Below are 140,234 nucleotides of genomic sequence, written 5' to 3'. Positions count from 1 at the left end.
GCTTTGAAGTACATTTTTAGAAACTCTTGAGATCTTGAGCATTTGCATTGCTGCATTGCCTCAGAGCCGACCCCTTAAAATATGCAGCAATCAAAAAATATCTGCACAACTATTTGCAAGAACTGCAAAACTATTTCTATACAAGTGTCACAATTTCTTTCTTTCGTTTTCTATGAATGTCATTCAAATTGATGCACAGCGATTGGCAAGCCATGCCTGACTGATGCTCGGGGCTGGCTCGCGGATGTTGCAGGGGCAGAGGTATGTCACCCAATAACTATTTTGCAATACCAGGAACCGCTGGCTGCCTGTCAATGTCAGCTAGCGAGCAGCAAAGGCAATATCTAGCAGAGCACAAAACGTATAAAGCAACCACTCTCACTTGGCTCAACAAGTACTTATCTTAAGAAAATACGAATACATTTACGAACGTGAGTGCGTGTACTAACTGTGTATGCACATATATTTTGCATTCATTTGCCACTATCGGCAATCACTTTACGCACACGCTTGCTCCAATCCATTCATTCATTCATTCAACGCCGTCTCGTCTTCCTTTTTTTGTGTTGTGAACTCAGTTCTGCTACCATGACATGTTGACAAGTTCAACATGATGCGAGACTCGCATTCTCCACCAGCCTTCTAACTGACTAACCTCCTATCCGACTCCCCGACTGACTGACTTTTGTCACATGTGTGCGTATTTGTTGCTGCTTCCCGTGTTCTTTTCACAGTTCAGCGAACAGCATCGCTTAATATTTTTCTTTCTGGCTTCAATTTAAATTCATATTATTTGTGCTGCAAATATGCACATTTGATCTCTTATAAAAAATACAATTTTTGAGTATAACGTGCATTAGTGCAGAAACAAGGCATTCCTTGGCTGTACTGCCGTCGTAAATGTGATAGTATTGTACCTGGTGTTACAATATCCAGAAACTAAGTAATACGTAAAATTCCAATACATAAGAAAACGATTAGTTTTTGCGAAACCACATTCAATTTATGACTACTTTTTTGATTCATTTTATGTTTGAGAAACTTGCTTACGATACATATTACCAATTGATATCACAACTTCCAAATTAGCTCTTTAGCAATTTCATGATGTATTTGTACTGTACACAATCCGCCTTGACTAGAATACTTACATCAGTTTTAGAGTCTATTCCATAAATACAATTTTGTGTGCAGTTTGAAAAACAAAAGTCTGTGCTTAATTGCATATCAAATATCATATATTATGATTGAGTCTCCTAATGATACTATAGAGAAAAACATAAGTGCGACAACACTGGCGTTTATTGTATCTTTTTGTATAGATTTTACGTATTTCACAGCTTATATTCCTATAAGACGCTTACCACGAAGAAATATTTATGGATTTTTTACAACTTTTCCGCCCAAGAAAGACTTTTACTGACTGACAAACTGCCAATAAAAATTGTGATTCACATTTTGTGTAGAGCATACATATACATATGCTACAATGTGCACTGCGTCGTAAATGTTCTTCCAAGTTCATTTTATGCACGTTTTTTTATATATATTTATATTTGTATATTGTATTAATTTCGTTTTAGTGCGATTTGAGGTTAACATTTTTAGTTTTTTTGCTGGCTGTAATTCATTGCATACATTCTAGAATACAATTTTATTTCGCTCTGACGGCAAAAGTTTACAATTCGTTCTATTCGCCATTTATTTAAGTCGCACTCCAAATTCAATTTGACTTCGAAATGCAAATTATTGTATAGACCGTAACTTACCCCCTCAATAAGAGTGGCAAAAATGATTGCAGAATTGTGTACGACGCATTCAACAGTTTTAATGCAATTTGTGCAACGGTCACTGGTCCAGTTGACAGTTGGCAGTTCCAAGCAGCTACTGTTTAGTAGAAGACTTGGGAAAACCGTAATGTCATTAGCATTGCCTTGCAACTGAAAGCTGACTGGGAGACTTTTAGGTTGACGTTACTGCAGGAGTAGACACGCCCATTCGCAGCCCACACGATTAGGGCGCGCGTGTCACTTGTCTAATTTTATCACAAAAACAATTTGTCGTGCTGTTGGCTAGGCGAGAAGTTTTTCCTGACAGCATTTTCCGTCTTTTGGCAAATTTTCAACGATTAATAACAGCCAAAGAAGATTGCAGAAACTGATGGCATTTACTGCATCCGCCGCGTTGGCCAAGTTAAAACTTTAACTGAATTCTGTGACATGTCAAAACTTTGAGGCTGTCATTTATTTATGAATTGTTCGCTCGTAAAGTTGTTGACACACTGACGCGCACGCACACGAACACACACGCACACATACAGATCACATCCAATTAGCATATTAAATTAAATAAATATTAAACTAACTGCTGTTGCCCTCCAGCCAACACACACACACACACACACACACACACAGATATACACATTACGTATACGACTTGCAGTCCGGCGCTGTCAATACGTAAAGTGATCAACCACACACAAAGCCACACACTCGAACAGAGACTGTCATGCAGTTAGTCATTCACTCATCAAATATCAAACCCTGTCCCTCCTTCACTCCCTTAGTCTGTCTCTGTGGATTACCTGACAGCGGCTTTTACGAGTCCTGGCTCAGCCCATCGCCCTGCACTGCTCATAATTTATGCCACTCATCTTAATAATTTTGGGCGCAAAAACTTTTCCAACATGCATCGACATCGGCAGAAGCAGCTCAAATATTTTAAACGTTTACTTAGCCAGCAGCAAAGCTACGCATAAGACGAGCTTGGCATTTCAGATGTCCTTCGTTGTGATACCATAGAAAATGATGGTTTATTTCACTGTATGTGAATAATAATAATAAATAAAATTCGTATTGAAAAGTGTAAAAAAAATTTCTTAAATATGTTATTTGAATTTAAATGAATTGTGGATTAAGGAAAGGTCAAGCATATATTTAAATTTAAATAATATATACATAAATAAAGTACAATCAGGCCATAAATATTAATTGTATATTTAAGAGTGAGAGAAAATACAACAAAAAATGAATACAAGATTCTACAACTAATTAAAAAGATTCATTTTGTCTTCTCTTGTGAAACCTCTTCTCGAGCCAATTGAGTGCATCCCTGGCAATGTTACCTTCGCCTTGGCATATTTCAACAACATCGTCGTCGTTACCAATCTTGTCATAAAGAGTCACACACACTCACACACACAACAAACTCACATATTTGCAAACACACACATAGCTGAAGTGCCCCATGCGGCGGTTTTGCTGTTTGCTTTAGTGCCAATGTAGCATAGTTTTATGCATATCCTAGTAGTCCTGTGCGCAACGTTTTTGGTATGGCATAACTTTCTACTACAGCGCACGAAAATGTTGCGGCCGCTGGCTGCTCCAAGCAAAATTTGCTTTGCTCTACTTGACTTGCTTCTCTGTTTTTTTGCTCCTCTTTTTTTTAGTTTTTAGCCCAGCTGTCGTTGGTGGTGCTGCCTTGGCTCAGCTGAACGCCCTAAAATGGTAAGCATATTTGCGTACGTACGTATATATATGTGTGTGCTGTGCTACACTACCTACACTACACATTATTCATTCATGTTGGACATTCACTTGAAAATTGACTTATGTGGTCTACACACACACACACACACGCACACAAACACACACACACCTACATATAAACATCTCCCGCATAAGCTTTCACGAAGGAAGACAGAGACATCCTGGCACAGACATCCTGACTGACAGAATTTTGCGGTAATGTGCATTAAAAATTACGTATACGATTGGTTTTTTTAGAATGTTCAAACAATGTAGGGCGCTAGCTTTATCACGTGTGGCACAGGTGTTAACGTGGCTAAAAGACGAAGATGACGCAGCAGCAGAGTGTTATCAGTACTTATTATGCATTCAATGAAGTAGTATAAACAGGTACTTATCTTTCCGAACTTGTATAAATATATGGATTAACACAAATTTGAGCCAGCTGAATCAAATAATTGGCATTAAACTAAATAATTTTACTTTCACTAATATTTAAATTGACTTGCACAATTAAGTATTAACTTTACTTTCCTCAAGATTTTATTATATTTTTTAATTGTTTCGATCTGCTAAAAACTCAATTATAGTAATGCTCAATTTAACGATTTGGGTAACTTTATTATTATTATATATTTTAAAATATATAATTCCCAGTCAAAATACAGCAAGTATATTCAACTTCTACTGCCCAGACAGACTCTCCTGGTTTCTACAAATTTGTATAATTTGCGAAACATTTAAGCCCTTAATGATCTTTGACATTCTATTTTGTCTGTAGATCAGTTTAATATTTGAGCAAGTGCCTGTAGACCTTCAAGACAAGTTTATGATAAGACCTTAGGTGGATCTTACGAGGCAAATTAAACTGAATGCAATTCCTTGTACATACACCTCTCTGAAAGACATCCGCCTTAAATAGTTAAGAGGCACATTTCAAAGGGCGCCAGTGTCTGCAATGTTGGCAGCACTTTGACCAAATCCAATTAACTTGAACTGCAGCTAACACACAATCCCACCAGCACACCATATAGCAAGTAGCAACATGCATTGTTGCAAGCCAAAGAACTACAAAAACAACAAGAACATCATCACCTTGGACGGAAATACTTTTGAAGCTGCGATTCGCTCATCTGATGCCTTACAAATTTTTGGTTTTTACATATTCAAGAGCGCTGCCATTACTCAAGGCAACGAGTGTGGCGAAGGCGACAAAGCAATGGAAAAGCTGCTGCAGCTGGCACAATGGAGCATAACAAATATCCCTATAGCCCAGCTCCCACATAATATAGCGAACAGCATCCTTCACTACAAAAAAACGCTCGGAGACAAAGCGACAATGCAGCGTCTATGCAACTGCAACGACTATAAGCCAAACAACGAACCGACTCAACGACTCAACAACTGAGCGTCAAATAAACTGGGTCATGTTTACAATTAAATTTTTGGGCACCATGCCGCAGCAGCAACAGAAAGTCATGACTGGGTGCCCGTTCCTGAGATAGCCACAAACCTCAGCAGTTGCAGCAGTATAAACCTCAGTATCATCAGTTTCATCCCGCATGCACAAAGAACTCACTGTCCGCACTGGCTTAGCGTTTTTTCACTGCCCAACTTGGACGCACTAATGGCTTACACCCCGGTCACACTCAGAAAAAATTCGAAATGAGAACCAGTAAGATTTTTAGTTGTTCTTTCTACAAAGTATTTCTAAGCCCACGAAAGACCTTTTGTAGAAAGGTTTGAAGTAACTTTTACCTTGGAATTAAGTAGTGAAAACATCGGCAAACTTCCGTTTTAGTAATGCATTCTTTGTAAGACAATAGGCAATGTTTTTTTGAGTGCAGGATGCACAAAAAGGCTTTCCTTGAACGATTCCCACATTCAGTGCCAGAGCACCAGATCGCCGCAGTATTTTCGGGTCTGTCGGTTGGGGGTGTGCAACAGGTCATGCTGCAAAACTGCTCCATGCATTTAACAATATTAAGTGGTAATTTCCATTTGTAATGAGTTGCGGCTCGACGATCCTCTCAGCCAGCGCATGCATAATGCACAATAGTCAAGCAATTGCCCTAATTAAAACGTCCTTGATGGGTATCAAACAATATGGAATGTGCTTAAAGCACCCACCGAACCACAACCACAAAGCTGTCAGCGTCGATTTTAATAAGCCTAATTAATAGTGCACTACACAAAGGAGCCCAACCGAGTGCACTAAACAAATTCATTAGTCGAAATTATGTGAACCGTGCTAATAATTTAGGTATATCCCTTTTTGATATTGAACCGCATCATAGCTAGAAGAGTTAGAATTTCAGTTACCAAATTATTTATTTTATGAGTTTAAGAATAAACCAATTTTAAAAGTGCGATCGCCATACTACTACTGTTGCAAACCCCTCTAAAATAATGCACAATTCTATCAGCTTACACCTTTTGTTGTTTTCTAATTTTATTTCATTTATTTTTTCTCATTTTTTGCTGCTTTTTTTGTTTAGTTGTTTGTTTGTTGGGTTTTTGGAAAGCAAAGCACGCAGCCAGGCTTGAAATTATGCTTCCTGTAATTTGACATGCAGACAAAACCATTTAACACCCCGCTGGCTGCATTGTTTGGTCTGTGGGCGATGTGGGTCTCCAGCTTGCTCTGTGTTCAGCCCTTGGGGTATTTACTCAGTCAATGTGTACTTGATGCATATTGTTTTCGTATGAACTCAAATAAACAACTCTCTCATACAAACACACACAAGTAGAAGGCAACTTCCTTTATTCACCCGACGATAAGCGGCGAATGTAACGATTTGTTATTGGTGATTAAAAACCCATTAGGCTACGCCATTAAACTTCTTTCCCTTTGCTAGTATGAACTAAACAGTAAACAGCATTATATACAACGCGAATGCTTTGCTAATTCCCTATAAGATGCAGCAAGAAAGCGATACAAGGATGTTATATAATTTTGAATTGTTAATAAATTGATAAATGCTAAATCACTTGTGCTTGAGTCAGCTTAGAAACTATTTAAGTTATAAAAAAGAAATCAATAAATACAAAACAATAATGGTCCTCATAGCTAATATAAATATTTATTTATTTAAATGATAATCCTATATAATATATGATATAATGATCAAATATAAAAGCACTTTTTGGCTTTTTATCTAACCGCTGCAGTAATTAAATAAGAATTTCTGAAAAATATTTTTGTAATAATTGCTATATTTTTTACGCATACAAATAATATAGTAATTAGTAAAAAAATTATTTTTAAGTGTGCACAAATAAAAAACATAATAATTAAACGATATATACGACAAACGTTATTTGATAATCATATATCCTATTTATTTATTTTATAAATTAATACCTTTCACAATCTTATTCAAAATACAAGGCAAACGAATCAGTACATACCTTTGGAAACCGGAGTTAATCTGTGACATTCAATTTACAAGCTAATGCTCCAATGGTAAACATATGAAAAAAGTTGAGGTATATAATTACAGGGTATGTCGCAATCACGCACATTCGTCAGCAACCTTTTCCCGGTTAGTGTTTCATTTCTTCCCTCTTGCTCTTCAAAACGTTCTAATTAACTTTTATTACAGTTTATTGTTGCGTTGCGGAAAAACCGTTTTCATATTTTAATTATGTTGAAGTGTCATGGTTTTTAATTGTAAATTATGGACCAACACAAAAATAACATATAACGCCAGTAAACAAGAACAACAACAACAATTACAAGAAACAGGGCAATGAGAAGCAGTAAGGAGGTGCGCTAATGTGCTAGGAGTGGACATTCTTCACCCTGAAGGCAAGCAAAGGCGTCGACCAGATCAATGTATGTGAGATAGTGCAAGAATGGACTAATGAAATCAAATATATTCATTTAAGTTCATAGACGATTCTTGCGCAATGGATACATTTTTATATTTATTTATATGTGCTAACCATAACACATTTACATACAAATATCATACAAAAAATAATACAAATAAGAACAGTAGCCACAAGACCTTCAGCTCTGCTAATAATAATAGTGATTTCTCTTTTATATGTGCTTAATAAATGTATATATTCTGTCGAAATAGGTGGACGAGGGGCATGAACTTTAATAAAATAATAATAATCATATTTTAAATCAATTTAACGAAAAATTAAGCAACATATTGCTAAGCATCCCGTTTAGGAAATCCAGCAAAGTGCAGCAATATTTCCAAGTTATTTCGTAGATCTTTTGTGACAGAAATAATTATACAAATCCAGCATAGTTTAGCAACAACGTCATTCAACTACGCCACTGGCAACGCGGTGGCAGCAGCAACCACAGTACATAAGCCAAGCCCAGCCCGAGCATCCAACCAACTCGCCACCACATCCATCCGCTGTCCGCAGTCCAACTCTGCTTCTTGTTTGTCTTCTTCTTCTCCTGGTCCTCCTCCTCCAGTGGGGCTGGTCGTAGACCACTGTGTGCCCATGCCATAATTATACGGTGGATAGCGCTTGGCTGGCAGCGATGATTACGTAGCCGCTTTTGTTGTTGTTTATTCATTAATGAGTGCAACAAAAAGCGCCGGGCGTCGTACTGTCTCAATGTGTGAGTACTTACCACAACACACACACACACACACACACGCACATAGTCAACTGCACATATCACACACATACAAGCACACACAGCAAATCACACTCCATAAGCATTTTGCAGTTTCCATGCCCTTTTATGCGGGCCTTGTCACTTACACGCAAAATTTAGCAAAATACGCTGCGATAGCGAGGTGTGGTCCCCGTCAGCTCCCCGCAAGCCCGCATCTCTATATTTGTGGTACAGTGTGATTGTGAGTGTGGGTGTGAGTATGGGTGTGGGTGTGGGTGTTTGTGTGTGCGAGGTCTCTGTGTCTGTGCAGAAATTGCATATTTTGCAGCTTGATAGCTCATTATGCTGACACTTGATTGTTGCACGTACCCAGCACAACAGCAGCAGCAAAACAGCGAGCAGCAATCCTTGCCACCTAGTTTTACTTGTCAGCACGGACAAATACACTTAGTGATTAGGGATGTGAACCCATGATATTTATGATATTTCTCAAATGCTTGAGTACACCAACATGTGCTTAATAAGTATCAACAGATAATATAAGACCTTTGGTGCTAACACAAGATGAAGTATTCACGAAAAGTTACCAATCACAGTTTATAAAAGTCACCAAAGAGAGAAAAAGAGAAAAAGAGAATAAGCACCTAGTTAATCGTTTACAAATGGGTTGCCAAGGATGAACAACACTAGCAATAAGAAAATGTAAGCTTTTTTCGATTGACTTTTACACTTAATATTAATTTTAGTAAAAAAAAATGCTTGGCTTTGAACATTCATTTAATATAAAATATAATATAAAATTATAAAAATAAAATGCAAAAACACTTCTAATTTTCAGAATGGTTCAAGTTCCTATACAAAACTTTAATATTTTTATTTAACATCACTTGTAAAGAACATGGTATGAGCAATTTATGTTTAAATAAAATATATATTAATATAATTTTTTCGAGGCTCTCAAACAGCTTATAAATAATACAATTATATAAAGTATATAAAACACACTGAATAATTTTGGTTCAGCTGCCCATAGAAAATAATGGGCCGCATAACTTTTCCAAAGAAATAGAATCACACAAGCAATTTATATTTTAAATATTTTATAATCCGAAAGTTATCAAAATTTGCAAAAACAGGCTAAGGGAAGAACAATAGTAAGCTAGTACAATATCGTGATTGAACTTGTTCGTGGTAAATGCACGAGCTCTTCCCCAACTGTTGTCTTTGCTTGCAATGCTTAAGTGTTATTATTGCGCACACACAAGCATCTACACACTCACATATATACACACCCAGATAAACACAGTGCCCTACCTATATAGTGGTAGCCATGACGAGAATCTTTGGCAATGCGCTTCGTGAATTTTCCTGCGTTAGCGACGACATTAAAAATCCATTTAGTGTGACGCTCAATGCAGTTACAGCTGGGATGGGTGAGTGGTGGGGTGGACTGGGTTGGGGTGGAGAATGATGATGGCAGCAGGCAAAGAGAGCATCATCCCGTCATCATGACACTCTGACTAGGGCGAGCAGAGAACGTGGAGCGTGCATGCGAACCACGCCCATAGCAGATGATAGCGGCCCCGCACACTAATAACCCGTTGAGTGTCTGCGATTTTGCCAGTCATTGCCATTCAAGCGGGTTGCACGTTGCTGGTTGGGCGCTTATTGAGTTATTTTTAAATTTTGCCACAGGAATTTGTTGGCCAAAAAGGGCTTAGCGCAAAAAAAGCTGTGCTTCTAAAAGTTTATGCACTTAGCGATCTACAATCTGTGAATTCATTAGCCATCTAATTGCAATTGAAATCTGGTCAGGCATAGACAAAGACACATACAGACCAGACACCAAAGAGCATCGCCATCTCTCTATCAGAAAGTTGACAGCAAATTGTAGATTTTCACTTTTGGACTCGTCAGCTCTTTTGTGCGACTCTTATATGTAATTAAGCCAAAAGTGCCACGCCCACTTGGTGCACGCTCCAATGATAATACTATCCCTGATTAGATGCAATTAACATGCTCCACGCACAACGCTGACGTGGACATCAAAGCTGACCATGCAACGCCCACAAATCCCAATGCCACTCAGCACACAAGAGATGGCTTTGTATGATAGGGTGCACTGTACTGAAGCTAATCAAGTGGTTTAATTGGAAAGCAAACTTGGATTTAATGGTCACATTATCGATAAATGTCTGTGAACATGTGTGTGTGTCTGTGTGTGTGTGTGTATGTGTGCCTGTGCCTGTGCGTCCTTATGTGTGACTGTGTCGATTCCAAAAGGATTATAGACACTTGCCAGTAAATAGCCATTTCAGCAAATGACTATCCTGGGATGCGTTCCACATTGCGAAATATTTTGTTTAAGTATTTAATTAAATTTGATATTAAAGATCACTTGACCGTCTACTTATCGGAGCACATTAAACTATAATTATTAAATCAATTCAATTTACAACAAAAATCAATAAGAAAGAATGGTTATCATAAAAGCACCGAAGATTAAATACCCTTGCAGGCCGAGCTCGAAACTTACAAATAAGTTAAAAATAAAAACGAAACACAATATACCTATATCATATATATATATAGCTATATGGATATCATGATAAAGAAAAAGTTGTTTGTACCTAATCTGATATTTCGACCAGCTGTTCCCATGGGAGCTATATGCTTTGGTGATCCAGAATATTTATACTATTTCTGTTAAAATAAATCAAATGTGTGAATAACGTTAGGCTTAAGATTGAGTCCCTATTATTGATCTATTGGGCTCAAAGTGTAAGAAATTGTTCTCTACTTTTATATGTATATGTTTAGACAAACTAAAATTAGTTATTGTAATAATGAAAACCTCAACAAACACAACATACTGTCGCACACTACTTTGAGGACCACAATGCATAACAGCACCGCAAGAGCAACAACAGCTTCAAGTGCATCAATTGCCGCAAGTAGAACAGTTGCAAAGAAACCACAACTGTCAACAGCACAGGTGCATCACCGAAAACCCATCTAAGTTTTGAGGCGAGCATGAACATGCTTCGTGAATGATTACTTAATGTCTATAGTCGGCCCGTATTACCGGTATTTAATATAACGAAATGGGTTGACGAAAAGTTTAATGTGATTTTATTTGAGTCTAAGAGTAAAATTTATGGAAGACACGTAATGCGAACGTTCATGTGCCATATTGTGGAAAAGTATTCGAACCTTGATTTTTTAAAAAATTATGCTTTTCTATAGGGTCATTAATTTATAAGTCAGGTGAAGAGTCTATTGGGTTTTATCTGACCCCTGAGCCCACTTTGCAACATTTTCTAACAACACAATTATTCCGATTTCTTTAATCACATTAAAGTTTTAAGCTTTATCTCATTCTGTAACGACCACAAATAAAATCAAGAAATCAATATTCTTGAACTACACTCAGATATTCATTTTCCGTTTACATATGTGTGTATATTTAACTACAACAAATTCACACGTAAGGGCTTTTTTGTGAATGTATGTAGGGAGTGTCCCTACTTGGTTTTGTTTATTGAACGACCTTTTCTACCTACGAATGAATGTAATGTGCAAGCTTAAGTTGCTTTTGAAAGTCACTGAACGTAATGAAAAGGTGCCCAGCTGAAATCAAGTTGAAAAGCTTCACATGAGCCAATGCTTCTATTGGACCCTAGAAACTTATCTCAGATGCTTGGCGCAATCAAATAACGCAACAACAACAAACAAGAACGAACCGAATAGAAGTGAAACGAGAAACTAGCTACTATATTTATTTTGACTTCTGATACAAAAAAAGATGAGAGAAACGTTAACTTTTAAAACTTAATTTATATGCACGCACACACTGGCAGCACAACAGAGCACTGGACGGACAGACTAGAGAGGATTCAACTTGCAGCACAGAGAAATTTCGAGCGTATTCGAAATTCACACACACACACACACACACACACACACAGATGTGTTACAAGCACACTAGCACACACACATTAAAATACCCCCAAAGGCGATTGTTTGAAGCCGAACACAGCAGCCGGAGTTCTATGCCAAAGGACCAGCATGTTACATTTTCTACATTTTCTACATTTTTATTTATTTCAACTTTTATTTCTATTTTTCTCACTTTTTTTCAATTTATTTCAATTTTTGACGCACGTATAATTTTTGTTGGTTTTTTGTTTTAAAATGCGTGGCTTGTGACTTTAGTTAAAAATTTACAGAGCGCAAACAAAACAAATTTATGGCCTGACAACATAAAGGGTTCCGTTATCTCTGTTAGGTGTCAAATCTAAGCTTGAAGACTGATTGTGTTCCAAAGTTTGCTTTCTCCCCGATTCGCTCAACATTAAATTTAGTAACTGAAGTGAGAGTGAGAAAACCAAAACCAAAAAAAAATTTTACTTGCAAATCCTGAAATATTGTACACAAGTGCTGTGAAATTAATTATATTGTGGGATAAACTTTACTTTAAAATGACAGCTTATATTAATATTTCCTGAGTTGTCTCGCACTTATCATCTTTTTGCGTTTATAAAAATATGTTACGTTTTCCTGAAATGTTTCTAGTTTAAGATTCTTAAAAGGAGACCTAAAAAATATTTAATTTTAAGAAATAATCGAACATAGAGCTTTTCAAAGGGTGCAATCCTTAATAACTATTCAATTAGATGCTGTATTTGTTGTTGCTATTATATAATCTCTTATTATATTCAACAAATCTTATCACACGAGATTTATGATGAAAATCTATTCTGGGAAGTGACATTAAGGTCCCAAAGTGCTAATAAATTTACTGTTGCAAAACATGAATCACAAATTGTATTAGCTGGACTACAAAGCGACTGTTGACTGAAGCGACTACGCTGCTTGGCATAATTTGATAAGGACCCGCTGTGTAAATAATCAGAACTCGCTGACAGATTCGCTGACAGAGACTCGTTAGAGTCCCTCTTTGCACACACAGTCTCAAACACACACACACACACACACACTCACTCACAATTAGTCCGCTGGATAAATGAAATAAATTATCATAATAATACCAAATATTTGGCCAGCACAATTGCATTAGTCCGGTTGGAGGGAGAGAAACAAGTGTGCAGCGCCTTAAGGCATTCAACAATAAATTGCAATAAAGTGCCGACAGCCGAGCCCAAGAACCGGCAGCCTTGCAAAATCGCAAACTCATTACAAATGACTGCATTAATTTCAAACCGAGCGAACAAATGAAGCTTCACAGCACCAAATGATTTCAGGACAGGGCAGGGTCGGGCGCAGTAGGGCAGAACATCGGCAAGGCTATGGAAAGGAGTACTTGTAGGGTTAAGGGGAAGCGAAAGGGTGTTGTAAAGGCCAACAAAGGTAAAAGCCAGACGGCAGCCACTTGAGTTGCATTTGAGCGAGTCAGGAAAATGCAATTAAAAGGCGCATCAAGTGCGCAACGGCAACTGGGCGTGTGCAAACGCCTTGAGCACTGAGCAAGTAATTTAATAAGCAACAGCAAGGCAAGGAAACACAATACAAAGAGCATGACAAGTGACTTGCTCGAGATTGAAATTAAGTGCCGAAAATGCAAGTATAGAATGTAATAAAAAGACGATTGCTGATGAAAACACTCTAAATTGTTCTGCAGAGCAGCAACTACAGAGGTATGTTACTAATATCTTTCATTAAGAATATATATTTCAATAATAAACTTACGATGAAAGATATTCACATATATTAGAGATATTTCTTCGTGAATTTAAATTAGTTACAATAATACAATAAAAAGAAGTTGATTAACAGGACTTTTCTTTTTAGTAACCACAGTTATTATATATATTACATTTTAATCGATTCGAATGTTTTCATATAAGTATTGGATAGTTATAGCTTTACTTTATGCAGGAAAATTATTAGATTAAAAGATCAGTATAAATCTTTCTTTAACATTTTGCTGGCTCTAGCTTTTAAATTTAGATTTGGAATTCGAGGTGTGTGCAGACAGGCTGAGAGCATGAAGGCCATTGCACAAAACTGTGGTATAAGAAAACCAAATACATATTTCACATGCTTAATACTCGAATCCATCTTATTACTACCATAATTAACTTTTTGATTGATTTACAAAGTCACTTGGATTACATCAGGACTTAAAATCCAACCAGAACTCCTTGATCTGCTAATATATGTGCCCAAATACCAATTATTCCCATTAGGCAACACCAACACAAGCATCATGAACGATTTACATTGTCTGCATTAAGGGTAAGCAAGTAAAAGCCTCCCCGAACTGGATGGCTGCAAAAGGTTTAAAGCGACGGACAGCTGTTTCTGCTGATTAATTGCCCAAACGCAAGACACGCAAATTAAATTAGCCAATAAACGGCGGGCGGTCCGACCGTACGTCCATCCATCCGTCCAGCCTTCCCAAAGCTGAATTCTGTAGTCTGTAGTCTGGACTCCATAGTCTGTAGCCTGTAGTCACCCCAGCGAGCGAACCGTGAAAGTGCCAACTTAGAAATTTGGTTTTTATTTTCGCCAAAGGGTTACAACATTAAAAACAAATGAAGCCCTAATGGACTACGAATGCAGAGTGGCCCAGAGCCCAGAAGGCTGACCAAGGCCAGTGCCTATGCCAAGTTTAGCATGGATCCCGGCGTGGCACAAATAATTGGCTTAATTTTTAATTGACGCGAAATTAATAGCCTCTGCCAAGAGGACGCTAGAGGGTCGCCATTGAAAATGAAAGGCAAAATAAGGACCATCGATGCCGGCAACTGTGCCCGATGACAAATCGTAAATGAAACTCTAAAAATATGCTCCGCATTCTAGCACATTTTAGGTACGCTGCTGTGTTAATTTAGATAAAAAGATAGCACGGTATATACACAAATAATTTCAGTATATTATTAAATATCACATGTACAAAAAATGTCATATATTTCTTGTCAAATTGAATTTCAGTTCAATTGAAATGTCCGCCAAGCTTAATGGTAAAGTTAGATGACTCACGACAGTTTCAATATTGTATCAAATGACCTAACTAAATAAAAATTGAAAAACTTGCCTGCGGCAAAGTTGGGCAGCCAAGTTGATGCTAAAGTTCATTCGAGTTTGGCTCATTAGCGTGCTGGTCAAAATTATTAATAGCAGCAGCAGAGTTTACGGAGCTGTAACATCGAACCACGCCCACTGTGAGCACGGCAGGGCTGCAATTAAGCAGCTGTTAAATTTAATTAAGCCTCAGCTTGTCTAAGCCTTTGCCACATAGCCCCAACCAACCTTAATCACAGCCCACGCTAATCAGCATGTGAATGTGTGTGTGTGTGTGTGTGTGTGTGTGTGTATAGGTAAAAGGTGCCTGGTAATCTCTGTATGTTCAGGTGTATGCGTATGTGTGAGTTTTGGGAAAAACTTTACAACTTTGCGTGGCGCAAATGTTTAGCGTGAAACTTTTTTTTGCCTGTAACTTGGAAGTTGGTTCAAAGCACGTCAAACTTTTCGCATAACGGAAACGGAAATACACGTTAAGTGTGCGGATAGGTGTCTGGAACTCAGTGTGTACTGGGCCATTCTTCCCACAACACAACTAGCAAACAACAACAACAACCGACAACAACTACAAAATAAGCGCTAGCAACTCGAAACAACTATTTATTTAACTGCCAACATTTTGGGCGCTCGTCATCAAGAATCATCAGCAACGAAACTTTAATCAGTGGCAGCTGCGGATATGCCTCGTTTTTACATAATTTAAATACCAAAAGTATTAAAGTATTCCCAAAATTTTAATTTTTTAAATTAATTATTCCCAAAATTTTAATTAATTAAATTATAGAGGAAAAAACATTGATATATTTATTTGATAAAATATATTTAACTCTACTTAATAATATGCGAAATGCATTGATAATACTTAAATATTAGAGACGTTATCATGAATTACAAAAGGAAAAATAGAAAATTATGATTTCTGATAGTACATTAATTAATTAATTACCGTTGGAAGTGTTAGGAAACTGAACTGACAGGTACTTATAATTCCGTAAAATTGTGAAAATTCATATTAAATAATACTGAGTTAATACTAAATTCTATAATAAAAATAAAATTACTAAATGATTGACTATATAAAAAAATGGACAATTAAATAATACCGGGCTAAATTTATTAATAATAATAAATAATAAGACATAAACGATTTTTTCTAATATTATTCTAATTCAATATCTCATGTCGCAGAACTGGACACCTTTTAAAATAATTGTTTATCTTTGAGTACTAAAAAAAGATAATACTAAAAATTAAATAAATACATAATACACATTGAGTTGATATATTAGAGCTGACCTGTCCGTATTTGAGATATGACACACAAATAAAATAAGCAAACAAATTACAAATCAGTTACAGTCTGTCAAGCATTATTAAAGTACATATTATATTTCCTTATGTCAAGATAAGCATCAGCCATTTAAAGCATAGTAGTAGTTTTGCCAACCGTTGTTCAGTTCATTAGCAACCCTTGTCCCGTGGGGTTTTCATCTATCAACGCTAAGTATGCTATTTATATGATTATTTACATTTAGTTCAAGCACTTTGCCTTTGGGGGTTCTGGCTAATAAAATGTGGCTTATACGCGAAACCAAATATGTACGATTAGATTACACTCAACGATGCTGTCTTGTTTACCTTTACCCCAATTGCTGTCACGCCCCTTGGCACAGCCCCGGAATCGCCCCCACTTCCACCCCCATCCCCCGCCAAAACGACTTAATGGGCGAAACTGCAGTGCCGCTAAAGGCATTTATTCTTGACAAGCGACGACAAGTAGGAGAATACAAAGCAGAATCACAACAGCCACTTAAATATATAGTTGATATATTTTACATACACGAAATTGGTTTTTAACTGAATTTCCGAGGACAAGGGAGCAACCGCAGTGGCATCGCTTCGGAATGGGTAAGGGAATGGTGCAAGGACCCAGAACCAAACCTCAGACCGGTTCCTTTGCTGCGCTGCTTACCGAGCATCTCGAGAGTTGAGCAATTTCATTTTACAACTGTCGTTGTTTTTGTGCTCGCATTGCGCCATTTAATGTAAATCGTAAATTTAAAATGTCATGTAAATGCTGCCTGGGAGGTGATGCTTTGTGGGCGTGGCCACTGCCATAGCCGAGCACTTGACAGCGCGCGCCACTTAAGCAAAAACAAAACCAAAAAGTAGAAATGGAACAAAAATACAAACGAAAACAAAAGGAGAACCAGTGAAAATTGTTATTAACAGACGTTGCCGTGATTTCGCCAAAGGACGATGATAAAGGACAAGCTGCAACGTAACGCAAGCCGGCGCTCTTTAATCATACACTTTAAATCCTGCTTCCTTTAATATCAGCCGTAGCCATTTTATGAAACTGAGTTAAAAACTACTCAAACTAGTATATTAAAAAGTGTTTTACTAAGATAACCCCTGGAGGATAACTATCTTCCGCTGCTCGAATATAGATTAATCTATTATTACTTTAATTTTAATAATATGCAAGTTAATTTAAAAATGAATAGAATAATATAAACTTAACTTTTTTTCCTTATGTATCATAATATCATAAAACAAAGCCCTATAAAACTACAATGGTTTTCAAATGTTTTATATTTTTTGTAAAAAATTAAATAAAAATGAAAATTGCTTTTTAAGAGATATTTTATTAATTATGACATTAGATACTTTTTTCATATAAAAGACTTTATATAATATCATAATATAACAATCTGCTAATTTAATTATTTAATTTTAAAATTACACATTTACAATAGCACTTAAAGATCATTAATATATGTTTATGAAGATGTATTTAGTTAAATAAAAGTTGTTCAAATTGTGTTCAATGTGAATTGCAGATCATAACAATTTGGTGGGTTTGCAGCATGCAAGGAGGGTTGTGACTTAAGCCAAGAGTTTGCTTTTAATAGAATTTTATGAACTTAAGTAAAGTCGTGTCCAAATCCCATGCAGCTTACACGCAGACACACATTCACACACTGAGATACATACATACACAAATGGTGAAGACTTTTTGACTTACGCAACAGCAAAAAGCTTTCAAAAAGGCTAAGACCACCCATCACACCGATGTATAGGACTGCAGAACGAGTGCGAGTATGAGTACGTAAAATGGCAGTTAATCGTGACCACGTAGCAGGACTATTAATAAAAGCGTCTTTAGCCTCAACATTCTGTAGACATCTTGGCCTACGCCGTTGTTGCAGCTCGATGCCCAAAAAACCAAAAAAAAAAAACAAAAATAACGAAAACAAAAACAAACACAAAACCAAGAAAGCGGCGCATCATTAATTTCACGCAGTACAACTGTCGAGCCTCAAAGACACACACACATACACTAACACATATGTGTGTTGCAGAAAAATGGCAAAAGGCAAACTTAATAACAACAAAATGGCTTTTGTGGCCGCCTGGGCCAACTCACTTTGCCAAAGGCAGCAATTTTGTAATTTATCATTGCACAAATACACACAGCTCGCCTAAACAAATACTCATATGCAATGGTGTGTGTGTGTGTGTGTGTCTTTATATGTGTGTGTGTGTGTGTATGCAGCTGTTGTTGATTTGTTTGTTCTTTAGAAATGAACTGTAGAACTGAAAGAAACCCGAATTGACTCAACTATTTAACCAGACCCTGGGACTTTAAATTAATAGTGTGTGCAATTTTAAAATAGTTAAATTTAAATAGATTAGCAGTCAGTCCATAAAACGTTCCTTAGTCTATCAGAAATTTAAATTGAATTTAGAAGCAACTAATTCGATTATGAAGAATTTATATTGCTATAAAAATACAACAAAAAAAGTCAAGAAAGTTCAATCGAAATTATTCCATTTTGGCTAAATAAATCATTTTGAATTTCTAAATATATTTTTAAAAAATAAATAAAATACTCAATCAAATGCGAGTTCAAATAATCAGACTAACATGTATATTTGTTATTTAATATGCTCTTTTACAATATAGTTGAATAATTCGCTTTTAAAGTAATTGTTTTAAGTTATTTACAAACGAATCAAATAGATGGGTTGGAAAAATTTGACATTTTTGGCAGCTGCATGTTATTAATGTGCAACTAATAACTGACAGAGGTCCAATATTATTTTATTTTTATTTATTTATTTGCTTTGTTTTCATCAATCCTAGTGTTTCTAACCAGTAAAAGTTAGTTGTTAAAAGAATTCCATATAGATATGCTGTTTATATATATTTTGAATCAATTATTATTACTCTTGTCGTGTAAAAATGCTTGTTAATTATATTTCCCTAATTTTAAAATGTATATTTTGCAAAACTAAGTTTAAATTTTTGGTAATGCATTTGAAAGCCTACTAGCTAAAACTGAAAATTTCCTATGAAAACCTCTCAGCACACATGTGGGTTAAGTGACTGCCTAAATATACACTCGGAAACCCCAGAAAGCCATACAAAATGTGTAACAAAACCGCTTGCAGCGTCGCACAAACAGATACAAAGAGCCGCAGCAAAACACAAACAAAACATTGCTTTGAAATTAAATAAATAACTGGCTCAAATTGCCTGAGAAGAGGCAACAAGCGAGAAAAAAGGAAAATGCTGAATGGAAGCTATCCAGCAGCGACACGTCAAAGTCAAGTCATTCACACTCATCACCACGCCCAACTCATACCTAACTCTACCCTAACTGTTCCTCTCGCCCGCTCTCACTCCTACTTTCTCTTTAAAGGGCATTGAAATAGAATTCCGTTCTAATTGACGTGTCTTTTGTCAAATGTAACAATTTTCGGCTTAGTATATGTATATATATATATATATACATATATAATATATAATATGGACAACAGGATATGGACAGCACCGCACGAGTGCACCTCGATTATGTGTGTGTGTGTGGGATTAAGATGCGTACGTGTGAATGTGCAAGCTCACTGGAAAAACTTACTTTCGCACGTGCTTTGTGGTTCTCGGACGCGCACTTGGCCAACTTGCTTGAGTTTGGCCCTAACCAATCTTAGCCTTTTAAAGTGATTGCCACATTTCCTGGCTGGTAGCTTGGCCATTTCCCACTCACTATTTTTTTTTTATATATATTTTTATTTTTGTCTGCTGCATTTTATTTTATGGATTTGATTTCCGCAGCACTGGCACTTTTTGTGCGACTCGTTTTCTAATTAGTTTTTCAAGACAATCGCTGCGCTTGAAAAGTTGGCCATGCGAGATGCGTTAAGTCCACTTAACAGACGCTTAACACAGTTGGTAACACAAGAGCAGCTGTCCTCGCTCGGGCTTATAAAAAAACGCTTAGGCTGACCCGCAAATCGTCTTCATCCTGTATATTTGCATATTGTTTTGTGCTCGTGCTGAACTTTAACTTGTGTCCGCAACAAAATATGTTGCATACTTTGCAGCCTTATGCAAATGCCATTATCGGGCAGCAGGACGACACAAGCACGACCCAGAGCTTAACCGTAAATAGAAATAAACATGACATATCCTGCACAGTTTCTCAACTCGCAGCTCAGAAGATGGCGTTAGAGTTTAAGACGCTGGTGTTGGTGATGGTGGTAGTTGGGGAGGGGCAGTGTCCGGGGCATGGCATCTTTTTTGGGGCACGCATATGACGTGCTGACACCAATAACAGCAAGGACAACAAACATGCAGGGCACATCCCATAGAAAATATGAAAAATGTAAAACAAAAATCTGGCAAAAACTTTTCTAATTTAAAACTGCCAACAAAAAAAAACAGTGTAGAAATAAAAGAACGACAGGAAACGCAGCAAAAGGGCGAAGACAAATGGTAAGAGGAAAGGCTGCCAGTGTGCAAGTTCATAAGCAAATCTTTATAACATTTATATACACTGCATGAAAGGTATATGGGTATATTAATAAAATGCCATTAACTTTATAGGCAATTTAATCTAACTATTTAAATTACTTTATTTATACAGTTTTTCTTCTTACGATATCCAAATTTCGTTTTTAAGTTTGTATGATAGTATTTCTTAAGTACACTGTGTCAATATGATGAAAAACGATTCAAATTGGATAATGAAAAGCCGTTAAAAAAATTGTAAGTGTAATAGATATTAATTTAATCTAATTATTCAGCTGGGATTAGGCATAGGGATTAATTTATATTTTGGAAGATAAATGAAAAAATTAAAGAAATAATTCGAATGTTTTCAGTACTAACAAACAGATTTTATAATTATTACTCATTGGGGTTAATAATAAACAGAAAATTTGGATTAATTTCCAATTAATTCGCAATGTCAGCAAAGCGTATTTAAAATTCATTTAACATGCTGCGATTCCTTACCAGTTTTATTCTATGACTTCTTGGAGAGAATTCAGTCAAGAAACTCGCAAATTATTTCGGTTGACTGCGGAGAAGTGAAAGTCCTTTGTTTTTGCTGGATGGATCCAGGCGGATTTATGGATGGGGTGGCTGACTGCACATGTTGATGAATGCGAGGCCAAAGAGATTTCAACTTTCTAATTTAATGCGGCAGGCAGACGGATATCATCAATGACAAAGACAAAGGGGAATGGTGAACGGTAAACGAGAGCCGAACGAACGAGCACACAACATAATAAATGATATTGCAAATTATTTGGGCAGGCCACGTGGCGTATGCGCATTGTCTGTTTGGCATCAAATGCTTTCAACTTTTACCATATTGTTGCCATAATGTTTAATTGTAAAAGGCATTAAGAGATGTCAGTTCTTAATTGAAAATTAAGACAGACAATAGTGAAGTACATTTGTTTGCATGTCTGTGTTTATATTTATGCGACGTACATATGTGTGATAATAAGTTGCTACGGCAAGAACCACAAGTTTGATATTATCAATGGTTAATAATTTACAGAAGTGGAAACAACCAGCTTGCGAGATATGCCATACTATTATTACGGTTTAGGTGAAAATAATATTAAAGCAAATTGGCAGCATAAATAATGTCCAGATTATATCTCGTTTCACACATTTTATAACTGTCCAATAAATTTTAGCTGTAAATTACCAAATGCAGTTTCCTCTTTTCAACAATCGTTGTGTATTCACTGTCTTCTTAATCGAAAACAGTAAATTCATTTAAATGACTTACCGATATGTGATTACTTTTTACGACCACCAAATAAGGATCTAGGTTTACTTTTATCGTAAGACCAAACACATTAAATATAGATACACATCATCATTCAAGCACTCTGCTTTGAGTGTATCGCGATGAAAGTTGGTTTATATCCCTCCTGGCTTATATGCTTCAGACAATTAATTTAATTCCTAAAATGAACAACTTTTTTGTTGCCTGTTATATTCTTTTATTTTCAACCTTATTTTAAATAAAAACCAAACGTTTCTTTATTTCAAAATCAATTTATTTATATTTATTATGCATATATGTATATTATGTGTATGCAATCATTTTCAATTGTCATTTAATTAATATAATCCTTTATTTATAATAGGTTTATAATATTGCTGATAGTATGACGTATTTGCAAGTGGCGAAGGGCACGTTTTACAATTTCAAATAAATTTGCTGCAATCCCCTTCGTAATTGTTAACTTTTTTGGCCGAATGTGACCCTTGACTCAAATTTTCCTCCATTTTTTTTTTACTTTAGAACGTTTCTTAGACCTTTTGGCACTTAATTAACCACCTGCCTGACAATGTCCGGCGGCAGCATGAAATTGCTTTTACGCAAAGGAATCTCACTGTACTGCCGGTCGACGGGGGAACGGGTGTCATAAAGTGAAGGTGATTGGCAGATGATGGCGCAGGTGCCGAACACACACGAGAGTGTAAACAACCAGAGGAAGAAGCGATCCAGGACCATGGACACAAATTTCCAATCCTCGACAATCTGTGAAGAGAAATAATAAAATCATTTGTGTAATGGAAAGCACTCACTTAAAACTAGGTCAGGACTACAGCTGCCATTTTTCATCAAACATAAAAGAATTTTTTAATAATGTTTTATTGTTTCAGAGCTCGTAAAACAGAGACGAGCAGGAGCGGCACAGACGAATGGAAAATTGTCGTATAGTGCGGCCAAATAAATTGCTTTCAATTGAAGCCATAAAATTTCGTTTCGACTCTCTTTCAATAAACTTGATATGTGTAATAAAAATATAAAGCTATGATTTTATATTTTACAATTCACATTGCACATTTGAGTTCATGTCTTTGTGTATTAACGCCGCCTCTCTCTCTCTCTGCTGCTGCTCTTTGTGGCACTTAAGCCGAAATTTTTTCAGGCCATAAACAATTCTTAGAAGCGAGGGGAAATCGCTGGTGAAGCACGCTGAGCTCCGAAAGACGCCAAAAATATGACAAGCTGAACAATAACAGTCGCAAATAATTCCAATACGAATACGAATGCGGATGCGTATACGATTACACAACGTTCAGCTTCAATCTGTGGAGCTCGCTGGTGCTCAATAAAAGTGGGCAACTAGAATTTGGGACTCGAGAGTGAACCCATACCTACCTCGTTATCCTTGTCGGCATCCTTGATATGCTGCGCAATAAATCTGACCGCGCGCAATGCCTGCAGCACTTCGGGTGTTAAGTTGCGCGGTATCACATTGTCGGAATCTGTCAAGTCTCGTGGCGAGCGCATGAAATTGCGAGAAATTGAAATAAAATATTGGAATCATAAATAAATGGAGATGCCAGCGCGCTAGCCCCCAAAGGCTACTGGCAACTCTAAATCTACAATTGAATGTGTGTGTGTGTGTGTGTGTGTGTGTGTGGAGTGTGTGTCACACATGCATAGAAAAATATTATGGCCAATGCGGAAAAATGCCCAACATAGCCACAGGCTGGAACAACATTCGTCGCTTTAAGTTACAAGCCATAGTAGCAATAACAACAACACCAGCACTGAATTATAGCTGCCAGATTTTATTTATGGCCAACTTTTTCATGGCAGGGCATTGGAGCACCTAAATGCAGCTTGTAACATTTATTGGCCAAAGCAATCAATTGAATGTCCAAATTTACATAGCAATCGAATACCATTTTCTTCGTTAATATGACGGCGACAGCTAGAAAAGAGTTTCTCTTTAGCTAAAATATTTTTAGTAAAAATAAAGAACCTAAAGAAAATTAATTAATTTTTAGATATGCTAGTAGATTTGGACACTTGGAATCGGATTAACTTTCACATCTAGTTTATTATTGAGAATTTTAACTGTATTCAATTATCACTTTGGAATTTTTCACAATAAGCCAATTTATTGATATATTTAAAAAGAAAATCAATATGTACATGTAGCTGATAAGAAAAAATAAGAAAAATAAAAATCAACTTGGGGAAATGTTTAAAAGTCAATAAAGACAAGATAATCAAGTAAAAAGCCACAACAAAAAAATTCAAAAAATTAGATCTTCTGAAGAGCGAAGAATCACTACAACGTTAGTCAAATGAATCTTGCGCTTTATACCATGTGTAATTATTCAACATTGTTATCATTGAAAAAAGATGTTCCGAAACTACACAGAATCATTTTTATTTATGTATAAAGGGTCCAAAGTGACCTTAGTTAAGTTACTACTACACGCTAGGTCATACAGAGTTCGTTCTCTCAGTTTTTGCAGTTTTCACACATGGCTTGTTTTATTATCCCGCACACACACACATAGGCACACACTCACACACATAGGCGTTGTTTGTCATCAAAGCGTCACATCATCGTCAAAGCTATCAACATTGTCCGACGACTGGGCGAAGCCTTGAGAATGCCCAATGGCAAATTTGTTTTTTTCTTTTTTTATTTGTCCTTTATTTTTAGCCATTTTATTGCATTATTTGCCAATTTTTATTTGATTTCAATTTCGGCTTTTGGATCGCGGTCGGCCGCGAGTGTGGCAAAATATTTTTGTTTTTATGGACAGACAAATACCCCCAGCATCAGCTATGTTTTTAAAAGGCCTCGTAGCCATACACAAATTTAAACTCACCCACTGAGTGCTGCATGCCATTATCATAAGTGCCATCCTGACTGTCCTTAAACTCGCTGGGAAAATCGCTTATGCTGTCACTGCAAGACACAAATAAAAAAAAAAAGCAAAAACATATTCAGTACAGTGAAAAACTAAAGCTAATGCTTAGATTGGTGAAATATATTCAAAACCTTACTATTCATGGTTGATGGTTGTCCCTTTCTAAGCACTATGAGTTTTCTTATCTTATTTATATAGGAAACTTGGTGCATACAATTGCTACGTTAACTTTTTTATTACTTTTAGATTTCAGATACCCGAAATACACCATTTTTGAAATATCTACTTTTTAGAAATATTTTTTATTATTAAAAATATTGTTTGTGAAAAATAGGAAAACAGCCTTTCCAATTGTTCGGAATCTTTTTCGTTTATTTAGAAATTATTTCTAAAATCAAAATAACTTTCATTCACCTCTTCAAATATGTTTATTTATTATACATATTAAAAATAATTAATTTGAAACTTGATAGTTTTTTTAATAAGACATTAAGTTGACATAAAATAAATATGTGGGAAATGTCAAAATTGATTTGCAACTAATATAGTCGGGATTTATTGAATTACAGGCCTGTATTTTTCTGAAGGTAGGGAAGACATATAGACTTACCGCACATCAATTTCGTTGGTATACCCATTGCTGGGTGTGGTATCATCGTAGTCCGGCAGTGTGTACTGAGTGCGTCGCATCATCATCAGTTTGGGCATGAAGTGCAAAAACAATTTGCGAACTAGCGGCGACATGTTATGCGTCGAGGGCGACCTGTTGGTTGAGCGCCGCTTGGTCAGATGATTGATTGATTGAATGGGTATGGGATGGGTATAGGTAGAGGGCAGAGTGGAATAGCTGCAGATCGTGCGGCACTTAAGGCACTCACCTGAAGTGTATGTTGAGCACACAGACCGTTGTCCAAACGGACAGCGATACGAGTATCATGGTAAAGAGTAGATATTTGCCCAGCAGGGGCACCGCCAACGACGTGGGCGGTATAATTTCGGCCAATAGCAAGAAGAACACGGTCAACGACACGAGTATTGAAATACATAACGTAACCTGTCAACGAAATGTTTACACAATTTCTCTTTCTCCTCTCGCCTCTCGTCTCACTCTGTCTATTGCAATGCCCTTTGTTTTGTAACAATAACAATGACAACAATGACAATAACACAACATAAACAATAACAAAAACAATAACGTTAACATGGACAACAACGGTTTATCAATCATTATCAATTATAGCCAATTACATATCAATTACGTATACTTCATGTAAAACAATAAGCCGACTCCAATAATTGATTTTCTGCATTTTTATTCAATTCAAATATAACATTTACTCAATAAAATAAATATAAAGCAAATACATCAAATTGGGTAAATGACATCGCAAATCGTGGAATCAGGCAAAGCACTCATACAAACTCTACACTCACACCAACATACTTGTAAACACACTCAATTTATTCACTCCCCGTCGAGGTAATCATATGTAGTAACAAGAACAATCAATACAACAAAAAACAAAGCGTTCTACATTAAAGTTTGAAAGTGAACCCTGATAGTGAGTTTAACGACCAATATCTTTCAAACGAAATATCTCCTATCTGTCCATTAGGAAAGTAGGTATTTAAATATGGTCGTAATGTAGCTGCTAAATATGTCTGCTTCTAGTTTTCACAGTTTTAATACAAGCATAAAATCGTCATGAAAGTGTAATTCATTATAAAAATTATTCTCAACTTTAAAAATAAAGACAATTTGAACATAATGCTTTATTCTTCTAAAAACCCTGCCAACTTAAAAACTTTTATCTTATAAAAATATAATTAAATATTTCAAATTAATTGGACTGCCAGGCAGACGGTATATTAATAATAATCAAATACAATTTTAATATTATGCTTTACTCTTTTATGTTACCAGCTTGCAAAATTAGTTTATGAAACTATAACTTGATATCAAATATACATGATAGACTTAAAAGTAATTGGACTGCAAGTTAGACGTCACCATGTACCCCAAGTCAATTTAAATTTCGAGCAGGACTATATTTGTTAAATAAGCTTCCTTATTAAACAAAAAAAAATAAATATGTATATATTTTATATTTTGTTTTTTCTTAACTTACGTTTGCAAACTTTGTTTGGTTCATAAGAATATGAATACATATTGCTAATTTATTACTCCAAGCAAATGAGCGATTCAAACGATCCAAAGAACGAAAAATCAACAACAACAACAAATAGCACACTTCGTTGTATTTTAGTGTGTAAGTGTGTGTTTGTGTGTGAGTAAATAATTGTGTAATGTATGCATTTTAGGTGCGTATAAGTGTGAGTAAAGTGTAAGAATTTGAATGCTCTGCTTAATTGCAGGATACACGATATGAGGAAACTTTTGAGTGGATTTGACTTGAATTCGATTCAATTGGACTTTGATTCGGTTTCGGCTTCGATTCGGATTCGATTCGATTCAATTTCGATGAAATTTACGTTATGAGATTTCACTACTCAGCACAGCACAAATGATATTCGTCGCAAATGGATGTGTATCCATTTTAATATATATATATATATATACTAAGCGTGAATATATGTGTGCTGTATTTGGACTGCTTGCAGGAATCAAAAAGCACCTGAAACTCAGCGACTTAAAGATTGATAAAGTACTTTTAAATTTAAATTGTCATTACTTTAATGTAGGATGTTTGATAAGAAATTAGGTTGAAAATGAGAGAGCGGTAGGATGAAAGTTAGACAGATCTTGTAAGTAGTAATAGTAAGTATTCTAAGTTGAGCTCTTCTTGTGAGTTTTGTGAATTTTGACTGTATTCGAACAACATTCGTTGCAAAGCCAATGTATATTAGCAAAAAATAGCTAAAGAGCTCAGCTTTTAAAAGTTAGAAGTAGCTGGAGTAGAAGTTGAGTAAATGATAGGATCTTTAAAGTGCATATGGGAATATATAAAAATACTTTGCAATATTTCGAGTGGTTTTCAGTGTTCTCAGTTAGTTGTATGTAGATAAAAATAATGAGAGTATCATTATAGAAAATACACCAAAAAATGCTTGAATAAAATGATACCAACAAACTACAAATAAATTAATGAATTATTTAAGTATTGAAAATAGTAAGTCTAAAATAATAAATTAATTTCAAACATCTTCATGTAAATACTTCGATATAACGCATGCCACATGCATAATTTTTGATCGGAATTTTCGATTTCAATTGCTGTTAAAAGAAATGTTATTTTAAGTATGCCTGAGCGCATCCATAGTCCAATTGGTCTTACCTTTTCGCCCGAATCGCTAGGCAAGTAAAATACCAAAACCGTTAGAAAAGTCAGGGCCACACAGGGCACAATCAAATTCACCGTATAAAACAATGTTTTGCGCCGCATGGTCAGCTTGAATGTAATATCTGCAGCAGACATCCAAAAATTTGCATATTACAAAAGCCAACAAAAACAGCACACGGCAAACCGTAGCTCACCTGAAAACGGCTCCAATGTGTCCGGGTAGTATTCCTCGTTTTTAGTGGCCGGCACCTCGAGTATATCCCATTCCACAGACAAATAGAATTCACTTAAATCGATGCCCACCTGCACGAGATTGCTGCCAGGCACCTATGCAAAAAATGTACGTATTAGCCGAACGACCAGGCAAAAGCAATTTGTTAGAGATGTAACACCCCTCCTCCCCTCCCTTTGCATCCCATGTAACCCTTAAAACACCACCTGGCGCCTGTGTCTGTGCATAAATTGCATTTAGTGCAGTGGAGCGCAAAGTAAATTTGCATCCGAGAGCTTACCTGATCCAAATGTTTAAGATCCACTTGGGCGCCATTGTAGGTCCATGAACCGAATTTCATAAAGCAAATTTGCTCATCGTATGGAAAATATTCAACGTTCATTTCACAGGATGACTTGTAAATCGCTGGCGGTTCCCAAAACACCTCCCCGGTGTATTTCAGAGTGGCCTTCGTCATGAGTGTGACCTAAAAATTGAATCATTTTGTCATCCTATAAATATCACTGAGGCAGGACCGCAAATGTTAAAGCACCTCGTAGTTGCCATCCCAGTTATTGTAGAGCACAATGTCCGGCACCCAGATATGCTCGGATGGCACATATAGCTGCTCCACCCCGCCGTATTCCTCTGGATCCCAACGCAGCTTATAATCAAACCAGCGCTAAAAGGCCATATTCGATTTTATTATAGTTATTTATTAGGCAAATTAATTACACACCTGTTTGACCCACAAATTGGTGGTCATCACCTGGTTTTTCAAATTGACCTCAATAAGCTGTGACAATTTCAGGCCCAGCCAAACGGTCAATGTCTCCGTATTATTGACAACCGGGCGTATCAACCGATTATAATTACTCAACAAATCATCATAGAGGCGCTTCGTATCCGGATTCGCCTCAAAGCTCACTGGCGCTGCATGGCATGGGAATAAAGACCAAAACAAAGCGACAGGCATTTAGCAAATATCCCAAACACAGATAATAATTTCCCAAAACAAAGATCTGCGCAGTCGCCGCGCTCACGAGCTCAGTCGCTCTTGCACTCTCTCGCAGGGCGCAGCCTTTTGACAGCTGGGAAACTTCTTAGATACAGCATCCGAGACATCAGAGTATCGGAATTTTCACAGATTTTTCATGCTGAACTTTTAATTACTTACGTGTTGTATTTGCCAGCGGTAGCAGCAAGAAAAAACCCAACCAAAACCAGCGCCACATATTTACTAAGATTTATATACAATTTTTATTTAGTTTGTGCAGTAACTTTAAATTCGCGTTAAACAATTGATTGCATTCTGTGTTCCGTATTGAATTGAACCTCCCAAGTTCGCAGTCCAGTCGTAACTGAGCGAAAACCTCACGAATTCAATAACCCAATTGTAGCAGCTGACAACAAGGACGTGAGCTCAGGATGAGCGAAAAGAATTAGACCGTTAATTCAAAAACATAAACAAAGAAAGACGCCCGAAAGAAAGATGAATTAAAACTGATGTAGAATTTTATCTTTCTTGTAATATTGTTTTTTTTTATATGAATGCAAAGTTTGTTTTTTTAATGAGTAGCCTAACCTTTTCATAGAACATTTTATGTATTGCCTGAAAACGTTACTAATTTATGAGCCCATTTAAAATTGGTGAAAAACATGAAGGATACGAACATTTTTTAAAGGCTTGTAAAGAGCATTCCTATAATTGTCGATAATTTGTACAATTGGGTGTTTTTACGAAAAAGTGTTTTTATTAAATTCATATAATATTTTGTAATTTTGATAATATCATAATAATTTATCAGTCTCCTTTCGTTTCACCTATTTGAATTAAACTTGCCATATTTTTAAAAATTATCGAAGAATTATCGCAATGGCGTTGCCACATTCGCATACATCATTAAGATTTTTAATACATACAATTAATTTTATATAATTATGTTCACAATTTTACTATAGTTCTCGGATTATTTGCTTAGGTAATACGGAAATCCGCCTGCCGATAAGCATAGATTGTATGCCAATAGAATTTATGTTAATTTGAAGCACTATTTTTGAATGGATTATTCACCAACCGGCAACTCACCCCGAGAATCAGTCAAGCATTCAGTTGAGCCAAGTTCGCAACCAGCTGTCAGCGGTTGCCTCGCAACAAAAACGAACTGACAACAAACAGTTGCCAAAAGTAAGGAAGGAATTGGAGCAAACAATTGAAGTTACTGGTGCAGAGAAGCGAAATACACAACTTTCGCTTTCAGCTGTAGATGAAAGCAAAGCAGCAAATGGGCCACAAGGGCAACTTTCCCCAGATGATGCGAGAGGCGGGCTTCAAGCTGCGCCAGTATAGAGATGGTCCCTTGGATTGGCGACAAATGGGTGAGTTGTAAAAAAAAAAATGTAATTAGCTTCTAGAAATGATATAAAATAAACCCTCTTTCAGGTTCCTATGAAACGGATCGTATATTACGTGAGCAAAACTTTGAAGCGATCGATGATGTACTCGAGCATTTGTCGGAGGCGCCACTGGGCACAGTGCTGGAGACGCACATTCTGGACAGCGGCATAGCCAAGTATTTTATAATGTCCCAGTATGCGATCCAGTATCTGCTCTGCTGTCGCACCTTTCTGGATGAGAGCGTTGGGGAGTTGAGGGAGGCGCATGAATCCTCACAGCAGGAGATTGTCCGACTGCGTAAATCCCTTGGCGAATCCAACAATGAGGTGGTGCAGCTCCACAAGAAGATCACACAAATTGAGGCCATACGCGAGGTGGTTTATCCCTGCCATCTGTGCACAAAGAATTTCATTAGCAACGAGGCACTCAACATACACATTGGACGCAAGCATCGCATTGGAACACCCACCCAGACGCCAGCTGCTGGTGGTGGGCCTGTCAAGGAGAAGGATAACGACATGCAGCTGATCAACACAATCAAAATGGAGCTGGAGATCAAGCAGCTGAAGGAGCGTCTCAATGCCGCCGAACGCAATATCAAGGAACGCTCTGGGAGCTCCAGACGGCATGTGAGTCCACGCCAGGATCAGGCCACAACAACGCTGACCATGCGCAATGTGGGCATCCAAAGCAACCTGGCAGAGTACAAGGATAAAGATGAGCTCAGCAGCGAGGCGGTGGAGAGTGAGGCCACTGAGCGCAAGGAGCAGCTTCATGGATTATCCGAACGTCTGAGTCACTTTGAGGCATGGCAAGTGCAACTCAAGCGGAGCAACGAAGACTTCATCCAGGGGATCAACCAAAAACTGGCGGATCTCAGTCATGCTCTGGAGCAGAGCAAGGATACCAAGATCACAGCCGTGACGCCCACAAATGCTGAGGAGCGTGTGGCGACGCCCTGTCTGGAGGATTTGGAGCGCATACTGAGCGAAAAGGTGGCTGAAATTGGCAAAGTCAGCGCCAATAAGCTGGAAGAAGTGGTCCATCAACTGGAAATGGGCTACAAGGATAAACTTGAGGCGCTGGAACGTGACCTAAAGCGGATCAGTCTGCGCAAGGAGCCTAGCGCTGTAGTGCAACATCCGCAGCAAAAGCAGCAACCACAGCCGTCGGCAACCACATCCAAAATACCCAAACCGCAGGCCAAAAAGGAGCTGACAATGGAGCGCATCAAGAAGCAAGTGGAAACGGAATTTCTTCAAGCGAAACGCGATGATGACACCTATTCCATAGAGGAGCTGCCACCAGCTCAACAGGAACAGCCGAAGCAGCAACCAAAACATGCAGTTACCCACGTCGAGGAGTTGGTCAGTGGCAACAGCTCCCGCAGTCATCCCACTTACACAAAGCCTCCAGCTCCAGAGCCCATCGTCAACGAAGCCAAGTCCGGCGCCAATCAGATGGAGGCGCAGGAATCGACGGACGTTAGTGAAAGCCTCAGCGACGAGGAGGAGGAAGAGAGCATCAGCGATGGCGGCAGTGAGCTCCTCACTTCGGAGCCTGAGCGACAAGTATTCAAGTCGCCCAAAATAAAAGTAACTCCAAAAATAAAGTAAGTAAAATAATTATGTTTTTAATTAAAAGCTATTTCAGTAAGTCCGAAAATCTGTTTTAGAAGTCCACAGAAGCCGCCACAGCCACTGACCCGCAAAGATGCCCGTAAGCTGGTTAATCTCAAACTGAATCCACTTGGCTTCAACATGAAATCGAAGAGTATATCCAATACTTACCTCAAGCGTGCGAGCTCTGAACTGGCACAAAATCGCAACAAGCTGAAATTGGTAAGTTTAACTTAACAAAATTGGTATTGTTGAGAATAGATAAATTATTAAATTTAAAATATGCTTAGTCTGTTTTGTTTAATAGTAAGATAACCCTCAACCGAAAGGGAGGATAGATAGAGTACATAATAAATTAAGACCTCAATTATAACCTGAAATTTATTACAGGAGCATCCACATTTCTATGCGACTCGCAATCGTATACGCAAATTTGTGGACAAACTTTGCTCCGCTAAGATGCCGGAACGGGCTGAGGAGCTGCTCATGAACAAGACGCCGCTGCAGCCAATGGAGATGCCCAAACGTAGAAGCGCAGTGCTGGGGGCCACAGATGACGATGACGATGACAATGAAGCTAGTGAACACACCTCACTGGAAGAGGCGGGGGAGGATGAAGGCACGGAGGAGAAGGAGAAGAAGCAGTCATCAACTAGCAGTTCAAAGGCGCTGAGACAACAGCAACATCAGAATTTCAAGGCACAATTGGAGCAAATGCTAGCGAGGCCAGTGGCCCAAGTGGTCTCCAAACCTAATATGGGAATTATGCAAGCAAGGCCAGTGCCGTTGCCACGCAAGCGCGTTATGTTCAATACGCTGGGCAGCGGATAAAGCGTTGGCGATGACGTTTAATCAATATAGTAAGAAAAATAAATATTCGAAGAAAAAAAAATGATCAATTTCAAATTTAAATGTGCTGGCAGTGCTGCCACCTTGCATTTACTGTCGAAGTGGCAGTGCTATTTAAATGGCCAGAGTCACATCGATGTATCGATATTTGTAGCTTGCAACTAATCGATACGCATATACGCGGCGAATTCAGATGGCGATGCGGCGAAGTGTGGTTGCGCGAAAAAATTTCTTGACGTCGCAAAAATCTACAATAACTTGCAATAAATGCTCTAAAACGCAGTCGAACAACACGCAAAGCAGTGACAAACGCTGAACTTACATGGCGTAACGGTTAATCTGTTGAAATTCCGCAGCAGCTTCGTGCAGCGCTGTTAAATATATTACCTGACGACACACACATACATACACACTTCGACTAAACACATATACACACACGCCCACCCGCTCCCCCCGCAAGCACATCGATGAAATAACATACATAACGTATACCGAAAATACATAAGCTATAAGCTAACGCCAAACTAACGGAGCCAAAAGCAGTCGCAAACGGAGCGCTCCCAGCTAAACAGATAAGAAAACAGACGAGCAGACGGAGACAGATAGAAAGAGTAGCAACAACAAAAACAGTAACTGTAACAGTAACAACATTGGCAGTGTTGTGAGCCGCAGCAAAAGATGTCCGACATCATGAACATTGACAGCATTATCTCGCGTCTGCTTGAAGGTAAGTTTCTCCGGCACCCACTCAACACCGTCCTCCTCCTGCTGCCCCCACATTATTTGTACATTTTTTTTTTTAATTTTAGTGCGTGGTGCACGTCCGGGCAAAAATGTGCAACTGTCGGAGAGCGAAATTCGCAGTTTATGTTTGAAATCGCGTGAAATATTCTTGTCACAGCCGATTCTGTTGGAACTGGAAGCGCCGCTGAAGATATGCGGTGACATACACGGACAATACTACGATCTGTTGCGTCTGTTCGAATACGGCGGCTTTCCGCCGGAGTCGAACTATCTATTCCTCGGCGATTATGTGGATCGCGGCAAGCAGTCCCTGGAGACGATATGCCTGCTCCTCGCATACAAAATCAAATATTCAGAGAATTTCTTTTTGCTGCGCGGCAATCACGAATGCGCCAGCATTAATCGCATCTACGGGTAAGTAAATAGCTCAATTATGCGATATCCATCGGTCAATAGCAAGTGGCATAATTACCACTTGCATTGCGTGTTTGAGAACGATCCGATTAGCATCCAACAACATTTCCAACATTACAATTATAATTCCCATTGGAACAATTTGAGACTATGCCTGTGTAATATGATATGTATTCTGTTCTTTGTATATATAGTATATCGATGTACAACGTTGTGATTATCTATGTTTTTAATGTGACAATTGTTATTGCTATTATTGTTGGAAGTCAAACTTTTGCTAGCCGCATCATTTTTATGTCAGTTACAAATTACAATAGTGTAAAATCGATAGAAACAATAGTTTTCGTGTCTGTCAGCAATGATTTTTATTGCTTTTTCAATACCCCATTAGCAATGGCCATATTAGAAAGCTTTTGATTCCAGAGCTATGAAAACAATTTAACAATTTAAACTTTCTGTAAAATGTTAAGCTCCTAAAAGATAAAACATCTGTCTGAAGATAAATATCTGAACAGATTGTTCATTTCTCATTTATATAACAAAAAATATTTTGGAATTTGAAAAGAATATACATATATAACTTCCATCTGGCTATCCTTAAACAGTTTTTCTTATATCGTGATAAGTGCCAATCACAGATTGACTTTCGTGAGAAACGCAATTTTTGTTTATATGTCATGTCATGTGTTGCTCATGTAATTGATTCACCAACAGGTTTTACGACGAATGCAAGCGACGTTACACCATCAAGCTGTGGAAAACATTCACGGATTGCTTCAACTGTCTGCCCGTGGCCGCAATTGTGGATGAGAAGATATTTTGCTGTCACGGCGGCCTAAGTCCCGATTTGTCCTCAATGGAGCAGATACGACGCATTATGCGGCCTACGGATGTGCCAGATCAGGGCCTGCTATGCGATCTCTTGTGGTCCGATCCCGACAAGGATACAATGGGCTGGGGCGAGAATGATCGAGGTGTCAGCTTCACATTTGGAGCAGAGGTAAACACAAGAAGAGTTTCAAATATGCCAAGCAAATACTAATTCACTCTTTTACGGTTTTAGGTTGTGGGTAAATTTCTACAGAAGCACGAATTCGACCTTATATGTCGTGCACATCAGGTTGTTGAGGATGGTTATGAGTTCTTTGCCAAGCGTCAGCTGGTCACGCTCTTCTCGGCGCCCAACTATTGCGGTGAATTCGACAATGCGGGTAAGTGGAGTGAAGAGTGGAGTAATCAGTGGTAGCTACACAAAAGCGACCCTGGACTTTAAACCGACTACAGACAACAACGTGGGTGTTATCTCTCAGGGTAGCTACTCTGTACACTGTATAGATAACTTTGAGATTAACACAGATTTTGGAGATAACCTTGCCGATAGAGCAGAACAATTCAACACATGGCGAGTAAATACTGCACAGTGCAGTGAAACTACAGTTTTGGGAGGGAAATAGTGAAATAGCGAAAAGAAAATGTAGAACTAATGTTTAAAAAGCTTGCTGATTAACTTGTACGTACTCTATATGTATATTTATATATTCTTAATCAGCACCTGTCTCGCTTTCAAAATCAACTTCATGAAAGTCGACTAGATGGGACCAGTACATCGTATTTGTAGGACAGAGTGATTATTTGTACATTTGAACATTATTTCAACCTATGAGCTTTTGACTAACGTATTCTACACATTGCATAGGGACAATCTGACGAAAATGTATTGTATTTTTATATGCTAAACCAAAACTGACCAATTTATGGTTCTGAAATGTTGACAAGAAATTATCGGCTATCAAATACCACAATTGGTTATATTCTAGTTTGATACTAATAAATATATAAAAACATCTATCATGAAATTCAGTCGGAATTGAGTTATGTGAAAACTGTTCAGTGGAAAAATCCGATGAATAACTATCATTTTATTTTCGATAAAGAACAGAGCTTGGTGCATTCGTGTTCGTTGTATAATGATGGCATTTTGTTTATAGAAAGCAAAACATTATAAAGAGAGGGTGACTTGAGGTACACTCAGTTAATGATTTGGTAATATGATATCTGATTTATTGGTTGTCTTATTTATAGGTGCCATGATGTCCGTTGACGACACATTAATGTGCTCCTTTCAGATATTGAAACCCGCCGATAAGCGACGATTTGTTTATCCAAACTTTGGAAGCTCAGGGCGTCCACTAACACCGCCCCGCGGCGCTAACAGTAAGAATAAGAAGAAATAAGCGACACACCAACAGCAACAACAACAACTAAAGCGAAAACAGCAACAAAAACGGCCACACAAAGGAAAACTAATTAAAAGCGCAAAAATGTTTGTTTTTATCGAATATTTATAATCGAATCGTGAGCAACGTTATAAGGGTATTTAAATTCATACAAATTAGCCTATTATTCATTTGAAAAACGAAAAGCAAAATGCGAGAAAAAAAGGAAACAAAAAACACACACAAATGCATACACATACATACATACATACACAAAAATTGAGACACTTTAGTTCAAACTAATTGTAGTGTTAAACACTGCATAAGCAAGAATATCTCTTAATGTATTAATTTTATTTTGTTATAGTTTTTCCTTGCGCAATGCGAACACATAAACACACACATAAGCGTACAGTAGGTACGAAAAGTGCACAGACACACACACACACACACCAGTTGTATTTATTGCATATTTATCTTGCACGGCATTTTTCGGTTCTTTGCATAGCACAACAACCTTTATAAATATCTGTTTTTTTTTTTAATATAGTAAAATGGTAAAATGTTCATTTTTATTATTATTTTAAAGTTATAAACATCGCTTTTTAAAATGTGTGTGAGTTGAATACAAATGTATGACGAAAGTATGTACGTATTTTAAGCGCAATTTATTTTTTTATCTATTTTCCATCATTAAAATTCTACTAAATGTTTACTTAGTTTTAAAGCAAAGCAAATTTAGCTCGAAGGTACATAAGTTTGAATTGTTTACACCAAAAATATTGAAATAAACAAAAAATTGTGTATATTTTAAAATTAAATGCGTTGACGATTAAATATGTAAAACACAAAACATGCATATGGAAAAAAAATGACAAAAGAAAAAACGACAAAAAAAAAACAATAATTATAATTAACTTAACAGTAATGATTAATTGCAAACAGCAAATTTGTTAAACAAGAACACAACAAAAAACAAAAAAAAAATTAAATGCTTGCAAAATCAACAACAATTTAAAAGCAAAAGCTAAAAGCGGTATACTTTTGAGTGGCACTGTGTGCCCTTTGCTGACGTCAGCGACGCGGCAGATAAGGTTACAAACAAGAACAACAAATTTAACAAAGCAAAATTTACATACATAAATATATATATATTTATATTTATATATATATATATATATATATATATATATATATATGTATATATAATATTTAAATTGTAAACTGAGACAAAAACACACACACACAGATGTGTGCATAGGTACATTCGTGTATTTGTATTTTGTGACAACAACAGTCGGTACATTCTAGTGCTAAAGGCCACCACATTCAAGTATTACACCTATTATGCATGTACGTATGCCCCGGCAAGCGATCAGCTCCAGCCCAAAAACAAAAAGGATAAGTAGTTCTAGCTCACACTTGCCATGGCGTAAATGACCCCCACAAATGGTTTCGTTTGTAAAATCCCCCCGCCCGTAACAATCGCGTTAACAAACTGAGTTTCCAACTTGAATGTCCAGCTAAAGCCTAAATCCCCTTGTCAAAACCACTCTAGTACTCTGTTTAATGTTGTATTGAATTCTAATTACGTACATAAATATATGCAAAAGATAAATATAAAGAAAAAATTAAAAAAAAAAAAAATACAAGCAAAGAACGAAGATAACAACAACAACAATTATTTAATATTATAGTGAATATTGGCTGTTTCCAAAAAAAAAAACACTTATAAGAAATTACAGCTGAAGAGCAACTCGCAAACAATGAAAAGAAAAATAATTCACTTGTAATTAATTTTTTGGAAACTCAAAAAGACAAATTAAGGAAATTCAAATCGCATTCATAGCTAAAATGGAGCAAAAACAAAATCTCTAAAACAAAAATATTTATAAAAAATAAAATCAACATGAAGCACTTGTAACAAAATAGCACTGTTTTATTAAAATGAAAAATGAAATACATACTAGCAATACAAATTATTGCGTTTTGTCTGGATGGGGTTGTGCCTTAATTGATGCGGGGCTTGTAATAAAATATATCTTTTGTTTAGTCAATACACATAAAAGTTTTAATTTGATTTATTTACTGTTTATTGTTAATGCATCCAGGTTATTTTTTCTTTAATCATTATTTAAAAATTTCTTACACATTTCCAAGTCGACCATTTAATTATTTTATTTTTTAATATTAAACGCAAATATTGTAAGAACACCCTTTTTTATTTAATTGTTTTTAAATTTATGTTTTATTTTATCTTACACACTTGTGTTAAATATTATAAGATACTGTTTTTATTTAACTATTTATTTGTTCCTTATATTATAAGTTTATGTTCTAACGCACAAATTGGTAATTATAAAAATATAGAACTATGAATTCAATTTAAAAAGATATTAAGATAATTTGCAAATTGTTCCCAGAGAAGTTCTTCTGTATAAGGTGAAGCTCATATATTGCCGCTAAAGTGCTACATTATTTTGATCTATCTTACAAGTCGACAGATTATGCGTATTCATAAAATTTGAGCAGTGAATTTAAGCAGATTAAATCGAGCGCTTAATCAAGTAAATTTCTTAAACCGGTTTTTTGAGATTGTCTGCTTCACTTAGTCAGCGTATGTGCACCCAAGTTTTTCTCTTTCAGATTGCACACTTATGCATCATTTGTTGTTTATATTAATATTTCACTTCTGTGGCTACTCTCAATTGAATCGCAGGGCGCAGCTTCGCCCCATGGGCGCACACAATGCACCCGAGCCCGTGCCACTCGCCTGCTCCTCTCGCAATTGTAGCTGCAGAAGCCTCTGACGTAGTGCATAGGGTGTCGTTCCCGACGTTGTCATTGCTGCCGGCTTAGTCTGCTGCCTGCACTCGTTCGCTTTGTTCTTCTGCCACTTGGCATTCTCGGCCACTCCTAGTTTGTCGTAGGCGCGCTGCAGACGCAGCTCATCCTGGCGCTGAGCACTGAAGCAGTCACTAGCATTCAGCAGCCTGAATTGCTGTAGCGACAGCAAACGCTGCATTTCCTCATTACCATTCTGGGTGGGGCTGGTAGGCATTGTTGGTGACGGCGTTGCTGTGCCCCTACCTTGAACCTGACCTTGAGCAGCGAGCCGGCTGGCGACGCAGGCGCGTTGCTCATAGAGACGTCGATTGTCCGTGTGCTCGCAATGGCTGCAATTGTTATTATTGCTGCCGCCCCCACTCCGCTCTCCGGTGCCCCAACTTAGCACCTTGACGCGACTTTCTCGCTGCTTTTGGGGGGAACAGGAGCTGCAGCAGCTAGAGCAGTGACTCAATGTGGTTGTTGCCGAATTGCGACGGCTGAAATCACGACTCAATCCACTCTTGGAGTGGCCCAGTCCCAGCTCAGCATTTAAATGTGGATTTGGCTGCTTTACGAACTTAGTGGGACGCACGCTCTGCCTAGATGATGACGTCAAAGAGTAGATATCACTGCGATGCGGCATCTGCTGCTGCTGCTGCTGCTGCTGTGGCACTCTGCTGACGTGGTGGCTCTTTGTCTTTAAGATGCTGCCCGTGAAGCTTCCACCGCTGTGGCCACAATAGCATCTCTGCATTTTTTCCTCTTATTTTGTAATAGGTATGTGGTAATGATTTCGACTTTGGCTGAGCCCCAAAAAATAGTGTCTGCGTGCTCATAGAATGTTAAGCGACGACTATTGAGTGGACGGGGGCAACCGGTTTACACGCATACCTAACGCCTCGACACCCATGCCCAACACCGTTACCTGGTCGGACTGCCGGCTCGCGTCGTTTGTTTATATTTGAACAACAATTGCAACAGTTTCCATAGACACATGCTCAACTGACTGGTCGAGGTCCTCGCGTTGCTATTTTCTTTTTTTTTTGGCTTGGATGAATTGGCTGGCTTAACGAATGACTTAGGCAACAAACTTAAATTATGGGCTTTTATTTGATGGTGACTTGAGCTAGTGATTAGAACTAATTGCTTGGGAGTTGTTGCCATGGGAACTGGCTGGCATTTAAAGTTTTGAAATGTGACGGGATTCTTTTCTCATGACACGGACGTGGCATTTTTAAAGTTTTTTTGATTTCCATTATATATGGTCAGCATACACGACACGGCATTCATTAAAAAAATGTTATTACGGCAAAATCGAAATATTGTATTAAAAATGAAATTTCTTACAGAACACAATAAATTATATAGATTATTATGATCTAAAATTAAATGGAAAACATCTTTGAACAGACAGTTTAACCTTAATAAAAACTTTTTTGACAGAAGAAATAATTCAAGTGTTTCCATTTATTTGTCTAGCATTCTATGCAGCTCTTACAACTTTACTAAGCAAGTTTGAAATTTTTTTGAAAACAAAAATCATCTATTCTTTGGAATGTCAAGAAACTGTTTTGACAACTGTTATTTATGTTTATGGTTATGCTAATCTCTTACATAACTAGATATTTTCTCAAATGCTTAATTTAATTTACATGTTTTTGTATAGCTATTAAAATTGCCTTTATTTGTTTTATCTTTCGCTTGTAGTTTCTAATTATTACATTTTTATTAATATTTTGGTGTCTGATTACATTTTTTAAATTCCGATTTAAAGCTGTGTGTGATGTAAGATATTATATTATTTGATTTAATAATTACTTGTGTTATATAAATTCCGAATTAAAGCTCCACCCTTTGAAGCTTTTCTTGTGCATTTAAGCCAACTGGCATTAAAGATGTGTAAACGACTTATGTATGTTTACTACCGACTTTTTCAATTGCACCCCAATTAAAATTTACATCAGAAATGTACGAAAGGTTCAATGAACCAAAACGACAACAAAAAGGGCATTACGTAGGGTTGGTCGGAAGAGCCGGTCATCGTACGTCACCGGTTCCCACAACAGGAGACTGAATCGAGACAACTGCAACTTTATGTTCATGAATGGATATCGGTTGCATTGCCCAAAGCGGTCAGGCGGAAAGCAAAAGTTGAATGTTTATGGGCCAAAGCTTGTTGTGGTATTCATTGAAACTGAAGCGTGTATTTTGGCTAAAACGTAGGAAGCTTTTTAAAGCCAGCGAAGCTCACTATATAACTGACACGCTCGAAGCATCCCGCGACCATTGCGTTGTGATAAGTCGTCGTGCAGAGAAAACCCGATCAATTAAGCAGCAGCAGCAGCAGACGATTCTTCGCCTTTCCTTTGCCTGTGCGTGTGTGTGTGTGTGTGTGTGCGTGCGTTACGTGTGTTTGTGTGTGTGCATTTCTGTGCGGGTTTCAAGTGGAGTCTATAATTGGGAAAACACCAACATTGGCAACACATTTCACATATCGCATCCGACTTTGAGCTTCAATATGTCAAAACATCCGACAGTTATATTGCTACTACTAATCGCTGCGGTTGCAAAATTTGTAACGGCCGTTCAAGATTTGCGTAAGTAACATTAACAACAACAACGAGTGCAAATTACTCGCAGCTTGTGATTTCGTTGTTAGTTGTTTCTTTTTTTCTATATTTTTTTTTTTTTTTTGCTTCATTTTGACCATTTTGCTTTGGCTGGTTTTGGGCTGAGGCCCAACAGCGCTGTTTATGGCCAAAACGTGATCAATATTGCATATGGGTGGTTAGTTTATATGTGGCTGCCTTTTGGCTTACGGCCCGAAGGCCAACGCTTGAAGTGTTCTCTAATGGTCTAACCGCCAGGGTGACAACTTGGGCATGCCAATAACCTTAAACCAATAACCTTGCCTTCAAACATAGCACAACAAATGACTTGTAATGGAAATGCTGGCGACAGCCTAAACTAAAAGCTAACAGCCTAAGAACATCCGCAATAAAGGCCAGATCCGGCGGGAATACGGCAAAATTGCAATGCAACTGCATCGATAAGCTAAAATGGAGTTGTTATGCAATCGAAACAAGTACGCAACATAATGGCATATCGATATCGCCAAACTGGTTTGCGGTTGGCGTGCTGGTCGGTGGTCGGTGGTCGGTGGTCAGTGGTCAGTGGTCCACTTCCTCTTGCTGCTATGACACATATTTTACAGCATGATTATGCACGAATAGTGATGTATAGCTAGTAGTAGTAAATGTTGTATATGATTATCGCGATGTTGCCGTAGGTCATGAGTGGCGTTTTTTTCTCGCAGCATCTTGAAACAATAAATAACCATGTGCTTCGACTTGACATTGAGAGTCGGATGAATAATATACGGTCAGATATTTTTTTATTGAGAGAGTATTGTTGCTGTATTTTTAGACATTGTCTGAAACAAGTTTTGTGGCCAACGAACTCTATCTAAAGTACCCGTAATGCTGATGCAATTACAAACTCCTAGTAGCGGGATTTCCGCAAAATGTTTCAATGTCATGATCAACAATATTATATGCTTATTTTGTTTTATTTCTTTTTAAAGCGGACAACTTCCTCAAGTGCAAACGCGATGCGAACTTTGACAAGTGTCTGGTGGATGCTGTTAATCATGCAATACAAGTGTTAAGAGCTGGTAAGTATAAACCTTAGCCTATTAATTCGACTGAACTAATCCGATGGCTGACAGGAAATAAAGAATTCGGCATTCCGCCGCTTGAGCCGCTGTCCGTGAAGAAACTCGTTATAGACGCCGGTAATGCGCCCATAAATCTTCGTCAAGCCTTGAAAAATGTGAAGGTGCACGATATGATCTCGACCAGCAAGATACAGCGGTACAGGTAATTAACAGATAGCTGCCAATATTCAATAAGCAAATCAAGTTGTAAGTCACCTTAATTTTCTTGCTTTCAGAACCGATTTGGACAAACATTTAATAATCTGTGATAGCAAGACCGATCGCATTGAAATGATAGGTGATTACGAAATGTCTGGTCGCATTCTACTGCTGCCCATTACGGGTCATGGCAAGGCTAATATTACGCTTATCAATACCAAAATCGAGCACCGACTGATTGGAGAACCCTTCGAAAAGGATGGTGTTAAGTATATGCGTCTCAAGGAGTATCGCGTTGCTTTGGATCCTAAACGCGTTTACATGCACTTCGAGAACCTTTTCAATGACAAAACCCTATCTGAGGGTATGAATCGTTTTCTGAACGAGAACTGGGAGACAGTGTTTAGCGAACTGAAGGTGGGCTACGCCAAGAGCTTTGGTCTGGTGTTCCGTGAACTCTCAAACAAATTATTTGAGAAAGTACCTTTTGATAATATATTTTTAAGTTAGTTTGCCTAAGTGCTATGTAATTTATGTAAACTAGTTAATAAACCGTAGAAACGGTTTTATGATTTTAAACAATCTAATTTGAAATCGAACGGCAACTATCGATAGCCTAGTTTGGTAGGGCTGTCAAAAGCTATCAAAAATAATTCATATACTCTAAATATTTGGATTAGTTTTAAAAACAAATCCTAATAAACAAAAAATTACAAAAACTAGAAATTGTATTCTTTTTATATATTAACCATAATTTATACAACAATTTTTAAATTACAAATTTTCGCGCCCGAACCTTATATCGATACTTCAGTTTTATCGTGGCTTGTCGATGAATCGAGCACTTTCTCATTGCTAATATTGCAATTTTGGCACTTTCTAAGCACAAAGATTTATATTTGTCTAACCAATTGATTTAACACGATTTAATAAAGAACTCAGGCGACGTTTAACAACCTGCCTGCATGGCAGAGAAAATGAGCAGCATGGATGGCACAGTGCCGGAGGCCAAATACCAGAAATTGGCTAGTGAATACTCAAAGGTAAGGCTAACAGCAACAGTTTACGCCCCATTCGCAAGCGCTTTAATCTAATTTAATCCACATCCGCTCACACACACAGCTGCGCGCTCAAGCGCAAGTGCTGAAGAAGGCGGTTATCGACGAGCAGGCAAAGGAGGCGAGTCTGCGCGAGCAATTGCAACAGAATGCCACATCGCTGAGGCGAACCGAACAGGAGGTGGACTCGCTGGGCTTTCGCAATAAGCAGCTGGAGTCGCGGGTCTCGCAGCTGCAGCAGGAACTAACGGTGCATGAGCAGGTGCGCAAGAAGAAGGAGCCGGGCAAGCGAGGACTCCTGGGTGGCAGGCAACCAGAGCCACCAAGTGAAGCACCGAGCATAAGCGCGGCACAGGAGGCGCTCATTTTCGAGGAGCTGCAAAAGAAAATAATGGAAAACGCACAGCTGACATCATTGGTAAATGGGTGGCAGTAAAAACACACACGCACACATACCCATTTACTCACGCACACTTAAAAACTATTTCCACCCCACAGATCGATGACAAGCAACGCGACTTGTTGCTGCACACAGAACGTATTGCGGAGCTGGAACAGAAGCTGGAGAAACGCCTTGCTGACCAAAACGAATTGGAGAATCGCTTGCGCAAAGAGGTGGAAACGCTGCAACACAGAAACTGTGAACTCGAAACGAAGCTGGTCGATGCGGCGAGCATTGTAAGTCCTTAATAAGTTATCCGCCAAAGGCAAAGCTCATCGGAGATAATCAAATGCTATATATAAAATTATATATTATGCTTGCAGCTAGGCAGTGAGGATGCTTTGAGCGCCACGGGCAGCGACAGTACGCCGTTACACAATCTACAGCAACAGCACCAGCTTAACACCAATGCAGCCTTAACGCTTACTGCCGAGGAACGCATTGCGCTACTCGAAAAGGAGTCGGCGCACTGGCGGGCCCAATACGAAGTGGCCAAACTTAGCCAGAACTTCAACTCGAACTCGAACACAAACATGGATCTCGGCAAAACGTTGAGCGATGCCAGCAGTATTTGTAGCTGCAGCACAGCTGCCGCTGGCATCACAGTTAAGCCATGCAGCCTGGAGAGCAAGTGTAGCCACCGGGCGAGGGATTTGCTACAGGATCCACCCGATCCACCTACCAAGGAGCAGCTTATATATAGCGTGTTTAGCAAAAAGTATGAAGATCTGCTGCGGCTGAAGGCACTGGCAGAGTCACGTCTGCGCTCCTTTGAACAGGAGGCATTACATTTGCAGATCTGCCTGGAAAATGCGACGCAAGAACTGAAAGCCAAAGACGAACAACAGTCGAGTCTGGGCGGAGCACTGCAAATGCTCGAAGAGGAACTGGTAAGACAGCTACATGCATACATATGAGTGGCATGTGATTAAATCAAAATCCGTATTCTTACAGACCACGACGCGTATTAACTACGAGGAGCAGATCAGCGTTCTCACGGAGCAAGTGATTAGCTTAAGCGACCAGTTGGCTGCCTGCAAATGAATATCTGCCCATAAGTTGTATATTATTTAAAATGAGTAACATCAGGCCACTGTACAACATAGCCAATGGCTAAGCAGTTGCAGCTGAAAAGGGTTATTTAGTTATCGGATTATGCAACTATTCGAATTGATAAACAGAACTTGGCAACTGAATGAGATAGGCCAAGGTCTGAATGCACATAAACCTGATAACTAACTGGCTCTTGATAGCGCAGCAAAATCTTTCTTTATATGTAGGTCCAAGATCAATGCAGTGTGTATATAGCTGAACATATAAGTTAATATATATGTATGTTTTGAATATTTCACTAAAGTTTAACAAGCAACGTATTATTTAAACATAACTAATTACAATTTTATTGAGAACGATGAGCCACAGGAGCAGCCCTGCTCAGCCAGCGGATTGGCAATCATGCGAAAACCCGCCCGTATTAGCTCGCTGTGATAATCCACTGTGGCGCCATTGCAGTAGTCCAGCGAGACACTATCTATCACCACTTTGGCCTTGTCCTCGCCAAAGTGTAGGTCATCTTCATGGAGTTTTGTGTCCAAATCGAATTTGTATTGAAATCCCGAGCAGCCGCCGCCCTCAACAGTTATACGCAGAAAGGAACCATCCGTGCATATTTCGCGCAAACGTTTCAAGCAACTCTCGCTCACGCGCAACTGTTGTTGCTGCGTATTTGTCAAATTGGATGCGACTGCAGCTGCAACGGGAGCATTTGCGGCGGCATCTTTGGCGGCTTGGCGCAGTGAGGTCGCCGAGAGCAAATTTCTTTAAAATATACATAGTTGGGTAAGTTCAGTTTTATGTTCATTCTATTTATATTTACCTTTGCAGCGTAGGTTTTGCTAGCTGACGCAACATGAACGCCATCACAGTAATTTTAGGACCAAAACAAAAAATCAATTTTGAGTCAATCTCGTAATCAAAACAAAGTGACAACAGCTGTTTTCTAGGCATGCGATGTGCTTGATCCAGCTGCGTGCAATATGCGATATATTAGTCGCCACACACCAATTAATATATCGATAGACGCGAAAATGCATAGCTGTGTATGCGCTTGCGCTTCTCATGGTGGCTTGCTGCGGAATTTTCAAACGTTGGATTTTGACTTTGTAGTCAAAAAGTGTTTGTATTAAGTGATTTGTTAATGTTTTTAGTGTGTAGCACAAGTTGTACCTGGTAATGGCGCTGAAGATGACGGTGAATAGCAAGCTGGAGGCAAATAGCAAACAACACCGACGATATATCTCCGATCCCGAACGCCTTAAAAAAGATCTCGAAAATGAGCGTCGCATAACCCGTTTGCAGCAGGTAAGACGCAATTGCGTTTTTGGGGTTTACATTGTAAACAATGACGAAACCAATTAACTGCGTTTAGGTGCGTGAGAAATCGAAAGAATTGGCTCGCACCATACGGCAAGAGGTGGCGGCTGAACAGACGCGTCAGCTAGAAAACCTTGAGAACATCAAGCAGCAGGAGTTTAATGCGTGGCGTGAGCATGTTGTGGCCAAAAAATTCCAGGACTACCGTACCTCAATGTTTCAAGTGGGTGCCGCCCATCGCGCCGCCCAAGCTGAAACCGAAAAAATCGAACTAGGAAAGCAACTGCGACTACAAAAAATAAAAAACTGTCGTCTGACCGCCAAGCGTGCCACAAAACCCACAGCTACGAATGTACTGCGTGCCACCGGAGGCATGGGTCTCAATGTAGAAGGACGAGTCAGTGCGGGCACACAAACGCCAGTGCAAGCAGACAAAGTAAACGATTGCAAGGAGAACCGGTCGTGCAATAGACCACGTTGCAAATCAACAAGAAATCATAATTCAGGCAAACGCAAGAGACAACCATGTTGCCAGAATAATGATAATCATCAAGATGAGAGCGACAATGAAGAAATAATTGAATCGCTATCGGACAGCAGCAACAGCTGCGATGAGCCAACTGCAGCGCAACCAACAACAAGCGAAGCCAGCGTCAGAAGGCTGCAAAAGACGCCGCCAATTATTTTGGATGTGGATGATGAAAGCGAGGATTCACTAGAGATTTGCTCAATCGACGGCATTGAGATTAACGATATGCACATGCAAACTAACCGCAAATTTAGTCGTGTAGTGCGACCCTCTAACACAAACGGCTCAGAGCTGCAGGAGGACCCAGGAGTCGAAGGAACTTCTTCGCGTCCACGTTTCACACAAATCAGTGATCTGGTGCGACGTACTACACGGATATCGGAATTGACCGCCGAATGCGCACAGGGGCAACAACAGGAACAAGAAATTCACATGCGGCGCAGTCCCACCATATCTTTACCTCGTTCGCCCAACAAAACAACGACAACCGAGGCTCAAGTGGGCTCCTCCCAACGCTCGCCCATCAGAGCAGCGATGGAGCAACCAACTACCTCTAATCACCCAAGAGACAACCGTCGCCCTGCACAGAGGCAAAAGCAGTCCACGCTGAAACCCAGTAGCAAACGGATTCTTCCTGCTAAGGTCATAGATGCAGGCCTAAAACGCAGTTTAACCACGGTGCAACCAAAAGCAGCCACAGCGCAGCAAACAACGACAAAACTTTCACAGGAGCCAACTGCACAAAAGCCACGCCCACAACAGCCAGTCGTAGAAGCACCTCGTACGCAACAAATGCCCCAACAAGAGCCACCCATTGAACAGCTGCCCATACAGCCGCCAACTGTGCAACAACTGCCCATGCAGCCGCCACCCATTCGACAGTTGCCCATGCCAACTGTGCAGCAGCTGCCCATGCAACCATTTCCTCCTTACATGCCAATGCAGCCACACCTTATTTATGGACCGCAGATGATGCAACCGTATCCCATTTTACCCTTTCCCATGCAACCATATACTATGCAACCCATGCGGCAGTTTGCACCACAGCCTGCGCTCCCAACACAACCAACGATGCCGGCGTCTAGCACTGCCACAGCTGCCACAACAGGGGCTCCAACACGCACCACAGCCAGCCACACAACTGTCTCCACGACAACATATATGCTGCGTCAAGGGCAGCCTGGAAACGCAGCAAGTGGACACGTGCAGTTCTACGATCACAACAACAAATATCAGCGCCAGTATAAAGCGCCCACAGAAGCCGTGCAAGCTAATCTGCCGGATAACACGGACATGAATGCCATGGAGCAGGCAAACGCTGAGACGCTTCGGCGCCAACTACGCGAACAGGAGCTACAAAATCTACGGTAAGATTGTACAATTCACACACCACCTATTTCTTATGTAATTTAAATTGAATTTAATTTAAATAAAGAAACAAATACTTTTGATTCCATTGTTAAAGAAGCCATCAGTCAATAAGCAAGCCAATATTTGGTAATATTCTGGCAGGACAAATATGGCCATAGCAGCAGGAATCCAAAAAGAGGTGTTGAAAAATCATTTCTGGTTTCGAATGTTAAAGATTTAATAACTCAATTATCCAAATTACTTACGGACAGATCGAAAATGTAGAGCTAGTAGGGCACTGTATAAAACTAATATGCCAGTCAACTCTTTGGGCACAGAGATTAATCCATACACGCACTATCCACGCCATTTAAATAATATTAAAAATTGCTTGTCAAATCCCTTTTACAGCCAGGTCACCGAACAGCGTGGACAGAAGGCGCTGCAACGCGAGCAAGTCCGTCGCGATTGCGCCCAGCTGACAGAGAAACTGGATGCCTTGACACAGCAGCAGCCGCAGCTGCTGCCAAGCGACGTAAGTTCAAATCTTATTGTTTTGCACAACTTTTTGCTGCAAATTTTTAGATTTTTTTTTTTGCGAATAGGCTAATTTTGTGCCCAGTCATCGGTTTGCTGATTTGGCTTCACGGCGCGAACAAAAAATGAACGCTGCCATAGAGCAGATCCTGTTGCGTCCGGCCATTGTTACCTGTCCTGAGGTGGGCGTGTCCCGACACCTCTCACCTAGAAAGACGGGCACACGGTGCAAATCCATAACGCCAGAGGCTATCAATTTGGGCAATCCGCCGATGGAAAAGGCAGACGATGCCGCCAGCTGTTGCTCCATGCTGATCGACTATGTGGACGATCAGAGCAAGCAGCTGCGCACCGAGCTCAAGGGAATGCAATCCAATTCGGTGAAGTCTGTGAAATTAAGGAGTCTTTTGCAGCGCATCGAGAAAATAAAAGAGCAACTGCTAGCGGAGCTGCAGGCGGGCGACATGAACGGAGACAATGCACAAAAAGTGATCGATTCCATTCGCAAGGAACGCGCCAATATACACACGGGCTCAGCTCTCAATATCGACCAGAGAGAGATGGAATTGCAGCAGAAGGAGGAGTTGCTGGAGCAAAGGTTGCGTCAGTTGTACAAGCACCAGCAAAAAGTTGATGGGCGAAAGCACAATGATAACCCAGTGGAGATCATAATCAAGGTGAAGAGCGACGGCACCGTCAAACAGTACGTGCCCAAGACGAAAATGCAGGATAATCAAAAGTCAAAGACAACGATGGAGCAAGGCAACTCAAAACCAAGCACATCCTCATCAGCAGAAGCTGTAGGGTCAACCACATCAGCGCTAAATCAACGCCAGAACTCCATAGACTCCACTTCCACAGTGTATCGCGAGCTGCCTCCTGTTAACTATAAGAACATCAGACCACCAAGTGAAACTCCTGCCTCAACTTCTACATCGACTCCCGCACAGCCGGAGCCACTGCATCCAATAATTGCGCAATATGTGCAGCGCTTGCTGGGCATGTCGCGCAACTCCATAGATAAGCTGAGCGTGAGCAGCTCAGAGGTGACCACGCCTGCCGACTCCATCATTAACCAGCCTCGGAATATTTCAACTGGTCCCGCGGTGGATGAGACACTGCTTGACAATCAGCGGATGGAGCGTGTGCAGGCCTTCATTCAGGACAATCGCAGTTTTGTTGACGAGCTCGAGGACACGATGCGCAGCCAGCAGCTGGAGCAGCAGCAGCAACAGGAGCAACAACAGCAGCTGGACAAAGAGGCCAGCCTGCGAGCCTTTGATCAGATCTGGAACAAGCGTCTAGCCACCAAACAGCAGCAGCAGCAAAAAGAACAACAGCAAGCAGAAGCTGTAAGACCAAAGACTAGTGACAGGGCAACTGCTACTAGACGTGCGACTTCAACTACTTTCGCACAGAGCACATCCAGATCTGTGGCTTACAGGTTACCGCAACAGGGAAAGATGCCACCGACACGAGTCATCGATACGCAAAGACAACAACGCCACGTGGAGCCAAGCAGCACCAATCAAACAAACAAGTCCCCAATGGCCAGCGAACAAAGTGCTGCCCTGCATATGGAGCGCTATGAGCGGCTCACAGAGAACTGCACGCAGCGTATTGCGGAGTTAACGGAACTCATCACCAAGGTACGTGAGGAGAAGCAACGACTGGTGGAGGTCACACTGACCTCGGCCAGTGAGGGAGAGCGCCATTCCACGGAGTACTTTGATTTACCGCCAGGGCAGCGGGAGCAGGAACAACAGCTGCAACAGCCCGGCTCTCGAACGATATCCGAGCGCAGTGATAGCCATGATACGACACCTTCGCACTCGGAAGCGCTGCCTCTGCAGAAGCATAAACCGACGGGCGCTAGTCTGGATAGCGGTATATCAATTTCACGACCACTGACAGCAATGGGTCAGGAGCCACCCGAGGCAGAGCCCACATCGTTGACATCCTCCACACAGAGCGGGGCGCAGCGTCGCGGCAAAGTTCCGCCGGCCACAATACGTCGCTACAGTCCACAACTGGCAGCTGAGGATTTGGCGCACGAATTGTCCACCATCACGGAGGTGGACACGCCGGCACAGTCACATATGTTGGTCACCACGCCCGCACCAGTGCCTTTTCCCAGCTTCGAACAGTATGCACAGGAGCTGCAATTGGATCTATCGCACATCGATCCGAATCAAAGCATGCGGTTGCAACAAGAGTTCCAAGAGATAATCCACACCATCCAGCAACGCGGCCACGGTATCGACTATCGAGAATTTCCCAGTATTAGTGCCTATTTGCACAATATAACGACAACCACAACCCGTGTCCATATCGAGGCGGAGCATCCATCACTGGCAGCGACCGATCTATTGCAGCAAATGCGTATGCCCAATGTCAGCATACATGAGTTTCCCAACAGGCGCGAGTATCTGCAACAGCTGCTGGCACGTCAGCCGCCCGAGCAAGGTGAACTGATTGACAGCGGCAGCCTGGACAGCAGCGACTCCTTCAATGTGGAGGCGGAGCTGCGGCAACGTCGCCTACTTCTCACTTCCTTTCGCCGTGGGCCGGAAGCGGATGAACTGCCAGAACTAGAGGTGGCTAGCAGTACGCGCCGCGAAAGCATTCCACCGGGCAGCACCTCACAGGCGCCAAATGAAAGTGGCATTGAACCGCCGTACAGATGCCCACTTACCTTCGACGTGCAGTTGGATATGCAGCGAATGGGCGTGCGCAGACCTGTCAGCATGCGCCATCGACAGCGGGGCCAAGCGGATCATCCAAACAGCAGCGCCGACAGTGAATCACCAAAGGACAGATCCACTGGCGGCTGTGGCTTGAACAAGTCTTCAGATGCACCAGAGCAAGTCAGCCAGCTGGGACGATCGCTCAATTTGCGTGAGTTTCTCACCAAGGAGCTGCTCAAGCATCGCGTCCACAATGAAGAGAGCAGCTCAGGGAGCACTGACGACTCGTTAAAAAGCAACTTTTTGCAATCAGTCATCGGTTCTCTATCCCTGTCAAGATCCTCGTGCACTCCAGCGCTGGGACATGCCACCAATGGCACCAACGATAGACAAAAGACCTCTACACCCGTTGGTTCGCTTCTGTCCGACCAGGGTAAGGCCGGTTCGCTGCAAAGTGACGACACACAACTATTCTCCGGCGAAAGTCGCTTGTCAGCGGTAAATTATGCTGATGGCACACCTCCGGTGCCTCACGAGCAGCAGGCTTCACTGGGTCGCAACTCGAAGACTCCAAAGGCGACGAATCGAAAGACGCTACGAAAATGAAGCAATGTTTTTCTAAATTGTCTAGACAACATTTTTATTTATGTGTGTATTAGTGTGTTCCCCAACTGCATGTAATTTTTACCATGGTAAAATTATGACAAAGTAGTTTTTAATGACAATTTTTTGTATATATTTTAATAAAATTATTTAATTTTGCTTAGAGTTTTCTAACTAATGTTTCAAGTACAAAAGTTCACAGTGTGATTGTTTTTTTATTGGTCAGATTATATCTGGCCATGGTGTATAAATTTCTTATTTTAAATATGTCTCTTATACTAACTAATGCGATACGTGGATGAATGAAAAATTCGTAGAATTCATGCATTAACATAATCAATCTCATTGAGGGTGCAAAGAGTTTTGAGAACTTTTTCTAAAAAATATGTATCTATTATTACATTTGAAAGTATAGCACCTAAATATTTCAAAAAACAAGTAATACGCGAATTGTTCAAGTTCCTTATAGATCGCTGGGTAAGTATACCAGTATATACTATATACATAAGTTTTATAATTTTCCATATTTTATAATTCTGTATTTTTAATATATGTTTAACTTAGGAACTTTTCTCTCAGCCCTTTCATTCTGCATGACATATGCCGCCTGCACATGATGGTAAGGTGCTCCTAAGTACAAAGCATTGTTTAATCTTATATATACACACATATATGTATGTAAGGCAGTACAGATTAAGTATTTAAGTTATATTCTGTTTGGAAAAACTCATAAGAACAAGAAGAAAAAAATTCCTACAATGCAACAAACACACAAAAAACAAAAACGTAAATCATAAGACCTAATTCCATGTACAACACAACAATTTGAGTTGCTTAAGCGAAACGTTAAGTCTTGGGTTAGATGCGTATCTATGTGATCCACAATATTTTAATCATCGTGCTCCTCGCGAGCTCGTTGCTCCTCTCGTTCCTGCTGCATCCGTTTAAAAGAATTATTGGCCACGTTCTTAAGTGCATCGGCCTCTCCCCCAGTGGCTTCGACCATCTGTCTTAGTACGCCCTTCGATTTCTTGAGCAGTAAATGCGGCACGTCAAATTCTACAGCATTGCCGGCATCCATTACAATAATGCGATCCGAATCCATAACGGTATGCAGCCTGTGGGCGACAGTCAGAACTGTGCAGTGCTGGAACTTGACTCGAATTGAGCGCTGAATCAACGCATCGGTTCTGTGAGAGGACATAGAATTGAATTAGCTAAAATTCTACTCTTACCATATTGTACACTTACTGAGGGTCCACATTGGCAGTAGCCTCGTCCAGCACTAAGACCTTGTTGTTGCGAAGGATCGCACGCGCTAGGCAAAGAAGCTGTCGCTGTCCCACACTGAAATTGCTGCCACGTTCAGTTACCATATAGTCCAGACCGGGAATGGCCGACCGCAGCTCGACCTCTTCGAGGGCTCGCCAGAGATCGGCATCACTGTAGCGCTCGAAGGGATCCAAGTTATAACGAATGGTGGCCGAGAAGAGCACGGGATCTTGTGGTATTATGGAAATGCGGGTGCGAAGCGTCTCCAGCGAGATGCTGCCTGTCTCGATGCCATCTATATAGATGCCACCCTCAATGTAGGCCAGACGAAAGAGTGCTCCAATCAGCGAGGATTTGCCAGCACCAGTGCGTCCCACAATTCCCACCTTCCAACCAGGTTCGATAATTAAACTCAGGTGATTGAGCACAGCTGAGCCATTGGGATCATAGCGACAGCTCATATCGCGGAATTCTACCTGACCATGAGTGGGCCACTGTTGTGATGGCTCCTTGCCGACAGCAGCCGTCTCTTGGTCCAGTTCCGTGTACTGCAGCACTCGCTCCACACTAGTCATTTGCTGCAGTGACTCGCACACCTGCCGCATGCCATACTGCACCATGCCAGTGAGTATCATAGCCTGTGAAATGGCCAGACCAACATTGCCACTATAGGTGCCTGTGAGTGAAAATATTGTATTAGTAACAAACAATCAATGTTTTTGTAACTTGTGAATAATACTCAAGCTCCTCCTGTCAGTCTAATTTAACATTGTAAAATCATTTTTTTATACTTTGAAACTTACTTTCGTTGGATATGATAAAACTAAAGGTCACTGACGTTAGAAAGGCGCAACTGACGCAGTCCAGCCACAGTCCCAATGCCGTATTGGCCGCCATAGTTAGTTGCCAGACGCTGCTGTGCACATCCTGCAGCAGATCAAACTCCTTGGCGACCACATCCTGCAGTTGACGTGAACGTATGATCGAAAGTCCCGTCAGAGACGAGCTTAGATGTGAGAAGACGGGACTGCGGCAAATGCCTTCCAGGCGCTTCAGATCCTGCGAGGGTCGTAGATACAGTTTCAAGATGAGCATATCGATGATAGCCACAACCAGCATTGCAGCGATCAACACAGGATTCACCACAGAGATTACAATCAGTATGCCAAACATGACCAGGGCAATCTGTATAAAGTCCATCATTGCACGCGGCAGTAGCTCATCAATAGCCCCCATATCTTTGGAGAATCGATTGAGTATACGACCCGAGGGATTTGTATCGAAGAATCGCATGGTCGCATGCAATATACAACTGAACATTCGGTCGTGAAGGACCTTGGAGGCGTGCATGCACGTCTTAAAGAACAAAAATCCACGGAATGTTATCATAATCACCACGCCAATGATGAGAGCGCCATAAATGTACATGCACTCATAGGTGCTAAAGGTGGTGGATTTGTTCTGAGATCGCTGATGCTCCTGCTGTGTCCAGATGTTCGAGAAGTAGTCTGAGCTGCTGCACACCACCTGTGACAGCAACATAATGCACACCATGAAACTGAAGCCCAATAAGCTGCTGCCGGCATGGAAATACTCGTACCACACTCGAGGCGATATACTACCCGAAGCTTGTTCCTCGGCCAAGTCATCATCATCGTCTTTTTGTAAGTCCGTTTGGTCGCTGCTCGTCAGCTGTGAATATGAATAAGAATATTTAAAGTATTAAGTAGAATAACAACTATAATGACAACAAATAACAACAAATAATGACAACTTCCTTTAGCTTAATATCACTTTAAGCTACTCAAATTTTTCAAGATTAATATTTTTAAACTGACAATATAGACAAAAATATAAATTAAACAAATCACTTAAGAAACATCAAATATTACCTTAAGCGAACGGAAAAAATAATTCTATTCTTTAAACTTAAATGATATAAATGGATTTAAAGTGAATAATGGAATTAAAATTTAAAATTACGAAATAATAATTCAGTGAAGCTATCTTAAGATATTGGTTTTTTTTTTTAAATTAGATTATATTTTTCAATCATTCAAATTTGTACAATTGATTTGAAATTTATTGCAGTACAAATAAAAAAAATGTTTAACAAAATATCGTTTTCGATCAGCCCTTTGGACGGAAAACGATATTGTATTTAATTTAAATAATCTTACCGACTTGCTACCTTGTGTCGAATTGCTTTGCTTCCGCAATGGGTGATAGCCATCGCGAACCCCATCCATATAGGGTATATCATCATCATCCTCCAAATCTTGATATGAGCTCGATGACGATTGCAAGCCATCATTAGATGTCTCCGCTTCCTTGGGACGCTCCAATAGCTTTGCAAAGTCCAATTCGCTATTGAGAAGGTCAGTATATGTGCCTTGCCTTAAGATGCGACCTTGCTCCACAATAACAATCCAATCGGCCTCGGAGAGGAAATGCACTTGATGTGTAACCAGCACACGTGTGGCCTTCTCCCGAGCTAGTCTTCCACGCGGTCCAATGACTTCATCGAATAGATGTCGCCCCACATGGGCATCCACAGCGCTCAATGGATCATCCAGCAGGTATATCGATGCAGGCTTGTAAACAGCTCGCGCTAAGCTAATGCGCGCTCGTTGACCACCGGAAAGTGAAGCTCCTCGCTCTCCAACAATTGTCTTGTCACCGCTGCTGAGCTGCTGGAAGTCGGTGGTGAGGGCACAGCATCTGGTGACCTCTTGGTAACGCTTGCGCTCGTATTCTTCACCAAAGAGAATATTATTCCGAACGGTGCCAGTAAAGAGCCAAGGCTCCTGCGATGCATATGACAGCTCACCCTGCAAAACAGCGCCACCGTCAACTATGGGAAGCTCACCGAGAAGCAACTGGAGCAGCGAGCTCTTGCCCGCTCCAACCGGACCAATGACCGCACAGAGCTGACCCTTCTGGATCTGCAGGTTAAAACTCTGAAGTGTGCGTTGAGGCTTCTCCTTGTCCCAGCTGGCACTGATGTCCTTAAGAACAATGGCTCGTGTATCTCCCATATCTTGCTTTTTCTTGTGTGTCAATCCCTGCACCTTCTCGTCGCGACCTTCCAGCTGGAGAAAGGCCTGAATGCGACGAAGGGAGACCAGAGCTTCGGCGCCAAAGGTTACCGCAAGCGGATACCAAATAGCCGCCACCAACTGCAGGATGTTGTAGAAACTGGCTGCCGAAAACACAAAATCTGCCGTTATTTGCTGTCCCATTAAAGCGGCTGCAACTAGGGTTATATACAAAGTGGAACGCTCTGTGAATACCATGGTGCTGAGGTAGAATCCACGCAGGTACGAAGCATAGCGAATCTGCTTTATTTCGGATCGTCTTGCTTCGGCGACCACCGCTTGGAAGGGTTTCTCCCAGGCGTACATCTTGATTACCTGTATGCCCTGCACCAGTTCGTTCATGATACCCACACGAGCATCCGTGCGCTCAGCAATCCGTAGTCGAAGTATTGAGGTTAATTTGCTCAACGCCGACTGCAGGGGTACGGTTTTCAGCAGCAATCCGATAACACCAACTAGGGCTGGGATGCCAATGCGCAACCAAATGAGATAACATGTGAGCACCGCATGGAATGGCAATATCCAAATCCAGTGCACAAATATGAATCCATAGTCGAGGCGATTAACATCATTTGAGAGTAGATTAATCAGATAGCCAGCTGGAGTCTGACCCGCTGTCTTCATGGACAACCGAAGGGTCTTCCGATAAATTAACGAACAGCAGGCAATCCGCATTCGAGCACCCATCAAACGTTGACGCAGATCCACATGATGTATAAGGAAGCAGGCAAACAGCGTTGAACCGACCAGCACCGCAGCAAGACTAGAAACATCATTCCAAACGTATCGAAGACCTTCCTCCAAGGCATTCAATTCAGTGATATTGGCTGCTTCCTCTGGGAAGGTGCCTTTAATGTGCTCTTTAAGTGGATCATTGCCATCCAGTGCATTGGGCGAATTAACTGGAGGTAGTCGATAGAAAGATAACTTTAGAACAAGTAAGAATAAGGTAGAAATAGTCGGAGTGAAAAAATATTACTTTCGAATTCGACAATTTACCTTCAAAATTTGGTGACGACGTTAACTTTACACCTCGTGCGGTACGGTTAAGGGCACTTGCAAAATGCTGGGCATCGATTTGGTCCACGCCCGCCACGGGAGACTGTCCTTGTTGGAACTGCAGCAAAAGCTGTGCCAAAATGACGGGTATAAGCGTTCTGAAATATAAAGTATTTAGTCAAAGTGACTACAGTACAAAGCTTTTCTTACTTTATAACAATGTAGACGAAGCAAATAATGCCATTGATTATTGTGGGTCCCTTGAAACAGCGGAACAAAGCATTGCGCAGTCTTGGCTTATGTGACTTGCGATGGGCGTGTTCCAACTCCTTGTACCATTCCCTGTCAAAAGAGAAGGATCAGTATAAGTAAAGTTTGATGATGGATCTCTGCTTGACTTACTCCTCCAATCGGTCGCCCAGCTGCTCGGAGTGATCGTCCTTCAGGCATGCAGTTAGGTCATCTGTAGTGAGGCCTTGTCGCGAACCACGAAACAGCAACGGCACCGCCCAGGCAAATATCAATTGTGACAGGCAGTTAGCCCGTTCACGGGGATTTTTTCGTTCCGGCTTGACGCTACTATCCATCCTGTCATGGGGGCGCTGTTAGCTGCTGTCGTGCGGATATACACAATAATCAAATGAAGGAGTCTGCTGATAATGTGCGCATTCTTATATTATCTCGGGGAACTGCGCTTGACGGGTTGGTCACATCACTCCCATTAATTCCGAGAGTAAACTACATTGACAAAGCTTCCTTATCTCTATGCATTCTTACATACACAGCTGACGACCTTGTACCCAATTCTCTCTCTATCTCTCTCTCTAGCTCTCTCTCACTCTCTTTCTCTGTGCTCAGTAGCCGTACAAAAAAATCTTAGATGATTATTACTTTATTAGTCATAATGAAGTGTCTAGATTCATGTGTAAATAGTCAAGCTGCATAATTTTAAGCAAAAGAACCACATCGAGTCGAATATATGACGAAAGATAACCATCATTTTCGGTCTATCTAAAATTAACTTGCATTGCACACATGATAATTGTATTTTTCCATTTGAGCTTAGCCAATTTTAATTTGTTAGCATTAAACACAAAACCTTTTTATATAACATCGTTAACATTTAGGCTATAGAAATGGGTAAACTCAGTGAATATTCATTAGTTAGCTTTGTAATAAATTTCGTGATAAAATTATATAACCATTTGGATAAATATAAATAAAGATTTGAACTATCTGCAAATTAGCTTAAGTAGGTGATATGGTTACCAAACCAATTGACCGAATTGATCGCTTATCTAGCAGATTAAATATTACAAATATAAACACAAGACGTCAGAAATCTAACTGTATTAGTAAAACATATTCCAACAGAGAAAGGAACGTTCTTTATTTCCAATGAAGTCTATAGCTATTAAAACAGTTGGATAAATAAATAACAAATTACATTACGAATGTGTAAAACCAGATTTAGCTGTATTAATAATAAGATAAGCATATGCATAGTACAAAGGTTATTCGAGGCATAATTCATGATACATGTATACATGTACATACATATATATGTATATATAGTATATATATAGTATAGCACTCGTATCGGTCGTTCACTTAGTTGTTTATTTGTTCAGTCGATGTCTGCAATTGATAAGATGCGACATAAAAGCGTAAATCAAATCGCATCTGGAGACGATGACAATTATGCACGACCCAATTGAATAGCCGTCGTAAGTATGTACATTTATATGTACATAGTATGTATGCAGGTATGTTTATAGACACGCAGCGCACGCAAATAAGTATTTGGGAACATTACGTGAGTGATAACAGGTCCTATGTTTATAGAAGGCAATAAACCAAAGCAAAAGTTGCTGACTCGAATATATTGCCATTTCACTTTTAAAGCAATAAAGCATTTTCAAATTATTAAACTTGGTGACAGGCGACAAAAAAAATAGAATAAATGACTTTGAAGCACCTTTGTGTTAGGGCTTTAAGTTTTATGACGCGTTTTGCTCTAAAGATGGATTTTGGCACGCTATATCATATACTCCTTATTCAATTGAATATTCTTTAATTGTCCGCGAGTGCCTGGTAACTGCAGGCTCTTTGCTTGGCTCAATTCTGTAGAAATAAAGGGTTGGGTATTCCATCGAATCAATGAAGGGACCGACACGACAAGTGCCAGTCGTTTAAATAAATTAATGTTCACCCACAAAGCAATCAATTAATACAAATGTTGTCACGTCAGAGTAGTTAAGACAGAATAAGACAGTCTTTGTATTTGGAGTCATGACAATATATACGCTGTCCTGTTAAGCCGACTCATAAATGCTCTGCTGTTGTCTGTGGACTTTTGATTTTTAGAAAAAACATTGTGTAAATGCAATCGCAAGCTATGAAAAACGCTAAGTAAACTCAAGTAAATTCACATTTGAGTTCAATGAATTCAGCTCAGAATTAATCTGATAAAAAAAAGTATCTAAACACATTAAGTGCTTTGCATAATACTTTTATTGTTTAATTAAAGCCAGATTAATGATAAATATCAATAAAATAGTTGGCAGACACATGTACGTATGTATGTAAATTAACCAGTTAAATTTTTAAATTTCCTAATAAAACTTTAGTTGGAAAACAGACACAAACTGAAATTGATACAAATTATCAATTATTCACAGTTTAGAGCCAGATACATTAACAATTAATAACTAAGCATTCACCAAACCGGGTCATTAAACATGCCGAATGCAAGTATTTCACCACACTTTTTCTCTCTTTTCCACTCTCCGCCTATCTCTCTCTCTCTAGCTCTCTCTCTCTCTCTCTCTCTCTCTTTCACTCTTTGTCGTTCTCTCTCTTTCTCTCTCTCTTTCACTCTCTGTCTTTCTCTCTCGATATCAACAGTTGCTCCAAACAATTCTATTCACACAAATATTTAATCATTTAATTTATTGCAATGAAAAGTGAAAAGCAAATTCGCTTTAGATTGCAACTGCGATTAATTTTTTTTTCTTATACAAATACAAGACATACATACAAACACGCATCGATGTGTTTATAAATATATGTATGTATATGTACACATTTACTTTAAACCGGCGTATCACTGCATTTCAGACACAAGTGTAAACAGACGAGTGATATCGACCAAAGCGTATGCCAACAAACCGCCAAGTAAAGCATTTCGGGAGGGTGCACAAATGTCTTTGTGGGGTGCTCAAAGGGGTGCGAGGTTTGTTGACCGCTGCCGACTACAAGCAGCGGCGTGCTTAAAATATCTCAGCGTCTATTGTCGGAAAGTGAAAAACTTAAAAAACTCATTGCAGAAAATTATTGGACAGACTTAACGAAGTAAGGCGACAAGCAAATATTGATGCACACACAAACTCACAAAAATACTTAACCATACACATATATATATATATATATATGAATCAACAAAAAAACAAGTACATATTTATGTATGTATGTATGTCTGCATAAATATATACATTTTTATATACTGTGAATAAAATGTTGGGTTTTTTACTGACATACCCAGTTGAATAATTTAATTCCGTCAAATTATTTACTTAATTGCTTACACTTATCACTAGACGTATTTAAATAATAGCACCGCTGTATTTTTTGAGTTTAATTGGGAACCACTTGAAGCTTTCGATGTTGTAACACGTGCGAGATGTACACCACCACAATCCAATTAACGAATCCGAAACCGACTCGAGCACCGCCGCGGAGCACAGCTCGTACGCAACTGAAACCAAATGGAACATATTGTTAAACAAATGCCCAATAGACACTTCAATCTCCCCAGTAGGAGAGCGCAAACCATTTGGTTTGGCAACAAGTCGACTCGCACAGCGTTTGGCGGAGAGAATTTTGAGCGGATTTTTGAGAGTACACTTGTGAACAAAATATTGGTACAATGTATTATGTTTTTTTTTTTTCAAAACATATTGATTTATGTATCATTTATATTTATTTTATAGTACATTTAAAATATTAGATAATTATGTTTCGAGCAGAATGATAAATGTATACATTTATGCTTATATTTATTAGTACATTTCAATGATACTTAATATTATTATTATTATTAATATGCTGTACATTTTTATTACATATCCTTTTCACTAAAATGCATATGCAGAGATGTATGTAACTCTATCCTCTTATTCACGGCACAACTTAACAACTTATTTAAAAGTTGATGAATTTATATTTAGGTTACATCATTATTTATTGTTCACTTGTTTATTTACACACTTTTCGAATGTAATTCTGGCTTTTATTTCAACTGATTTACATTACATTGTAATTGAATATTTATGCGGAACCAAAACATTGCAAAAAGGTACACAACAAAACCAACAATTTTGAGTAAATAACGTGACTTTCAAGTAGTAGGAGAAAGAATCAAACTCACAAACTGGCTGCCTGATGGTTGCTTACAAGCAATGTTTGAGCGGTCGGGTCGAACCATTGTCGAAAACGAATCTTCGACAGAGCCGCACAATTTGCATGGCCAGCAATATCGGAGGCGAACGCATTTTCAGTCCACTCAGCGACTACTTTCGTTGGAGTTTAGTTTGTTGGATTTTGCGCATGCCATTAAGGCACACTGGCCTGAGGGACCGCAAAGTAGTCGACAAGTAACTGTCCGATACGAAAGGGCAGGTAGTCGAGCAGTTTTGTCAAGCACTGCACCAAGGTGCCGACGATCTTATCGCGCCTTTGCGAGCTCAAACTCGGCCTCTTCGCTCTTAGCATTTTCATTCGTTGTCTTTGTCGGTTATAAGGCGCAAGCCGGGCAGCATGTCGAATCAGTTCTGTGCTGGCCTTGCCCTTGTCGTACCGTGCCGTGCCGTCGGTTCAGGTTTCGCAGTTAATCACGCATTCCATTAGCCCGCTTCCTGCTGTTGTTGCTGATTGACCTTTGAAGATTTGGTTTAGCAGGAGATGACCAAGCAGCTGTGCCGCGGCGGCCTGCTGCGCTGGATTGTGCAGCTGCTCAGGACGCTGCTACTCCGCATCATGTCTTACTTTCGAGGCGAGCCGCAAACCAACTATGCATGCCATAGCCTTCAAATTGTGCCCAAATTTGTGCCTATACCACGCGTCAAGGGATTACCCCTAGTGGGTACGCTCTACGATTTGATAGCTGCCGGTGGTGCACCACAGTAAGTTCACGAATTGGATATATATGGCAGGGAGGCAACTTGAAAACCCTTTCGTAGATTACACAAATATGTGGATGCACGACATCGCCAGTATGGAGCGATATTTCGGGAACGCTTGGGCGGTACACAGGATGCAGTGTTCGTTTCGTCGGCGAATCTAATGCGCAGTGTCTTTCTACAAGAGGGTCAATATCCGCAGCATCCGTTGCCGGATGCCTGGACATTCTACAACAAGCGGCACGCCTGCCAGCGTGGACTCTTCTTTATGTAAGTGGCGCATGAAATGAATTGCAAATCAATTTAATCCGCAATTGGGAATATCTAATTGGCGCAGGGAGGGCGCGGAATGGCTTCACAACAGGCGTATACTTAATCGACTGCTGCTCAATGGTAATTTGAATTGGATGGACGTGCATATTGAAAGCTGTACGCGCCAGTTAGTCGACAGATGGCAAGCGCAGACAGAGCAGGCAGACAGAGATGGAAAGCACTACGAATTGCCGGACTTGGAGCAGCAATTGTATCGTTGGTCGATAGAAGGTAGGAATATCTTCGTCAAGCCGAGATCGGTTACTTAATTCCAAATTAAAATAATTGTTGGATGGCTCGTAGGTGAGCTATTTGATATGAAAGCTCGTAGTATGTAATATATTGTAAGATATAGCGAGTAACTTAAAAGACGCAACTGCGGAACTAAAAGCAAAAATGGAAATATTTATAAAAGGGCTGATCAATTGTTCCTATAGAATCCATATAACACAATGATAATTATTTTACTGATAAATCTAATCTGGATATCTAGGAACAACTAATTTTTCATATAAAAAAAATTCAAACTATCACCAATTGCTCCTATTGAAGTCCAATCCAAAGATAAAAATATCTCCAAAACTGAACTATTGTTGACTGTTAAGAATCTTGATATTGTATATGTCAGATGATGTCTATTTTATATGATAAAATTTGAATATCCTCTGTAAATGTTCAAAAATTAGGCTCATCCAATAACAAAACTCATCTTTCAGTGCTCTGCGGCATCATGTTCGGCTCCAGCGTTTTGACCTGCCCCAAAATGCAGTCCTCTTTAAACGAATTCACACAGATCGTTCACAAGGTCTTTGAGCATAGCTCGCGACTGATGAACTTTCCGCCCAAGTTGGCGCAGTTGCTCCGCTTACGCATCTGGAGCGACTTCGAGAGCAATGTGGGCGAGGTGCTGCAGCAGGGTGAAGCCATCATAGAGCTGTGCATTAAATCACAGCTCGAGCAGCCACAATCGGAGCAGGAGGAAGCTCTGTACCACAAACTGCAGGCAGCGGCTGTGCCCATCGAGATGATCAGGCGCATTTTCGTGGATCTGGTCATAGCAGCAGGTGACACGGTCTGCAGAACAGCAGCTAATTTCGACTCAATACAATAATTCACTTAATCATTCCCCGCAGACTGCCTTTAGTAGTCAGTGGGCATTGTATGCCCTCTCGCTCGATCAATTGCTGCAACGACGCATCGCCCAGGAACGTGCTGCAGATCAGTCTAAGCTGCTGCATGGCTTGATCAAGGAAACGCTGCGCCTATATCCAGTTGCTCCATTTATAGGACGCTACTTGCCGCAAGATGTCCAAATTGGCGGTCATTATATAGAAAAAGATGTAAGTTTGTCGAGATTGCAAGGTAAATTGCTTATACTAAATTATATTGTAGACTCTGGTGCTTATCTCTCTGTACACATCTGGTCGTGATCCATCACATTTTCATCAACCGCTGAGAGTGCTGCCAGAACGCTGGTTTCTTGGCAACACCGAGCATCAGGTGCATCAGACTCATGGCAGCCTGCCCTTCGCCATTGGTCAGCGCTCCTGCATTGGACGACGCGTGGCCTTGAAACAGCTCCACTCATTGCTGGGCAAATGCGCCACCCAGTTCAAGATGCAGTGTCTCAATCAAAAGCCAGTGGATTGTATCCTGCGCATGGTCACAGTGCCCGATCAGACATTGCGCCTTGCATTAAGGCTCACATCTAAAACGATCGAAACGGCACCAGTCTAGTTATCCCTCAAAATATATTCACGTCAATTTAAATATATATATACATATATATATATATATATATATATATGTATATATCACTTTAATGCACACATAAATATATGTCAATCAGATTTATCTAATTAACCAACAGCCCATGCGTAGTTAGTACTGGTAATTGTATATGTATTCATAGTATATCATGTAGTATATAAAGCACAAAAAAAAACAAAAAAAAATAAACCGTAGTGTTATCTTTTAACAAAAAAAAAAAAAAAAAAAAATACTTAAATAAAGAAAATTAAATATGCTATGGTCGCGAGTTCTTATCCTTGAGAATTCCTGTACCGCGTTCCAACAACCTGAGCAGGTGTTTTTCCTCAATTCCTTCGTTTGGCTGAGGCTGCTGCATTTTATGATAGGAATCACTGGCCACGTTTCGCAGTGCATCGGCCTCCCCTCCAGTTGCCTCGACCATATTTCTGAGAACCCCGTCTGATTTCTGTAACAGCACATGAGGTGCATCAAATTCCACAGCAATGCCAGCATCCATAACAATGATGCGATCCGAATCCATAACGGTGTGCAGCCTGTGCGCGACAGTCAGCACTGTGCAACACTGGAACTTATCACGAATTGTGCGCTGGATCAACGCATCAGTTCTGTAAAACCAAAAATAATTGTGAATATGGCTGAAAGGCTTTTTAGAGGTTATACTGACAGTAGATCCACATTGGCAGTAGCCTCGTCCAGCACCAGGACCTTGTTGTTGCGCAGGATCGCACGCGCTAGGCAAAGGAGCTGTCGCTGACCCACACTGAAATTGCTGCCATGTTCGGTTACCATATAGTCCAGACCGGGAATTGCCGACCGAAGCTCGACCTCTTCAAGAGCGCGCCAAAGCTCTGAATCGCTGTAACGATCAAAGGGATCCAAATTGCAGCGAATGCTTGCCTTGAAGAGAACTGGATCCTGTGGTATTATGGAAATGCGGGTGCGCAGCGTCTCCAGCGAGATGCTGCCTGTCTCGATGCCATCTATATAGATGCCACCCTCAATGTACGCCAGGCGAAAGAGTGCCCCAATCAGCGAGGATTTCCCAGCACCGGTGCGTCCCACCACTCCCACTTTCCAACCTGGCTCAATAGTCAAACTGAGATGCTTGAGGACGGGAGCACTATTGAGATCATAGCGTAAACACATGTTCCGGAATTCCACCTTTCCGTGCTGCGGCCATTGTTGAATGGGATCTTTGTTATCACTGGTCGTCGACTCCTGTTCAAGTTCCGTGTACTCCAGCACACGCTCCACGCTAGTCATTTGCTGCATTGAGTCAGCCACCATTCGCACCCAGTACTGCACCATGCCCGTGAGAAGAATCGCCTGCGAGATGGCCAATCCGACATTGCCGCTGTATGTAACTGCAATTTACAGAATTAATTTATTCAGTCGATGTTCTGGACTGCTTGTTAGCTCACCTTCACTGGAGATAATAAAGCTAAATGTAACTGTCGTGAGGAAGATACAGTTAATGCCGTCCGCCCACAGTCCAAGAGCAGAACTTGTTGACTCTGCCAGCTGCCAGGCGCCACTGTGCACATCCTGCAGCAGATCAAATTCCTTGGCGACCACAGCCTGTAACTTACGCGAACGTATGATCGCAAGCCCGGATAAAGTCGTGGTCAGATGCGAGACAACGGGACTGCGACAAATGCCCTCCATGCGCTTGATATCCTGCGAGGGTCGCAGATACAGCTTCAGTATGAGCATATCGAGGAGACCCAGAACTACAACTGCTGGGAATAGCATGGGATTTACGACCACAATCACAATCAGTATACCACAGATAACCAGACCGTGCTGCACGAACTCCAACATATTTCGCGGTAGCCACTCGTCCATGGTGCCGATATCCTTGGAGAACCGATTGAGAATACTACCCGATGTATTGTTATGAAAAAATCTCATTGACGCGTGTAAGACACAATGGAACATGCGATCATGCAAGACCTTGGAGGCGTGCATGCATGTCTTTAAAAAGAGGAATCCACGGAAGTTGGTCATAATCACCACTCCAACGATGAGAACACCATAAATGTACATGCACTCGTAGGTGGTGAAAAAGGTGAGTCCACCTTGATTCCGCAGGCGCTCCTGCTGCGCCCAGATATTGGAAAAGTAATCTGAGCCGCTGCACACTGCCTGAGACAGCAGCATAATGCACACCATGAAGCTAAATCCCAACAAAGAGCTGCCCGCTTCGAAGTACTCGAACCACACACTTGCTGATACGCCTCCCGTTGCTTGAGTCTCAGCCAATCCATTATACCTTTGGTCAACTTTTTGCTGATCGGCAGCTGAGGACTGTAAGTACGAATCAATGAAATGAGGTATAAGTGAAATAGTAACCGAGGAGATAAGTTAACTTTTTTGTGTTTAAATGTATACCTTGCCGTTTTTAATCTATTAAGTGATTAAGAAATCTAAAAATAACAACTGTTATGACACAATCTAATCATAGAAGGAGTTTATTGGATTTTGTGCAATGGCAGCTAGCTCAGTCAGTCCGAAGATTGAGTCTTAGCCCACAGTAATTAGGTTTCAAGGTGGCCATTTAATATCTTTTTTAGTAGTTATTATACTGTATGCAGAGTAGTACACAGTCGGTTACTTTCGACTGCAGTTTCGACAGTTTCCACTTGTTTTATATTAGATTAGATAAGAGCTAATAGTAAACTAACCTTCCCCAAAGATTAAAACAATTTAACAGACACTATAGCTCAAGTCGCATGGCAAATGCGGAGGGCAAAGTCAAGACTGGTAAAGGAACTTCCTACTCCTAAGTCAGCATATAAGTTAAACTCACCAATTTTTTGCACTGAGTGGCTTCAGTCTGGCTCTGCTTTCTTAGTGGTTGCAGGCTAATATCACCTTCAATTTCCTCATCTTCGTCCTGATCTTCGATTTCACTTAATGGGAGTGATGGTGTCTCGTGTTCAAGACCTTCCACATCGTTGGGACAATCGAGTAGCTTGGCAAAATCCAGGTCGCTGCTGCTGATTTTCTGATACGTGCCCTGAGCCAAGACTTGACCCTTTTCAACAATTATAATCCAATCAGCCTCGGATAGAAAGTGCACTTGATGGGTGATCAGCACTCGCGTGGCCTTCTCCCGAGCCAGGCGTCCACGTGGTCCAATGATCTCGTCGAAGAGATGTCGTCCAACATGGGCGTCCACAGCGCTCAATGGATCATCCAGCAAGTAAATTGATGCATTTTTGTAAATTGCTCGCGCCAAGTTAATACGAGCTCGCTGCCCACCGGACAAGGAAGCTCCATGCTCTCCTAAAATGGTGTGATCAGCTGCGCCCAGCTGCTGGAAGTCGGTAATGAGAGCACACGACTTGGTTACCTCCAGATAGCGTTCTTGATCGTACTCCTCACCAAAGAGAATGTTATTCCGGACGCTGCCTGTGAAGAGCCATGGCTCCTGCGATGCATAGGAAATCGTATCGTTTATAACAGAAGCACCATCAGTGATAGGCAATTCTCCCAGCAGAAGCTGGAGCAAAGAACTCTTGCCTGATCCAACTGGACCAATGATGGCGCAAAGCTGGCCCTTTTGTATCTGTATATTTAAATTGCGAAGTGTTCCTTGTGATTTCTCCTTGTCCCAGTTGGCGCTAATGTTCTTTAAAACAATAGCTTCTTCACCATTCTTCTGTAGAAATTGTGTTTCCTCATCACGTTCCTCATGTTGCAGAAACGCCTGAATCCTAGTAAGTGAGACGAAAGCCTCCGCGGCCAAGTTGAAAGCCAGGGGACAGTAAACGGCCGCCACAAGTTGTAATATATTATAGTAAATTACCACGGAGAAAACAAACTCGGCAGTGATGCCTCGGCCCATGAGAGCAGCAGCTGCTAAAGTAATAAATAATGTAGTGCGCTGTATGAAGAATCTGGTCGTGCGCTGAAATCCGTACAGATAGTTGGCGTATCGAAGTTGTTTGATCTCGCGACGTCGAGCCTCTGACACAACGACCAGAAAGGAGTTCTCCCAGGCATACATTTTAATAACCTGAATGCCCTTCATAAGTTCATTCATGATTCCTACGCGCACATCCGTTCGCTCTGCAATGCGTTTCCGTAGTGCTGAGGTCAGTTTGCTCAGCGCCATCTGCACGGGCACAGTTTTCAACAGTAGTCCACCGACTCCAATAAGAGCGGGGAGACCAATTTGCAGCCATATAAGGTAACAAGTGACCACCGAATGGATGGGCAATATCCAGATATAATGCGTGAACACTAGAGCAAAGTCCAGTCGGCTTACATCATTTGACATGAGGTTTATCAGATGACCCGCCGAGGTAGATCCCGCCGATCGCATGGACAGTCGTAATGTCTTGCGATAGACCAGGGAGCAGCAGGCAATCCTCATTCGACCACCCATCAGACGTTGACGCAGATACAGGTGGTGCCAAAGAAAGCAAGCTATGAAATTTACAGCCACCAACATGCCTCCAAGTCCATAGACATTGTTCCAAATGTCAAAACTTGTATTCGATGCGTCAGAGGCAGCAGCTTTGTCCAGCGAATAGGATGAGTTGCCTATGTAAATTAGCAAACAAATAGATCAGTTTTTAAATAACTATAGTAAATCTCTTTATTTTCTGTTTTCACATTATTTTTCAACCGATTATTTTCTACATGTTCTTAGCCAGGAAAACCATATAAGTTCTTTATAATAGAACTCACCTATCGTTTCTAAAATAACAATGGAATAATGATACTGGGCTACTACTGATAAGGTTTTGCATTAATGCTTGTTTCGTAATAAAGTTTGTAATCGGGGAGTAAGATAAAAAAAAATTAGAAAATAAAAAATACAATATATTATTCTTAACATTTGTAACTGATGAATTTGTTCATGATCTTGAATACAAAATGATATCCAACAGATTGCAGATATAGGTTTATAATATTTAGTTTCGATCCGATTGAATCTGACTTATACTACCTTCTTTGGCCTAAAGCCGACAGATGCAATGACGGGCATGACTGCATCGACTCACCTCTTGACGCCAACTTAATTTATGTAATATGAATTTGAGATATGTTATATAATGTAATAGATAAACTTGTAGCCACTACTTACTATATACATCAGTCGCAGACGCATTTATATTAATGCCCTCCGGAGAGGTGCTATTAAGTACACTGGACAGCCCACTGACTTTCAAAGCTGCATGTTGCAGCTGCATCAAAAGCTGGGCTAAAATTGCAGCTGTTAGCATTCTACAAGAAGAGTCGTCTTTAATGAAGTCTGCAGGTTTGATTAAAACGTTTGACTTACTTGAGTGTAATGAAAATAACGCATAAGACTCCGTTGATAATAAAAGGTCTCCAAAAGCATCTAATTAAGGCATTTCGCAGGTTCGGTTTATGCGACTTATTTCGAGCACTCGACAGCTCCTTTTTCCACTCACTAGTTTTGACAAGTAGTTAAGCCCTTAAAATAGGATAACTTTCAAAATACTCACTGATTCAGACGATTTCCTAAGTGCTCTGAGCGATCTGCTTTTAGGCATTCCGTTAGATCAAGTGCAGTGAGACCTTGTCGCGATCCACGAAACAACAATGGGACGGCCCATGCAAATATTAGTCGAGATATAAAGCTCGCCTCTTCACATGGATTTTTGCGATCCGGTTTGGTGCTACTATCCATTTTGTTGTATGTTAACGCTAGTCTGCGTTAGCATCTGGTTGGTGCTCGCTGTATAAAATGCGGTCTGATTTTAATAGGAAAACGCGACCGAATTATCTTATCATACGTGCTGAATGCGAAAATTCTACAATCTCCTTGTCGTAAATGCAATTTAATACAATCTCACCACATAATCTTCGGGTGGAGCGCAGCGCGAAATACTTACTCTCTATAGGTGTAAAGAGCATGAAATAAAGAAATGAAATAATAAAGAGACTACGCAAAACACTGAAAAACTCTCTCTCACATAGTCTCGCTCCCTTGATTATGGTCGTGGTTCCGCATCATTCACCTGAGTGCCCGATGTGAGCAAAATTAATTTTGTACATATACATATTGCTTCTTGGAATTTTAAATTTAATGTATTGTATATTTTACATAGACATGTTTTTATTTAATGACACACGCAAGAAATTTATTTCAGTTTTAGCGCCCCGCAATTTTACAAAAGATGTTGATTTTTCACTGTTCATGAGACACAAAAGTTATGTTCGATGAATTAAGGATGACCTTATTTGGAGATATGTAGCTTGTAAATATTTTTGTCATACCGCAACCTATTGGATTTTTTTAGAGCACAGCATTTCAAGCTGTTAAGTAGCCGGGAGCACAGTACTGTGCAGCAGCGAGACTTCGACTGAAACAATATAAATTATATATGTACATAGTGCATATACACATTTGTACAGAATTATGAGTCGCCAACCACTCATGATAACGAAAGTATTCTCAACAAAACTTTGTTTATATGATTGAGAGCAAAAAAATGTGCAATGAAGCAATTTTTTCACTCTCAACAAAATATCGCACAATCACTGAGCGTAAATATACGGAGAATGCTTACTTATATTGAACATATGAGTTAATGGATTTGATTAGCCGAGCGAAAGATTCGTTTCTACATCGTGAAATAGTACTCAATCTTAAGCGAGAGGCATAAGATACAAACTCTCAATATGAACAGAGATAAGACCTATGAAAGGTTTTGTTTTACGAAAATGCCAAATCTGAATCATATAAAAGTTTACGGCCCGCCTGTCGGACGATTACAACCGCTTCACGTGTTCAGAGGCGTAACAATAGATAAGACAGCAAACAAATTATAAAAAGATTATAATAATTTTAATTCAATAATTACATCAACGAACTTTTTAAGACAACACCGCCAACAAAATGCGATACATCAAGAACACAACACACAAAATGAGAATTCCAACTGAGGGAAAACCACACCAAAAGTGTCCAAAACATAGTGATATTGCCATCAGGCAAAGTGAGGATATAGAGGCAAGTGGACGTAGACTGACGCGAGCGGGTAGCTGCTTCTCATAAAATTCCACATTTCCGCTACTCTTTTCAAACCACTTTTCCGTCATGGGCGCGCACAGCATTTGTCGTGCCAGCTTTCCAAAAAAGTCTTCGCGCTCGTAGCAGGCTTCCAAGCGGCTACCAAACTGAATGGGATTTCATATCATTATTAACTGTGTCATGATGTATATTAGTGTGTTGAACACTCACCCTTTCGTTGATACTCTCTGATATGATGTGCAGCACTTTCACCAGCGGCTTAATCTCATTGCTCTTTATGGGCAACAGCGCAGGATCGACGGTGTCCAGCATGTTTGACGCGTTTAGCGACATTTGCATCGGTGTCAGTTTTGAAGAGTTTATACTATTGTTTGGATCAAAAAAGCTAAAGTTTTGCGATGAAGGCGAGGCCGTTGGACTGGCCTCCGTTTGCAGTGATTCGTGCATAGACAACGACTCCTGATCCACCTTTTGATTTGCAAAGATTGTGTTATTTCAGATAAATAATCAAAATATAAAGCAACTTACATCAAAAGTCCGACAGAAGGCATCTATACATTGACGCAGAACCTCTGGTATACGACTTATATCACGCAACGTTAACTCGTCTTGTGAGGATTCGCCAATGAACTTTTTGAAGAGATTTTTAAGATAACCCTCCGACCGTTGACGTTCCAAAATTTCTTTACGTAGCGCACTAATGATATTCGTTAGCACAGAATTTCGCACCATGCTGATGAGATATAAAAAATTATGAATTTTCATATGCATGGACTCGCTAAATAGCTTGGGCATGTCGGAGCTAACCGATGGATTCCACTGCGCATTGTACGAGTTGTTGAGGGATTTGCTGCAATTGGGAAATCAAAATCAATGATGGTTATTCAAATTTCGTTGCAATGAACCTGTTTATCATGAAACGTAGGTCTACAATTTTGCAGCACATTGAAATTAAAGATTTACACTTGTGACACTAAGAAAATAATTAACGAAATCTGGGTTCAAACATACTTCAACATATTAACCTGACGCTGCGGTGAATCAACGCCATAGTTATGGCCCGTGTGCAGTCGCTCAAAGCGCTGCAGACGCTGAACTAAATCCTGCTGTGAAAAAGTCTTGACCAGTCGATGCAGCATGTATGCATTGCGATAAACGGTGTAATCCAGGCGCTCAAAGCGCGGCAGCAGCAACATAAAGATGTGAGTGTAGACAATCAGATTGTCCATGATGAAACCGTCGAACGCGTTCGTAATAGGTGGCTCATATAAAACGCCCACGCTGCAAAAGAAACTAACTTATTGACCATGCAAATCTTTCCAATAGTCGAGTGTAACTTACGTCCTGTGGTTGTTGGAACCCAAAGTGTAGCGCCAGGGCTGTATGTAGCTGAGCCAAAGCTCCAGCACAACGCTCAGAGAGGAGTCCAACGGCCATCGGTCGATGAGACTGCAGAGAAAGCCATAAATACTCACCTTGACCATGGTTAGAGATTGTTTGCGGAGCGCACACAGCGGACTGTGATCCACATGCGCTGCATTGGCAAAGAAATGAATTTGCTTGACGAGCGTGCGCACTCCTCTGACGAAATCACTGCTGGGCAGATGATGCTCCGACTCGATGTCATAGCGCAGCCAGATGTCCACAAAGAAATGCAGCACGGACTCGGAGCGCCAGACGTGGGCACGGCATGTAGCGTCACTGCTGTCCACTGATTGGGGTGAGGTGTTACCGCTGACAGCACCGCTAGCATTGTTGTTGCCATTCCGATACGAACTGGGTAGTTTGAGATAACGCAGCTTACGCTGTGGCTGCAACGCCTGTACGGGCATCTGTTGCGGTGCCTTTACGCTACTGGAGAAATTGGACGGCTCGATGCTTGCGTCCGGATACTGTGGCAGAAAGTTGTCCAGGTACTCGGTGGCCAGGTACTGATAGATAGTCTTTGTGCGCTCATTGTGTATCTGCATCGCAATGGGATTGATGGTGTGCAGTGGTTGTAGGGCGTACAACGCAAAGTGGAATATGTAAAAGTCGAAGGCATTGAGGGACAGCGTGCTCACTTGATGCTTGAGCGGATCGATGTTGATCAGATCCGCATAGAACATTGGACCTGCCTGCAGCATGCCAATGAATTTGCGCTGCAAAGGACAGTAGAAGAGTTATTTCGCAGCCAATGGCTTAAGCTTCTACTCACCGGCAGTAAATGGATATCAATATCGAATTTGGTTGTCTCGTTCAAAAGCCGGTGACAGACGTGCATCCAAATGCCGTTGACACCAAAGAAATGCTGCAGTCTGTTGAAAGAATGCGATGCATTCTCCATGGTCGTAATCCGCAGTCCCCATCCCAAGGGGTTGCCATTAATGCCGAATATGGAGTGCACGATGAGCGGGTAAATTTCCTGGATTTGCCGCACGGTGCAACGCTCAAACAAGATCTCCAGCTGCTGCAGCTTATTCAGCAACGGCAAGCCGAGCACTGTCAGTATGTGGCTCTGAGAGATCAAGCATGTATTAAAAATAGTATATCAATCATAGCGTCTGTAAAATCAGAAATACTCACATTTAAGTTTTCTGGCGGCATGGGCTGATACATGTTGTCGGCGCTTTGGGTGACTCTCAAACTGTACTTGCATTACCAGACACGGCGTTGCCACCTTGTGATTGTTATCGATTGAACGTGTGAACGCTGGTATTAGTGGGCTATTATTTATTTGCCTGCTTTCCGCATACGGTTACACTGTCTGCAATTGCAGCCGGCTTTTGTTTTGGTAATATTTTGGAAGTGTGCATTTTAGTTTGTGTAATTTCTGAGCTTCAAAATGAAACGGCGCAGTCAAACGCAGGCACAGGCCGCCAAAGAGGCCAGCAAGAAGCCCAAGGAAAAAGCTGGTGCACTCACCTTGGCCCAATTCAGCTCAGATGTCATTTGGCAGGTGGGTGCTCTCTGCTTAACCAAACGTTTACAAACTCAAGTCAAAAACTCTAACTTTGTAGCTAGCATCGCAGTACTGGTCACCGGAGTCCAAGTCCGAGCATTTGCCGTACAGTGCGGATATCATCGAAACAATATACGCCGATGAGATAACGAGCGGAAAGAACAGCGCTCGTCGCATTAATATGCTGGAATTCAGCCAGTACCTGGAGCAGTATTTGTGGCCCAACTACAAGCGAGAGACGGCGACTCACGCGCATCTTATGTCCATAGTGATCATGTCGAACGAGAAGTTCCGCGAACGCGTCGAGGTTTGGAATGTGTTCGAGCAGTTGCCAGACCAGTATCCGGCATTCTTTCGCCACGTGCTGAACTCCTGCTTGCCGGACCAGGCAACAAAGAAATCCAATAGCACGCTGCGCGAGCGAACTGCGCTGCTCATGTTCTTGAATCACTGTTTCAACAGTATGGAAATCGAGCTGTGTCGCGAGCAGGCCAAGCGACTAGTCTCCCTCTCCATGTGGCACTGCCTGCAGCCACGTAAGTACAACATGACGGAGTGCTTTAGACAAGAGTGTCCGACTAAGAGATACTCTGTATCACACAAAAGAACATATCATAAGCTTTGAGACAGAAGACTGTAAAAAATAGTCTCTCGAATAACTTTAATATTTTCGAATCTTCACAACAGCCTAAATAGTTTATTTAATAACATGAATATTGTCCGATCGTTATAACATACTTAAATACGTGTGCCAAATATGCCTTAAATAAGAATACTACTCGATTCTAAAGCGAGTGAAATTAATTATTTATCTCTAAGATCAACTTAAACGGCAGAAGTCATAGACAATCTTAAAAATGTAACCTGCATATGATAATCATAAGTCAACACTCCACGATAGACAAATGAATCGAATCAGTGCGGAAAATGTCTATAATAATAATACTATATAAGAAGTCAGCCTCGTTGTTCGGTTATATTGTGCTTAATATTTTGTGATGAGCATATGCATAATTAATTTAAGGTTGAACAAGTCTAGGTAAAGTTTTATTTTTCATTATTTCTTTTAGGTAGACGTGAGCAGGAGCTGCGGGACGTACCCGAATGGCGCAAATATTGGAAGCGCCTGCAGAAAAAAGAGAAGGATAACACCAAGCCAGATTTAATGTGGGAACGTCACTTTATGCAAAACCTCATCATTGATTTCCTGAACATACTGGAACGCATTCCCGCTGAAGGCGAACTCAACAGAAACGTGGTACACTACTGCGAACGCTTTCTGGAGTTCATTATCGATCTCGAAGCGCTGTTGCCCACTCGCCGCTTCTTCAACACTGTCCTGGATGATTGTCATCTGATTGTGCGGGCTCTGATGAGTCCGCTGGTGCAGCGCGAGGAGGGAAAACTGTTTGGTCAGGTATGTTGTCAGACTTTTGTTTGTTTAATTTGTTCGGTTATAAATAAGTTGGATTTTAAGTACAATTTCCAATGTTTAACATTGTTAAACTACAAAAACACTTAGCATAGCTACGAATAGATCTTACAACTAATTGATACCAAATGGCCCTTTTTCAACTATAACTTGGCTGTTGCCCATTTTGAGTCTAATTTAAGTGGACGATCTTAATAGTCGTTGCCATTCATATAGTGCAGCTCGTCGCCCCAATCGTTCGTTGATGGGGGCTCATTGTAGCAGCAGGACTTTTTCAGCAGAAAGGTCACATGACGCTGCCGGAGCACACAGATATATAGCAGCAGTGGTGCCTGGAACGCATTCACTATGATATGCGCATAGAGCAGGCCGTCCAGGGCCAGCCAGGACATGGTGAGGAAGAGCCAGGCAAACGACATGACCAGCAGCATCAGCGAGAACATGATGAAGCTGCGAAACCATAAAAGATTAATTGCCAACATGCTGAAGACGTGTACATATATCATCACTTACTTCGCCTTCAGCTTGTGCGCTATGCGTCCGTAGACAGTGCGTCTATTAATCAGTTTCTGTGTGGTCACATAGAAGAAGATGTTTATGATGATGGTGCATGCAATGGGTGCAAAAAATATGCATATGCCCAGCCAGCCAATTGTCTGCTGCTCGCCCCGCATATTCTCCTTCTTGTACGAGTCAGCATCCAAGAAGAAATGGGCAAAGACCGCCAGCACAGCCATCGTAGCCGTGCAGCCCCAGGCATAGGCTGAATAGTAGCAATATTTGCGACCATCTGTGACGCGTAGAAACACATTACGCGACCGAAACGTCTTCCATATGTAATAGCCAAAACTGTTCAGCCAGAAGAAAGCAGCCAGCAGACTAAAACACAGTATAATGTCTGCCACAATGAAGCTGACGTGATTTGTAAAATCCGTAAATATGCAGACAAGATCCGCCGCCTGGCTGACCATCAAGCACATGGCAATTGTCGTCACTATATTTCCAACCAGATCTCTGCTAAAGAAAAATACAATAAAATAAATAATAATAAGCCATCTAAAAATAATTATAATTATGCAAAGGCATAATCGTTGATCTGCGATTCGTGGTCCCAGCTATTTAGCTTTTCTTTCCTCTATTCTAACTCTGTCTGCATCCAGTGCATTTATGCATCAAACGATGCTCACCTTAGCGTGGGTAATATGAAGTAAACGATGGCAATTATCAGTAATATAATCAGCGATATGCCGTGGAATATGGGATTGAGTATTTTGCGCAACAAAAAGTTGGACTCGTTCCAATTGTTCTCCTTTTTGGCTAAACAAATATGGGCAAACAGGCTCTGCTTATGCTCTGGTGAAATAGCCTGTAGAATATATAGGATATCAAATTAGAATAAGAACTTCAGTTTGCATAAACTGTATGCGAACCTTATCCAAGCAATACTGTCCATGCTCGTAGTCATAATAACGCGGCTTGTTGGCCTCTGCGAAATCCTCGTCGTAGTCCGTTTGGACTCCATGCTGCCCGTCGGCATCGCCCTCGGCATTGGTGTAATGTCTCAGTTTGCCATCGTCCAGCAGTACCAGTTTATCGTAGCTCTGCAACAGAAAGGGATAGTTAAACACATTTCCATTTGTGATGGTATTTGTTTAGTGCTTACCCCCGCATAGTCCAAAACATGCCACATCTGCTTGATGCCACAGTTGGGCACACCTATGACGAACTTGAAATTCGCCACTGGTCTGTTCTGATCGCCGCTGTAGCTGGTGAACATGGGCTGAAAATAGTCTGTAAAGAGCATATGTGGAACAATAATGCATGTGTGTGAGATCACTTCAATTGGCGGAGAGAATCAAACAATGCCCAACAATAACGAACAAAGCCAATCATAAAACATCCATCCAAGTCTATAAATATTAACAATGCACAACCAGAACGGAAGCCACGTTGTGATGCATCACAAATCCAGTTACAGATACGGATTCACCACATACCAATGCCATTAAGCAATTGATGCTCAGACATTTTGCAGTCTCTGCGAATTGTGTTAATTTCGTATGCTTCCATTTGGATTATTATGCTTGCTGCTTAAAACTGTTGGCAAAACTATGAAATAGTGATTCATTGGCATTTACATCATACTTATGATTCAACTACTTCTCTAATTTGCATGCAGATGAGTCTGCTTGTGATCTAATAATGTGACAGCTGTTTACTAAGTAGTTATGGCCTTAACACTATCGAGTTCAAAATCATTCAATTGATACTAATAAATAAATAAATATTTATTGATACATTTTTCCCTAGTCACAGTTATCTTTATTAAATTTTCTTTTAATGTTTAACAAATAATGACAAGTGTGAAATAATTTGCACAACAATTTATCAGCTTGTAAGAAACAGTATTTAGATAAACAATTGAGTACAAGATAACATTATATAATTCTTAGTTCTTCTAAAACTAGAATTTAATGAAAGAATTCACGTAAAATAACAGGAAATTTCCACATCAAAGATAAATTATATCCCTAAACTAACATTTGACTCTTCGAACTTGGAATAAATATTTGTGCAAATAGCAGAAAAAATAGTCGTGTTGATATTGATTCAAAACTTTGCTACCAATCTAATAAATATTTAACGAATTTATTTTAAAACTGCTGCCATATGGAACTGAATGAATTTAGACGTCAAGCATATGCCATTCACCCCTAGACGACACTGAGTGCCAAGAGTCTGCTGGATAATGAATTCCCGCACACTTTCCCCACATAAATCATAAATCATGATGGCTCTGTTTGTTTTTAAAACAATGAAGGGGATTTTTCGGCAGCAGCCAATGTCTCTCTTTGCACCATTGATTGCCAGTAAATGGGCCATTAAATGTTGGGCATATGTTGCATGCCAAGAGTCAAAAATCCAATAAAGTTGAATGGCCAAGCCAAGCCAAGCCGGCTGTGGCCGAGTTCAGCTATTTGTACGACTGCCGTTGCTAATGGCAACAGTCTTGTTTTGGTATAGTGCAGCGATTTATGGACCTGTTCAAGCCGATTGTAGCTTACCAGTTTGGTTAACCTGCTGACACGTATTGTTCACGTGTATCTCGAACTTCTCACAGCACTTGTTTACCAGCACCAGACTGGGATCATGGGCTGCCGGCACAGGCGCCGGCATTGAGCTGTTGTTGGCCACATGAGCGGTGATAGCACCGGCTTGCAGTGTGGCCAGCAGTGTTAGCAGAAGGCAGCTGCCTCTGCCCAGGTATGCCAAAATTTGCGCGCCAAGCGTTTTTACGAGCATCTCGCACGACAACACTGCCGCAGCTACAGATACACCTACAGCTATAGCTACAGCTACAGATACACCTACAGATTCAGATACACGAACTCGTAGCTGTAATCGTAATCGAATGCGTCATCAAAGCAATGGCTGATGCCGGTTTCGATCCAAGATCATGACTTGCATGCCAAAAACTAAAGCAGCCAGACAAGCGATAGTATTTTATCTTCTTCTTTTTTTGGAGAGTTTAACACTATTAAGTTTTTGTTTAATGCTGAACGTATCAGATCGTATCACACAGTCCATAAAAAATATACACGATACACCATTTCTTATTTGCTAAACAGTTTTTGTTTGCATTTTTATGCAGTCAGCGCACAAATTCCAAAAGAAAACGAACCGCTTCGACCGACTACTGACTGAGAATGAGACCCGGACTGAGAATGCGAATGAGTCTCGGTTGCTCTCTCTCTCCCCTCTCCCTCTCTCTCTCTCTCTCTCAGTCTTACTCTCTCCCTCGCTCCGACTCTGACTCTGACTCTGACTGGCGCTCTTAACTTCTAGTTACTAGCGGAAACAGAAACAGAGAGCGGCAGCAGCAGTTGGCATTGGCTAAGTGTAGAGTTCCATTCGCCTGCCTTTTCTCTTTTGCTCTTTCTCTACAGGCAGCAGCAACCACCAAGTCAAACAAAGCGTTGAAGCAGGGCTTTGAGGCGAACACTCTCACATTCATACATATATATATATATATATAAGCAATGCTTTTTCTTCTTTTTTTTTGTTGTTTAAATTGAACGACGGAAATTATCAATTGGAGCAAAACAGGCTACTCAAAGAACCGGCAAACCCGAGTATGCCTGTTTGTGTACTGTGTATATATGCTTATATATGTATATATATATACATGTGTGTGTGTGTGTGTGTGTATGTGCCCCGTTGTTTGTTTTTTGTCTGGCCGTGTGATGATGTGATAAGACACCAAAGTACTTCATCTACTGCGCTCGTCTGTGCATCCCAGCAAACCGCAACGGCAACGGCAATCGCATCTGCAACTTCAACTGTAGCAATTGCAACCCTCGCAGCAATTTAAAACGCGTGCCTTGTCTTTCACTGCACCCCACTTGTCAGCACTTGGGATCAGGAGCTGGAGGCGAAGCCCTTGTCATTTCACACCTACACACATATATACATATAATGAATGCGTATTAGGAATATATCTCTCTCGAAATAAAAGATTTGGTGATATAATGAAATATGGTTTTAGTAACCGAAAGTACATATGAACAATAGATTTCTTAAAATAAGGTGTTTCTTTTAGTAACACTGCATCCAGTTTGAAATTTCCGCCACACTGATTGCCCTTCGACCAGCCCAATAAGGACTTCCATCTGCTATGGGCAAACTGCTTTTTGCTGACATTTAATTAACGTTCTCGCATGGTCACTCCCTCTCTCTCTCTATCTCTCTCTGACGCTGACTGGAAAGTTAAGTCTGACAACTTGTACACTTTTCAAACACACGCACAGGGCCTAAACTGATGACGTATCAACCAGACGCGACTGTCACAAACTGGCTCTTAGCTTAGCAAGTTCTCGCTAGCATCATGCTACCTGTGCTGCGGGCAAAAGAGAGCATTACTTGTGTGTGTGTGTGTTTGTAGAATTTGAAATACAGGTAGTGGCAGTAAAAAATATGTTCCATTCAATGCACGCGGTGCGGAGGCGTACAGGAGCGGTTCAGTAAAATCAAGTTTTTACTAAGAATATTCTGTATTAAATTATGCACTTAAATATGAGATTGTCTAGGTTGACTGACTCTTGGAGGAGCAATCAGCAAGCCAAACCGTAAATTGCATTTATCGTTAATATTATTATTGTTTTAATAAATTTATTTATTCATATTTATTACCCCAGTTTTATGATTTTATTTAAATGTAGTTATTCAGTTAATAATTTGTTCACTTACAGCTGTTGGATATGCTGAAATTCTACACACGCTTCGAGATCAACGATGTGACAGGCAACTCACTGACCGATCATGACATGACGCAGCTGCACTATAAGAAGATCACGTCGTTGCAGCGTGCTGTTTTTGCCAAGTTCTCCACACTGCGCGTCTTTGCCTTGTCCAACGTGGCAACGGTGGACAATCGCGATTCATTGGAGAAGCATTTCGGTGCTCTGGATGCGGAGGGACTCAAACAGATTGCCACATTTCTTAATCTTGTGCCAAATGAGGCGGTCGAGCCATTTCAATGGCATCGCTTGGATGAAGAGTTTCTGCGTGAGTTGCTTATTACGCGACATGAGAAACGCTGCTCACAGCTGGAGGCGCTCAATGAAATGCCACTGTATCCCACGGAGCAGATCATTTGGGATGAGAATGTGGTGCCATCGGAATACTACACGGGAGACACCTGTCTGGCTCTGCCAAAGCTCAACTTGCAGTTCCTCACGCTGCATGATTATTTGCTGCGCAATTTTAATCTATTCCGGCTGGAGTCCACCTATGAGATACGTCAGGACATCGAGGATGCCGTCAGTCGTATGCTGCCCTGGCAGTCAGAGGACGGTGACGTCGTCTTTGGTGGATGGGCACGCATGGCGTTGCCCATTGCCAGCTTCGCTGTTGTCGAGGTGGCCAAGCCGCATCTGGGCGAGAAGAAGCCATCACGCGTGCGTGCCGATGTGGGCGTGACGCTCTCAGTGCGTCGTGAGATTAAGGATGAATGGGAGAACCTGCGCAAACACGACGTCTGCTTCCTGATCACAGTGAAACCCACACAGCCCTATGGCACCAAGTACAATCATAGGGAGCCCTTCATACCACAGGTTGGCTTGGTCAGTGTGCGCGGTTGCGAGGTGGAGGGCATGCTCGACCCCAATGGCCGTGTCATCGAGGACGGACCAGAACCAAGACCGATGCTGCCGGGTGAGCAGCGGAGCTATCGTGTGTGGCTCGACTCGAATCAGTATCGCATGGACATGGATGACTTGCAGGAGGTAAGTGTCATCATAACTGCTACTGACGAATAAATATTTTGCATAGGATCGTTAACACCTTGTGGCAATATTTAAATGCTTGGAAAAAAGTTTCAATCTAATACTTAATCATCCGTTAAAAGGGCGCTGACGATGTCTACGAGAGCTTCAACATTTTGATGCGTCGCAAGCCCAAGGAAAATAATTTTAAAGCAGTGCTGGAAACCATTCGTCATCTGATGAATACGGAATGTGTGGTACCACCGTGGCTGCATGATATACTCCTTGGGTACGGTGATCCGGCCGCGGCGCATTACAGCAACATGCCTAATCAAGAGCGCAGCCTTGAGTTCAATGACACGTTCCTGGACTACGAGCACTTAGAATCCAGTTTTCCCGACTATGAACTGAAATGCGAGCAAGCAGTGGGCAAAAGGGAGCCGCCCTACCGCCTCATCTTTGAGGATGTGGCCGAGCAGCGAGACAGTGATACAGAGGAGATGCAGGCAGAACAGCCAGCTGTATCCAAATCCATTAAAGTGCTGCCATGCAAATACGAGGCAAGAGGTCCCTATCCCAGCGACAAGCCCAAACAGTCAGTACCAAATTCAAAACTAAAGTATTTTAAATATCACATCACATTTTTTTCGTAGAAACTGCATTCGCTTCACACCGACACAGATCGAGGCTATACGCGCTGGCATGCAGCCGGGTCTTACTCTGGTGGTGGGTCCACCCGGCACGGGCAAAACTGATGTTGCCGTGCAAATCATTTCGAATATCTATCATAATCAGCCCAGTCAGCGGACGCTGATTGTGACGCACTCCAATCAGGCGCTGAATCAGCTTTTCGAAAAGATTATGGCTCTGGACATCGACGAACGGCATCTGTTGCGTCTGGGTCATGGTGAGGAAGCACTAGAAACAGAAAAGGACTATAGTCGCTATGGTCGCGTCAACTATGTGCTGGCAAAGCGCATGGATCTGCTCAGCCAAGTGCAGAGGCTGCAGGAGGCGGTCGGTGTTAGCGGCGACAATGCCTACACCTGCGAAACGGCAGGCTACTTCTACTTGTATAATGTAATGGCTCGTTGGGAGAAGTTCCAAAGCCAGATGGACGTACATAGTGCTGAGACGGATAGGGACAAGCTGTCTTCAGTATTTGAAACCGAGTTTCCCTTTAGCAAATTCTTTTCGGATGCGCCACAGCCACTTTTTAAGGGTGACAGCTTTGAGGAACTCATGAACATAGCACAGTCAAACTTTCGCTACATTTCTGACATATTCACGGAGCTTGAGGAATTCCGCGCATTTGAGCTGCTGCGTACGGGCCTGGATCGCTCCAAATATTTGTTAGTCAAGGAGGCCAAGATCATTGCCATGACCTGCACACACGCGGCACTTAAGCGCAAGGAGCTGGTGAATCTGGGATTCCGCTATGACAATATACTGATGGAGGAGTCAGCTCAGATATTGGAGATCGAGACTTTCATACCGCTGCTGCTGCAAAATCCGCTGGATGGTCTAAATCGATTGAAGCGCTGGATCATGATTGGCGATCATCATCAGCTGCCACCTGTCATCAAAAACATGGCCTTCCAGAAGTACTCCAATATGGAGCAGAGTCTTTTTACTCGTCTGGTGCGTCTAGGCGTGCCCACTGTTGATTTGGATGGTCAGGGTCGTGCGCGTTCCAGCATCTGTACGCTGTACAAGTGGCGCTACAAGAAACTGGCTGATCTGCAGCACATTTTTGAGCGTGACGAATATAAGAAGGCCAACGCAGGATTGGCCTACGACTATCAGCTTATCAACGTGGAAGACTTCAAGGGCGTGGGCGAATCTGAGCCCAATCCGTACTTCTATCAGGTAAACGCCGTTTTTTCTTTTTTTTGGTTTTTAATATAATTCGAAAATACATTTCTCTATCAGAACCTCGCCGAGGCAGAGTTTGTAGTTGCTCTGTACATGTACATGCGTCTGTTGGACTATCCTGCTGCCAAGATATCAATTCTGACCACTTACAATGGCCAGAAGCATCTCATACGCGATGTTATTAATGCACGTTGCGGCAACAATCCGCTCATTGGCTGGCCGCATAAGATCACCACTGTGGACAAGTATCAGGGCCAACAGAATGACTATATACTCATCTCTCTGGTGCGCACCAAAGCTGTGGGTCATTTGCGAGATGTGCGCCGTTTAGTTGTGGCTATGAGTCGTGCCCGTCTCGGACTGTACATCTTTGGACGCGTGTCGTTGTTCAAGAACTGCTTGGAATTGCAGCAGACGTTTAAATTAGTAAGTTAAGCTATTTAAATAATCGTTTTCATTCAAACTAATCGCTCAAAATCTTGCAGCTAATGCAGCGCCCACTGAATCTCCGGCTTGTGCCATCAGATGCATATCCAACTGAGCGTCTGACCAGCAACCCAGCCTCTGACAGTATAAGTAAAACCGTTGAAAATATGACAGAGATGACACAATTTGTCTATGAATTATACATGAGTAAAATGGAACAGTTAAAGGACACCCTGCCCACTGAGGAAGAGCTGCACGCTCTGCGCAGTCAATTGCCGACCGAAGATGATGATGATGAGAATGACAATGTTGTCGCAACTGAGTCCACCGATGAGCCGCCTCAGAAGCGAGCAGCAAAGGAAACTAAATCAAAAAAGACGCCGGAAGCCTTTAAGCCAACGCTTATACTAAACGAGATTAATGTGGATGAGCCCGAGATGGAGCAGCAGCCAGAACAGCAGACTGCAGCAGAAGCTGAAACTGAATCAGTTGCCGAGAACCCGACTCAGCAGGCAGCCACAGAGAACACTACGGCTGATGAGTCTTAGCTGTTGCTCAGTCCTTTTAATTCCAATAATTTCTAACAATTCATTTAAATCAATAAATACAAACAACGACACAATCAGCGACAGTCTACTTCTTCGGTGCCGTAATGCCCTCCAGCTGTGCCTTGAGCTGTGCATTGGTCTTCTTCAGGAATGTAATCTCCTCAGTGAACTTCTTCTCCTCAGAGGCGCGTAGTTCGGCATTGCGACGCTCGGCCTGCTCTTGCTTCATTTTCATATCAGCAATGATTTCTTCGAGTGCCTCTTTATCCGACTCCAAAGTTTTTACGCGATCGCGTAACATTTCCTTCTCCTCATGGGCCTGCAAAGCCTTACGCATCCCAAATGCCACCGAGCTGCAGTACAATGTCTCATAGGCCTCCATGGACATGGCGATTTCGTCGCGAATGCGCAGCAAAAGCAAGCCGCGCTCCGAGCAATTGATTGTCACTTGGCGTATAATCTCATCTGTAATAAAACACCAATTGGAAAATGTTTGGTACTCCTACACAAAGCGGAGGCTCACCAAAACACTGCGAGTAGAGCTCACGGCGTACGGGACAAATACCCGTCTCGCGTGCCTGTGTCTGCTGCAGGCGTGTGTCCAGCATCTCCTGCAAGTTGATGACATCTTGGCGTGTGGCCGGCGTGCTGGATACAGATTGCTGCCACAATTGACCATCCTCCTCCCAACAGCGTGGCGGCAATATCGAGTTTAATATTTCCTCAGTCTCTTTCTTGGTATCTAATAGGGCACCGGCCGTTTGGGGTCGTTTCATTTCCAGCTCCGTTAGCGGAGCACCTTTCTTATCCGGATGCTTGACAACGAGCACCGGATTATTATAGCGGACCAATGTTTGAAATTGGCCCACACTAGCTATCTCCATATCATCCATATTGCTGATTTTGTATTTTTATGCTAAAAACAACTCTGAAAACGAGTATTCTATATTAATATTCGAGACTATTTTTTCTGTGTAGATGTTTTCGAAGTGATCAACAATTTTTGTTGATTTAAAATACTAAAATGCCTTCATTAAGGAAAAACCCGAAAGAGCATGTTATTGTTATAGCAACGCATAAAGCACAGCAACGGGAAAAGCTGTTGTTTACCAAGGAAACAAATATCAACAAGTAGCAGGAATTGCAGCAAGGAAATGTGTGTAAGTAAAAGCAAAGGAGTATACAAGTGGCACGTGGTCGTTCATTTATAAAAATAACCATTTTGTGTATTCATACCACTGCAGAAATTTTCCAAATGCCTCCTTAATGACTTAATGTCCCATGTCGTTCAAAAATCGATTGGCACTCAAGGATATCCAGGATTTGGGAAAACAATTCTGCCGTAATTTATTTTTATCTCGAGGGGACTTTAGCCAAGACCGTAACCACCCATTAATACATTTCAGTGTGTGTTTATTTGATTTTGTATTATATCGTATGTAAATGCAAACAAATTAGTTCTAATGAATGCAATAGAGCAGTTGAGGTGACTGCACAATAGTTTGTTGCACATATTCTATATAGTATTGCTTTTAACTAAACTTACAACTTAGGTGTATGAGCAAGCGCGGCTAATTAAACTATAAACTTAGGACTAACTGCTAATGACCAAAAAACTAACGTAATACGGATTGGAAGAGCAAATAATTTAGTCTTTATCTAAGTAGTATAACTTAGTAATACAGAATGTGTGGACGTTTAAACTAATATCGCTGCGTTATTCGTGTAAAGTAAACCAATAATTGCAACCATAACTAGTTGTATTCGAGTAACGCTTAAATTTAACGCTAGACATCATCAATGTGTTCTATACATACATATATATATATATTTATATAGAATTATATATATGCTGTCTTCATATATATTATTGTCATTATTTATGCGGGAGAAATTCCACTATGGGGCTTTTGTGTAGCTGTTTGCACAATATAATATGCTAATTTTGTATGTTTTTTGTTTTGTTTTCTCGTGATTAGTTGAGTTTTATATAATCGTTGGCATACAATATACTTCTACGCTAATTATATATATATTTATATAACGTATAAATATGCTTGTGTCTGTATATGCACTTGTATAAATATTTATTGTATATACGCAACGGTAAACTCAGGAAATGCAAAAGATCAGATCAGTTGAACTAAACCGTGTCTAAAGGTTCAATCTATATAGTTAGCTACTACATCATTTACAATTTAGCTCTATAGCTTAATGCTTAAATAAGTTCGGCTACGGCATCGTCGCCATCCCGAATGGGTGCTTGGAATGTGGAGCCCGTGAACTCATACATCTACAAAACAAGTGAAAAATGGTTTAGATTTATTACACAAGCGATTTCTTGGCGTCTACTTACGGAGGGTGCTCGATTGTTGCGTAGCGTTGCATAATCCGCAAAGTCGTTGGCATGTGGATCGACACGGGCTAGCAGCAGCCCCGTGCCGCCAACGCCACCGGCACTGGCCGCACCACCGCTGCGCATGGATATAGAACCGGCACCGCCATTACTGCCCGAGCCGGCAGTCAAACGATTCTGATTATTACGCGGCTGAATGGTGGCGTACGTATTGTCCACCGTTTGGCCATGATGCACCTGCTCCAGCGAGCTGCGGTGATCCAAATGCCCAGGCGCATCCGAGTTGGATATATGATCGGGCTCCGAGAAAACCTGCATAGTCAACTCCTGTTCCTCATATAACTTAAGTTTTCTGTGAATAAATTAAATTAACAACTGACACTTGTGAGGAGATTCAAAGTAAACGCACTGTTCGATCCAAAGCGGATTTTCGGTCGTATTCAAGTCCTCAATGATTTGCTTTTTTATTAGTGCCTCCTTGCGTCGCGTCTCCACGGGCACTGAAAGATTCCAATGCTTCAAGCAACAGCACAGCACAATGAAACTAATAACGCCAACAAACAGCACAATGACCAAGGCAACCAAACCAGCAACGGCCAGGTCGAACTCATCCTGCACAATGGCTATGTAGGCGGGTACAACGTTCTCTATAGCAAAGCCAGCATAGTAATCCTTTAACGAGAGTGTTTGTGAGTTGGGAATTTAGATAATAAGACCATTTCACAAATTTTACCTTGAGATAATCATAGTTCCTGTCAATATCCTTAAGTATTTCGTCAACTGGCGCAATTTGCTGTGTCTGCGGATCTACGGCATGGAAATACAAATCACACCAATCCATGCGAATGCGTCCAATCGAATCCAAATGGAAACGTATTTCATCTACAATAATGCGATGCTGCGTAGCGTTGCGTAGCTCGGCTATTATCTCCTCCTGCTCCTGATATACCTCCTCGGGGGGCCGTGATAGTATAACCCTAACCAGTTGTGTGCCATCAAAGACCCAAATCTGAAATATATTTATAATTCTCATTACAGGTACATATTTTGCGAATATTATTTGGCTTTACCCAGGCCAAGGTTTATATATTATATGACATATTACACGGCCCCTAACTTACATAGACTTTGGTGTTGGCCGAGCGCTGTGGCTCTTCCAATTCACGTGCCACAATCTCCAGCTCAAAACGATCCTGATTGTACTCTGCCATTATGGTATTGGCCGAGATACGGCCGTCTTGCGATATGGCAAATGGACTGGGCACAATGGAGCCCGTTGACTTCTTGGCACCGAATTTGTACAGATTTGAGGCAACAATCATATATTCGATCTTCGCATTTTTGCCTTGATCCGCATCGCTGGCATTGACCAGCGTGATGGCCGCATTCATCTTGGCATTGGCATTAACGCCCGCATAATAAACGGATTTCTCAAATACCGGTGCATTATCATTCACATCCAGCACAGTGATGGCCACCTTGGCCACTGTATTGTCCCGATTGAGGTTTTTGATTGAGAACGACGCCCGCTCCTCTTCGGATATGTGCAAATCCGCCTTAATGCTAGCCAATATATATAAGGTATATGAATCAGTCTGCTCACGATCCAGACTCTTGTTCGTATAAATATCTCCCGTGAGCTTGTCCACATAGAAGGCGCCATCCTCATTACCCAACAGCATATAGTAGAATATGTCACGATTATGTTTGCTGCGTGATGCTGCCTGAATGTGTCCAATTTTGACATCACGTCCACTGTTCTCATTGATCGATACCTTGTAGGGATTGGAGGCGTCGGGGAATTCAGGACGATTTTCATTCGCATCTACAATGCTGACAGTCAGCAGGCGCAGAGACTCAAAGGGCGGATTGCCAGCATCACGTGCAACCAATATGATATCATAGCTGTTGAACATTTTTAAAAAGTTATGATTACGATTAGAACTTATCTAAAATGATATAATAGAGTTGTTGGAATGTATGTAACAAATAAAAGAAGACATTCTCTGTGCAATAACAACAGAAATGGGTGTCTGTCTGCATATAATCAAGTTAATCAAAGGCGTGAGGGGGTTATAAGTGCGACTACTTGTTGTGTGAACTTACTTTGCGCGATTCTTGCGATTGAGCTGCTGCCTGGAGCGTAACTCGCCGGTGTTCTCATCAATTTTGAACTCCGTCGTCTGCTGCACGTTTTGACTGTTGACCTGGAGATGATAGCTAACCTTGCCAGTGCCATCGGTGTCATTGTCCAGCGCCTTCACTGTCAGCAGTAAATAATCTGCTTGCACAATATCGCCAGGTATTTCAATTGTGGCGTTTGACAAAGCAGGAATCATAAACTCGGGACGATGACGGTTAACGCTCAAAACATTTATAATTGCCTTTGCATTGGCCTCCATGGTGCCGGATCCTTGGGTGTCACGTGCCGAGATTAGCAGCTCATAGACACCATGCTTGCCAGACAGACTTTGAGCTGGATATATAATACCCGACTGTGCGTCCAGCTTGAACAGTGCCAGATCATTGCCAGCCGTTATAACATAGCGCACATCCCCGAATAGACCCTCATCGAGATCGGTAGCCTGCACCTGCAGGAGTGCAGCCGGTGGCTGATACGCTGCATTCTCCGACACGGTCGAGTTGTACACAGGACGCGTAAATACGGGTGCATTATCATTAACGTCCAAAATGTTTATGTGAATCTGGAGTAGGGAGTGAAACAAAAGTTAAATATCAATATATATATTTAAATATATACATATCCATTAATCCACAATTATACAATTATTTGTAACCCTTTTATATAAAAAATGCAATTTTAAATTTATTTAATTCAATACATAGATCTTAGAAGTCTATCGGTTATTTTGGTATTCGAAGAGCTTCAAAAATCCAAGTGCTTAAGAGAAGAAATCAAAGAATATATGTATATGTATAAATATATACATTTATATCTCTTTTTCAATTTATAAGTTCTTCACTTACCGTAGCCGTCGCTGACTTTTGTACTGTGGCCGGTGCCTTATCCTGTGCCACGACGGACAGCGTGAGTTCTTTGAGCTGCTCACGATCCAAAATGGATGCATTTGCGACCATTACGTTGCCCGTGTAAGCATCGATGCTAAAGTATTTATTGTTCTCGCCGATTAGCGTGTAGGTCAGTTCGCCAAAGGCGCCCACATCGCCATCATGGGCCTCCACTTTGCCAGCGACTGTGCCACGGGGTGAGTTCTCCGTGATATTGAAGTAGTACTCGGATTGGGTGAAGTGCGGTTCGTTGTCATTCAGGTTGATGATGTCTACGACAATGTCCGCTGTCGCTGTCAGTGCTGGCACACCTGTATCACTGACAGTGGCCATGAACTTTACTTCCTTGACGGCCTCGTAGTCCAGGCGAGCAGTCGTATAGATGACGCCAGTAGTGTGATTGATGGCAAAGTAATCGTTGGCCGTTATGTTGAATTCACCAATGCTGGAGTCCTCATCGCTGGCCTGAAGGGTGGTTAACAAAGTGCCAACTGGCTGCTCCTCGACCATTTGAAGTTTCATCAATGGCTGCGCAGGGCTCCAGGGTGCATTAAATCTCTGTGAGTACGTAAAGAGATGGGGTGCGGAGAACATGTAGCTTATGAGATTTGAGTCAGATACTATTTGAAAATTTGGGTGCTCAAAATGTTGAAGGAAATGTTGTTTGGCAAGCTGCAACTTATCTCAATAAACATAATTGGCATATTGTTTAAGGCGTCTGCATTGAATGTTGTTCGATTGCATTCGGAATTACGTGAGGTCAGAGGACTAGTCGAGGCAGCAAAGCTGGAGAGTTGGATACATGAGTGGTTCATACTCCTTATATCTGGATTAATCCTATTGCGCTTTTTATCCTGTTTTCTTGGTCTTGTCGCAAATATCGTTGCAATGTAAGTGAAACAATGGAAGTGGTCATCTTTAAATTTATACAGATATGATTGTCGATTGGCTTATGACTCAAATAGTCAATTATTTCTTATCAGCTTTTCATCATTAGTTCAGTAACAAGTCTACACAATATTAGTCTTGCCTGTACTGTACAAAATATCTTCGGCACTTCGAAGAACCGCTCATTTTTAAAAATAATTTTCTGCCTTTCCTGAACGCAGCTATCCAATTCTTACAAACTCACAAGCGGACTTGCTACGACCCACAATTATAGTGCAGATCTTTGATAATGTGGTGTTGAACATTTGTGAGATAGTCTTGGGATATGGCTGTTTCAAGTATCTATATTCTGAATCCTTTTCTATTTTTGTAATATTTTTGGCAAAGTATATTTTTAAAAGCACCTGCTGCTTATTGGTGCTGTAAGTATCAAGTGAAGGTGTGGCTTAAATTTGTCTGATACTGGTTAGGGCAAAAAAAAAACAATGGGAAATAATAGTCTTTAAATAAGAAGTTAGAAAAGCAATATCAAAAGCATTTTTTATACCAAGTTTGAAAAAATACCCTCAGTATCAGATCATCTAGCCAACCATTCCAAAAGACCAAAATCAAAACGTTTCGCTCTCTTCACAGCAATCTTTACTCGATAAAGCATCATCAGTTGGAAATGAGTGTGACGCACGCCGAGAATGGAGCGAGCCTTGACCGCGATAGTAGCAATGAATTTGAAATAGACAGTCAACGCTTATGGCCAATGGGCTGATAATAAAACGAGTGGTGGAATTAAACTCACCGGTGGTATTTTATTCACATCGATGATCTGTATGATGAGCAGGCCGCGTCCCTGCTGCACATTGGGCGCAGTGCTGTCCGTTACGAGCACATTGATGCGCATAACGGCAAAAAGATTGCGATCCAGTTGCCGGTTGACTCTCACTTTGCCACTTCGATCGATTGCAAAGTACTCCTTGAACTTTTCACTGTGGGGCAGCTCCTTGCCCTCCTTGTCAATGGCCGTGATGTCATCGGTGGCGGCAAACTCGAGCGCATTATGCGTAGCCACATCGGGATCGAGGGCAATCAGAGTATAGACTAGATGGCCAGTGGGTGCATCTGCACGCACCTCCGCATGCTGTGTGGCGGGCACAAAGTAGGGATCCTTATCATTGCTGTTCTGTACACTGATTGTCAGCGTGGCGGTTCCCGTGAGACTGGGCGTGCCTTGATCGGCGGCCTGCACCTGCAGATGATACGTGTTGCGTCTGTCATAGTCAAGCTTGCGGGAGACAAACACCTCCCCTGTGCGCTCATCAATGCCAAAGTCATCGAAGCTACCCTGCTGGATACGATACCGTAGCTCTGCATTTTTGCCCGTATCCAAATCGGTAGCCTGCAGCTTCTCCACACTGGTGCCAATTTCCGAGTTCTCCTCGACGACAGCGCTGTAAGTATGCTGCAGGAAATTGGGTACATGATTGTTGACATCGCGCACTGTGATGTTAACGCCACAGTTAGCCGTAAACAATCCATCATTGGCCTCAACGACAAAGATGAGCTGCTCGCTCTTTAGATTTGTCACATCCAGACTGGCGTTGGGCCGGATGCTGATCTGGCCGCTCAGCTTGTCAATGTCAAAGATGCTCTCAATCTGTGGCGAGCCAATAATCCGATAGCTAATGCTTGACATTGTGTCCGCATCGCGTGCCTTCACCACCAATGGGGAATCAAACACCAAGGCACCCTCATCCACGCTGGCCCGATAAAGGGGACTCTCACAGACGGGCGGCGAATCATTGGCGTCACTCACCGAAATGCGTAGGGAGACCACTGAGGTCTGACCTTGTCCATTGTCGTCGGTCGCCTGCATAGCAATCAAAGAAAATAGTGAACATATTGATGGGTTATACACTAGTGGGTAAATACACTAATTTAAGCTTATAGATAAACTGAGATATTGTTGGAAAACTCACATCATATTTTCAAAGTTTATATGTGAAATAATTGAATTATTTAATTTTAGAACATTCAAAAAAAAAAATTATGTATTTCTGCATAGAATAATTTGTAGAGCAGCATTATAACTTTTTATTTATACAGTTTCCTTTTGAGAAAAAATAGCAACAAATAGTTTTTTTTTAAATTTATACCTTCCAATTTATATATTATTTCAAAAATATATTGAAATTTTTGTGAATAATTTGTCTTTTTTGTAACTTTTTAAGTGACACTTTTAACATGGTTTAAATTAACACATTACGAACGATTGCTATTTTCCAAGTATGTACATAGTTGTTCATATAAACTTTAATCAATAAAGTGTCTAAAGACGAATTGCCTATGCCTGTGAATGGATCACATTGCTTGTCAACAGTCTTCCACAATCACTCACACACACACCCACTCACACTCACCTTGTATGACAAGAAATACGTGGTCTCCGTTTCATAGTCAAGACACGTCGGCGTCGCCTTGCTGCTGGCGTCTTTGTCGTCATTAGGAACTGCCGTTGCCGTTGCTGTTGTTGTTGCTGCTGCCTCGGATTGCAGCGGCGCCTGCGTGATTAACGTATACTGCACGGTGGGCTCTGTGTTAATCTGACGCTGGTCGACGATGTGGTCCGCCTCCATGTAGAGCATTTCGAGTGCGTGACCATCGCCGCCAGCATTCTCATGGAGGTCACGTCGCTGGCGCCTGTTGCTCAGACGCTGACAATCGCCGAGGGTAATGACGCCCGTTTGTTCGTTGACATGGAAGAGCTCAGCACCGGTGCCGGATAGGCTGTAACGTATGCCGGCATCACCAAAGCTGCCCGAGTCCACATCCTTGGCGGTAATCGTTGTGATGTACTGACCGGGCAATGCTGCCTCCGAGACGGTGGCCGAGTAGCTCTCCTGCTCGAAGCTTGGTTTGTTGTCATTGGCATCCAGCACGCTCACCGTTATTGTTGCTGTAGAGGAGAGCTTCGGATTCGTGTCCGTTTCCTCGGCAATCACCAGAACTATGAATTTACGCTGATTTGGGTTTTCGTAATCCAAAGTGCCGTTGGCAACGCGAATATTGACCTGAGAGTAGCCGGTGACCAGCTTGGGTTCCACATCAAACACGCCCGACACATCCTCCAACCTCAGCGCAAACTTCGAGTTGACACCCACATCAGCATCGCTCACACTCATGTCCAGCGCCAGTGGCGTGCCCACTGGCGTGTTTTCCAGCAGCGACACCTCATACTCCTTCTTATTGAATGTGGGTGGCGAGTCATTCACATCGCGTATGGTGACTGTAGCTCTGGCCGTCGCACTGGTCATTGGATCATCACTGGGCACACCATTCACCAGTTCGCGAGCGCGTATCAGCAGAGGAATTAGACCCGTGGAATCAGTCAGCGCCTCACGGTCCAATGGCTTGGCCGTACGCAGTTCGCCGCTGTGCGAGTCCAACAGGAAGTAATCGTTGGGATCTAAATGGAAGTGAGGATGATAAATAAGTGTGTAATTTAGTGTTTAGTAATGCTTGTTCGGATAAGTATGATTTATCATTCGATCATGAAACAAAAATGGGAATATGGGTGTATCTGCATTTTACTATCTATATTCTGTATGATACAGCTGTCATGGGAACTACCAAATGGGAACTAAAATTTGAGTTGCTAGTTAAATCACAAAAGATGTTGTGAAGCTAAGCTCAGATGTTATAATTTCTATATGATTCTTAATAAGGCATCCTTAACGCCTTAACATAAAATTGCTTTTTGTTTGATAGGAAACTAGCTCATCATCTAAAGAAAGCATTCTGATGATTTTTTATGGATGGTACTTACTGCTTAGCAGATCGTAGACTATTTTTCGGGGTTCCCCAGTGTCACCATCACGAGCATGCACTGTCAGCACCAAAGTGTTTATGGGACTATCCTCATCGATGACAGTGGAGAGTGAGCCCTGAAATACTGGCGGCTTATCCTGCACATCCTTGACGCGAGCCTCAAAAGTTGTCTGTGTTTTGTGCACACCATCACTGGCCTCGATTTGGAAGTGGTAAATCATTCTCTGATTGTAGTTAAGGGTGTCGTTCAGCACCACGGCGGCAGTGAGGATGGTCGCCTCACGGGTCAGCAGCTGCAAGCGGAATCTGTTGAAGGTGTGCATGGTTTGAAATAAATATTTCAATTGATTCACTTATAGTCATACTTGCTGCACGCCTCAGGACTTTGCTGTTGTGGGAGACACTTCAGGTCCAAGCTGTCACCAATTGTATCGCGATCTTTCACTAAAATCTTATCGAAAATCGTAGTGCCCACAGCGGCATCCTCGTTTACGTCCGCTTCATAAGGGGTCTAGGAAAATAGGCAAAATCTATAAAAGCAATTACTAGAAATGTAGTTAATATTTCTAACTTACGTCTTGAAATTCTGGAGGATTATCATTCTCGTCGAGTATTATAAATGTAATAGGCTGTTCCACTACATTATCCTGGTCTGATTCACCATTTGGATGCACTCGATCTCTGATCGATACCAGGAATGTCAAGCTATCCGTTTCCTCGCGATCCAATGGCTTCACCAGCGTTATATTGCCAGAAACTGGATCGACGCTGAAGTGGTCCGAGCCAATCGACCCAAATGTCACATTACTCATTTCAGGATCGGAGCCTTGCAGTTGAAATACCACAGTACCCACTGGCACATTCTCATAGAGCACAATATTATTTAGGGTCTGTGTGAACACTGGCGGCGAATTCATTTCGGCTGTTTGGGGTTTTTTGGAATTTATTTAAGTGTAATTTATTTTATTTGCATAAGAGATAAGGCTTACAGTTAACTAGCTCCGACGCCAGGCAGATTATTAACAGCGTCAACGTCCACTTCATTTTATTAGCTGGAAAAGAAAGCGAATGACAACGTTTTGTTTATTTATGTTGCGTGCGAAAAACATTTAAAACAACTAAGCCAAACAGATTTGCCAGTGTGCCAAATTACAAAATGAGAAAAACAAATTCTGTTAACTTGTTTCCACTTTTGGATTTGCAGTTTGTTTTTTTTCGGTCGGCCATTTGTTGCGCAAACAAACAACAAAGATAAATTAAATTTCATGCTGAAAATTCAATTAGCTGACAACACACAAACAACAGGAAGGCGCGACTGGGTGACTATGCGTCAGGAAGGAAAGGGGGATAAGCGTACACCAAACGGCAAACGACGTCGACAACAATGGCCATAACAATATAACGATGCTGATGACAAGCAACAAAACAACTTCAACAAACAAACAAAAACAACAGCATAAGCAATATTGTTCCAAATTGTGCATTTTAACCCAAAGTCCGTGAATTCTGAAGTCAGCCAGCTGGCGTTGGTAGTCCGCTTAAAGGCGCCAACGTTTTTAATGTGTCCGGCACGTACAACCGGCGCTTTGTGCCTGCCAGGGACCTGGCTTTAAAATCATTCGACGTAACTGCCCACAGCAGGAGCCGGCATGACTCTGCTTGCTGGTGCGGCTTAAAATCTCACAAGGCAGGTGCAAAAATTACCCGCAGGGAGCACGGCCCAGGTCCTGGTCCTGAGTACAGACAGCCAATTAGTTAAGCAGAAACGTTCGACTCAAAAAAATTGCTACAGTACAGCACGCCCGTACTTTGCGTGTGTTTATTTGAAAAGACCCCACAGACCAGGCTTTTCGACACAACCACAGCCACAGAAATAGCCCAACTGCTGTGGCTCATCCATAAATAGCCTATTTAGTCGCCCGTTGTCGTTGACCATATACCGAACATTTTGAGGTTGAGCCTTAGGTGCGGGTTGTTTGGCATTTTGAGCTTTGTATATGCACTGATCTAACGATTTAACTGGACAACGTTTATTGTGTAGCTCTTAAGCCATTTGATGCTTTTTTAAATGGACACATTGAAGCGTTAAAAGGTCATATTTAGCATTATTGTTTCCAGTCAATTTACCTACATATGATCAGTATGGGATTTTCACAATACTTGATTTATCTACTTTATTTTAGTATCTAATTATTTTTTATCGACAGCTGCCTTTTTAATGGAAATACAATATTTGATTGCAATAGACATTTTATTACCTTACAAAAAATAGTCTTCTATTCAAAATATATATACATATACTAACTATTTCATTCTTCAAAAGCCTACTTAAGAGGTAATTATTAATTGTTTGACTCCAGAAAAATAAATGATAGATATTTAATAAAAATATACAAGCTTTGATGTTTGCAATATAATTTTTGTATATATATAATAAGATTATTATAATAAAGCTACTTGGTTGAGTTGACATGGGGACAACAATATACATTTCAGAATTCTGCAGATGGCTTAAAGCAAGTATCGCAATAAAAAAATTTAATTTGAAAATATGATGGCGAAAAGAAAATTGTAAACCTGTGAATGGCGTCCTGAGATAGACCAAAAGTGTTGCTTATTAGGTGCTCGTAGAAATGTTACAAGCTTAACTGCAAAGCTAAGATACCTTTAAATACTTATGTGCACTGTAGTGGACAAATTAAATGTATATTCAACTGGTTGTTGTAGTGAAACGTTTACTCGAATTTAGTTGCTTGTCGTTGCTGAATTTACGTTTATATCCTGCTAACTGTTATTTTGTGCTGACACGAATAATTTCTTGCTGTCTTAGATAATAGATAGGACAGTTCATTACAACTGTGCAATGTAATTTAGTGCTATATGAATTATGCGACCAAATGGGATTTAAATGCAGATTTCTTTGGGTTTTACACAACTGTAACGTAAGTTATTGCAATTTATTGTTTTTGTTTAATGCATATAAGTGTATGTACATATACACAATACAATTTATAATTTTTAATATGTTATGAGAACTTCGTACCGGGGAAGGAAGCATTGAAATGTCAACGTCAATTATGTGCTTGAAGAGGAAATTACTGATGGACTTGGTCTGTTTATAAATGCCAAGCATCTAATGAATGAAATTGAAATACCTGCCTATAGATTTGATCCATTTTCAAATTCTTTTACCTATTAACCTAACATCAAAGTATGCAATGGAATTTCAATAAGTGAAAACACTCAACAGAAATATGATATTTTTAAATGTCGTTTACTTCATATAAGTATTTCATGGTCCTTCCACATACGTCGATGCATTCTTTAGCATTATACCTGAATCACTTACAATTCATGTACTCAATCTAAATGCTCAAATCCATCCATCAAAATCATCAAATTTCAATCATATACATAGTAAATTGATATGGAGTGCCTATGTCTGAATTTTCCTTTTCATGTTTGTCAATACTCAAACCTGTTGACGGATATTTGCCTTCGGTTGAGATTTAAGCCCTTCGGCAGCGTGTTTTTAACAGATTTTTTATGTTTTTTTTTTCAAAGCTTTCCTCCATCTCCTTAAGTCATCATCATAAAACGCAATGTGTACCTTAAGTCAAATTTGCTTTATGCAAGGGTAAAAGGGTCGCTGAGAGGGGAGGCAGGCAATTTCATGTTCCCATTGCGCTTCGTCGCCGTTGAGTGCTCTGCAAACTTGGCGTTCATGTTTCGTAATCCTTCATGTAGATTGCCTTTCGTTTGATAGACGTGGAGCAAGAGGTGTGGGGGGTAATAATGCCAAATATAATAAATCATATTTATTTAAAATAAATTGTATTTCTTCTGTTCTTTTCCCCAGCCAAAACAGCCATCAGTTAGCCAGCCAAATCACTTGTCTTGGGTCTGCCAGTAATAATAATTGAATTATGTGCGCATCAAAAAACTTCGCTTAACCCCGAAAATTCCGCCAGTTGCGACTAGTTCCAAATCCGTTTTGCGATTTTTTCTCGGTTTTTTTTTTGGGTAGACCACAGCTAATCCTGAAGCTGAAGAGACTTGCAACTTGCAAGCTAAATGTTGACTCACTAATAACTTTCTAGCTTCTCTTTCTTGCTCCATTTGTCTCTCCTCCATTCTCTGTAGCTCTGTGTCGCAGACTGCTGTTGTGTGCCGCCAGAGGCAACATAATAAAAATGTCAAACTCCTTATGCTGTCGTTTGTAATACATCTTAGTCAAAATATGTTCTTTATGCTTCCAGCGTCATTGCCTAGCGTATTTCCTTTTTGCCTTTTTTTGAACAGAACGATGTCTAGCAGTTTTTTCTTTATTTCTCTCTTTGTTTATATCGTGCAACATTTGTAACGGGCCATGATGATGACAATGATGCTGATGATGATGATATCGTGTCGTGTCGTGTCGTATGCAAGTTCACAAAGTGCTCCACTTAAATATGCTATGTAAATCACCTGTGCGAGCTACGGCCCTACACCAATTCCTCATCCAAGCACCTCCCCACCATGTGACCACCCCTCCCACTGTCTTTGCCATTTTTGCATGTCAGTGCTGACATTTTCTTTAAGTCGTGCCGTTCGTTCGCGACCCGAGGCTGCTTCCCACAGTCACCAGATTCTATTTAAACGGCATTATCTTTAGTCGCCGCCTTATCTTATCTACTCTTGCTTTCTTGCCACACCCCATGGCTGTATATAATAACAGCAACCATGGCTTTCTAATGGGAGTTTTGACTTGTAAGTCCATGAATCGCTACGCAAATAGCACTAGGAAAACAATCAGTCTTTCTTAGAAAACACAAAACAAAAAAACCACAGTAAAAAAGAAACCTAAACTTATTTAAAAAAATACCCTAGATAACAAAGTATTTTTTTTAAACTCAGAATTGTGAAGTGTTTATTCTTTTCCAGAACAGTATTTAATATAGGGAACAGAACAGTATTTAATTGATGTGCTAACGTGAAATATATAAAATCTGTCTAGCTTAAGAATACTTATGCGCAATACTAACATTTTTTTTTGTAAATGGTTTGAAAATTTTGTTGTTGTATTTTTTATAATATTAAACTTGTTTTGTATTTATTTATTTTTGCAATTTATATTTTCAGCTATCCAGGATATTTTAGACGTTGTTCATTTGCACCACGCTCATGAATCCCATTCAAATGCCTTTTTTTATATGCGTCGTCTGTTTTATTTTTGCGACGCTTTCACTCTGCTGCCTGCCCCTGCCCCTCCTAGTGGCCCCGTTTTCCAGGGTGGCCTTTCTTAATTTATTCATAAGCCTGGTGGCAGCGGCACACATCTTGAGTGGAGGCAACATCATTACTATTACTCATATGGGGGATGGAGGCCAGCCAGCACACTCGACTTGAGCCCACACTCACACCTACCCTAACAAGCACACAAACAAGAAAACACACACGAACACACACAAATGCACACCTCTAGCTACCCTCACCTGCAACAAACGGGCAACAGCAGGCTGTGGCAACCACGTGCGTGCGGCGTCGTAATTCAACGCCGGCTGTTTGTTTAGCTCCGGCAAGCCAGTTTGAAGCAATTTCCTTGGCCTGTGCCACCTGCAGCCAACTCCAGCATGCTATCCACCCACACAGCCCGCTTCTCTTGCTGCTCCTCTCCTGCCACCGCTTTCGGCGTAGGCTCATATAATTATGCTTCGCATGTTGTGAGCCTTGTGCTCATTTCGCATTCACAGCGCTTGTGACAGTTTAACAAATTTGGAATTTAAATTGCACCATGCATTTCACTGAGCCAACGTCGTGTGGGAGGGGTGCGGGGAGGGGGAAGGATTACCCGCACCTGTTGTTATTCAAGTTTTGCATAAATCTGCGTGCGGAGCATCACACAGCGAGCGCCAATCGTTATCACAGTGACTTCATACCGAAAGTTGTCTAACAGTCGCTTACTTAATTTTCAAAATCCGCATAATTATGAGCGCTACGTGCCGCATCGGAAAAGTTGCTTTCCCCGAGGCTTAAGAAAAGCCAAAAAGCAGCGCCAGCTAAGTATTATCAAGTTTTTCTTTTTCGGCACCATTGTTGTTTTTCCCACGCGTATTAAATCGTAGCCACCCCAAAGGGAGCCAAGGGAAGCCACCCGAGGACCACTCAGGTAAGTCCAAAGTCAACTTTAAAATACTGCACAAAAATGAAATTAAAATTGTTTTTGCTGTTTTTTATTTTATATACATATATATATATATATATATATATATATACATAATATAAAGAACAACCGCGTGTCGATTGTTCAGTTTAAGCTTCTACCCCGAGCAGCAGAAGTTTAAATTGGTTTTATGTTAAAGCCAAATGAGTGACTTGAGTTGGCCGGGCCTGAAGTGTCTTGGTCTGAGCAGTGCTACGGCTTGCGGCGGAAGGGAGGCGCATGGGTCCTGTTGCCAGTTGAGTGCCAGGAAATGAAATTTCTTGCGAATTCTTTTTTTTTTATTATTTCATGTTGCTTTGCTCAGCCTTTGCAAAGCTTAATGGAATGGTAACATCCATTGGGGTTCCGACACTGAATCTTGTAACTGGGGTGCATGGGGAGCACTGTGTGCTCCTGGGGCCCTTGTCACTTGACGAGTGGCCGCTTAAGTTTGACTGCTTGTCAAATACAGCAAATGTTTTGAAATATTTCATGTACTTGACAATATGCGAGCCATCCCCTCTGAAAAGTGACCCGCTGTGTATCCGATTTACTCACACCACGCACAAGCTCCAGTCTAAAGCATTCAAAATAAATCACAGTAATGTATTGGCTGAGTTTACTGGGACAAAAAAACATTTCAAGACCTTAACCTTTAGGTAACCGTCCTGGGTAGATGATTAGTTTCAGGGACTTTGTAATTAAGGCAACTGACTAATGAGGGTCTGGGCCTAAGAGTCGACCAATATTTATAATAGTGTGTATTAAAAAATTATGTACATATGTATGTATATTCATACGTACATACGTCTTACACACATAACACGCTTATTTGTATTTTAATTTAAAGAAGTAATCAAATTTCTTCCACATAATAAATGTATATCATAAGCTGATATTTAAAATACGAAAAATAATGTGCGATTTTCTTATGGCTTTCTAAAAAATATTTTCTAAATTTCACTTTAAGCTAAAAGACTTGCAAGCTGTAAAAAGTCTTTTCCCTACATTATTTGTCCATTAACCTATTGTAATTTCATGAAAATTACAAATACCAGTTTTCTGGTACCTTTTTATCGCCCCGAGGACCAATTGGTGTTAAAAGTTTGCTTATGGCGGACTCTAATGCAACGTAATATATAAACTTAAGTATTTCATTTTTCTTGAGCTACGCCTACAGAGCGGCAGAAGTTTTTATGCGCTTCTTGTTATTGTGGCGTTGGGGAAACTTTTCCTTTTCAGCTGCGACAGAGATTTTCGCAGCTTTGTTCAAGTTTTGCACGCGACAACTACCTACTGCACTTATCATCCAGCTTAAATCGCACTGCTACTCCCATTATCAGCAACAACCTTGTAAGACACCACACTGTCAGCAATAATAATAATCAGCAGCTTAACTCTTGCCGCTCCAACACTCTCGTATTGCCGATGTCGGGGCAGGGAGCTCTGGTCTCAAATATTGTATGTGTGGTATATAGAAATGCGGTCCTTGTTAAATGAATAAGGGAGAAATAGAGAGAGGAAGTTTAGTTTTACATATATATATATATATATATATATATATATATATACATCTAAATGTGCGCGCTACAAGGCCTCTATCAGTCGTTGGCAGGCTGTAGATATAACAATACCAGTTCTGCTCAAATGTTGCCAAACCTTACATGTACGACCTCATTTATGCATTAACTGTTAATGATTAACAGAACCGATGTGTATTAGAACTTTTGCACAATAATTTAGTTCAACTACAATTAAATTAAATAATGTTTTGATTTTGTGTTTAATTTATGTGTGTTATGTTATGAGAGTGTTTTCATTAAATTTAGTTTAAGGCAAATGTTATATTTTAATTTATTTAAGAAGAATCTTGCGAACGGTTTAGTTTTAACAATTAAGTAATTTATTTACATGTATCCTGAGTCTATAAAGTTTGTCTTTTAACAATCAGAATAGCAATCAAAATTATTTAAATTAAGTATTCATTAATACATAGAGCATTCAGAATTCAGTTTTACAGATTTGCGAGTGTTGTCCGCATGCATATTGAGCTCAATCTCGTTAAAAGTATCAGCGCCAAAAGTAAAGTTACCATATACATTTCCTGTGCACTGTACATATTTATAGCCGTATATACAAAGGGCGACGGACGGACGTTGCAAATGGTTTGCAAGAATAATTTTCATAATATAATGTGGCAACTCTCGCCAGTTGCACGAGAGTCAAGTATCTATGCAATCATTTCGACGCTAGGCACGCACCTGACGTCGATGTTCAGTGTGTATCCCTGTGTAGCTGTTGCGATATCCTTTCTAGCTGTATTCAGTTTGTTTCGCTGTGCAGCCGTAAGGCAGTGCGGCATGTTTCAGGAAGCACTTAAAATATTTGCGCACGCATGACTGATGATAGCTGCTGCGACCACGCTACCGTTACAACACAAAAACACAGGCAACGAGCTCCAGTTGCACGAGTATTATATATAGCCTTGATACAACAATATTTTATGCACTTGTTTGCTGAGCTTGTATACACTCCAAATACCACCCACATAATTATTGGGCCTATGATGCCAACAGAATGTTTGCCTACCGTTTTGCACCTGGTAAATTTATTGAACGTCGAGTGTCAAACATCATTACACAAATGGCAAGAATAATATCGCAAAAAGCTTAAGATTAAATTGCTTCTAATGCCACTTAAATGGAAATGCAAACAACTAAGGAAGCGTGTTCGCAATACGAAGCATTCAATACAGTTTGGCTTGTCTGTAACGGACAGATAAGTATTTAATTGACAACAGAATATAACAGAAAACCATTCATTTTGTTGCCAAGAAGATAATTTATTAAATTCAACATATGCTTAAACGGTATTTGAAATGGAAAAGTACACAAAAAGTCGAAGCATTTCAAGAGGAACAGATTACAGAAAACGGAAATGAGACGCGTACAAGAGACAACAATTGAAACTTCTTGGAATATAAGAGGAAATAAATGAAGCGAGCCACAAGTCATGATAAACAAATATGCTAATTACAGTTTAAAAAAAAAGGGAAAACAATTAAATCAAACAAATCACAAAAGTTTTAAACTATGCAAAGTTTCACTTCTGAAATATCGAGCATTTATGAACTACATAATAACTATTTATCTTATAATTTGTTGGTGATTGACCATAGAGTAACTAGTAGCACTAGGCAAATATTCACAAGCTTATATATTTTTATGTCTATGTACTGGTTATATAATTAACTTTGCAATTAATTTATTGAATAGGGGCACTCGTAACAGCTAAAATATATTATTGTTGTTGCACGTAGTAGTGGGTCAGCATTTGAACTTAACGTTTTTTGGGTCAACGATGATAAGAAAAGCAGAATGTGCACCTACAAATTAGTTTTACGGTTGAGTCAGGTCATAAAGTGTAATTTTTAAAGTCGTGTTCTCTTTGTTAAAGCGAAAGTAACACGTAAATTGTCTTGAGCGACGTGATTATGATTTATTTAATAAGAACAATAACCATAAACAAAGAAAGATAACCATGATTAGGTGATATTCAAAGCCACGCACAACAATCGTTGTGATACACATAATTCATGATAATTATTTTAAATACCAAACATTACTTCTAGCCCATTTTGTCGAAATTCATGACTTGTGATTTGTCTGCTTACAATTTCTTGTTCTTATCAAACAGAATCAGTAAAGCGCATTTGTTGTCACAAGAAAGAAACAAGTTGGAAAAATAATAATAAAGAAAAGAGACTACAAAATAACAATAATATTATGACAGTAAGAGAATTATATCATGAGAGCCACAAAAACAATTCGAGTAGACAACTGACGATTCGTGTATGGACTAAGTACTTAGTTGTGGGCAACTTTGAGCCGGGAAACTGGGAGGGCAGTGCTCGGAAGTGGTTCACAAAATATATAGAAATGAAAGAAATAAAGGCCATTATCGTTATTACGTGAGCGAAATAGCCAACAAAAGCAGAAACGCAAGAAGGCACCAACAAGAAGAATAAAAAGAAGAAGAACAACAACAGTTGAAAGTGGAACTATAGCACATATTAACAAACAATAACAACAACGATGTGGACAGATGTGGATTGAGGAAAGATGAAAACGAAGACGTCGAAGACGAGGACGAGGACGAGGAAAAAAACGACAATGATGATGACGACAAAGTCACCAAAGTGCAGAGTGAATGATGCAGGGTGCAGGAGGCGCCGTAGCGGAAGTTAAAGGATGTGGCAGGCAGCAGGAGTAGGTGCCTGGAAGTGATTTCAGTAAGCACTTATGGCACAACGATTTTACTCCTCTTATCTGTATACTTATAAATATATGTATATATACATACATTACGGAAATGTGTGCACGTACTTGCAACCGGACGGGATTTGCTCTTATCGAATAACCAAACTAAATTGCAAAGGCTACATGCTACATATGTTGAATGTTCTATATGAATCATTCTCCAAGCGCCTATCTATGAATATCTTTTGCAATAAAATGGTAATGCAGAAACACAAAATAAATAGCTCAATTATATCTATTGCAACAAGGTCGAAAAGCAAATGAAAACATGTAACTAATGAGATCTTTCGGTTAGTCGAAACAGAAATACATTTGGTCACCTACAACGATCTTGATTGGTTAATCAAGCAGCAGGTGGGCGTGGCATATGCCGAACTTAGGAGGACATCGCCAACAACCTACCAACCAAATTTGGTGACTGTAGAGCCTCAAAATTTCTGGGAGATGTGTGGCTTTAACGATTTGCAATAATCGATTTTATCGATTTCCTAGCCTCTTAGTGGATGTAGAACTCCAATCCACTTTGCCTGACGCGGGCAGAGATAAATCTATGTTCCAAGTTTCAAGTCTCTATCTCTAAGGGTGTCGGAAAAAGTTGCGTTCATACCGACGGGCCAGTCAGCATGACGGACATCGCACAAAACCAATACCAATACCTTCGGCATCAAAGTAGATATCGCATATATCATTATTCACTCTATATCAATTTGTCAAATAAAAGATCCAAAAATTAATATATTGCAAATAATTCAGAGAATGCGAAGCGTCGTAATATAACCTTTACATAATATATTTTTTTAAGTAACAGCAGAAAAGTGGTATAATTAAATTGAAAGTTAAGCTTTTTCCAGGATTTTTATTTTGCCACTTTACGCTGAGAATTCTGCGCATATCGCAGGAATATGAAGGCTGCTCTTTAAAAAGGCATGAAATGGCGCCATTAAGAGGATTTCGCAAAATCACGAGCCTGGCACATGTGAACTGCGTTTAAATTTTATTTGTTGTGCAAATTCTATTCAAATTACGTTGGATCTGGTGGCATTCAACATATGGTCGCATGCGATTAGAATGGAAGCAATGCCATCGGATTTAAACTGCTTATTCTAGGATTTAGTTATAAATGCACGAAGGCACAGGCCGTTCCAACCAGGCCCAACCAAAGTAATCATGTTAAAATCAACATATTTGAATTGAAATTTAATGCAAATGTAATGGTGTGTGTGTGTTCGCGTTTGTGTATTTGAATGTGTATGTGTGCATGCAGAGCAAATATGTATATGAGCCACAAAAAGTGGCATGCTTCGTGTAGGCGTGGCATTAGCATTAAATATCACATTTTTTTGGCTGTTGCAGATGTTTTCTGTTTCAACTTGATTCAATTTATAGTAGAGTTGTGGGTTTATATATAGGTGGTTGTTGTTAGGGTGGAGATTGCCCTTGGTAAACCTTTAAACATTTTATTTTTTCTGCCTTGTTGACAGTTGACACATAAAACCAATTCGCAAATAATGACAAATGCCGCAATGTTTCCAGCGAAAAATCTGTTACAATATTGAAATATTTTATGAAGGGCGAAACACCATTGAAATGTCCGCACTAAAATCCCATTCACCCCACCCACGCAGCACCACTCAAGTAAGTTTTTTCCCCACACACATAGTGCGGCTCTCGACTGATGCATGCGTAACGTCCTTTTCCTGATTTTTTGTGAACCCACTGATTGTTTTTTTATTATTATTTTTTTTCAATGAGGGCGTTGCGTCGCTGTCGACATCCGCTTTCCTATCGTTGTCGTTATTCTTATTGTTGCTGTTGTCGCAAGCACAAAGTGTTTGTGTGCCGAGTTAAGTACAAGTGAATCGTATGTGTATTTTTAACAGGTCTGCTTTACTGTAAGTCGTTATAAATGCATTAACTATAATGCGTTTGATTATAAATATGAAATAATCATGAAAGCGATGCTAAGCGATCATTAATTTAATACAAAATTATAACTGTAAAATAGTAATTATACCAGCTCGATGATTGAAATCTGCCAGGCTCATTTATTTAAACTTAGCAAATACAGTTAAATACCTTTAAATCAGTAGATAATAAAATGAGGCAACATTAATGTATCCACATAAGAAAAAGGAACATAAAAACAATGAAATATTCTCTTATTTTCCTTTTACACTATTAAATTAGGTTCCTCATAGTAAGCATACAAATATTTTAAAAATATATTTTGACTACTTTATAAATGTGATTATTTTAGAATGCCTACATAAGTGTAGGTTTATATACCCCATTTCCCATAATTGACCACAGAGTATTAAATGAGAACATTTGGCGCCTGAAGCGTCTTTAAAAAAAATTTCTGTCGTTTCCTTAAACGTCTGCCGAACAAAGCCTTCCGCCTACGGCAGAAGTTGCCAGCTTGACTGCCATAGCTCTATTTTAAAGACAATTGCATTGTGGGCCTTAACCCGTCAGCTGCTCAAATATTGATTTATTGAGTTGCTCACATGTATGTGTCCTGGTGTTCTTGCCACAATCGTTGCTGATGCGCTTTACACTTTTGGCCACAATGTGTAGGCCAAGATGCGAAAATTGCAAAGGAGCAATGAAGTGTATGCAGTGGCATATTTTAAATTACTTTAGATTAACCTCAAGTTCTTTGCCACTTTGACATAGCAAACTTAAAGTTTAATGTCCTTTATAGGCTTAGGAGCTTAGACCGTGGTCGCAACTGCAGCCGAAAGGTAACTGTCAGACTAGTATAATAGAGATTAAGCTACTGACAGCACAAAAGCCAAAACTTATAACGTATAAGCGTAATAGCAAATTCAGTATTTGATAATAGTTTAAAGCTTCAGTTCTGTGTCTTTTGTTGGTTACTTCTAAGTACTTCTTGAACTAGTTATTATATCAAATTCTTTGATCAACTTATTTTGTAGCTATAGTAAATCAGAATTTATATTTATTTTCAATTTATATTATTATTGAAGATTCAGAAAAGTTAAATAATGTATACCTTCTCCTATCCGTTAATCACAAAATAAAAGATTATACCTTATAGTTTTCAAGACATGGTCAAAGTCAAAGTTTGGTAAGTATTACTATAAATATTTATAAATATTACTTAGCATTAAATATTACTTAATTTAAATTCAATCGTATTCTTAGCCAACTCTATCACTCATCGGTTCTCACTTTTATGCCCATTTAATCCAATCCAAGGCTGAACTTGCTGCATAATGCAATTTGAAGCAGACACAGGCCATTTGGACCACGTGCCACGAATTCAAAAGCCGACCTACCCGATTTACAGGCACCATCGAACCAAAAACCACCCAAACAATATTAACACCGAACACTGATCAGCCCATGGAGGAGCATATACATAATCTGTGCTTTCCAGCACACTCTTCGCCTGCCTGCTTTTCATAGTCGTCTGCTGGCCGTAGTCGTCTGCACAATTGTCACAAGCAGTGCGACTACAAATTGTGAATAGCAGCGCAGAAAAAGAAAACAGAATAAGTTTTATTGTCGCACAAGTGCAGCAAAGAGAACTTTAATTTGAAACCACTAAGATGGGAATTTTCTTTTATGCGGCACAGCGCACTTAAAGGATTTCAACTGGTTATATGGTTTGGAGAGCCATACGAGTGTATATGCTCTTAATGCAGTTAAGCAGGTTGTAAATGCCAAAGAGAAACAATTGACAGCTTTTAATGAGCGGCACAAACACACATAACGAGCACTGTAGCAGCAAATAGCCAGCAGCTAGCAGCCAGCAGCCAGCAGCTAAAAGGCAGCAGAAAGCAAATTGAAATTGCAAAGTGCGCGAATTCGACTTTTATTGCGCTGCACAGGACACCGAGTATAATGGCAGAAATAAGCTGGTAGCTTACTCACAGAAATTGATGGGCTACAGACTTTTCCGCTTAATGGCAAAATGTGAATGAATGCGAAATATCGCAGCTATTGTATGGCTAAAGCTAACACTTTTAATGGCATCGCAGAGTATTCTGCAGTTACTGCTAGAATTTTTAATTAATAGTTTTACTATGTTTAGAGTAGTAAAACTTTGTTCGAGTCACTAAACTATTTAATTAAATTAATTGTCACTTCTTATGTAAACTACGACTTTAATGTTAACGCTAAGCTCGCCAAGTGCATTCTATCTTTCTAACATTTTTCTGCAATATTTAAATGATAATTATGTTTGGATTTTGAACTGTACATAAATGTATTTTAGGTATTAAACAATTATTATAGTATTAGTTTATTTAAGAAGAAACAAAGTTAAAGAAGGCACTAAAGTTTTCATTTATTTCTAATAATTATATATTATAATGCTTTTAGCTAGTATCTTTATTACAAAAAAATATATTTGAATGGATTATTGCTTATCTCGTTTAAATTTTCCTCAACTTTCTATTATTAGAATAAAATACGAATCCTTCAAATTAGTTTATTGCTTATTCTTTTTAACTTTTCGCCTACTTTAAGGCCAAGCTTCTGTATACTGATGCATTCATAGTCATTACGCATCTATAAGCAACACTTTATGTATCGAACAAACTGATAAGGGAAGCAAACAAATTGTTTGCAACCATTTTTGTGTTTCTCCCCCACAAGTTAAACTCAATTGCAAAATTTTTTGCCAAAGTTGGGCAGTGAATTGTACAAAAACCAAAGGAAGCTGACAACAGTGCATAATTCCATAAAAGGCACACACAAATTGAAACACAAACAGAACAGCCCTCAACCCGCAGCCCCTTGACCCTGATCCCTGCTCCATTCTGTGATAAGGCCCAGACTTGGGACACAATGCAGTAGTGGCTGCAAATTTGCGAAAAGAAAAGTTTTTCGAGCGTCGAGAGTTTCTATTAAAAATATTGTGAACTCAATACAAGCAGCAGTAGCGCATAGCAGCAGCAGCAAAATAGGCTAACTGGCTTGAGGCTGGCATGAGTTGATTGTCGTAAACAAAGTTTTCATAAAGAATTTTTGCAATGCCACCAAAAGCTGCCAGCTGACAAATTGGCATTCTCGAAAGCTGCGGTCTGACTTCCTTTGCTTTTGTGTAGTTATTTTTGTTTTTACTGTTTCTTGCTGCAAAACTAAAATCGCAGTATATTTCAACATGGCATAAAATATAAATTGACAATTTTGCTGAACGTTTTTTTGCCATCTTACAAATACGCGTACATATACTAAAAACCACAGCCAAAGATACTCATATTTCCTATTCAAGCCCATGTATAGCTCTTACTCTCAGTTTGCCTTCTGCAATTTGAGGAATGCAAGCAGCGGTTTCTACTCAGATGCCTTGTGGGCAACCAGTAACGATGAATTCTGCGGTCTGCCCCATGCCATGCCCAACGTGTTTCGTTGTTGGGTTCCGGTTCCCATTCCCATTCTCATTCTGGTTCTGGCTTTACCGTTGAGCCACAAATTAAAATGTGGCCAAATTTTCACAAAATTTATTGTTTGTCGCGGCTTGGCAAAAGGACAACGACGACGGCTCAACACAGGCAAATAAGTTAAATGGCTTCTCTGGCCAAATATTTAAACGGCAAAATAAAAAAAGCCAAGAACATATTCAAATGTCGACTTTTACATACACTTTTCTATGAATAAATGGCTTCTGTGTCTTAAAGGGAGCATGTTCAATTAACCTTAAATACTAGTACTTCTATGAGAAACCTTATATCCGTGAAATGAGCATAAATCTTTATTGATTCTATTATTAGTATCCTTACTACTAACAAACAAAATTATCTACCCAGGAATTTCTTTACAAGAGTTAAGTAAATATTAAGAATAAACAAAAAAAAATAGAATTTTGATTTTATAATAAGTATAACTGGTTGTAAAACGTTAATGGATACGAAACTAAAATCAACCCGGCAATTTTAGTACCCATACTTATGATTTGTATGCTCGGTTACATCAAACATAATTTTAAATAACTGCTAACATAATATAATAAAATTGATTTTTTACTACCAATGTGATATCCAATAATACGACCAGCTTATGACCTAGACATAATTTGGCATGTTAAATAGAAAATGTTGTATAACTTTAAAAAGTAGTTCGTTGTTTCTCAACTTCATTGCGTAAGCAGAACAATCTTTGTAAGGAAAGAATTGAAAGAAGAAACAAATATATCTACGAGTAATGCTCTGCAATGTCGACAGCAATAAAACGGATAATGCGACAAGTTGAGAACTAGCCAAGGCGACCGAATGACCGCCAGTTTTCTGCGGATCCGCAAAAGTTTGCTTCTGACAAAAATAAAGCAAAAAGTTTGGTGCATTTAATGAGTTTATTGAACCAAATTGCACCAGTTGCGAGCTTGCGTCATTTGCCAGTTTTCAGTGAAGTTGGCAACCATTTTCTGGCATTGTCCAATGGCCCAATGGCATGTCCTGTTTATGTGTTGAATAGAATTCTTACAACAACTACCGTTGCAAGCTGCAAGCGACTGTGATTCTTGGCAGTGGGACAACCGGAAATATTCTTATCTTCCGGCAAAGAGGAAAAATTAAATTTTATTTATGACAAAGGATTTTACGATTTGCCCTAATAGTTAATTCAGCCCTTGCTTCGGCAGCATCAGTTCCAGATTCAGCTTTAGCTTTAGTTTCAGCTTAAGCTCACTGTAATTCTTTCTTTGCCTTGGACTGTCTTAGCCAACACTGCTGCCAAGGAATGGCTACACCATTGCGGTAGACAGAAGTCATTTAAGGAGAATTTATGGGATTTTAACTGGCATTTAAACAGTCGCAAAAAGAGAAGAAGCACAGCGAGAGCCACAGTCTGAGCCAGAGATGAGAACGCCAAAAGGGGGGGCGAGAAGGCTAACTTGTCGGCCAAGATTAGCGACGAGTGTGCAACAAAATGTTATGGACAGCCACGGATAATGGATGCTGTTTAAAGAAAAATGAATTGTAATTACATTTTGTAAAATGAAGTAATCCATGCACTAACTGTTGGAGTTAATGCGCACTTTAGTTAGTTGTTTGCAAAAAGGCAACTCGAACCTGCTGTGTAATTTACTAAATCTACTTATTGAGATTTTACTCACAACTCACAGAAAAAGTTTTGGTGGCAATTAATTTTAAGATTTTAATTTCCAAGTTGAATATGAACCGAAGCAAACTATTTAAAACAATTCATGAGAAATCATAATTAGGTTGCATTTACATACCTTTTAAGCACAACATGTTTACAATTAAGTAAATCTGAAAATAGAGAAATTTAAATTGGTTAGTTTAACTATTTATATTGGGGCCACACGATAATTTACAAAATAGCACAATTTAATGGAAAACGAAAATGTTTACTAAGCTATTATTGAGTAAATTTATTTATAATGTATTTGTCTAATGTAATCCACTCCATATTAATTTCATTTTGTTTGCAGTATTTTAACATTTTTAGTTATTTTAAGTCACAAAGACAGAACTAAAATGAAAAGCTGTGACTTTTATGAAATTAAATGACGATCTGACTAACTGATTAAGCAAATTTGCAATATACAGGCTTTGAATTACAAATCACTGCACTCCACAAATTGTCAGCCAGAGGGCAATGCAAAAACTCAACTTGGGACTCAATTACAGCACCTTCAAAATGCAAACCCCTTGCTGAGAGCCCGTTTTTGCAACTTTCTGCAGTAAGTTCAACTTTTTTCCAGTTCACTCGTCTGAGTCTCGACACAAACTGCCTATTGCACTGGTGCGACCGATGTGTTGCTTTTCGCATATTTTCATAATTTCTCAAAACCTTGCCTGAAGTTCATTTAACTCTGCAAACGGCACAAACACACAATTTGATTCTGAAGTGTTTTTTATTTTTGTTTTCTAACCATTTCACATCGATAGCTGGAAACTTTTTCCAAACTGCACTTGTGAGTTTTGCCTTCGTACATCGTTGTATGTATTTGGTGTTTGTTGTTGCTTATTACAGAGTTCTGCAACAGTAATCGAAAAGTTAATTCTCCGAAAAACAAGGTAATTAGTGTAGCAGTGCCCATAAAAAGCAAACGAATGTGCAAAAATAACGAGAAAAGTTTAAAAAGTGCACAGCGACGAGAGCAAGAAAGAGGCAACGGCAACAGCAAAGAGCAACAAGAAAACTGTGTGGCATTGTTCGTTGCAGCTCTAGCAGCAAGCGCGTTGTAATAAATGGCCATGCCGGTAGAACTTTACAACAACCAAAAAACCAACTACAAGAACAACGGCAACAACAATGGGTAAGCGACAATGCCACAGGTAGGAAAGTACTTGCTACGGCATCAGAAAGAGCCAAAAAAATAAAAATAAATAAATAAACAATAAAAATAAAAACCAGCACTCGAATCTAAACGAAGTGCCGAATGCAAGGTTGCCAGGTGAGTTGTAGAGCTGCTTACGCAACTGTGTTAGTTAAATATGTATAACATTTATGTATGACTGAATTGTTATTAGCGAGATTATTATTAAATCTGGTTTTAAGACTGTTAGTGACGAAGTATCTAAAATCAGAATTTCAGATTTGTAAATACGAAATCGAAAGTCGAAAAATCATTGATATGAGAATATCAACGCCCTTAATCTTAATCTCTTTGAATTCAATGAACTATTAGAAATCTCTTCATCGTTAAGAACATTGTTATGGCATTCTACATTAAAGTCTTTCTTCAGTTTACTTAAAAAGTCATAAGTGCAAATCTCTTATAAAAAATTACAGTTGGATTAGGCCGAAACAATCAAGAAATTTACACTTCATTTTAAATGTGCGGTGTTTTTGGTCGCTTGTAAAGTTTATTATGGCTTTAGTAATGCTTAATATATAAAAATCCAAATCCACAATGATCTGAAATAGGAGTGCAAGATGATAGCACAGTATTTTAGTCGACAACATTTAATTCATACATTCTAAAGGCCAAAGTTCAAAGATATTGTCATAACGCCGATTGAACAGATTTTCAAATAATATTTTTTTAAGATTTGATTTAACATTGCCAATTAATGTTGTACGTTGTTGTACGAATACGAATTTTCATTCCCTACAACTTTTACTGCATAGAGGAAAGCGAACGCATACCTAACGCTTCGAGCACATGCTCGAGCCCTCAATTAATTAATAAACAAAACTTTTAGTGACTCAAGTAGCGTAAATAACTTTGCCGACTGTCATTTGTTACGCCAGCAGCTTGAGACTTTTGAGATCAGCTTGTTCCTAACCGTAAATAAAACGCCCTACATATGTACAAATATATGAACATGTATGGCGCAAAAAAAACCCTTTCTCTAACCATCTCTCACTCTCTCTGTCTCTCGTCATTGTTCGCTGTCTCTGTCTTTCGCTCTGATTTGCTTGTGTCTAATGACAGCATAAAGTTTTGCCACCACATCAATCAAAAGTTTTTCATCAACGTCATCAGAGTTATCAACATTGCCTGCAGGCGGCAAAACTACAACAACAACCAGGAATATATCAACGCCTTGTCGTCTCCACGAGCTACATACACATTCTGGTCATGTTGATGGTGGAAAACAAGAACCACAATAACAATTTCGACAACAACAACAAAACAGCTGTAGCAGAAAAATCATGTGTGTCACTTGGTGTGTGCACGCCTCGTATATGTAATGCGACATTGTCCAGCGTGAAGCGACACATAATCAACAACAGCCGAGACGCTCTGAGCTAGCTAAATGTCTGCATAATTTATTATAATAGTGCTGACCGTGTGGACTGTAAGATAAACAAAAATGTTTGCACCTTCTGCAAGCAAAGAAAAATGGCATCATAAAATTTCCAAAAAGAAACTAAATAACAACAAGCACTTCAACGCTTCAAAACATCATAAACTGAATTGCTGCTCTTGGTCAACTAAATAACTTCAATAAAATTCCGCAAAAATCTTTGCGTATACGTAATATTGATAAACCAGCCGGACTTCATCTTCATCATCAGACTAACATAATCAGCTTAAGTAGGACATAGCACAGCAGGCAACAGCAACCTTCTTTCTTGGGACATCTTCATCTTTGAAATGCGTTTAATTATGTCCAAGCTGCATAGTGGAATTTTTTTATTTTTATTTTTTTTTTATTTTTTATTTTTTTTTTTTTCCACATCCCTTCATTTGCCTTAGGGCAGACATTTGACATCTCGCAACGAGATACGGAATGCGATTAGGAGGACGGAGAAGAGCAGAGAGAAAATAGAAAGTTGAGAAAATGTCACCTTCGTGCTTACGTAGCTTATGTTGTATACCTTGTGCCAGCGCACTTTACATTTGTTTCATTCTGTGCGATGTTAGTCACATTTAGCCTGGCCGAAAGAGCAGCGCTTGTGCATAATCGTGATACTGTTAGCTATGCTTTAGCTTACGCCGCCTCCTACCATCCACCCACCATACTTCCTGTCTACTGTCACTGCGAATTCGTGTGCTGAGTTTGAGTATGATGCTTGGCTAAGTAAATAAGCTACCAATTACTAAAGTGATTTTCTGTAAAGCTCCAGTTGTATTTGTTGTTGCTTGTCTGGACAGAACATTTGACATTCACTAGACGAATGTCATGCGCTAATACATTCACTTGATGGTTATCATACATACATATATGGTCCATAAGGCTTACAGATTAAAAATGGAAATAATATGACTGTTGACTAATGAGCGATTCCATGAATGCCATATAAAAAGGTGCTCTTAGGGACAGTTGTTAAGATTAGCGGACACTCACTCAATGCTTACTTTACTTCAATAACCTATTGAATTACAAAATAAAAGAAAGAGAAGAAAAAACGTCCCAATTAAGTTACGGCTTCCATATAAAAATGCGGGCTTAATGATGCGCATCATACCATCGTCGTGATTATCTAGTGCCCTACTTCAATCAGGCAAAAAATTAGAGGAAAAAGAGAAAAAAAAAAAAGAGAAACTATTTCCGTCATTACAAATACCACACATTTACATCGCAATCATAGTCATACATGTGTATGTAAGTATGAAGCCAAAAAAGCTATAATTACTCGTCTCTCAAATAATTAAAACAAAGAAAAAAGACGCATGTTTGAGATAATCGAGGGTGCTAGACTAGAAAATAATCTAGTGGAAAGAGCCCTAAAGAGGATCAGCCTAAAGTTATGACAATTTTGCTTATCTTTAAAAGTTAATTTTACGCCAAAAAAAACAGAATGATATAAAAATATCAATAATCAAAAGAAAAAAGAACATAAAGCATTCGGCTGATCGGTGCAAGATGAGAGATTTTAATTTTATGGGGAGACATCTTTTTTATCTTGTGCATAAATTTACAATGTTTCTCATACCCCACTTTTGACTTATTGCGTGAATATACAGGGTACAAAAATATTGACACACAGTTCACCAAATTCAATTGGGCTATTTAAGCACAAAGCACAAGCGCTGCCCATCTTATTAGCATTTTGGATTTAATTTCGTCAAAGTGGAGAAGTCAACAGCAAAGGTCGACAGGCGACAACGTACCCCTTAAATATTCACCTATGCTATGAGTGGGTAGCGGTATTGGAGAATGTCAGCACCCACGTGTGACCCACGTTTGTCAAAGCCATGCGCACTCGACACATGTAGAACGGAATGCTAATGACATTTGCTATCTTCCTATCAGTCTGTCCGTCCGTGTTGTCTTTGGCAAAGTCAAAGGGTTCGCCATACGGTTGGTGAGCATCAGTAGGTTCATTGCTTTTTCGGTTAGTTAACCGTACTCGACACGTTCCGCCTGGCTGGGTCACTATGCGAGTTGTTGCCGTCTGTGCGGCGCTTCAGTCTGTAATTAAACTTCTTTTTTTAATCTGAGTGTTTGGCAAAGGTGAAGGCGAAGATTTGTATCTGCGAGCAGGCATGTTCTCAATGTACATATATATATATACATATACATCTGTCTACCTACTGTTGGCTGGTTAGCTGGAAATTAATGAGTGTCGTCCGTTGCCTAAAGCCAGTTCATTCATTCATCCAGCTTGCCATTCACTGTTTATACTTAAGTCCCAATTAGTCCTAACGTTAGTTTACAGACCCAGTTTCGTGACCCACCACCTAAACTTAATTTGAATTTAATTGGCAACTCTAAGCTACCTACTAATTGATGAGCAAATGCCGCTTAAGTGTCTACTTCTACACACATTTATTAAGTAAGCAATCTATTTTGTTCGCATTCAAAACAATAAACAAAGAAATGCTCGAAATGTACTTGTATTGGAATTATAAATATTAATATCATACATATTGATTATCACACTCTCTTCCCTCTTCATATTTACTGATGCAACAGCGGATATATTTAAATTGTCTTTGAAAACTTCAATATTGGGGGAACATATTTCCCTGCTTGACAACCATTGGAATGGCAAAATAAATTTCAATTTATAGTCGCCCTATAGAGAATTTCCGAACTCATCAGCCAAGGAATTTATATTATTTTGTTGGTTTTTTTCTGCATCCTGTAAGCCATAAAGCTAAAATTGCATTTGCAAGCTCAGTACTCAAACCCCGTGTGTGTATTACATAAATTTTATAAATACAATTTGAAGAGCACATCACGCAGGGTCAGCAAGAGGAATAGATGGATCATCAGCATTCCACTTGCAACACAATGAATTTTTATAACATACTCATGCATCACCAGACTTTTTGTGAAACGGAGAGCACAGGGGACATGAAATCAACGTCAACGTCAGTCAGCCAGTTTTTTGTGTCCGTCCAACCTACTTGCACGGAGTGTAAGATAAGTTGTTATGCATTTGGAATATTGGTGTTAACTTTCAGTATAACAAAATGCGTTTGATCCACACGTACTAAAAATAAACAAATACTTGCAAATACTGCCAAAGGGCAGCTTGTCTTGTCTGAACACCCCATAAACAACAATCCAATGTAAATAAATACAATAAATTCAACTGCCTATTGGTTTAGGGGTACGTATCAAGTACCAGCATTAAATTTGCATGAATATGAAAATAAACATTTTATATACACGCCGTGACACATTTAGCTTATTTGCACAAACAGACAAATTGTCTGTTGATCATTGTAACTATGTGGAGACGGCTTTAAATAATTACGGCCTGGTTGCCGACTGGTTAATTGCATTGAAATTGACTTGTACAATGAGGCTTTTATTGTCAACGGTATCGCAACATTTGTTGAAATTAATTTTCGTTCTGTTTAGAATTGTTTTATTTCAATTGTTTGATATACTGCGTGTTGTGAACAGGACTGTTTAGATTAGTGCTCAATAATTAGGGGCAAACAAAGAGAATTATATTATTAGTTTACCCAGTGTTAGAAATACCTGCAGTGCTCACAGAGCGCCAGCAGGATTTCATTGGAGTGTATCCTAATGAGTCATTCAGAAATGAATGCAAACAATATATAAATATGATATTTATTTTTCTGAACAATAGATATTTTAATAACAAGACAATCATAGCACAAACCATTAAATATCTACAAACTAAATGAAATTGTTTAACTTTACAGTTTTTAAAACAATAAATTTCGAATGACTACAGTTCGTATGAGGAACAAAAACATACTTCACTAAGCATGTGAATAATCAATTTGAAAATATTGATTGGATTTCCCTAATTTTTTATTAATTCGTTAAAACATAGGATCAATAAGGCACTTTAGATCATTTACATTTTATTTAAATCTTAAATTGAGACAATCTTGAATTAAGTACTTCTTAAAAACATAAACTTATATTGGTGATTTTTTATAGAATTTAATCCATATTACTTATATGTAAATATATATTTATTCATTTCATACAACTGTCTTATATACGTATGGACGAAAATATATTTAAAGTTTATATTTAATATGCTCCATAATTATATAAGTCTTAAAAAAAAAATATGCCGAACTCTAATTCACTTTTTCCCTTAAAGTGAATAAGAATCCATAAATATTCGTTGATAAATTTCAATAGCACATCGGACTTCAATTTATACATGAGTGAAGTGTATTTGAATGAATTCGATAGAGTGTTATGCAATCGCAAAAATAAGTATTATGTCAATAAAAATCCATACGAAATTGACGCCCATTTTTATGACTGAACAAAAGATTTATGTGCAGTACCAATATGCATTTGACAGTGTTCAGCAGAATAAACTGAACCAAGTGAAGTATTTCACTTTTGTGTGGCAGCCCAAAAGGACTATATATGTGTATATAAAAATCCCAGCACATCACTTTCCAGATTCCACAAAAAAAAGCAAAAACAAAAACACACACCGACAAACTAATTCAATCTATATCGTTTGGACACGTTTATCACTATACGGCCAACCAGTTTCTACAATTCGCATGCTCGGCTTTCTAAAGGCCTAAACAAAAAGTCCATTCGTGTGAATTGCATTTTCATTTGTATAGAATTTTCATTGCCGGTACGAGTGCTACTCTTCTGACATCCACACATGTCCGTCCGCCAGGTTGACTTAAAAATGGCGCTGGGGCGTAGGGAATGGTTTCACGTCTCGTGTTGCTTTGACAGTTTTTTGGCCAAATGCCAGACGGCCATGGGCAAAACTGCCACTGCCACCACCAGAGACATTGCCAATGGACTGCAGACTCCCTCTTCTTCCTCCCAATCCATCGAGGAATGCGTGGGGAAAATTTAGCACGCTCTACGTGCCATGACAGCAAATAAAAAATTGAAGTAAATTTGGCAACTGCCTGGGTGCAGTCGTTAGGATACCGGATCCGTGGCGTCAGCACTTGGTGTCGTCAAGGTTCCCCAATAAAATGAAAACTGAAGAAAAAAAAGTTCAAACAGCAGCAAAGCGACAATGCAGTGCAACAGACAGCCGGACAGACAGAAGGAAAAAGAGTCAAATAGATTGACGGCAAGACAAGCAGTCACCGTACAACAGACAGGAGCATTAAAAAGACGTTTAACCCATTCTTGATCGACTTTTTGTAAGCATTATGTTCCATTTGGGCACCATTTGAATACTAATTTGTCATAAATTGTTTAATAACAATGAAATTTAAGAAATCGTACGAAAAAGCACAGAAACAAAACAATTCTAATGCGCTTTCACATAAATACAAATAGTAATATTTACTGTTGTACTTAGATTTACTAATGTGGTCAGATTTGATGATTTGCCTACTAATCATTTCTAAAATTTCTCAACATCAGACTCAACGCAGTTGACTTAAAGTACAATCAAAATAAATTCTCTTATCTTATCCAACCTAAGACTTCAATGCGGTTAAAATGTAATGCTTTGTGCTTAGCTTTAAATAAATTCGCGAGTACGTGACGTATACGCATTGCGGGCTGGCTGCTAAGCGCGACCAACTAACCAAGTCTGATTTGATTTCGCCACTGGCGATTCTGCGAGGCCCAGGAGCCAGCTCTGCATAATATTTATTATGGCAGTCGCGTCGGCCAACTCAGCTATTAATATGCAGAACAGCTATGCAGGTGACTGTGCTACCATTTTATGCCACCATTTGAGCCACGTGTCGCTGCTACTACCGCTGCTGCTGACAAGGCTTTAATAATGTGGCCATAATCGTTGGCTGTGATTTTCCCAGCTGCAACTCGAAATTAACAAAATCTAGGCACATTGCTGGCAGGCTCGCAACTCAATTTTGGTCCATATTGAGCCAAGTTATTGCCAGCAAGTAGAAAAACGATGTTGTGTTCTTGCAAATAGCTGCCCAATATCCCGCCCAGGTCAAATTTCATTTGACGTGTTGTAAACACGCACACCCACACAGCCACACACACATACACCCGTTGCCCCCAACGAGCTGCTCATCAACAGCTTGTTAACTGCTCGTTGTCAAGGGTTCGAGGCAACGCCCTTCAATGCATAGTAGGCACCAATAGAAAGGCAACTAGTAAGCAAAAACAAGGCTATATTAGACCGAATATTAAATACCCTATCAAACTCAGCAAGCCAACCGTTGTTCAAAATTTTGTGCTTAAGAGTTAGGAACATAATAACAGGGAATATCTCGGTTAATAAATTAATTTTTCATACAAGAACTCATCAAGACTGAAGTTCTAGGTAAAGAATTACAAAAAAATTGTAATGGCCTCTGCAAGGGTATACCAAAAGCAACACACACCCACCACCACTTGACCGCTGCACCACTGGACAGAGGATTTCGCTCAGATAAGAGCTTGGCAACATTGCATGAACATGTTCCAGTTCAGTCACTCGACATCTCAGGGATCTATGCGGATGCATCCAGCCCACAGTCGAGACATAAATTAAGAACTAAGCTGTACAACTCGCATCTAAGTGATTGAAGGTTTCATTTACTCTACTCTACTTCCATACATTGACTCCCTTCTTCTCGTTATCGGAGTTGTTGTTTTGCTTCAATTTATGTGATGCAACTATAAAAGCCGCAATTTAATTAAATTACTATCCCAATTCAATACTTACGCTGTTCTTGAGTAGCTCCTAGAATTGTGTCTGGTTTTGCATGATTTTCATAGAATCTACCAATATTGATACTAATTTATTGGCATTAGACTAAGACTTCTGTAAACTTTTCTCTTGTAAAATGGTAATTTCAAAAATATCAATCACTTAAAACTGCTATCATACAAGAATGCCTTGCAAGATTTCGCTTTTTGCTATTTATATTTTTTATGGCAGCACCGAACACTGTTAGTGATTAATAGATAAATATAAATTTGACTTAATCGCCTATTTGTCGACATGGGCTTCCACATTATCGCAGCAATGAAAATTTTCAGGCAATCCCAATAATATCATTAATAACACAATATATTTTTCTCAAATATTATTTAACCAATATATATTACTCAGATATTTAATATTTACTCAACATATAGCATACATGCACTTACCAATCTTTATTCACCAGTGTCAAATTCAGCTCATGCGAAGAACAATGTGTTGTTTGCATTTTTGCACTTTCCACATCGTTATATTTATTTTGTCATCTCACATGCCAAGTTAACCGAAGCAGCGAGTATTTCAAAGTCTCCCCTTTTAATTTTATACCCTGGGTAAAACTGGTATAATGATGTCGTGCAAAAGTAAGAGACAGAAGCGAGCATCTTCAGCCCGATTAAGTATACATTTTCAGAATCAGAATCAAAAGTCGAAACAGCTTACGTCTATAAAATACGTTTACCAACATCAGGCCATGTTTATGAAATTTTATCGAAAGCTTTCATCTTTTAGCCAATATCGGTGGAAACCGATTTCGTTTTGCATGGAAAACCAACATTTTAGGAATTTATCTGCCTAATCAAGAATGTAATGAAACACGAAAGAAAATCGCATTTTCATATTTATCCAATAGCACAATAGCAATATGCAGGTGTATATACAAAACTTGAGTTCAGGGTATCTGACAGTCGAGCTCTCTCGCGTAGGGTACAGTTCGGTTTTTATAGCTTGGAATGATTTTTGCAAAACTATTTTCTTTAATTTGTCGCATACAATCTGTATCTTCCTGTATTCACCCACCCACTGGACTGCATCCTGTGTGAAACATATGCATACATTAATATCATTACGAGCATTACAAACATTACTATATTACATTTTTCTGTTTCACTCTCTACCTCTCAGTGTTTGTATGTGTGTAGGTGTGTGTGTTTCTCTGACGTCGTCTTCCATTCCACAAGTCCTGCGAACCCTTCTTGTGCACACCTTCGTTAGCTTTGAGAGCTGCGGGCTGCGCTTTGGCAAATTTGAGCATCAGTTTGGTTTTTGGCTACGGTTTGCCAGCGTTTTCCCGGCTGTCTTTCTACCTGTGTGGCATGTCTCCACCTCCACCCGATAGCTAAAGCCCACCTCCGACTTTGACTCGTGCATAAAAGCTGCTCCAATTACTGTTTGCAGAGTTGAGTGTCGTCTGCGGAAATTTGTTTATTTTACGCGCGCTGCGTTTTGTCTTGCTGCTGGCTCGTTGCCTTTTTTATTGGCAACGAGTCATAGCAACAAGAAGTTTTGTAGAAAAGGGAAGGGCAAATACAAGTAGGACTCGGGAATATCCTTTGCTGCTGCCTTTGCTAAGACAAACTGACAGCTAAATGCGTCACAGTCCTTGCAGATTTCATTTGCGCAAATATTTCGATGTGTTTTGCATTTCGCAGCGTTGACATTTTCCCCACAAAAATCCTCCCCTGTCGCGTCTTACAACTCACACACTGCAAACGAAACTGTGCATTGAGCTGGCGGCTTACGGTTTCCTCTCACTGTCAGTGCAAAACTGTCAACAACAACAACAACTGTTCTTGTGGCAGGTAATTGAGGGAAATAGTAGTATCCAGAGGCAAAAGCAGCCACAATAGCCAAAGATCGTCGAAATATAAGAAACTAAAGCTATGCTAAAACTTTATCAAAAAGTTTTTCAATGCAATTATAAATACGCAAGAGTTTGTATTAAACTCCAGTTTGTTACTAATTAAAATATTCATTTACTTTTCAGTTGCTCAGTTTAGACATGTGAAATTGCGAACAATGCAAAATAAAGTTATGGCAAAAAATATAAAGAGTCATGTTTTAATTGCCAGCATGTATTCATTGCTTTCGCCACTAACTAAACACGAAATGACGACAGATAACGCAATTAATTTATGCATTTTGTGTAGTGCAAATAAGTAGTACACAAACTCACAGATATACAAGCAATACACACCCACTGACTAGATAGTTTCCCTGATTAGCAACGCCCACACACACAACGGCAGACAGAATGTCCCAAGGCTCTACATGTGTGCATCTAATTTAATTAAATGAAATCTCACACGGGCGCTGAACTGTAAACAGCGAATGCAAATTATTATTAATTACAGCAGAGCGACGACAGCGGAGCAACAAACGACGACAAATATTTATAAGAGACATATGTATCTGGGTCTGAGTACGTGTGTGCATGTGTGTGTACGAGCGGGTATATTGTGTGGCAGCCCAGAGTCATAACGATGCCACAACAGTCACCAGTTCATTGCAACAAACAGCTGTAGGTGATATGACCACATTTGTATCTGTTGTTGTCGACTGTTTCTCTCTTGGTCTGTTGGTCTCCGACTACTCGTTGCTAAATGGGATTAATACAACTCCAAACTCTTCTGCTTGTTTTTTGGTATTTGTCTGTCTAACATTGGGGTAATCAGTTTTCTGATAAGCTTCCCCAACACCTGCCTCTCAACTTGCACTCTCGATGCAACCGAAATAAAAGCAAAATTAAAACCACAGTCAAATAATGATTTAAGTTGCTTGAAATCATTTACCAGTAAACGCAAATTAGTTGATAGTTATAGGCCCAAATTAAATTCAAATTGAAATGGATTGTTGGGTAATTAATTTTGAAATTATTGAATGATTAGCATGAAAGGGGGCTTGAGTAGAATATATTAAATGTATTTATAAATTCTCACACAAATTGTTTTTCCAATTGCCATCAATAAGTAGTATTTAATAATTAATTGGTCGTACTTAAACATCAATGGAATTCAAAATAATAATTGAATCTTTAATTTGAATTTTTATTTTCATCTTTAATCCGGAATGAATAATGGAGTACAGAAATAATACCTAATTTTCCTGTGATATGAAATGTAAATCACATTCATTGCTATAAAAGAATTTTAATTGAAACTCTAAATATTTTGCGAAAGCTTCCAAGTATTTACAATTATATAAATCTATAGCGTTCTAAAATTTCATGACAAGTGATGTACTCACGATCAACTAGCAAGTAGTTGACAAACAGTATTCCTTAAGAACTCACAGCAATGGCCACTGACGACTTCTCATCACATTGAATGCGAAAATGCGTATACGAGATGTTGACCATTTCAGTTAGCTAAACACACCAACAAGAGCAAGGAGCAACGAGGAGCAGTGAAGAGCTTCGTCTGTGCTACAAACAAAATGCTGTTAAGAGCTTTTGACCGAAACTCGCCGTAAATCAAGTCACTTTAATTCAATAACAAGTTGGCCGAGAAGTTGGCTCCAGCAATGTGCAGATGTTGCCATTTTAGACAAGTTGCGTTCTGTGGCCATCAGTTGGGATCTGTGGGATCTGGGTGGCATTGATTTCGTTTATCTATGATGGCAAATTATTCATTTGCTGGGCCGACGCACAAACAGAGACCAAGTTTACATTCAGCATCTCGGAGCGGCCGTAATTTGGCAATTTAATTTTGGCCAAGCAGCAGTTACAGCTACATCTACCTCTCACTGCACTGCACTACTCTCTGGGGCGGAGTTGATTTGAGCATTGGGGTCGTTGTTGTGTCTCCATTGTCGGTAAATGTTTATTTGCGCCATTCATTGCTACTGCTGCTTTTAACTATTTAATTTCCATTTAAAGAGCATATACACACAAAGCCCACACACACACAATAAAAACGAAACTTATTCAACCTTGAACATTTTACACAATACAAATATATATTATGCCAAAAAGTTGCTGTCTAACTTTCAAGTCGGACAAATATCGATGCAATTGCCAAATTTATGTTTAAATTGTATTTATCTTCTTATTTCTCACGACAAACACAATTAATGACAATTACGCATCATTGATGATGTAGAAAATTGTCATTTGACTTTTACTTCTACAAATTGAAGCTTAATATTTATGTGTATTTTGCCAGTACTTGGTTTATTACTTATTGAAAATGCAGGAAGTTATTATTCGTGCCACATGTCAGGTCGAAAGGTGCATAAATTTAATAAATCAAAAGTTTAGAATTGCATAAATTATGTGCATGAGCAACAAATGGGCGATGAAAAGTTATTGTGTAAGTTTTCAGTCCTGCTCCGAAAATTATTCATAATTATTTAAATCAAATTTGATATTAGGAAGTTAACATAGGTTTCATATTTCTTGAATATGAAATTATTTATTTGACTTAGTTAACAAATTGATATCAATAAAATAAATCACTTTAGCTAGCTGGTCAAGAGTGAATAACATAATCAACAGTTCAAGTAAAGTAGTGTTTTTTATATCGTTTAAGGATATAAAATAAGAGATGGACAGGCTGTAAAATGCATAGGCAATCTGCTAATATGCATTTTCGATTGACACACCAAAATGCCGTAACACCCCCGTTGTTTGGCACAAATTCAACGTTGCATGCCACCAGAAAAGTCGATAAATGCAATTGGTATTTTGAGTTTTAAATAACAACATGCAACCGATATACAAAAACAGCCACTCGTCCATCCATACATACGCAAACATTGCAAATTTATTTTTATTTAAATTGCAAATTTATAATGCTCTAGTAGGGAATGCCCACCGTAGAAACCACATTGATCCAAGGAGCAATCATATTTTTTACTTTATTTTACATTATGCGCACATTTACCTTTTAAACTTTCACATCCAATTCTGGATATATTTTAACGAAGCTACATTTAAACAAAGTAAATAAACACACTTGTTGTATATTTTCCCATTTTACAAGGTATAACAGCGTAACAGAAATTAGGTTCCAAAAAAGACTGGTGAAGCTATCAGCTGTGCGGGTGCGGACATAAATAATATGCCCGCACCTCGCATTGTTGACATCCTCTCCCACATTAAACATTTCGCATTGTCATTGGCCGCTTAATGCAATGGGGCAAGTAAGCGAACTATGTTTAACAATCATGCGATGACAGTTTAATTACCCCATTGCGTGATTGGTTTAGCGCTGATAATCCACTTTTAATAATTTGCAATTCGATTAATCAAACGCTGGCCGAGTATGCGACTAATGAAAAGTTTATTCATTTCGTTGAACAATTTTGTGCTTCTTGCATCGATTTAGATTAAAAAATATCGCTCTTTGAAAATTGAACAAGCATACTTAGTTTCTCTGATGCATTTTATGGACTTTATTTAAATTTAAATTTTTGCTTTTATGTAAACTATTCTAAGATACTATCAAGAGCTTGAGGGTTAAATCAAAGAATTGGAACCCACTATTGTTTAAGCCATAATTTATTGGGAATGTGCATAAGGCCAAAAGAAATTTTTGCAATGTAAATTAACAGCGAAAAAAGCCAAAAATGCCAAGCAATGCAACAGCAGCAACCAGTAACAGCACAGCACAAGAGCAACAATACCAAAAACTACAACTAAAAGTATGGACCAACAAATACAAAACAACATACACACACACGCTTGTACATACATATTTCCCGAGTCACAGCGTAGAATTCTGCTATGAAATAATCCGCAACGACAAATATGCGCGATATTCCGTCCGTATGCCCCCCTCTTCCTCTTCGTCTTCCTCTTCCTCTCACTCACTTACTTACTCTCTCTCTCTCTCTCTCGATGTGTCAATGTTTATATGTGTGGCTTGGCCAGTTGGTTAGCCAAGCCCAGCACAAAGCACTTTTACACACACACACACACACACAGACACATCTGCACACTTATGGGTATACGAATATTTTGGTGGAGCCAGTTACCAGACGCCAGTCAGCATCAACAATAGCAACAACTGCAAAACCACATACATAAACCGGTTCAACGAAATTCCAACCGTCAAGGCAGCAGCAGCCAACAGTCAACAGACCGGGCCAAGTCACAGCCAGAGCCAAAGCCATAGCCAGAGTCAGAGCCGTCTATATCGAAGACTCGGCCTGAAGCGGCAACGGCAGCAGCCGGCACTAAATGTCATGCGAGCGAGCGAACGGTTTCTGTTGAGGGGGGTGTGAGGTGGTTGGCGGCAGGTGGGCGGTGGTAGCTGCTGGTTGAGCCACACACAAAGTACAACGGTGCAAAAAGTAAAGAAATCAGTGAGCTTAGAAACTAGAAGCAATAAGAGATGTAAAACTAGAGCTGACTCAACGGACTCTGATTAAAGATGGCAGCGTGATGGCAGCAAAAAAATATTAGAAAAAAAAAACAGATGTTTACAAGTACGTCGATTGAAACAAAGGCGCACGTTTTGGTTAGACTTAACACAAAAAAAAAACAGCTTTCATATGCTTGCTTGATTTTTAAATAGCTGACCGAAGTTAATTAGTAACTATTGTTAAATACTTGTAGCTAAATGTTATTGCTTACATGGTAATTATTTTCAAAATTTTACTTCTGTTAGCTTATTTATTAAACATAGAAAAAATGGATTAAAGCCTTGAATATCTCCGTCATTTTTCATTCAAAAATGACATAATCATTCCAATATTAACAAATACAAGTAAAACATCGGTTACGTGTTGCATGAGTTTCCTGTTTAAGCTTCATCTCTAGCGCCTCCAATGACGACGAGTTCAACGACAAAACGGCGACGGAAAATTTGTTGTAATCAATATGAACTGGCGACTGGCGGCTGCCTCAGATAACTTCACATACAGGCGATATAAATCCAATGTGGCAGTGTGTGTCTGTCCGCGCGTTTGTATGTGTGTAAAACAGATTTGTGAAAAATGCGGAAAATGGCAAAACTGAATTCGATGTATTCACGGCAGACATTGCGTATACTCTCGTCGTAAGTGTATTACGAAATATATGTATTGTAAATGTACATTGGGATTCTGGGATTCTGGGAATTGGTGCGAATCGCATGATTATTGTAGCTGGAGAGCTTCGGAGCTTTGGGGCGTTTTCCTCCCCCACACCACCACATCGTGGGCCATTATGATAAATCGCACCTCTTATTGCAGCATCAGCGCCTTGTTAACTGATTTATAAACGCCACCCCCTCACACCTAGCCAACAGCTAGGTTAAAGAAGTAGACAAAAAAAGTTAGCTAGAAAAAAGGAGGGCAAAGAAAAAAAGCATTGAGCAAACATGACATCATTCGACAGCTTCGACAACGACGATAACGTTGTCGCTTTTCCTCAGATTGCGTTCGACTATAGCAAAAAAAAAAACAAAAAAAGTCATCACTTGTTCCCTGCTTTTTGCCACATACGCCACATAATTTAACTACCCCCCACCATTAGTAAGCTCTCAATGAAGTTCGCATTCGCATAGTTTTTCGAAGTGGGTGTGAGTGTATATATATGTGTGAGTGTGTGAGAGAGAGGCAGACATGCCGCAATTATGAGCACATATTTTCAATGGACTTGCAAAATATTTCGTATTCGGGTCCACAGGATATGAATGTGATGGACGGGTATGTAAAACAAGTAAACACCATTCAAAAATATGCACATTTTAAATACCACACAGCCTTTTAATGACATTTTTCTCTGAATGATGACGGAATAAATGTTGATTTTGTTTAAATTTTATTCAATGTCAACCTTAAAATATGTCAACAGTTGAAAAATCTTTAGCTTCATTATACAAATAATATGCAGCTCTTCAAGTGTTCATCGACTTGACAAATAAGCTTTGCATCTATTATTGTACTGAACATTTTGAAAGATATGTAAATTGTTTTGTGAAATTCTCTTTAGGAGCATTTGAAACTTAAGAGGCCATTGAAAATGCAGTGAATTTATATATAATCTTTATATACGAATATATTTACAAATGTTTAGAAGAAGAAATAAATTTAAACTGTTTAACCTTAAGGTCGGCCATTTTCGCTTTAATATTTTTTCCATTTACATTCCAAAAAAGCAACGTTAATGAAAAGTAGTTGAACATAAATCGCAACACAACTCCAATTTGTGTTGATTCCAAACTATGTCAGTATTTCGCACAAGCACAATCGGTGCTTTATTATGTGGAACAATTGCTGTGCTTTTACACTGCCCGGAAACATTTATCCCGCAACATGTTCCCATGTCCCCATTTTCCCGTTAAACATTCATCATTTTCCGTGGTCATTCGTCATCAATGCATGCAAAAATTAATGCTACCATCGAAACAAAAAAACGGATTGGAAAGCTAAAAGATACTCAGTAGTCAGTTGCAGTCGCAAAAGCTTAATATGTTATTAAAATGCATTACTATTTAATATCCATTTGAATTGGCGGATTTAAATAGACGGACAGATAGAGCGACGTGACTTAATTAATAAAGTTCATGATGATAATATGATACTTTTTTAAAAATTTTGCGTGAGTAAAAAACAAAAAATGATGCCTAAACCAGCGGTACAAAAAAAGCAACACATTTTGATCTGTGGACGGACGATTACAATAAAATCCTCTGTAACGTTGAAAGAATATATCTCAAACAATTATATTATAATTAATATTATATATTAGTTTATGGAATTAAAAAAAAAATTTTAACATTCGTGTATGCTAAAAGGGTATAGCTACATATCCAAAATTCCACATTATTCCCTTCCCCAACCTATTTGTCCGCTCATGTATATATCAAGCTTATACATATTTCTAATGTAGCGAGAAATATTTTAAACGCACTGAGGTGGGAAAAAGTGAATTGGAAAATAAAAAATGCTCTTGAAAAAATGCAACTGGGGTAAAAGTAATGACTGTGGCAAGAGAAATATGGTGTATTTAATATATGGCTGGTGCTGAGGGTTTACAGATATTCATTTGTTCAAGTTTGGCTTGAAATGATTAAGAATTTTTGAGACACCTGCAAATAAGGTCAATTGATACGAAAGAAACAAGAAAACGGAGACAACAAACTGATGGCCCAATGCCAGTCAACTGTTTTTATTTGCTTTTGTGGTTAACAGCAGTGGCAATAATCAAATGCCTCTTATTCTTCTTCTTCATCAACTGTTCATCTCAACTCATTATCATACAAAAAACAAATGTGTGCGAAAGAGAAAGACGATCAAATACCAGCGAAACACGGATTGATATTGTGACTGTGATGGTGACTGAGCATCGAAGCAAAAGCCACAAACTGGTTTCTCAAGCGATGCTAATGCAGAACAAGAACAAGTATTCATGGGGACATGCAGCGAAAGTGGTGCTATAGAAAGTTTATGCGAACGGGGCTGCTCGTAGCTGCTGTCTTGGTCCACCTGAATCACAGACATTGGCACAAATTTTAATTAGGCACCACACGGCAACAAGAGAGTCAAAAGCTGTCAAAAGACACTTTGAACTGAACAAATGTTTATCCTGCTAATGATTATCGGGACAAAGTGAAGGTGCTCTTTTTAATGCATTTCTTAAGAACACAACATTTTTATCAGTAGTTTTTGCAAATTTATGGAATGTATCATGTTTTCTTACATATTTTGAGAATCGCACAAGTGAATATCAGGAAAACAAATAAATATGCAAATATTTGCATTAATTGATTTTTGCACTGCAATGGTGAATTAAGAAAATTTCCTTTGTCAGAATGGGAGCAGTTAAGATGTACTTAAAATGTATACTTGTTATTTCATTTTCTTTTAATAGGATTTTCATTAAGAACAAACTCTCAAGTTTTTCGTTTCCTCAAGCGCATGTCAAATTCGACATGCTAAGAATATCCGCATTTCAAAGTTTCTGTTATCACGTTACTGGTGGTAACTAGAGCAACTTGGCGACTGAGAAATACCCGTCAGGCAAAACATGACAAAAAAAGGAAAAGGAAAATAAAAAGTGTAAAAAGTGCTGAGCTCAAGAAAAGTTTCACAATATTATGATGAGCAAGCAGAGAGTGAGCATGAAAAAAGGACACGTAACTTTTTTTTGCCACGCGCAATGATGATGGACACGTCAAAGGGGAGATCTGCCACTAGCTTTTCGAACCCCCATTCAAGGTGGACGGTTAGCTGAGTGAATGGGATCAAACAATTTGCTAGTTTACACCTTGGACGCTTTTAATTATACGCATTGTGCCAGGACAACGAAGCGATTCGCTCATTAGTGGCCTCCACTCGAGACTGAAGCGGGACTTGGGCAAGTGCCCCTGCAGCTAGACAGGAAACTTCAACTACACCAAGAACATGTTGATGTCTGTTCCGACAACTTGGAAAATTTCTTAGGCAAGTGACCCGTAAGTTGGTTACCAGCATAACAGCAGCAACACAAGCGACAACAACAACAACAGCAACTGAAACATCAGAAAACGACAAGAAGTTAAGGAATGCCCCACGCAGGATGTGCTCCTTGCTTATGGGTGAGCTTATGTGAGTGTGTTTGTAGGTAAGTGTGGGTGTTTGTGGGTGTTTGTGTGCGAGGGTTCCGCTTGCCTAATGAATATGCTGCCCTCCGGGAATGGGCCAGGCTCAGCGGCGTTTACTTAACAAACTCAACTTAACGTTGTTGGTGTTGCTGCTGTTTTTGTTGTATCCGTTAATCTAATTGCTTTGTTAGTCACGGACGCGACGAGCTGAAAATATGACGGCACTTACCAACCAGTGACAAAGTACAACGAAATAACTTGCACCGGGCTGTTGCACAATTTCTGAGAAGGATGTTCCCAAGGACTGCCAAAGCATTACCATTAACTCATATATTCGATTAAGTACGTTTAAATATGAATTTTAAAGATTAATTACTGGAATTATATTAGATCTGAGTGTGGTATATGAAAACGTATATTCAATATTTGTCTGTAGTTCTCATAGTCTCTAAGACCGGCTTGTTCATACAGATAGGCAGACGTACAATGGCTAAATCAAATCCGTTGTTAATAGTGAACAATAATATACATATAATATACATTAGGTAGTTGAATATAGTTCCTGCTGCCTGTTAAAGAATTTTTAATGGGTTCATGATGCGTATAAATATATTAAGTAGCCCCAAGCAAGTTCAGCAGAAAAAAAAAGGAAACTGAAATAAAAGGCATTTTCATGACTTTTTTTATTGAAAGGTCATATTTCAACTTTTAAACTATATAAAGTCTAGTTTAGTTAATAAATAATTTAAATAAATCAATATTCATTAGCATACACCACTTTGCCAACGTTTTGCTCTCAATTTCCGGCAACTTTTCAAACTATCCGCAGGCACTTTTTAAGCATTAGCCAGCACCGACACTGGATGGGATTGTGTATGCATATGCCCCCGGCCTGCAATTATAAATACTTGTCAACAACATTTACCAGCAAAACATCACAGAGATGGAGACACTGAGACAGACATGGACAGGGCCAGTTCAAATAGTGTCGTAAAGCCCTGGCCATGTTACGACCTTGTTGAAAGCAATCTAACTTCAAAAGCGACTTCATTTGACAAGTTTAATGCAGTTAAACAACAATTTGAAAAAAAAAAGTTGTATATTGCATTACTCGCTCGCCTAAGCTAAACTTTTCAACTTTTCAACTGAGGCCGGGGTCAGTTGCAAGTTGCCAGCGGTCGGATATCCTCACCAGCTCTCAACTCAAAGCCCAACTCATTGCCGTACCCATTGTGAGTCATAAATATAAAACAAATCGCCAATTTACACAGATTTGTAGCATTTTTCTTGTATCTTTTTTTAACACTTGCTGCAAATAGGCAATTACAACTTGCTAATGGTAATCCGCCTGCTTAATAGATAACAAAATGCAAACATTTATAACATTTGAAGTTTGGGATATTTATAATGGCGAATAAAATTCATAACTTCAGAGTTTAGCACAGTAAATTGTGCTGAAGCAGAAATTAAAATTAGTTTACTTTTATTAAAAACTGATGTGCCTCAAAATGATGTATATCTTCCAGATTCCAACCCTTACTTAGACTACAATCAAAATGATCTTAATTAAGTAAATTACACACTCTCTGATTTTAAAATAAGCTTTTCAGCTGAGTTGATGTTGAGTAAGAAAAAGATTTACATTTAATTAAATTGAATAAATGTTTTATTTATGCTTCATAAAACCAGAAATAGTACTAAAGCGTAACTTTCATACAGGTTTGTGGATATAAGCTAGAAGTATGCTTATATAACCCTACTTTCAAAGTACACTCAGCAAATTGAGTTTAACTTGGAAAATGTATATCCACTTCAATTTGCTTCATTTGCGTAGGTTTTTAATTTGTCAACTGCAAATTAAGTTAAAAACTTGTTGTTCCCGTGTGGATGTGAGGCGCCCCACTGTTGGGACATGTTGGCAAACCACTAAGTGAAATTAGCGGTTGCTACTAATGAAAAGTGGTTTTAGAATAACAAAGAACTTTTGCAATTTTCGGGCATAAGTACAACGATAATGGAAACGCTTCACCCTGTGCCCCAGTAAAAAACTTCATTAGAAATACTCGTTGAACAAATACCCATCACCTAAGCGATAGAATACAATTTCAAGTAATGAGAAAAGTGAGAAAAGTGAAAATCAAAACAATAGCAATAGTTACAAAATAGGTGGAGCCTTACCAAAAAGGACAATATCTTGATTCGGAAGGTTCCACAAACAATAAGGCATTGCAATAAAACAGTTAACAACTTTATACCCTTATCTACTATGCAACTGAGTAGATACAAAATTAAGGTTTAGTCTAAGGGTAACAAGTAATCGAGTTTCAGACGCAAGTCAAACTCGTTTTTGGCGTTATGAATTTTTTCTTGTTTCAATACTGTTACTCAGAGAAGCATTAATGTGTTTCCTTCGACCGTCCCACAAAATGGTAATTGGAATTGGCTTTTTGGCCATGTGATGCGCTAAAGCGGAGCCAATAAGCGCATTAGTGTAGCTCGCATTTGGAAACTTTCAGCACGTTATGCGCATAATTAAAAATTACTTGAGCACACTCTTCCACACACTATTCGCTGACCATGTGCCACGCCCAAGTCCTCTAAGCGATGCTTATCCTTTCGTGCCATGCCATCATCTTCGTCTTCGCATCCTCTTCGACGAGAAGTGAAATTAATGGCTTTTCTATTATTTTGCGCAAAGTTTCGAAGCGCATTTGACGTTGATTGCATTTTTTGTGCTTTGCAGCAGGAGCAACAGCAGCAGGAGCAGCAGCAGCAGGAGCAGCAGCACCAGAAGCTGCGGAATCACAGCTGGCTGGGAGCTAGTTGCTGGAGCTGGATACGGATACAGAAGATACGGGCTGCTAGATGCTTGATTAAAAATTTAGTGTGTGCAGCTGATGCGCTGCCGGCAATTTGTGCCACCCGTTACACCCCTCCCCACAGTTCGAACCCATTAGACCCTTCCACACCGCCACATACTCTCACACCCAGTTTTGGCCATTAAACAGTTGATGCCACTAGATCGCAGAGCGAAGTGAAAATCTTGTAAAACAATTGCCAAACGGTGGACAGACCAAACTCAAAAAAATAAAAAAAAAACGCTAAAAGAGTGGATATCTATGTAGTGAATGTCTATAGTTTGTAACTTGCGGTTTGTTGATTTGTGTGCCACAAGCAGCAGATGCTTTTAATTGATACCATAGACAAGAGGAAACAGACAAAATGATTTTGCTAATGATAAACCGAAAGAATGGCAATGAGTGTGTACAACTTATCAAATTTCTAATGAAGTATCGCAGAATGCGCTTTTCAATTTAACGAGGTATGCGGAATAAACCATAAAGCAAATACAGTTTGTATATATTGAGCAGTCGAATTTAAATTTGCGGGGTCTTTAAGGGTAATGTACTATTTCTAACATTCTCAACGATTTTAGTTTTTATATATTTTTTTAATTGTTTAAAGCTTTTGTCACTTTTTTATAGCTTTGAATTCGCTAAGATATTGAATATGAGTAGCATACAATGGATTTTTCACAGAAACTTTTTAATAATTGCTCAAGATTGTGTAGTGGAATTTCTAACTACTTTTTACTTTTCAACATAGGATTTCCATTGTTCGTATACCTTTATCAATGTCTGTGTCTTTGGCGCCACCGTGATCGAAAAAGTCTGTTGCAAAGTCCAAACCCAGCATTTTAATAAAATTTATTGCAAAACCACAATAGATCCATATCTATGCAGGCCACCCGACACCCCGCTAACACTCTTTGGCCCGGCTCTATTTCCTTCGCTGGAGAATTTCGTAATTTTCAAAATATCACAACAAACAATGGGAAAAATGCGAGCGGAGAGAAACTAAAAGCAAAAAAATAATAAATACAAAAACACGAGAAAGAAAAACAAAAAAAAACAAACGACACGGCGCAACGTTGGCGGCTTTTTGGGAACCGCCTTCTTAACAATAGAAAATCTCCAAAAGCTGTCGACGGAACTGCGTCCAACTGGCGGGGAACACAGTTGTTGTTCTTGTTGTCTGCGTTTTTTGCATTGCTGTTGCTGTTGCTGTTGCTGTTGTTGTTGTCCACGTTGTCGATGTTGTTACAGCTCCGAGCCGGAAGATATTTCAGACCAGCTTTTCAGCAACAAGGCGGGTTATTGTGAAGGGGAGCGTTGTGGCGTGATTGTACATTGGTTCCGAGCGTGCCTCCCCATGTTTGTCCAGAAACAAGTTTTATAGTTTTTACGCTTACGCTGGCCTGTCCAGCGTACTCTTGCACAGCTGCTTTTGTTGTTGTTGCTGTTGTTGTTCTTTTGCCGGACGAGCCTAAACAGCGCCCAACCCGTCCAGTTCCGCCGAGTCCCACTCCCTGTTGGACTGCCGAATGCATTTTGTGTACTGGCCCGGCTCGGCTCTAGTTTTGAACTAGTTGCGGTGTATCAAATCAAGTCAGACCACGTCGAAGCGAACCTCACAGCCCCTGCACCTGCCCCCTCTTGTCCAACCTTTTTGGAGGCACTTTTGCACAGTTTTGGAAATTAACTGGTTGTTTTGCTTGCCAGCTGCTGCTGTTGCTGTATGGTGTGTGGAGCTCATTGTGGCACACCCTTTCCACTTCTGCACTGCTCTATTCATTTCGCATTGTTCGATGGCGCCTCGTAGACAAGTTTTTGTTAAAGACCGAAATAAGCTCAAAGTTTTCGGTTGCCCCGTCTGGGATTGCCCCAAAATTCTAGCCAAAAGGGGGCGGCTCCGCTGGATTACGTTTGGCCACCAGAAGCCAGTCAACCAGTCAGCCAGGCAATCCTCCAACCAGCCAGCCAGCCGACCATTCAGCCGCGACAGCAAGAAAGCAAGGAAGGAAGTGGATTTTGTGCAGCTTAACGCTTTTCTTTGCGCCAGGCGCGTGTCTGGCCTCATACCCCCAATAAAAGTGCGCCAGCAAACAGGTCCACCGACAGCAAATTTGGAGCGAGGCTAACCGCCTGAATTGAATAGTGATTTTGTCTTTGAAAAGTTGTGGAAATGCCCATTACATTATAAACACTCTTTTAATAATACGTATCTTTGAATACAGAGACGAGTTTCTTATTTGCTAATTATGTAATTAGGCTGCTTACTAAAATGAATTCCCATACTTAGTTCAACAAAATTAATGAAAGCATTAAAATTCTTGGACATATAGTTTTTTGAATATTTGTTTATTCTTTCAGTAAGGTATTTAAAAGTCTAATTTACCGTAACTTTGGCTTTTATATTTTATTTCTCTTAAATTGCAAGAAGACACATTCAAATCGCGCGCAACTTTTTACCTTGAAGAATATTCGAATAGTATCTTCTACTACCAATTAATTTTTATACACATCATTTGGTATATCACAAAGACTTAATTGTTTGTATTCAGTTGCCAAACAATGCTGTAATTATTTTTGCTACGAATCATAATGCCAACATTGAACTTACGCAACGATTGAAAGGTTAACAAAGTGACGAAGTTCAATGCCATAGATCAGTGTCTCCATCTCGCCGCTTCTCTCATTTAATTTGTGTTTATTGGTCATTAAATGATCATCGGAAAAAATAAAATAATTAACTGCGCGTATGAAATGAAAATGAAAATGAAAATATGAAGGCCTTGGTCAATTATCTTTAAATGATTTCACACTTAACAATCACAAACATATTAAAAGAAATCTGAAAGTCGTTTAGAGTGTCTATGAATGATTCAATTCATCAAACTTCAATGATGTGTTAAATCACATCTGTAAAAGGGGCAGAACTGGCAATGACAACAAAAATAAAGAAAATATATATTTTAACAATTCTGTTCAGTTAGGAAAATTAAATGTTTCATTGCTATTAAAACTATATCCTTTACTCATAATCATTTATTCTTATTTGTTATATAGAAAAATTGGAATTCCATTAACAGTAATTACTCTTGAATAGGCAGAGACAGAACTATTCTTGCTTTTAGCAAGTTCAATATTATTTACATACTAAATTTGAGATAACAGATTGTTTATCAACTTAGTATTGCTGGCAGCGTTCGTTGTAAAAGTAGGCCAAAAAGTTGCTCTACAAGGCGGCAATTAGGAATTGCCAGCTTCAAATAAAGTGTGCACGTAGCGACAATTGTGCCAATTGTCTTGGCAACCTACAAATTTGCTACCCGTTTCACGTAACCCTTTCCAGCTGCCGTAACCCGAAAGCCCACTTAGCCTGTGAATTACACTCTGTGCATTATATTAGGGCCAATACCGATTCATAATTAACATGAGTCTTTTCCCCATTACTTTGAT

The 140,234-nt window shown here is 39.8% G+C and overlaps 17 protein-coding genes across 22 annotated transcripts; 8 read left to right on the top strand and 9 right to left on the bottom strand.

Annotated features, from left to right (window-relative positions):
• Positions 1–22,514: 22,514 nt before the first annotated feature.
• On the bottom strand, positions 22,515–30,044 carry LOC6563647 (acetylcholine receptor subunit beta-like 2). Its single transcript, XM_001989439.2, has 11 exons — positions 29,859–30,044; positions 29,421–29,614; positions 29,235–29,363; positions 28,983–29,168; positions 28,665–28,797; positions 28,465–28,592; positions 26,047–26,222; positions 25,779–25,931; positions 25,127–25,206; positions 23,652–23,758; positions 22,515–23,024 (listed from the first exon to the last, which is right to left on the bottom strand). The coding sequence occupies exons 1-11, from the start codon at positions 29,914–29,916 to the stop codon at positions 22,809–22,811; spliced, it is 1,560 nt and encodes a 519-aa protein (XP_001989475.1). The 5' UTR covers positions 29,917–30,044; the 3' UTR covers positions 22,515–22,808.
• An 859-nt stretch (positions 30,045–30,903) lies between these two features.
• On the top strand, positions 30,904–33,572 carry LOC6563648 (zinc finger protein DZIP1). Its single transcript, XM_001989440.2, has 4 exons — positions 30,904–31,060; positions 31,125–32,691; positions 32,755–32,920; positions 33,089–33,572. Exons 1-4 carry the CDS (start codon positions 30,949–30,951, stop codon positions 33,527–33,529), a joined length of 2,286 nt encoding a protein of 761 aa, XP_001989476.2. The 5' UTR covers positions 30,904–30,948; the 3' UTR covers positions 33,530–33,572.
• A 131-nt stretch (positions 33,573–33,703) lies between these two features.
• Positions 33,704–37,817, top strand: LOC6563328 (serine/threonine-protein phosphatase alpha-1 isoform). Its single transcript, XM_001989441.3, has 5 exons — positions 33,704–34,274; positions 34,357–34,705; positions 35,420–35,705; positions 35,769–35,916; positions 36,788–37,817. Exons 1-5 carry the CDS (start codon positions 34,226–34,228, stop codon positions 36,937–36,939), a joined length of 984 nt encoding a protein of 327 aa, XP_001989477.1. The 5' UTR covers positions 33,704–34,225; the 3' UTR covers positions 36,940–37,817.
• A 1,806-nt stretch (positions 37,818–39,623) lies between these two features.
• LOC6563329 lies at positions 39,624–40,504 on the bottom strand. The gene has a single exon (XM_001989442.3). It carries the CDS (start codon positions 40,502–40,504, stop codon positions 39,626–39,628), a length of 879 nt encoding a protein of 292 aa, XP_001989478.3. The 3' UTR covers positions 39,624–39,625.
• A 1,764-nt stretch (positions 40,505–42,268) lies between these two features.
• On the top strand, positions 42,269–44,134 carry LOC6563330 (protein takeout). Its single transcript, XM_001989443.1, has 4 exons — positions 42,269–42,347; positions 43,334–43,423; positions 43,478–43,628; positions 43,702–44,134. The coding sequence occupies exons 1-4, from the start codon at positions 42,269–42,271 to the stop codon at positions 44,132–44,134; spliced, it is 753 nt and encodes a 250-aa protein (XP_001989479.1).
• A 290-nt stretch (positions 44,135–44,424) lies between these two features.
• LOC6563331 (protein phosphatase 1 regulatory subunit 21) lies at positions 44,425–46,222 on the top strand. Its single transcript, XM_001989444.3, has 5 exons — positions 44,425–44,667; positions 44,747–45,100; positions 45,181–45,360; positions 45,448–46,014; positions 46,079–46,222. The coding sequence occupies exons 1-5, from the start codon at positions 44,590–44,592 to the stop codon at positions 46,166–46,168; spliced, it is 1,269 nt and encodes a 422-aa protein (XP_001989480.1). The 5' UTR covers positions 44,425–44,589; the 3' UTR covers positions 46,169–46,222.
• A 254-nt stretch (positions 46,223–46,476) lies between these two features.
• On the bottom strand, positions 46,477–47,120 carry LOC6563332 (iron-sulfur cluster assembly 2 homolog, mitochondrial). The gene is made up of 2 exons (XM_001989445.3): positions 47,001–47,120; positions 46,477–46,942 (listed from the first exon to the last, which is right to left on the bottom strand). The coding sequence occupies exons 1-2, from the start codon at positions 47,042–47,044 to the stop codon at positions 46,516–46,518; spliced, it is 471 nt and encodes a 156-aa protein (XP_001989481.1). The 5' UTR covers positions 47,045–47,120; the 3' UTR covers positions 46,477–46,515.
• A 100-nt stretch (positions 47,121–47,220) lies between these two features.
• On the top strand, positions 47,221–53,397 carry LOC6563333. The gene is made up of 4 exons (XM_001989446.3): positions 47,221–47,485; positions 47,553–49,393; positions 49,788–49,911; positions 49,982–53,397. Exons 1-4 carry the CDS (start codon positions 47,357–47,359, stop codon positions 53,204–53,206), a joined length of 5,319 nt encoding a protein of 1,772 aa, XP_001989482.2. The 5' UTR covers positions 47,221–47,356; the 3' UTR covers positions 53,207–53,397.
• A 554-nt stretch (positions 53,398–53,951) lies between these two features.
• On the bottom strand, positions 53,952–62,314 carry LOC6563334 (ATP-binding cassette sub-family C member 4). Of its 4 annotated transcripts, none has more exons than XM_032737104.2 (8): positions 62,113–62,314; positions 58,975–59,184; positions 58,783–58,914; positions 58,573–58,730; positions 56,656–58,475; positions 55,279–56,167; positions 54,455–55,151; positions 53,952–54,393 (listed from the first exon to the last, which is right to left on the bottom strand). In XM_032737104.2, the coding sequence occupies exons 2-8, from the start codon at positions 59,157–59,159 to the stop codon at positions 54,093–54,095; spliced, it is 4,182 nt and encodes a 1,393-aa protein (XP_032592995.1). In that variant the 5' UTR covers positions 59,160–59,184; positions 62,113–62,314; the 3' UTR covers positions 53,952–54,092. The 4 variants fall into 4 exon arrangements, with proteins under 4 accessions (XP_032592995.1, XP_001989483.1, XP_032592996.1 ...); XM_001989447.3 differs by having other exon boundaries at positions 58,975–59,181; XM_032737105.2 differs by having other exon boundaries at positions 62,160–62,314.
• A 979-nt stretch (positions 62,315–63,293) lies between these two features.
• LOC6564064 (cytochrome P450 315a1, mitochondrial) lies at positions 63,294–65,820 on the top strand. Its single transcript, XM_001989448.2, has 6 exons — positions 63,294–63,755; positions 63,813–64,022; positions 64,090–64,295; positions 64,781–65,136; positions 65,198–65,404; positions 65,457–65,820. The coding sequence occupies exons 1-6, from the start codon at positions 63,535–63,537 to the stop codon at positions 65,799–65,801; spliced, it is 1,545 nt and encodes a 514-aa protein (XP_001989484.1). The 5' UTR covers positions 63,294–63,534; the 3' UTR covers positions 65,802–65,820.
• A 248-nt stretch (positions 65,821–66,068) lies between these two features.
• Positions 66,069–71,774, bottom strand: LOC6564065 (ATP-binding cassette sub-family C member 4). The gene is made up of 7 exons (XM_001989449.3): positions 71,321–71,774; positions 71,134–71,265; positions 70,936–71,075; positions 68,647–70,388; positions 67,259–68,144; positions 66,502–67,201; positions 66,069–66,442 (listed from the first exon to the last, which is right to left on the bottom strand). Exons 1-7 carry the CDS (start codon positions 71,503–71,505, stop codon positions 66,091–66,093), a joined length of 4,137 nt encoding a protein of 1,378 aa, XP_001989485.1. The 5' UTR covers positions 71,506–71,774; the 3' UTR covers positions 66,069–66,090.
• An 870-nt stretch (positions 71,775–72,644) lies between these two features.
• Positions 72,645–75,476, bottom strand: LOC6564066 (sphingomyelin phosphodiesterase 4). 2 transcript variants are annotated; one of them, XM_001989450.2, is made up of 7 exons: positions 75,418–75,476; positions 75,050–75,349; positions 74,194–74,993; positions 73,864–74,133; positions 73,381–73,702; positions 73,063–73,320; positions 72,645–72,998 (listed from the first exon to the last, which is right to left on the bottom strand). In XM_001989450.2, exons 1-7 carry the CDS (start codon positions 75,448–75,450, stop codon positions 72,696–72,698), a joined length of 2,286 nt encoding a protein of 761 aa, XP_001989486.1. In that variant the 5' UTR covers positions 75,451–75,476; the 3' UTR covers positions 72,645–72,695. The 2 variants fall into 2 exon arrangements, with proteins under 2 accessions (XP_001989486.1, XP_032593137.1); XM_032737246.2 differs by lacking the exons at positions 72,645–72,998; positions 73,063–73,320 and having other exon boundaries at positions 73,584–73,702; positions 73,878–74,133; positions 75,418–75,466.
• A 135-nt stretch (positions 75,477–75,611) lies between these two features.
• Positions 75,612–86,414, top strand: LOC6564067 (RNA helicase aquarius). Its single transcript, XM_001989451.2, has 8 exons — positions 75,612–75,790; positions 75,852–76,329; positions 76,864–77,210; positions 82,475–83,509; positions 83,632–84,083; positions 84,142–85,357; positions 85,421–85,789; positions 85,849–86,414. The coding sequence occupies exons 1-8, from the start codon at positions 75,677–75,679 to the stop codon at positions 86,335–86,337; spliced, it is 4,500 nt and encodes a 1,499-aa protein (XP_001989487.1). The 5' UTR covers positions 75,612–75,676; the 3' UTR covers positions 86,338–86,414.
• On the bottom strand, positions 77,219–80,893 carry LOC6564068 (probable G-protein coupled receptor Mth-like 5). Of its 2 annotated transcripts, none has more exons than XM_001989452.3 (6): positions 80,291–80,893; positions 78,889–79,016; positions 78,656–78,826; positions 78,413–78,591; positions 77,739–78,242; positions 77,219–77,675 (listed from the first exon to the last, which is right to left on the bottom strand). In XM_001989452.3, the coding sequence occupies exons 1-6, from the start codon at positions 80,526–80,528 to the stop codon at positions 77,417–77,419; spliced, it is 1,479 nt and encodes a 492-aa protein (XP_001989488.1). In that variant the 5' UTR covers positions 80,529–80,893; the 3' UTR covers positions 77,219–77,416. The 2 variants fall into 2 exon arrangements, with proteins under 2 accessions (XP_001989488.1, XP_032593138.1); XM_032737247.2 differs by having other exon boundaries at positions 77,220–77,675; positions 77,739–78,239; positions 80,291–80,746.
• On the bottom strand, positions 86,325–87,302 carry LOC6563154 (putative inner dynein arm light chain, axonemal). Its single transcript, XM_001989453.2, has 2 exons — positions 86,861–87,302; positions 86,325–86,802 (listed from the first exon to the last, which is right to left on the bottom strand). The coding sequence occupies exons 1-2, from the start codon at positions 87,228–87,230 to the stop codon at positions 86,423–86,425; spliced, it is 750 nt and encodes a 249-aa protein (XP_001989489.1). The 5' UTR covers positions 87,231–87,302; the 3' UTR covers positions 86,325–86,422.
• Positions 87,303–87,745: 443 nt separating this feature from the next.
• On the bottom strand, positions 87,746–114,166 carry LOC6563155 (cadherin-87A). Its single transcript, XM_001989454.2, has 14 exons — positions 114,138–114,166; positions 97,420–97,482; positions 97,006–97,352; positions 96,796–96,941; positions 96,429–96,736; positions 95,023–96,068; positions 93,405–94,472; positions 91,682–92,281; positions 90,800–91,398; positions 89,815–90,598; positions 89,427–89,702; positions 89,103–89,365; positions 88,694–89,045; positions 87,746–88,630 (listed from the first exon to the last, which is right to left on the bottom strand). The coding sequence occupies exons 1-14, from the start codon at positions 114,151–114,153 to the stop codon at positions 88,556–88,558; spliced, it is 5,943 nt and encodes a 1,980-aa protein (XP_001989490.2). The 5' UTR covers positions 114,154–114,166; the 3' UTR covers positions 87,746–88,555.
• On the top strand, positions 92,369–93,399 carry LOC116805426. Its single transcript, XM_032737248.1, has 3 exons — positions 92,369–92,613; positions 92,833–93,033; positions 93,245–93,399. Exons 1-3 carry the CDS (start codon positions 92,369–92,371, stop codon positions 93,372–93,374), a joined length of 576 nt encoding a protein of 191 aa, XP_032593139.1. The 3' UTR covers positions 93,375–93,399.
• Positions 114,167–140,234: the final 26,068 nt, after the last annotated feature.

This window comes from Drosophila grimshawi, unplaced genomic scaffold (assembly GCF_018153295.1).
Source record: "Drosophila grimshawi isolate 15287-2541.00 unplaced genomic scaffold, ASM1815329v1 contig_311, whole genome shotgun sequence".
Lineage (NCBI taxonomy): Eukaryota > Metazoa > Arthropoda > Insecta > Diptera > Drosophilidae > Drosophila > Drosophila grimshawi.
The sequence above is the reverse complement of the archived record's forward strand: the minus strand, read 5'-3'. Positions and strand labels throughout refer to the sequence as shown.

Bases quoted from the DNA above. Each gene is read 5' to 3' on its own strand.
- LOC6563330 (XM_001989443.1), top strand. From the start codon at position 42,269: ATGTCAAAACATCCGACAGTTATATTGCTACTACTAATCGCTGCGGTT. The intron at 43,424-43,477 runs GTAAGTATAAAC...GATGGCTGACAG, and splicing joins AATACAAGTGTTAAGAGCTG to GAAATAAAGAATTCGGCATT. The intron at 43,629-43,701 runs GTAATTAACAGA...TCTTGCTTTCAG, and splicing joins AGCAAGATACAGCGGTACAG to AACCGATTTGGACAAACATT.
- LOC6564068 (XM_001989452.3), bottom strand. From the start codon at position 80,528: ATGCTCGTAAAAACGCTTGGCGCGCAAATTTTGGCATACCTGGGCAGA. The intron at 78,827-78,888 runs GTAAGCACTAAA...TTTCTGTTGCAG, and splicing joins ATGTTTTGGACTATGCGGGG to AGCTACGATAAACTGGTACT. The intron at 78,592-78,655 runs GTTCGCATACAG...TATATTCTACAG, and splicing joins GACAGTATTGCTTGGATAAG to GCTATTTCACCAGAGCATAA.
- LOC6563331 (XM_001989444.3), top strand. From the start codon at position 44,590: ATGGCAGAGAAAATGAGCAGCATGGATGGCACAGTGCCGGAGGCCAAA. The intron at 44,668-44,746 runs GTAAGGCTAACA...TCACACACACAG, and splicing joins TGGCTAGTGAATACTCAAAG to CTGCGCGCTCAAGCGCAAGT. The intron at 46,015-46,078 runs GTAAGACAGCTA...GTATTCTTACAG, and splicing joins AAATGCTCGAAGAGGAACTG to ACCACGACGCGTATTAACTA.
- LOC6564067 (XM_001989451.2), top strand. From the start codon at position 75,677: ATGAAACGGCGCAGTCAAACGCAGGCACAGGCCGCCAAAGAGGCCAGC. The intron at 76,330-76,863 runs GTAAGTACAACA...TATTTCTTTTAG, and splicing joins GTGGCACTGCCTGCAGCCAC to GTAGACGTGAGCAGGAGCTG. The intron at 85,790-85,848 runs GTAAGTTAAGCT...AAAATCTTGCAG, and splicing joins TGCAGCAGACGTTTAAATTA to CTAATGCAGCGCCCACTGAA.
- LOC116805426 (XM_032737248.1), top strand. From the start codon at position 92,369: ATGTTGAAGGAAATGTTGTTTGGCAAGCTGCAACTTATCTCAATAAAC. The intron at 92,614-92,832 runs GTAAGTGAAACA...TCCTGAACGCAG, and splicing joins GTCGCAAATATCGTTGCAAT to CTATCCAATTCTTACAAACT. The intron at 93,034-93,244 runs GTAAGTATCAAG...CTCTCTTCACAG, and splicing joins ACCTGCTGCTTATTGGTGCT to CAATCTTTACTCGATAAAGC.
- LOC6564064 (XM_001989448.2), top strand. From the start codon at position 63,535: ATGACCAAGCAGCTGTGCCGCGGCGGCCTGCTGCGCTGGATTGTGCAG. The intron at 64,023-64,089 runs GTAAGTGGCGCA...TAATTGGCGCAG, and splicing joins CAGCGTGGACTCTTCTTTAT to GGAGGGCGCGGAATGGCTTC. The intron at 65,405-65,456 runs GTAAGTTTGTCG...ATTATATTGTAG, and splicing joins GTCATTATATAGAAAAAGAT to ACTCTGGTGCTTATCTCTCT.
- LOC6564066 (XM_001989450.2), bottom strand. From the start codon at position 75,450: ATGTATCAGCCCATGCCGCCAGAAAACTTAAAT. The intron at 73,321-73,380 runs GTAAGTTGCTTT...GCAAATCAAAAG, and splicing joins CCTTCTGTCGGACTTTTGAT to GTGGATCAGGAGTCGTTGTC. The intron at 72,999-73,062 runs GTGAGTGTTCAA...AATCCCATTCAG, and splicing joins CAGAGAGTATCAACGAAAGG to TTTGGTAGCCGCTTGGAAGC.
- LOC6563155 (XM_001989454.2), bottom strand. The intron at 96,069-96,428 runs GTAAGTACCATC...ACTTCCATTTAG, and splicing joins AGTCTACGATCTGCTAAGCA to ATCCCAACGATTACTTCCTG. The intron at 90,599-90,799 runs GTAAGTTCACAC...AATGTTCAACAG, and splicing joins AATCGCAAGAATCGCGCAAA to CTATGATATCATATTGGTTG.
- LOC6563154 (XM_001989453.2), bottom strand. From the start codon at position 87,230: ATGGATGATATGGAGATAGCTAGTGTGGGCCAATTTCAAACATTGGTC. The intron at 86,803-86,860 runs GTGAGCCTCCGC...GTTTTATTACAG, and splicing joins GCTCTACTCGCAGTGTTTTG to ATGAGATTATACGCCAAGTG.
- LOC6563333 (XM_001989446.3), top strand. From the start codon at position 47,357: ATGGCGCTGAAGATGACGGTGAATAGCAAGCTGGAGGCAAATAGCAAA. The intron at 49,394-49,787 runs GTAAGATTGTAC...TCCCTTTTACAG, and splicing joins CAGGAGCTACAAAATCTACG to CCAGGTCACCGAACAGCGTG. The intron at 49,912-49,981 runs GTAAGTTCAAAT...TTTTGCGAATAG, and splicing joins CGCAGCTGCTGCCAAGCGAC to GCTAATTTTGTGCCCAGTCA.
- LOC6563329 (XM_001989442.3), bottom strand. From the start codon at position 40,504: ATGCAGAGATGCTATTGTGGCCACAGCGGTGGAAGCTTCACGGGCAGC.
- LOC6563328 (XM_001989441.3), top strand. From the start codon at position 34,226: ATGTCCGACATCATGAACATTGACAGCATTATCTCGCGTCTGCTTGAA. The intron at 34,706-35,419 runs GTAAGTAAATAG...ATTCACCAACAG, and splicing joins AGCATTAATCGCATCTACGG to GTTTTACGACGAATGCAAGC. The intron at 35,917-36,787 runs GTAAGTGGAGTG...TCTTATTTATAG, and splicing joins CGGTGAATTCGACAATGCGG to GTGCCATGATGTCCGTTGAC.
- LOC6564065 (XM_001989449.3), bottom strand. From the start codon at position 71,505: ATGGATAGTAGCACCAAACCGGATCGCAAAAATCCATGTGAAGAGGCG. The intron at 71,076-71,133 runs GTAAGTCAAACG...CTCTTCTTGTAG, and splicing joins GTTATTTTCATTACACTCAA to AATGCTAACAGCTGCAATTT. The intron at 68,145-68,646 runs GTGAGTTTAACT...TCGTACTTACAG, and splicing joins CCACTCAGTGCAAAAAATTG to TCCTCAGCTGCCGATCAGCA.
- LOC6563334 (XM_032737104.2), bottom strand. From the start codon at position 59,159: ATGGATAGTAGCGTCAAGCCGGAACGAAAAAATCCCCGTGAACGGGCT. The intron at 56,168-56,655 runs GTAAGATTATTT...TCATATTCACAG, and splicing joins CGACACAAGGTAGCAAGTCG to CTGACGAGCAGCGACCAAAC. The intron at 54,394-54,454 runs GTAAGTGTACAA...GTCCTCTCACAG, and splicing joins ACTGCCAATGTGGACCCTCA to AACCGATGCGTTGATTCAGC.
- LOC6563647 (XM_001989439.2), bottom strand. From the start codon at position 29,916: ATGTGGCGCTGGTTTTGGTTGGGTTTTTTCTTGCTGCTACCGCTGGCA. The intron at 28,798-28,982 runs GTAAGCTCTCGG...TTTTTTGCATAG, and splicing joins ATCTTAAACATTTGGATCAG to GTGCCTGGCAGCAATCTCGT. The intron at 26,223-28,464 runs GTAAGACCAATT...TTTCGTTGACAG, and splicing joins CTAGCGATTCGGGCGAAAAG to GTTACGTTATGTATTTCAAT.
- LOC6563648 (XM_001989440.2), top strand. From the start codon at position 30,949: ATGAAAGCAAAGCAGCAAATGGGCCACAAGGGCAACTTTCCCCAGATG. The intron at 31,061-31,124 runs GTGAGTTGTAAA...ACCCTCTTTCAG, and splicing joins CTTGGATTGGCGACAAATGG to GTTCCTATGAAACGGATCGT. The intron at 32,692-32,754 runs GTAAGTAAAATA...AATCTGTTTTAG, and splicing joins AAAGTAACTCCAAAAATAAA to AAGTCCACAGAAGCCGCCAC.
- LOC6563332 (XM_001989445.3), bottom strand. From the start codon at position 47,044: ATGGCGTTCATGTTGCGTCAGCTAGCAAAACCTACGCTGCAAAG. The intron at 46,943-47,000 runs GTAAATATAAAT...TATATTTTAAAG, and splicing joins GCAAAACCTACGCTGCAAAG to AAATTTGCTCTCGGCGACCT.